The sequence below is a fragment of the Psammomys obesus genome, unplaced genomic scaffold (genome assembly GCF_907164565.1).
Source record: "Psammomys obesus unplaced genomic scaffold, mPsaObe1.curated_primary_1811, whole genome shotgun sequence".
NCBI classification, from domain to species: Eukaryota; Metazoa; Chordata; class Mammalia; order Rodentia; family Muridae; genus Psammomys; species Psammomys obesus.
This window is the reverse complement of record NW_026596073.1, coordinates 23,721,771-23,854,166: the sequence shown is the minus strand read 5'-3', so window position 1 is coordinate 23,854,166 and position 132,396 is coordinate 23,721,771. Positions and strand designations below refer to the sequence as shown.

At 41.6% G+C, this 132,396-nt stretch overlaps 5 protein-coding genes and 1 non-coding gene across 7 annotated transcripts; 3 read left to right on the top strand and 3 right to left on the bottom strand.

The window, feature by feature from the left end:
* Positions 1-49,573: 49,573 nt before the first annotated feature.
* On the bottom strand, positions 49,574-52,060 carry Actrt3 (actin related protein T3). The gene is made up of 2 exons (XM_055626122.1): positions 51,801-52,060; positions 49,574-50,890 (listed from the first exon to the last, which is right to left on the bottom strand). The coding sequence occupies exons 1-2, from the start codon at positions 51,998-52,000 to the stop codon at positions 49,975-49,977; spliced, it is 1,116 nt and encodes a 371-aa protein (XP_055482097.1). The 5' UTR covers positions 52,001-52,060; the 3' UTR covers positions 49,574-49,974.
* Positions 52,061-53,324: 1,264 nt separating this feature from the next.
* Trnav-aac (transfer RNA valine (anticodon AAC)) lies at positions 53,325-53,397 on the top strand. The gene has a single exon. It is a non-coding gene; the product is annotated as a tRNA-Val (tRNA).
* Positions 53,398-53,588: 191 nt separating this feature from the next.
* Positions 53,589-55,392, bottom strand: LOC129690513 (uncharacterized). The gene is made up of 3 exons (XM_055626214.1): positions 55,387-55,392; positions 54,237-55,028; positions 53,589-53,944 (listed from the first exon to the last, which is right to left on the bottom strand). The coding sequence occupies exons 1-2, from the start codon at positions 55,390-55,392 to the stop codon at positions 54,354-54,356; spliced, it is 681 nt and encodes a 226-aa protein (XP_055482189.1). The 3' UTR covers positions 53,589-53,944; positions 54,237-54,353.
* Mynn (myoneurin) lies at positions 54,808-68,458 on the top strand. Of its 2 annotated transcripts, XM_055626172.1 has the most exons (8): positions 54,808-54,865; positions 55,591-55,887; positions 58,695-59,488; positions 60,584-60,743; positions 61,871-62,049; positions 62,905-62,988; positions 64,072-64,158; positions 66,844-68,458. In XM_055626172.1, the coding sequence occupies exons 2-8, from the start codon at positions 55,622-55,624 to the stop codon at positions 67,104-67,106; spliced, it is 1,833 nt and encodes a 610-aa protein (XP_055482147.1). In that variant the 5' UTR covers positions 54,808-54,865; positions 55,591-55,621; the 3' UTR covers positions 67,107-68,458. The 2 variants fall into 2 exon arrangements, with proteins under 2 accessions (XP_055482147.1, XP_055482148.1); XM_055626173.1 differs by lacking the exon at positions 62,905-62,988.
* Positions 68,459-76,612: 8,154 nt separating this feature from the next.
* Lrrc34 (leucine rich repeat containing 34) lies at positions 76,613-106,312 on the bottom strand. The gene is made up of 11 exons (XM_055626123.1): positions 106,261-106,312; positions 105,932-106,044; positions 104,261-104,382; positions 104,091-104,155; positions 103,390-103,473; positions 95,392-95,520; positions 85,804-85,899; positions 81,028-81,182; positions 80,532-80,687; positions 79,308-79,434; positions 76,613-76,816 (listed from the first exon to the last, which is right to left on the bottom strand). The coding sequence occupies exons 1-11, from the start codon at positions 106,267-106,269 to the stop codon at positions 76,613-76,615; spliced, it is 1,260 nt and encodes a 419-aa protein (XP_055482098.1). The 5' UTR covers positions 106,270-106,312.
* A 5,603-nt stretch (positions 106,313-111,915) lies between these two features.
* Lrriq4 (leucine rich repeats and IQ motif containing 4) lies at positions 111,916-131,763 on the top strand. Its single transcript, XM_055626213.1, has 5 exons — positions 111,916-112,965; positions 124,250-124,423; positions 126,505-126,643; positions 127,610-127,806; positions 131,611-131,763. Exons 1-5 carry the CDS (start codon positions 111,916-111,918, stop codon positions 131,761-131,763), a joined length of 1,713 nt encoding a protein of 570 aa, XP_055482188.1.
* The last annotated feature ends 633 nt before the right edge of the window (positions 131,764-132,396 follow it).

The following is a 132,396-nucleotide window of genomic DNA, read 5'->3' as shown; positions in this document are numbered from 1 at the left end:
TGTGTGTGTGTGTGTGTGTGTGTGTGTGTGTGTGTGTGTGTGTGTGTGTGTGTTCTGCTTTTTTTTCTGACACAGGGTTTCTCTGTGCAGCTTTGGGTGTCCTGAACACACTTTGTAGACCAGGCTGGCCTCAAACTCTCAGAGATCTGCCTGCCTCTGCCTTCCCGAATGCTGGTATTACAGGTGTGTGCCACTGTACCTGGCTCTATATATGTGCTTTTTCTTGGGCTCCTTTTCTTCTGTTTGTTTTGTCCTATTTTGATGTGTTAGTTTCTGATTTATCTTATTCCATAATATTTTATTTTATTATTATCCCTTAGAAGTCAGTTTGTTTTCTAATGACAGACAGAAGAGGGAAGGTGGAGAGGAACTGGGAGGAGCAGAGGGAGGAGAAACCATAATCAAAATACATTTTGTCAGGAAAAAAAAAAAAGCTATTTTCAATAAAAGGGGGAAAAGGTACTAATCCCATTCATAATCACCTTCCAACCAGCCCACCTCTGATTACTGTCACATAGGGATTTGGGTTTCGAGTTGTGAATTTATAGGGGGAATGCAAACATTCAAACCACAGGCACCTGTGCTTTCTCCATATGTAGCTAATATTTAAATCAAATTATAACCAGGAAGTTGGTTGGCAAGCACCTAGGAGTCTAAGCTGTTGGTAGGCGTCAAACGTTCAATGCACTGGATTCCAACCATCCAGTTCAGTCGTGTTCAGATTCTACTTTTATTAAGAACAGGGCACATTGCAAGGAAACATACACACACCTACAGATGCATGTGTACAGACCTTTGCTCCCCAATCTGTGCTCTGCCTGAATTATGGTAGCCTACCCTGAGTCCTATATAACTCACAGCCTGGAGGAGGCCAGAAGAGGTACAAGGAGAGGGATTCCAGAGGCAAGTTGAGTCGTTAGCTTGACTGGTTTTGCATTCACGATAGAAACATACCTCTGGGTGAGCCTATGAAGGTGTTTCCAAATAAGTGTAGCTAGTAACGAAAAGCCCATCCTGGATGGGGGGGGGGGTACCATTCATGGCCTGAGACCCCAGAATAAATAAAAAGGGAAAAGATGCTGAGCTCCATGATCGGTCTCGTTGCTTCTGTTTTTTTGTACAGTGTGACCAGGTGTCTCCATCCCTGCCACCAGGCCTTCGCCACCTTATGGACCATTCCCTCAAACCACGACCCAGAAAAACTCTCCCCCCCTTAAGTTGATTTTGTCAGGTGTTCTGTGTAACACTGAGAAAAGCAGTGTATACATAGGATATGCGGAGACACGGAAGCATAAGCGACGGTGGTACATTGGGAGAACTGTACTATACTATAACAGCCAGGTGTTGCCTGAAATCCCAGGGCTTTAGAGGGGGGAGGCTGGAGGATCTTGAGTCTGAGGATGACTGGGCTGCTTAGGAAGCTCCGGGTCAGTCTAAGTTACACGGGGAAAATGCAAAACCAAAGTCTTGGAAAAACAAACAATAAAAAAAATCCACAATAAAATATCCTATTTGGTAAGGAGATGCGGAGAAGAGCAGGTGGAAAGGGCTGAAGTAAGCATCCACCAGGCAGACTGGCCTGTAATCCAGGGTGCAGAGGCAGTAGATGCAAGTTCAAGGCCAGGGATGAGGGAGATGGCTCTGTGGTAAAGCACAGTGACCTGAGCGTTTGGATCCCTAGCACACACGTTAAACAGCAAGGTGAGACTGCGCATGCTTATACTCTCAGCATTGGGGAGGCAGGGACAGGAAGATCCCTGGGGCTTGCTGACCCTCCAGCTGAGCCAAAGCGGCAAGCTCCAAGATAAGAACCTGGTCTCATAAAGTAAGGTGGACTACAACTGAGGAAGATACCCAAGGTTAACCTGTGGCCTCCACATACAAGCGTGCATACACACACACACACACACACACACACACACACACACACACACACAAGTGAGTTCAAATCAAGACCAGCCTGGGCACCTTAGTTAGGTCTTATTTCAAAAACAAATTTTTAAACACGTGAAAATAAAGAGGAGGCTGTGGGCATAGCTCAGTGGCAGGCCTTATAGGCCCATGGTCCTAGAATCAATCCCCATCATGGGGGTGGGAAAGAAACAATACAAAAATAATGAAAAGATCTAAGCATTGTGATATCATTTGGATCATATACAGAAAGCTATGGAAAGCCTTAAAAGGAATCTGTCACCATCAGATCTCAACTTTAGAAATATCAATTTCTTTAGTGGGAAAGGTCCAATACAGGCAAGCGTGGTGGTTGAGGTCTATCCCACACAACCATTGCCCACTCTGAGCCCCTCATGCTAGGAACACAGTGCCAGATCATTAGGCTTCCAGCAGCAGACACGTGCATTTCATCACCAGCAAGCCTTCTCTCTTGCGAGGCCTGAAGTGTCGAAAGATGAATGCCCTGGCTCAGGACAACGCTGGTGAGCAGCCCTGGGGCCTCTGTTCTGCCTCAGTTGGGAGTCAGCCCCAGGCACCTCAGTGGTAGCCAGCTGCACAGCAGACATTTTGGCTGCTCTCCCTTCCTGGTCTCGCTCCTCATGTTCTTTGTTGAAAAATGCTGTTCACGTGCTCTTCACCTCTCCGATAATTTACTTGCACTCAAGTCTTTCTCTCAGAATATGCTTTTGGTGGAATCCAAACCAAGATGAGTCCACCACGGGCAAAGAATAATGAAGCCTGTATTAAGATAAGAACAAAGAGCTGTGGAGGGGAGATGGTGCAGGTCAGACCACAGTTCAATCCCCCAGAACCCAGGTGAAAACAGACAGGAAGAGTGCTGCCATGCTTGTACTCCCAGAACTGGGGAGGTAGGTGAAGAATGAGAGCCCCTGGGGCTTGCTGAGCAGACAGCCTATCTTAATCACTGAGTCCCCAGGCCACTGCAAGATCATCTGAAAAGAAAGATGAACGGTACCCTTGAGGAAAGACACATGAAGTTGCCTTCTGGTTTCCACACACACACAGGAGCACACATATACACGCTGTACTATAGACAAAGGAAATAGGCCAGAGATAGGTTATGATAATGTTAAGGCTGGTTAGGGAAGGCACTAGGGAATTATGGGATGGAATCCAGGTTTCTGGTTTGAGTAACTGGAGGACTCACCACACAAAGCAGTAAAGGAGATGGAAGATGAAGGAGAAGATGATGGGCTCAGAGTAGAACACTGCCAGCTAGATAAGCATGTGGAGGTGAGGAGCAGACCACTGGACATACCCTTGCTGGAGCTGAGAAGACTGGCCCAAAAGGGATTTGTATTTGGTAAGATGACTCTCGTCATGTTTTGTGGTCAGTACATAAATCCCTTCCATAGTTGACAAAAATAAAAAATTAATGGAAGCAGAAGCCTGTCCTCCCTTGAGAGAGAAAACACAGAGGATCAGACTCCACTACTTACCAGCTCGTTAGCAGCCAGGACAGAATCATTTGACTCGGACTTGACCAATCGGATGACGCCCTCCAAAATGTTATCTATTGAGGGGATGGTCCACGGCTTCTCAGGGCGGTTGTGGCAGAACTGGCTGTCCATGGGACAGGGCAAAGACAAAGGCAGTTACACTCTCCTCCCTTCTATACCTTCCCACAGGTCATTTTTGGAGAAAAACGCCAAGAATTAATACTAGTTCATCATCATGCTCACCTATGAGCCAAACACTGTGATCTAAATGGGGAGAGACCAGTGTCTTGTCCTGGGAAGTAGACTTGTGAATTTGCTTTGAGATCATATGTATACATATATATGTATACATATGTATATATGTGTATGTATATATATATATGTATGTATATATAGTAAGCATAACTATGCATGCATAAAGACAGAATTCCATGTATCCCAGACTCACTGTGTAGCTGAGGATGGCCTCTACCTCCTGATCCCCCTTCATATATCTTCCCAAGTGCTGAGGTGATGGATATGCACCACCATACCTGGTTTATACAGTGCTGGGGGGTTGAACTGCTCCATGAGTGCTAGGCCAGCACTGTCCCAGCTGAGTTACATCCCCAGTTGAGGGGTGGTAGTGCCCTACACTTCGTATTTGCCCACTGATCACCTAGAAAGCTAGTATCCGACTAGAACTAGGACTAAAATTATTTCATCAGAAGGCTAAAGCTTTGTGTACAGCTGGGACACCAGAATCATCCTCAGCCCTTAGGCTCTTTGTTTTCACCTTCCTCAGCTCTCTGACCTCCTTCCCACCCACCAGTGTGCCACCAACATGTTTCTCTGGTAAACTGTAGGCACTTCCCTCCCCTTGGCAGCTACCCTTGAAATCTTATTAACTCTGCCTTCCCACTCCTGACGTGAAGGAGGGGTCTTCCCCTTGTGGCTCTCTGGTCTTGTTGCCAGCCTTGGACAGTCAGGATTCCTCAGTGGCACTTTGTCACTTGGCTCTATAAGCTTGCAGAATCATCTCCATCCCACTTACACCTCCCCTTCTTCTCCCCATCCCAAAAAAGAGAGACTTGGAATAGTTTCTCAAGGACTGTCTGGAGGGTATGTGAAAGACACCAGTTTGGGCTACTAAAAGGAACCCGTTCCCACGACTGAAATGAAATCTCTGCCTTCTGGGGCTCCCTCCTGTCCTATCCATCTTGCTCGGACACACTGCACTTCCCAGCTTTATTCGCCATTTTCTCCCAGCATCCTACAGAGAATTCGATCAAAAGAGGACCTCAGAATATAAACTAGTGACACCTGCACATTTTATTACAAGTGTGTTGTTTGTTTGCTTCAGATGGGGGAAGGATGGTGGGAAATTAAAAGCCATAGGAAAGCTGTCCTCACAGCTCAGTTCCTCTGCTGCTGTGGGCTTTTTTCCAGTTGGTGCAACAAGAGATCTGGGGCCTGTGTTTGCTTTTCTTGGCATCTTCAGAGGTGATGTCTGTAGCTGAAGACACTGGGGCTGTTGCCAGAAGCGCTGCTGGAGCTGGGACTCTGTAATTCCAGGTTCTAAGATCTCATCTGCTCGCAACGATGGGGAACATTCTGATCTTGGCAGCCACCCTCTTGCCGGCGCACCATTTCCACCAGGTTCTTCTTCCTACTTCCCAGACTTCAAGCAGAGCAGCAGAGTGACCTCTGGACACACATAACTGGGCAGTAGCACCATCTTTGGAATTCTGTGTCTCCCTGGGGAACTTGTCACCGTGGACACAAACACGATTACAAACTGCTAGTGACCTGGCAGCACATTAACACATTCCCATGAGGGGAAGGAAGAGCAAAACTTCCTTTCCTGGTAGCTGGCTCCACTGTCCTGCCCACTGCAGACCCAGAGAAGTTAGTGTTTCAGCCGTGCAGATGAACACTGGCTGAACACAGCAAAAACAAAATCCATTCCTTGAAAGTACAGTATTTCTGCATTTACAGCCTCCTTCATCTACCGCCTCCTACATACATCTATATTCTGGCCTGCTCTCTCCTGTCTCTGACATTCTTGTTTTTTGTCTTTCTGATATGCCTTATTTTTCCTCAGAATCTTGTTTTATCGTTTATCCTATTTCCATTAACTCCTTCCTCACTGCCCGTTTTCATAACCAGAATTGGCTGCACAAATATTTCTAAACTGTCTCAGGAGTGTGGTCTTTGATGAGAAGAGACAGAAGGCATTTCTGAAAGTATAAGAACATGGGTACTTGATGGTGGCCTTCTTCTGCAATGGAGCAAAGAAGAATTATATGGCAGAGCATGGAGGAGGCAGCTTGATACAATCCTTGCACAATGTCTTTTCATGTCCTCATGTGCATATTCGTTAAAGGATATCAGGGTCTTACCTTCGTGCTTATTGTTACTCCTGGTGCTAGTCCTCACCTTCTGGAACTGATCTGTGGCAAACAAAGATGTCAGGATGAGACCTCTGTACCACTATGTGATAACTGCAGATTTTGGAAGACTTGGAGTAGGAAGCAGAGCTGTATAAAGAAACCAGGCCTGACTGTACTCTGGGTCTGAGAAAGTAAAGTCCTTAGGGAGAGATTTTGAGATTAAAGAAGATTATTATTTTCTGTTTTGAAACTGGAGGAAGACATAATGACATACATAGTCTTTCTAGATTCCATTTGAGCTTGTTTTTCTTAGCATACAAATACTTTTTTCAGTGATGATTTCAGTTTTGTATATCTTCTTTGGGAAACATCAGAATAAGAGAGACTTGGAGAAAGAAGAGACTGAAAAGTTATATGCTAAAGTAAGGGCCATAGAACAGAGATTGGAGGAATCTTTGAATCAAAATAGGGAAACCTTCAGAGAAATCCAACCTGGAACTTACAATAATACCAAAAGATGTAGTTCCAGATGAAGAAAATCCCCACAGGTTTAAAAAAAATTGCAGAATGGCAGCCCACTGAGATGCTGGCTAGAAAGCTATAGGCCAACATAGTCAGACTGAATATTGTGTGTGTATTGTCAAGGTTCAATTACTGGATGAAGGCCTATATGAAGAAGTAGAAATACATATCCTGTTTGGTGTCATAGAGTGGCTTCTGTGCTTTCTGTGCTCTATTTTCCAGAGTTTGGAGAATTGAAATATATGCACCATGCCATAGGTTGATATTCAGAATTCCATTGAGCTTTTGCCTTAAATTCTGTAGAGCATAATTTTAAGCTTACACATTTGTTAGAGATGGTGAGTGTCCTGGAGGTACCTTTGCAAATTGGGGCTGATGGTACTTCAGCATGTGTATCCATTGGAATACAACAGTTTTTTAGAGATTATGACATGAAACCTGTTACAGATATAATTTATAATCCTATAGGTCAAACGAATATGAAAAGATCTAACATTAATTTTTAAAAGATAATCATAAAACAGAAGGGGAATATATCTCCCCAAAATAGACAAAATAATGATTTGTTGATTTTAAATTTTTTAAATGAGACAAGTAGCACACCTGATGACATACAGAAAGGACTGCTGAATTAGATCAGCATATAAAGGTCCTAACTCCAAAATGGAAGACAGGAAATGTATTGCGCTTGGGAGGAGAATATGCTCTTGTCTCAACAGGAAACAAAAAAATTATGTATTCCATCCAAACTGTTGGAAATAAGATTTGATAGGGATAGACCTCCTGAGCATCTTGGCTGCAGACATATGGACAGAAATCAAGCAGACCAAACAGGACAGGTAATATAATTTGCTGATCCCTCCACATGGGAACAGCTTTGAGGCTGACTGAGACACGAAAATATCTTCAGCCAGGACTTCAACTGTGCATGGCCATGGCCAATACATCTTTGGCTACAAAATCCTCAGGACTTATGCCATTCTTTTACTTTTTTATTGTTTTAATTAATTAATTATTTTTAATTAATTACAGTTTATTCACTTTGTATCCCAACTGAAGCCCTCTCCCTCATCCCCTCCCAACCTTATCCCTTCCCTCTTCTCCACCCATGCCCCTCCCCCAGTCCACTGATAGGGGAGGTCCTCCTCCCCTTCCATCTGATCCTAATCTAACATGTCTTATCAGGACTGGCTGCATCCTCTGTGGCCTGGTAAGGCTGAACCCCGCTCAGGGAAACATGATCAAAGAGCCAGCCCCTGAGTTCATGTCAGAGACAGCCCCTGTTCCCATAACTAGGAAACCCACTTGAACATTGAGCTGCCATGGGCTACATCTGTGCAGGGGTTCTAGGTTATCTCCATGAATGGTCCTTGGTTGGAATATCAGTCTCAGAAAAGAGCCCTGTGCCCAGATTTTTTTCTCTCCTTATGGAGCAAATGTCCCCTCTCGGTCTATATTCCCCTTCTTTCATAAGATTCCCTGCACTCTGCCCAAAGTTTGGTGATGAGTCTCAGAAATGACATAGATAAAATTTATTTTTAAAGCTTGGTTATACAGTCCAAACTAACTGATAGAAAAACATATGGTTTACCTGCTTTAACAGAGAGCTGAGAATCATCTTTAACTGAACTGTGCTCAAGGCACAATCCATAATATATTAATTTGAAAAATACATGATACCTTTGAAAATTAATATTTTGCAGAGTAAGAGGACCAGACACCTAAATCAACAAAAGAAGTAGCCCAGATGATTCTAACTCACACATGGCCTTAATAAATGTGTCCTCAAAAATCTGCACCCAGGACAATTTCAAAACAGTATCCCACGTCATTCACAGCATCACAGAGTGTTCCAGTCAAGACTTCAGTTAAGCTCTGAACTTTCTCAGCGTTCAGAGACTGGACAGCAAAAGTTATAGCTAGCTTTCTAAAAGACTGGACAATATTCCAATTTTCTTGGGTTCCCCATAAAGAAAAACTATGTCCCAAATAATCAGCAAGCATTGTAAAAAAACAAAACAAAAAAAAAACCTACACCCCATTTCCTTGGGGAGGTGGATGAATTTTGGTCATTCTGTGGGTGATAGATGTTTGTTATTGTTTTAAAGGGAGGGGTATGGGAAGGATAAGTAAAATAATACATAATTGAATCTACTTTGAGACCAAAAAGCACTAATAAGCCAAAAATCTTATATTGGTATATATCTTTGTATTATATTTTGCTACAACATGCTAAGGTATTGTATCTATGTGATTCTTTAAACTGCAATATTAAGTTCTAGTCTTTTTGAAAGCTGCTATTACCAACTGCTTAGGATAACTAAGAAATGCAATTAGCAATCAGACAATCAAACTCATGGTCATGTTAGATACTAGATTAGATAATAACAAAAATAGGTTTCTGGATTGACAGAATAAAAATAACTTGAAACAAACAATTCAGATAAGATAGATAGATAGATAGATAGATAGATAGATAGATAGATAGATAGGCAGACAAATGGTCTTCAAAAACCTCAGAGGTCTACAAAATACAGCATTTGAAGATATTTTATTAATTAAGCCTTTTGACCATGAGACAGGTCTGTTACAATTATTTTTTAAAAGCTGGTTGTTTCTCAGTTTCTCTCTTAACCCAGCTTTCACACAAATAGTTGAATCTTTTTTATTTGTTTAATAATAAGCTTCACAACATAATAACTGAGCAGTTATTACTCTATTCTTAACCCTCTAAACTAATCTGATCTCCACCCATGTACATCCAAGAGTTACTTGTACTTTGCTCCAGCCCCTCACTGGACCTCTCCTGAGACTGAATCTCCTACTTTCTCCTCTCACTCCTCTTCCCCTGGAGCCCAGGCCTGTTCTCTCCCCTGCTCAGAGACTGGCTATAAGCTGTTTTGTTGGCATATCAGGGACACTGGGGAGCAGTGCTTACACAGCTTGCAGCTTACCGTGAGACTAGAGTTTCACAAGACAAGGATTGCAACCAGATATTGGGGGGGGGGGGAGGTGCAGAAATCAGCATTTAAATTAGGCAATAACCTTATGTCTACACAGCTCTGCTCCTGGCAGCACCCCCATTCTACTTCAAAAAGCATCAAAGGTTTCATAGGTGGCAAGCTAGCCACTGGGTGAAAAAGTGCCCTTACGTCAATTACAGAATAATATCATCTGTAATTGAAGGTTAACTGAAAGTAGAATCTAGAAGGCTGCCGAGGTGCTTCCCTAGCAAGCTCAAAGCCCCAGCTTCACTCTTCGGCACTGAAAAACAAGCCAACAACCCAGGAGCAGACAGTTTCAAACTCTGAGGTCAGCAACTCATCTTCCTGCTTTCACTGCCTGCCTTTTGAGTTCTTCACGTTCAGCCTATCTAAGTGCCTGGCTGCTGGTCTGGTACTGCAGGCCCCGCATCCCCATGGCCCCCTCTATCACACTTCGAGCAATTCTGCAGAGCAGCACCCAGGAAGAGGCTCTTCCCTACACTTGCAGATTTTCAAAAAATGCACCAAGTTGTGTGATCCCTATGGCAATCCTGCTACAGAACAGGCCTACAACTCCTGAAACGCTCTCTGAGTGCTGTTACTACTTCCCAAAGCGGGGAAAACCCCATCTGCTCTTCCCCGCCCCCCACCCCCCACCCCGCAGCTTTGCCTGCTCCAGAATTATGTCATGCACATGGAATCCTGCTGCTATGGTCTGTGTTTCTGTCCTCCCGGATTCATGTGCTGAAACCTGATCCCCAATGTGTTAAGAGGTGGGAACATGGGGAGGCGATTAAGTCACAAGTGCAGAGAATTTACAGGTAGGATTAGTGTTCTGATAAAAGAGGCCCAAGGGCCTGCAAGGTGGCTCTGCAGGTGAAGGTGCCATCATCAGACCTGGCGACTTCAGTCCTTGCTTCCCACCTGGTGAGAGGACAGAAGGGACTCTTCCATGTTCTCTACTGACTCTAAGAGGCAGGCCATGGCGTGCACATGCGTTGTGCATGCGTGAACACACATGCGTACACACACACACACTCAGATGGGGTGGGAGGCTCTGTATGTTGCAGAATTGCAGATAAGAATGTAATAATTTTAGGTACTAAAAACTGGAAACTTCTTAAATAACCATCAACTTGTACAAATAGTGACACATCCACCTAACAGCACACTATACAGTAAAGGGAAAAAGACATAACATCTCCAGTGTAGTATGTAGAGTGGAAGAAGCCAGACTCGAAGGCTGCATGGAAGGTAGCTGAGGACTAGTGTAACACAATGGTGTAAGTTTAGGAGGCTGGGACATCTGAGTTCCAGGTGTGAGCACATCAGTGTCCATGGAAGGCCACGTTCTCATAAGGATGACTGCTGTGTGTTCTCACAAGGTGAAAGGAGGAAACCTCTGCCATCAGGCCTCTTTTTCTTTTACTACATTTTAGTTAGTTAGACATGTGCCGGTATATGTCTTTTTAAAAGACAAGGTTCCACGGTATAGCCCAGTCTGGCCTGAAACTCACCATAGCCCTGCCTCCGTCTTCCAAGTGCTACGATTATAGGGGTGAGAAGTCACATCCAGCTTTCTAGTTTTCTCTCCTTTCTCTATTTTCTCTTCCTTTTCCTGCTCTTCTTTTTCCTTTTTTTCAACAACTAGTATAATTTTTCACCTCTAGTAAAACACACAGTTGATTTTTTTCAAGATGTGTTCCACGTGCTATATACTTATTAAACTTAATCAGTTCTAGGAGCTTTTATAGATGCCTTCTTTTAAAGATTATTTTTAACTGTGTGAATGCTTGTCTGTTTTTGTGTGAGATTGCACAAATACATGTGGTGCCTGAGGAGGCCAGGAGAGGGGTCAGACGTCCTGGAGTCCATGAATGTGGGCTGCCCTACACCAGCCCTGGGAGCCAAACCCTGGTCCTCTGCAAAAGAAGCGCTCTCTTAACTACTGAGCCACCTCTCCAGACTTTCTATATAGACAATCATCTATTAGTAGAAACAGCTTCATTTATTCCTCAGTTGTTATGCCATATATATATATATATATATATATATATATATATATATATATATTTTGCCTCACCTTTTATACTTATTCCCAAAAGTGTTTAATACAATGGTTTTTCAACCTTCTTAATGCTGCCATCCTTTAATACAGTTCCTCATGTTGTGGAGACTGTCAACCATAAAGTTACTCCACTGCTACCTCATAATGTAGTTTTGCTACTGTTATGAATCCTAACGTAAATATCTCATGTACGGGATATCTGATAGGCTAACACGGACCAAAACCCAAACACTGAGAACACTGTAATAAGTTTGATGAAAAGCAAAAGGTCTGTTGTTGTAATGGACGATTAATATTTACTATTGATATATCTTTTGGTAATGCTACTGTTAGTCCTAAACAGCTGTATGCCCAAAACACCACACAGACACTGGGATTTATTTTATTAACCTAGAACACAATGCTGGGCAATAGTTGTTCCATCCTACACCTCCAAGCCCTCATAGTTTCCTAACATTTAGATTTTATCCACATTATACTTGCTTTTAGTGAAATATTAGGTCCAGTCCATCTCTCCACGTTCCAAGATCTCTCCTCTTGCCTCCGTTCTCCCAGCCCTCGTCTGCCCTTCTCTCTTCCTCTGCCTCCCACACCTTCCTATCCTCTGGTTTCTCCCTCTCTTCCTGCTTCCTTTCCCTTGCTCAATATTGTGGCTAGTTGCTTTATTTTGGCATGTTTAAACAAAGTTGAGACAGGTGATGCTTAGAATAAGTATCACAATGCAATGTCCGGATTGAAACCAGAGAGTGGGGGAGAGAAATCAGCATTTGAATGAACAAGGGTAAAGTGTATACATTTCAAAAGAACATTATACCAACAGTCTGTCTTCTTGCTAATCTCAGGAAAATACTGTTTAATCATGAAGTAGAATACTAACTGCAAGGATAAAATAATAAGGCAGGATTCTCAAATATATCCAAATTATTTATAAGCAGTGGTTTCAAATAATTGCAACTATAAAGCTCCTATTTCTTATACAACTTTTTAAGGAAGATAACAATCCACAATCTATAAGAACGACAAGCTAATAGCCATGATTCAAGTAGCCAGTCTTGCTGTCTTTTGGGGGCAATGCAATATTCAAACACTTCTCATCTTTTGCCCTGCTTAAAAAGTCAATAAGAAAAAAATTTATGAACTGAAATAAGCAATAAAATTGTATCATTCTATCAAGAATTTTATAATAAATGTGATTAGTATAAATATTTTCACATCAATTTAATGGCAATAATACAAATCTGACCTAATTCCAACTGTTTAAAAACATAAACTAAAGGATAAGAATGGGATATTATTAGCTTGCATGACTCAAGCTTAAACTATTCCCACTTATTAGCTGTGTGATCTGGTTCAATTACTTATATTTCTAAGTCTCCCTTTCTAAAATTGGAAAAGCAATGCCTATGTTGCAGTTTTTTTGGTGTTAGGTGACTATGGCCAAAATAGAGTTTCAATTACATCATTTTCCCTTTTTCTTTCTTCCCACCAACCCCCTATGCTCCCCACTCTGTTTGTCTGTCTGTCTATCTGTCTATCTATCTATCTACCTATCTATCTATCTAATTTCCTGCTCCGTCCCTACCCCTCATGGACTCCTTTTTAAAATTTTGTTATACAGAAACACATATATGCAGATATATATATGCATATATAATATAATTTACACTGCCTGTATTATGTTACTTGAATATATATGACTCAGGGTTGACCACTTCATATTGAATAACCAAGTGGGACTCTTCCTTAGGGGAGACTATTTTCTACTACTCTCAGCATTCCTTAGTTGCCTCTACTTTTCTTTGCCTAAAGATGGAAGGAACTGTGTGTCATTTCCCCCTTCCATGTTACCATGTCTGTTGGTGTTGTTCTTGTTCAGGGTTTAAGAAGCCATATTGTTGAGACTTCATGAGTGTAGCTTCCCTGACATTTCTGGGAGCTGCAATCTCACATAGGACATCCTGGTCCTCTGGCTCTTACAGCCTCAACTTCTACTGGGTTCCCTGAGCCTTAGAAGTAAGAGTTGTGTTGTAGATATATCAGTTGGTTCCGGGCACCACACAATCACTTATTTTCTGCATTTTGATCATCTGTAGCTTTCTGAAGTGGTTGTGTGACTCTTGCAAAGTGAAACTTCTTTGTTGAGAAAGTGTACACTTTGAAGAGCTACACTTATCAGCAGGCATAAGAATAAGTGCTTAGAATGTAGTTAAGAATCATGCTGGGTTAGTAAAGTGGCAGTTGTAGGTCCTCTGAGATCTATGCCCTTACTCACTTTGGTAAGTGGGCTAGGTTTTCAGCGACAGGCATGGTCTTCCTCTTGTTGAATTGGGTTGGTTACCCCTAACATATGAGAGCCACTACTGCACCCTTAGAGTTAGGTCATGCTGGTCATTGTTGTTGTCCATAGGCATTGTCTTAGTCAGGGTTTCTATTGCTGCGATGAAACACCATGATCAAAAGCAAACTGAGGAAGAAAGGGCTCATTTGATTCACACTTCAGCATTGTAGTCCATCCCTGAAGGATGTTACAACAACTCAAACAGAACAGAAACCTGGAGGCAGAAGCTGATGCAGAGGCCATAGAGGGGTGCTGCTTACTGGCTTGCTCATCATGGTCTGCTCAGCCTCCTTTTTCATATAACCCAGAACACCAGCCCAGGGAGGGCAAAAATCACAATGGGCTGGGCCCTCCCGCATCAAGATTACAGCCTGATCTTAAGGAGGCATTTTCTCAGTTTAGGTTCCCTCCTTTCACATAACTCTAGCTTGGGTCAAGACAACATAAATGTAGCACAAGCATCATATCTGGGTAGGACTATTGGTTGTTTCTCTCCCTTGAGATCTTGCCTGGTCCCTGCAGAAGGATTTCATAAAACATTGTCACTTAAGACAGAAAAAAAAATTTCCTTTTTAATAAAGATTTCCCCCCATTTCCATATCCCTGTCCATTAAATCAGGCTGGGTGTGTCTGACAATACCTGAGCATAATAACACAGAAAATTTTGTCTATAGTTGTCCATGAGTTCTCAGTGGCGTTCCCCACAATCTGTTTAATTACTCCAGCCATGCTGTGTTGGCTGCTGTCCTGGGGTCACTGGATTAAACTCAACCCCATGGTACTCTGGATACAGAACATCTTCTGCTGATTGAAGTCTGTACCCTGTGGAAATGTTTTAATGGGGTCCTTGAAGCGTGACCTGTGAAATGCTGTCAACATGTATTCTTCCTTGTCAGGCCCCTGTTTTGCTAGGAATGCTCTGGAGTTCTTTCTCTCTGCCTGTGGTTTACCGCTGTGTCTCCTGTCTGCTCTCAGATCTGTTGTAGTTATGCGCAGCAAAGCAGAGGCAGCTGACTCGGGGAGGAACATCATCAACACTACCTCTCGAGAGACATTTCCCCATCAGATAAATCGCTAACACAGCCACCATGTGCTGACACACAGACAGCACATCCTTGCTGCCTAATCATTCATTTAGAAAAAAACAAACAAACAGAAAAAAAACAGCAAAAGGTATAGCCACATGACGATGCTGCAGGGTCAACTGTAAGCTCCCAGAAGGGAGAACTGCAAAAGAAGAAAAAGACTATAATAAAAAGGACAACTTACTCAGAACTCATACTACAGTATAATTTATTTTAAATAAATTTTAAATACAGTATAATTTATTTTAAACAAATTTAAAATGATTTATTTTAAAGAAATCTTTGACTCTAGTAAAAGTAAAAGATGTCATAATCCTGTAAGAATCCACCGCTGAGCCAGGCACACCGGCAGTTTCATTTTGTAGCACCATGCAAGCCCAGGACTGAGGCTAACGAGAACACTGTGCATTAGTTCCATATTATTGTTTATTTGTATGTTAAATGTTTCTATAGAGGGCAACAATAGAAAGCCCAAGAAGTTACAAATGTACATATTCTTGACCTACCAATTATATGCACTTCCTGCAGATACGGGCAAATATGGGCAAATACTCAAATATGGGCAAATGACTCAAGGTAGATTGTTGAAACATTCTTTAAAATAGATGATTGGATAGAGCCAGGAATAGTCCGTGCACCCTTAGGAGGTTGAGGCAAGGGGATTGTAAACTTGAGGTCAGTCTGGAATACACTGCTCCATCTTAGGGAAAAATCAGTTCTGGGTTCCAGCAACCCGAGGTGAGGTCAAGGCCTGCAGAAGGGTGGATGCAAAACTGGCAAAGGAGAAATGAGTCAAGCACAGGATCGGGAGAAGTTTTCCATCCTGACTGACTGACAGTCTTGGTGCTTCTTTATTTATACAGAATTTAGTAGACAGTAATAGATGCATGTTGTTCCAAATCATAGATCATATCATTTTTGTTCCCGGACATGTGTTTTAACTTCTGCCTAGTCATAAGTTTAGACGTCATTGAGAAACCATGACAGAACAGAATTATCTTTTACAGTCAATTTCCCTCATCAATACCACAGCTCAACTCTTAACAATACTGTAGTTTCAAGGGCATATTTTGCCAAAGCATAACAACCTGTTCTCAGGCTAGTAGCTCTTGTGGTTTCAAGGGCACTAGACAAAAAGAAAACATTCAAGCCAGCTTGGGCAGACTGTCATGTCCCATGCAATGCATTATCAGCTTTTATCAATCAGAGTGCTAACTATTATTAGGCCCAAGAAAAGTCTTCAGGCCAAAGCTGCTGCAGTTACTGTTTAATTTCTGCCATGATACAGCGTTTATATTTTATATATTTATAGAATTTATTTCTATATCTAATCTTGGTATTTTTTTGTTTCTTGGTCATGTGACACCACAGTGGCCCTGCATGAGTTAACTTTTTCTAAGGATGGGAGGTACTAATTTTTATTCTTTTTTTGTGGAATTTAATGTAATTTTATTGTGTTTTCAAGTCTGAATAACTTGGACTTAGCCCAAAGACTGACAATTGTTTGTCTCTACACAGCAAAACTTCTGTGTTAACTTCGAGTACGTCACAATACACACTGATTCAGCAGAATTTATATCAGACAGCACAACTGGTTAGTACTTGAATTGTTAAAAATAATGCATATTTCATGATTTGTAATTTTTTTAATTTTTAATTTTATTTTTTCACAATCCATTCATTATAAATCCTGATTGAAGACTCCTCCCTCAACTCCCCCAATACTTTATTTCTTTATCATTTATCCACACCATTCTTTGTCGATCAGTATAGGGAAGAGGCTTTCAATTTGATCTGCTGCCACCTTCTCTTGCCTACCGATATTGTTTAAACTTTTTAAGTTCACTTTGTTCTGATTATTTTGTTCCTGAGTAAGTGCAGGGGCAGATGTGCCAAGAGCATCTTTGAATCAGACCCCCATAAGGAGGTCTCTGGCCTAATTATTTGAGTCACAACCTCCACAGTGTAAGGAAGACCTTCAAGTAGGTCCAGATAAGGTTATCTCTCTAAAAGCAGGACGGGTAGTGTACGGTCAGGAGATTCCTGGGAAAGCTTAGAACGTGGGAGGAGGTGTAAATGATTCATAAGAAAGTTTCCATCAATACAATATCCCCAGGTTGTACAATTAATAAAAGACCCCCAAGCATGTGACACGTAGAGATCAAGGCCGAAGGAGTGGGAGACTGCACCCCAGCCATTGCATCACAGGCTCAGCTTTGCTGGAGCTTTGTCAAGCAGCAGTGCTGGCTTTAGGATTTTGGCTATTCCCATTAGCCATGACTGTGCCATGTGGGGGCAGCTGGGTGGTTAGATGGTTTAAATGGATGCCACCAAGTGAGACAACCAGCGTGAGAGCCCCAGAATCCACATTGTATCAGAATCAACTTCTGGCGTTTGTCCTTCATTCTCATACCAACATACACACCAACACACACACAAACATAAATGTTTAAAAAATCAAGTCAAATGTCACGTATTGATTACTGACTAAATAAATTAGAGTATATTACACAACATAAAACATCATCTGGAAAAGGAGAAAATATTCTCTTGGAGGATTTTTGAAATAAGGTTTTTATGACTTCCTGGCTGAGCGTGCTGAGTGCTGGCACTGGAAGTGTGTATCACCATACCTGCTCAAGATAAACAATTCTTTATGGATCTGGGGACGTAGCTCTGTGGTATAGTACCTACATAAGAAACATGAAGCCCTGGATTTGATACCTAACACCAATACACACCAAAAATTATTTACATATTAATATGGGAAAAGTTCCACGATACAATATTAAGTGAAGAAAGCTAAGCACAGGAGAGTGCATATGCTCTAAATATGTTATATATATAACATATTAAATATATAATATATAATAATATATAACATATGTAACATATTATAGATAACAGATATATATACACACACATATATATGTATACATATATATGTATACAGTACAACCTGGTGAGGAAAAGGTTTGCTTGATTTGCACTTCCAAGAAACAATTTGTTATCTAAGGAAGTCAGCGCAGGAACCTGGAGGCAGAACCATGGAAGAACTCTGTTTGCTGGCTCCCTCTTTGGCCCCTTCTCTGGCTCATGCCTACCTAGCTTTCTTACACAGCCCAAGACTACCTGCCCGGAAAATAGGGCCACTCACAGTAGCCTGAACCCATATACATCAATTAAAACAGTCAAGACAATCCCTCCCAGACAAACCTGAACTCGGCAGGGTTACTCACTTGAGACTTTTTTTAAGGTGTTTCAGGGCTGTGGCAAGTTGATGGCTAATACAAACTAAGACAATCCGCTATATGCCATTATTTATGTATAAGTGGGAAACACATGACTGTTTACATTGAATTTTTATGCTTCCTTTACAAAGGAAGAGCAGAAGTGAGAGGAAAAACTTCTGCCATGTGTGTTTTTTATAACTTTGGATTTTCAGTTACCGTTAATTTAGTACCTACGGAACAATTTAATTCAAATTTGAATTGGATGTTTTTCTCTATGAAAGTGAGCCTCGTTATGCTATGAACTGATTTTGTAGGTTTCCCTCGTTTTTATTTATTTTTATCCTTTTGTTTTGTTTTTTCAAGACAGCCTTTTTCTTTGTAACCCTGGCTGACCCAGAACTTGCTTTGTAGACCAGGCTAGCTTCAGACCTACAGAGATCCACCTGCCACTGCCTCCTGAGTGCTGGGATTAAAGGTGCGCTCCCCTACACCGACCTATGAAACGATTTTATGAATGTATGCGTAACGTCTGCTTTTCAGAGGGGTCATGGTAAAGGCCATCATGTCTCAGCAGTATTAACTGCTCTTTCATATTTAACTTCAACATCAGCTTTAACACGTTACTGTAATTTAACAGGCAAAACCTTTCCAAATAACTTGATTATATACAATTCTCTTGACATTAACGTAAGTGAAGGGAAACAGAATCTGCATTACACTGTGCGTCCAGTGCAGCGTGTATTTGCAAATGAGCTGAGGTGGATTCTCAGACACGACTGTGCCACCCGAATACCTTGTTGTTGGTTCAAATTTGTCACAAACCAACATGTACCACAAACAAGTCATTCGTGTTTACATATAAAGAAATACCGTACAATGAAACAAAATAACATTTGCTCACCAATGGACTTCTGCCATTGAAGAAATGCCATGAATTGTTCCATGGAGAAAAGTTACACGCTGAATGTCACCTTAGCCTAGTGATGAAGGATTCTGGAGTAAACCCAGCATAAATTGGAACCTCTGCACGCATGGCCTTGGGGGATTTTCCCATCACATAATAGATTCCTCCTTATGAGATTTGTTTATATATAAATGTGTTAAAACAGACATCTACTTAAACTTGATGAAAGAATTCTACTTCCATTTTAAATCATCTTTTTAGTAAATGTTTCTTTCTACATTCAAACAGATCTGCATGCTAAGAAAAATGCAAAAATAAGAATCCAAGATCTATAGTAAAATAAAAAAGCCTCTGAGAAACAATTTGTGGGGGATGAAAATAATTTTGCTGGTCAAATACATTGCAGTAAAGTAACTCAGAAATGGTCCAGAACTCTGAGAATTTGGTGATTTCCTCAGGCTAATGCTTTATGAATCTACAAATATTTCAGAAGGAGAATAAACTATTTGCATCATACATTGAACAAATGCTAGTTTCATAGAGAAAGGCAGAGTTCATCATAGATAACTGTCTCCAAAGAAATACAGGAAGACAAATAATGAAACTGCTCTGCACAAGAAAATAGGCAGGGCTTGTGGGTCTAGGGCAATAGATAATCAGGGAAGAAATGTGGACTTGGGGGAGAGGGCAGGTGCTCTTCTGCAGTTAGAGGATACTGCAACTCTTTAGCGGTAAGATCAGCTAAGGGCTTTTGGGTATAAATATAGTTAAAATTCAATTATATGTGGTTTGGGCAACTTGATTAAGACATACACATAGCCCTGAGCAGCCATGGCTTTGGGCTCTGAAGGAAACAGGGTTATATCCAGGAAGAAATGCATGTAAAGGCAGGCAGAAGGAAAAGTAGGGTGCCTGTTCAGTGGCTGAAGAGACTCCCAGAAGTAGCAAGGTACAACCAAGAGCCAAGGCTTATGTTCGAAGCTCTCCCAAGTGACTCCAGAAAGAACATGGAAATCATAGAAGGAGTTGCTTCTCTTCATACCCCATATGGAATAAAGCACTGAGTTTGTTCGTTAAATCTCAAAGGATGGGGTGACAGGAGCATTTGGTGCTTGCACCCACTCTCATTGTCTGTGGCTTTCTACCCGTAGAGGAAATACTAAAAGCAGCAGCAAGATCATCTAGCACCCAAGACTGACAGGACAAAGACAGCACCAAAGTTTAGAGTGTTGGAATATAAGAGCTATTACCTTTTCAAAAAGATGTATATAAAAAAAAGTCACTCTTGGCTTGAGGTGACCCTACACAGGATTACTAGCTAACGTTTTAAATATTACTCATCTGCATTTAAAATTGAGCATGTTGTTATGAGTAATCAAATATCAGGTTATATATGATACGCTGCTGAGGGGAAAATATTCAATCTACAACATGACAAATACAACAGAGAATAAAAACTAATTTTTTTTCAAATGAAAATGACTCCCACCCAGCAGTCTACATAGAAGAATTAAAATTAGGTGGTGAAATGATCATATCAGCCTTAATTCTTCTCCGTTGTTAATTGAATGCTTTTGTGAATCAATCAGATAATAGTCGAACCTTAGAGAATATGAGATAAGAATGAATGCAGGAGAAATCAGCCAGGACATGCCCACAATGTCACTCTCCGTTCACAGCAGCCTGCAGATGCATGCTATTAAACTGAACTTTTAATGCCTCCTGCTGTGGAGGGAAGCTTGCAATCTCAAGGTCTGTGCTTAGATACACACTTACCTTTGTGCAGAGTTGAGGCTGTAAAACTAGATGGAGCGGGTAGGCTGTTGTGCAACAAGATGGGCATGTTATAACGAAGCTCAAGCCATTCCCCACGATGAGACGCACATAGACATACATAACCACCAGCACTGCCCCTTGCTGATCACAGGTGCATCTTAATATGATAAGAGAAATTAAATTTAGAATGTTGCTTAAAGCAAAATATGTTATAAATAGCAAAGGCAGAATGACCAGTGATCCTAAAAGTAAGCGACCTTCAGCTGTGAAGCTCATCGCCTCACAGAAAGCCATGAGAGAAACAAAGCTTTCCTCTACAGAAAGCATCCACAAAGAAAGACCCAAAATAATTCTGTTCATGTAACCGTAGTCCGTCAAAACTTCACGGACTACGGAGACTTCATTTATGTAGCATCTATGTTCAGCAGACCACACATTCTGTTCCCTTCTCAGAATGTCATGAGTTCCTAGCCAGAAATTTAAAGTCAATGTAAATCTTCAGACTCTAAAGAGTTTAATGCTGAAATCAACAGTTGCCAACACCAGCAGACCTAGAAATAGGTTAAATCTTACTCCACTTTGAAATTCCAAGACATAAGGGAAAGGGTGTGACTCAGTGATAGACAGCTCGCCTTACATGCACAAGGCCATGGGTTCCACCTCCAGTACTGCATAAAGGAAAAACAAACAAACAAGCAAATTCCAAAACATTTATTCTTGAGGATGGAGAGATGGCTCAGCAGTTAAGAATGTTGTTGCGGTTTTTACTCCTAGCCCAAAGCTACTGGAATAAAGATGCATCAGATTCACAATATAATTTATAAATACCTATGCCTTATAGCTAGGCTCTTCTCTGACTTAAAATAACCCATTTATTCTAATCTAAGTTTTACCACATGGATGCTTACCTGTTCTCAGGTACCATTCATCTGTCCTCCTCACATCTTGCTAAACGAAGCTCCTCATGCCTGATTCTATCCCAGAATCCTTCCTGCTGGATGTCCCATCTCCTATTTCTTGCCTGAGCTACAGGTTATCAGATTTATTATTGACGAGGGAAGTTTCCATACAGACACAAGATATTCTCTCAACAAATGCTTACTGCTGTTGATAGATCCAAGTTTGGTTCCCAGCCAGTGGGGACAGCTCACAACTACCCATAACTACAGCCCCAATGGATCCAATGCACTTCTCTGGCTAACTCCAGCACAGAGCTCACACACATGCATTCATACAAGCATGCACACACATTCTAGAGGACCCAGATTTGAGTCTCATCACTCACAAAGTGTCACACATCACCTGTAACTCCAGTTCCAGAAAATCCAACTCTCTCTTCCGGCTTCTTGGCTCAGTAAGTACAGACATATGTGAAGGCAAAACACTCATACACGTAAAATTAAGTTTAAAAAATAAAAAAAAACTTTAAAATGTTTACCCTTAAAATCTAGCTACTTAACATAAATAATTGTATCCATTCTTAAAATGGATCCAAAAGGATTACAGTTAGATTTATCGGTTCTGAGAGTCTGATTAGCAATTATAAAAACAGAGAAATAAAAAGTGGCCCACGTCAATGTGAGCTATAAACACCTTTAAAACCTTGATCACCATAAAGTCTTGGTAAGGGTGTGACACACCTCTTTTTCCTTGTATTTGGTATATAGTTTGCAGTTCGTTGGTGAGTGGAGACCCTTGCCATGCTTACTGGCAGCTCTGTTTGAACATGGATGTTATAAATTCCACAGTGCACCCCGATGCAAACTAACAGTGGCATGCTAACCGCAAGGGGACACATGCCTAAAGCTCGTTCTAAAACATAGAAGCAAGTGAAGGGCAAGCACCAATAACCCTAGCTCTTGGAAGACTAAGGCACGTGATAATATGTTCAAGAATAGCTGAGACTACATAGTAGCTCAGAAGAAACAAAAGCATAAAACAGCTGAAAGCTACTGCCAATAAACAACCTGCTTAGTACCAAACAGTACTTGTTAAGAAAATATGTTAATGAAAATACTACTCATATTCCTAAAATATAAAACTATTGAGTTTTTACACCTTAGGGTCTCCTCATCCTAGTGTATAAAATCACACAGCAGAACTTTCACAGGCATAGAAGATTCTGGAGGTTAAGATGAGAAGACAGCATTTACTCCCTTGACACACACAACACTCATTGGGTAGTAAGTAACAGTAAAGCCCTTTGACTTAACTAACAGCTATATTTAAACCCTAAGCTATGCATGTTTCTGAGGTTCATAACGGTATGGAGACACTCCTTCAATCTAGCCCTGGAAATCCACTCTCTAAAGTGTAACAAGCATGGATGATGGCCTCAGGAGGACCTCTCACAGATACTTTTTGGAGAAGGAAAAAATAAATGTAGCCTTGACGTATTTAGCATGCTTTATTTTTTTTAATACATTGGTTGAAAATACAAGTGTGTATTGTTTTAAAGGGTAGGGACAAGATCACATTTTGTGATTTGAAAACAGTAAGCAAAGAAACAAACCTTATGTGACCAGAAACATGATTTGACAATTTCAAGAGAACAGAACCAAAGTTGTTTGCTTACCTTCTTCTTCCCGTGTCTGCTATCCCTGGTTCCCCTTGTCCACCCACACTCCAAACAACCCCCTCTCCCCTGCCAGGAAGCCACCATCTGGCCACAGTGCAGTGTGGGGGGGGGGAGTTTTCATGGACTCATGAACATTGGTATCTCTTCAATCAAAATTTTAAGCATAAGAGCACTGGTACACAAACCATTTTCATCTTTAGTTTGCAATGTTAACTAGACCAGTTTCACTCTCCTGGGTGACAAGGGGAAAAGAAAACTCAAATACTGCAGCTATTGGAGTAAATGGAATTTTTGCTACAGGTGAACATATATTGCCATCTACTGTTGAGAAAAAATAAAGTGGTCAAGCCAAAGGTGTTTAGCCTTATTGAGGTTTTAAACATATTATACAATTAAAATGAGAAAACATAGCTCAATGTAGTTTCTTCACACTCCTGCAGATAATTAGTATTCATAAAGTAATTTAAGAACAAAACGGAATAGAAAATGTAACACATGGGGAGAGTGTGACCCTAAAATCAGAGAAATTCTATGAATAACTATTCCTGCTTTTGATTAAAAATTGAAAGCAAACCATGTGGATTTCCTTCTTGCTCACAATATTTGTTACCAGAAGATCTGCACAAGACTGAATTTGGTGGCACACACCTTTAGTCCCAGCACTCTAGAGAATGGGCAGGTGTGAGTTCAAGGCCACTCTTTTCTCCAGGAAGTTCCCAGTTAGGCAGAACTACACAGTGAATCCGTCTCCCTCTCCCCCAAAAATGTGAGTGATATTTCCCTCTTTAAAATGGCTTAAGTTCGTTTCAAAAGGTAGCTTCCGCTGGGCAGTTTCTTTTCCTTGCCTTCTCATAAACCCACTGGAAGGGCATGTGGTAAAGTGTTTTCTTTTACACTCACTTATGAATACATTTTCTTCAGAAAATTAAGGTAGCTATCACAAAGCCATTGTTAGGCCTCTCATAATACATGCTTAAGTTCAAATATAGAGGAAACCACTGTAAATTAAAACAAAACAAACAAACAAACAAACAAACAAAAAGCTGGGGAAAAAAAAGCCAGACATGATGCGGCATACCTTTGATCCCATCGCCTGGGAGGCAGAGGCCAGCCTGATCTACAGAGTTAGTTCCAGGACAGCCAGGGCCTACACAGAGAAACCCTGTCTCAGAAAACAAACAAACAAACAAAGCTGCCACAAAAGCAACACATCCAAGTGAGAGAATCCAGCAGAATCCATATTCTACATCTCCCGCTAGTCTAGGGAGGAGTTCTGAACCCTCCACAGATCAGGTGTGAAGCCTGTGCCCTGAAGACTGATATTGAGATGCAGGAAATGATTTGGTGGCCGAAATTCAGTTGGTTTTGAACATCAAAAAGCATTTTCCCCCTTGAAGAATATTTATTAACCTCTGTCAACAGGCAAACATCACTTCACTTTAAAATTTTTATTAATTATGTTTATTACTATTGTCAGTGTGTATATGAGTGTATGGTGCATGAATATGTGTGCATCATGTGTGTACGAGTGTGTGTATGTATGTATGATGTGTGTGTGAGTGTGCACACACACGTGCACACACCTATCATTTCCTGGGTATCAAGGGGCAGTCATGGCTGCTGGTGGAGAGAGATACATTTTCTTCAGTACTGTAGCCACTGGTGAGATGCCCTGGCTCCTGTAAACAGCCATAATGGAACTCCAGGGTCACACACACATGAAATAATTAGCTTCTTTTTAAAACACATGTATGTACCACCCCAGTACTCAGTATGTAACTGGCTTTCACACTTGGCCTCACACGCCATAAAACTTAAAGGTCTCGTTCCTTTGTCCTCACACATATTCGTACAGGGGCTTGCTTTGAACAATTCGTACATCACACGACACGTTTACCTCTGTCTCCTAGGAGAGAGCTGACATCAGAAACGGAGCTCAGTGTGAGCTCTGGTAGGCCAAACACTCCAGTGGATGACCTCATACCGATGGGTATGCAGACAAAACAAATCGGGCTGAAGTGAGTTTTACCAGGCCACAGAGGAAGACAATGCAGCCACTCCTGATGAGACCTGATAGGCTAGGGTCAGATGGAAGGGGAGGAGGATCTCCCCTATCAGTGGACTGGGGGAGATGCATGGAGGAAGAAGGGGGAGGGAGGGTAGGATTGGGAGGAGATGGGGGAGGGGCTACAGCTGGGATACAAAATGAATAAACTGTAATTAATAAAAATGAATTTTAAAAAAATTACAAAAAAGAGAAGATGAAATTATGGGGGTTGGGTGTGGATCTGGGAGGCACTGTAATGGAATGGTGGGGGGATATGCTCAAACTACATTATATACATGCAAGAAATCCTCAAAGAGTGAATTTTAAAATATTAGTACTTTAAATTTTATCATCCTAACTGTTTTGAGCCCACAGTTCAGTAGTATTAAGTACATTCACCTTGTTATGATCTAATTTCTTGTAATAAGGGAAGAACTTCTTGATGAAAATAAAAATTTCAATTAATCAATTAAAATATGATACGTAGTGCACATAGTTGATGTGTCCTAGACATCAACTATGTACCAGGGTTTCACACGCATCAGAAATACAGTTAAAAAGAAAGCATCTTCAGGATACAGTGCAGAGCAGAGCGCTTGTGTAGCATGTGCAAGGCCTGAGTCAAATCCTCAGTGCTGTGAAGGAGAAAAGCATCTCATCCCTCAAGGAGCATCAGGGCCTAGCGGAGGCAAGAGGGCTGCAAAACCAGTTAGAAGTTCTGTGGTGGAAGGAAGGTTGCTGTGTAAAATAAAAGGCGGCAGATTGGTTTCTGCTTCGAGGGACACAGCAAGACCCTAGGAAGGCGTGGTGGCGGGAAACTGAACAGCTCATGATCAGCCGAGAAAGGATGATTTCTGAGACCCTCAGGTCAGTGACTGATGTCGCATGCTCTGTGGGCACTAGCGAGAGAGTCTGCTAAGAAGTACCATGCAGAGCTGTCCGTCCGTCCCCCCCCCCACGTATGTCTGCTGTCACATGGGGAAGATAGCAAACAAAATAGAAGGGAGCTAGTGCAGGCCATCCTAGAAGAGCTGGCACAGAAAGGAGGCAGAGAGGATGTGGAACGCAGTAAAATGGGAGGACACCACGAAAGCGTGACATGGACAGGATGGACCACAAGCCTGCTCACATTACAGGCAGAAGACAAAAACAGAGTTTAAACACTCCCTGGTCTCTAGAAGAGCAAGATGGGCCAAGGAAGAGAAGATACAAAGGGGCATGAGAAAATAAAGCTGTTTGATTTTGTATTGGTTCTTCAAGTTTCATACGATGTGGTTTTGATCATATTCACCACTTCCTCTAACTTTTCCTAAACACCCCTCCCCTGTCTTTCCCAACACACCCAACTCTGTGTCTTCCTCTACCCTTTTCCAGTCCAATTTGTGGTGTCCAAATAGTCGCAGACTTGTGGTCTTTCACAAGAGTGTGATCAAGGGGTTCCATGCTTGGCGAAAACTGTCTCCTTCTCCTCAACGCTAATAAAGACTTCCCAGCTAAGGGTGAAATTAAGTGCCCGACTCACTTCTCCATGCTGAGATTTAGTCTGGCTTGCGCCTGCACAGGTTTTATACAGGCTGGCTCAAACACGATGAACTCATATCTGCATCTGCCCTGGATGAAACTATCTTTAAAAAGCTCATTCATCAGGATGTTTCTGATCTTCTACAATTTGACTGTTTAAGGTTGTGTGTCATCTTCACTTTTCTAATAAACCTATCCTTTACCATTAAAAAAAAAAAGCTTTATTTTGAAACACTTAACAGATTCATAGGAAGTTGCAATGATAACACAGATCAATTCCATGTATTCTTCACCTAGTTTTCTTATGTAACTATAGCCCAACATCAAAACCAGGGATTCATATAGACATATTGTATGTGTGCCAGCATGCATGCATGTATGTGTGTATGTTTCCTTGTAGTGTTATCATGTGTAGACTTGTATAACCAACAGTGAAATCAAGACACAAGACTATTTCATCTACCTCTTCATAGTTAATTCTTACCTTCCTTCCCTCCACCAAACTCACCCCTGGCAACCATTGATCTGCCCTACTCATCTCAACAACGTTCTCACTTCAAAGATATCACATCAATAGAATCACATGGAAATTCAGCCTTGGGTAACTCACTTTTTTCATATTTGATCACGTAGATCAACTAGAAGCAAGATGCCAAAGATGTATCTAGGTTATTATATGTACTGTGTCAACTTCAGTCCTCTTTATTCCGTATTTCAAGGTATGAATATGACATAGCTTGATTCACCAATGACCAACTAAGGGATATTTTGGTTTTCTCCAGTTTAGAGCTGTTAAAAAAATACAGCTGCCTTGGACAGTTGTGTATAGGTTCTATATGAATGTATACTTTCACTTTTCTGAAACAATGTTCAGAAGGGACAGCTGGGCCGTCAAGGAAGTAAATGTTTGCACACCCACCCACCAATACACACAATATTGAAAGTATAATATTTCCAGTTAACAATCATTCATCCTGCATCTTAAAGGTAAGACACAGGAGCTGGGAGTGGTGGCACACACCTATCATCCCAGAATTTAGAAAACTGAGCTATGAGGATTGTAAATTTGAGACCAGTTTAGCCCACATAATAAGTTCCAGGCCAGCCTTAGTTGCCTAGTGAAATTATCTCAGAAAAAAACTAAGCAAAGGAAAAAGTTATGGAGGAAGTATTATTAGAGAGAGAAAGAGAGAGGAAAAAGGAGGGAAGAAGAGGAGGGGAAAGTGGAAAAGGAAAAGAAAGAAAAGAAGGGAGAATGATGGCCATTATGGGCTTTGGAGATAACTAGACTTAGAGTTGAATTTGGAATTATCATAATCAGCTGTTGGACTTGGGAAATCAATTAGCCCTGCTATAGCTTTGTCACTTTTTCCCCCCTAAAGTAAAAAACTATTGTAACTTCTGAATGGCTACAAAATAGTACCTAGTATCAGCATGGTCATTTCCTAATTTAGTGTATGTGAAACCAGTAGAATGTCCATGTATTAGATGTACAATTCTGCTAATAGGAAGCAAGTAATCCCACCTTAGGTCAATAGGCCTACAGGAACTTAAGACTAGCTTGTGTAACAGCAAGAAGACATAGGCAAGTACTCGTACTAGAAAGTTGGAAAGTGAATTAGGAAACTGAGGGGTTAGCTAACATTTAGAACTGGACAACTGAACAGAGGCCTAAAATAAAAGTTTCAGGACACACATAGGAAAAACAACAACCAAAACTCAAGGTGTGGTATGTAATTTCTATTTTCAGCCCAACAAGCTTCCGGTGACTGGTGTTTTCCTAAGCTACAGATTTGTGGAACATTCAGACATAGAAACAAGAGAAAGGCTAAACAGTTTCTGTATTCAGTTCAGCAAACACTGACTCATCCTCTGCATGAGGTCTAGGACTAAGCTTTACAGAGGTGTGCCATGCTGGAGTTCTGATGGCGATGGGATGAGGTCATTGAAAAGAGGGCAGCTCTAGGTGGGAGCCTAGACAGGTAGAAAAGATCAAATAGAAGCAAAGATTTTGACCCTCTGTGTCAAGTTCAAAGTTCAAGGAGATCAACAAACGATAAAGGGCAGAAGTAGTCCTAAATCTGTTGGGAAGAAGCAAAAGAAATTTATTCTAAATGCTACCATTTCATTTTGAGACCCCATGTAATCACAGGGAGAAACTAAGTTCAAGGTCCCAGGCCCTGGGGGAATTGGGAAAGTCCCAATAGCTGAACAACTTCTACAGTGAGAAAATGGTTGTCTGAGTCTAGACATCTCAGGGACAACTTGTAAGAGATAGTTGTCTGAGTCCAGCCATCTCAGGGACTTCTCCATCTTGCTAGCAGGGTTAACTAAGTTCATGTTCCCAGGCCCAGAAATCTATTCCTACCCAGATTGATGGAAACTCCCTTGCTCAACTCCTTATGTCAAAATATGATTGGACAATGCTAAATCCCAACCTTCTCCCCTTCATTTTATGGTTTCCTCCTTTAAATTTGCTGTGCAATGTCCATTCAGGGTTGCAGTTCAGCTCCCACGTCTGTTCTGTAGCCCTGATCCATCAGTAGCAGCTTGATAACAATGAATTTTTGTCACCAGCATTGACCTGGTGTTTGAGTTATGTTGGATTTAAATGGATCCCACAAAAATATCCTGTAAGCACGGTGATGGAGCAAGTAACAAAGATAAATTTCTGATTCCAAATCAGCTGGAGATATGGGTCAACAGGTAAAGGTGCTTGCTACAGAGCCTGATGGTCTGATTTCAATTCCCAAGACCCATAAATGAAAGGAGTCAACTGACCTCCATGTTTGCCCTTCCACACAAACATCACGGCACTCACTCTACCCCTAAGTAAATAAATAGATGAATACATAAACAAATAAATGTAATAGGACAGACTTTTTTGCTGGTTGTCTATGCTCTGCCACTGCTGCTTCTATGAAGCCCCAGGACCATTGAGTATTCATAAAGAAATCAAAGATCTGCTATAGTGATTTGAAGAATAAAAAAGAAAAAAAACTGAGATTATCTCAAGTAAAATTGGGATAAGGGAGCATATTGATTAATATGCTTTGGGATAAAAATAACAGGAGACTCCAACTGAAGGCACTCCCACAATAAAACAAAGTTACAGTCTTGTGAAAGAAGTTCTGAGTCCCAGAGGCAGTTAAAGAAGCAGCTCATCATGGCTATAGGGAAAGTCCAGGAAAACATGCTTTCTGCCACCCTCTTCATGCCAGCTGCTTTGGCCCAGAAAGAAGATGTGTGTGCAGGGTTTTAATCAAGGTAAACTCAAGGCATTTATTTGGGATTCTAGAATCAGAAAATAAACAACTAATCCTGACTTTCATCCTGCATTCTTTGGTTAATTGAATTCTGGATAACTGAGATTATTCTTCAGGTCATTCTTCATAATTCCTGCTTTGTCAAACACCTCCTCTAAGGTCAGAATTAGACTTCTTCGATGTGTTTAAATGATTTTTCTTTACATTCTCTCTCTAAGGATTCAAAATGGTTCTTATAAGGAAAAGGAGGCTGTGGGTTAAATTGCAAATCAGGGAGCACTCACATGGTCACCTAACCCAATCTTTTAAAATATTTGTGGGTCAAATAAAGTGGCTTATGTGCTTCTCTCTAAAAAGGGGTTTGAGTCTGTGAATACCCCAGGGTGTCTGCAGGACTAGACACTGAGGTCTCAGCCCAGATATTCTCTGTTTAGTGCTCTGTCTTCATGTAGAGACATTAAGTCAGCTTTCTCTGGCCCGTTCCAGGTTTGACATATCAAGTCATCCATTTTACTACTCCACTAATTTTTGATGAAATAAGAGTCGGTGTTTAAATTGAGAATGCCGACTAGTGTAGTAGTATACTCCTATAATCTCAGCACATCTGTCTGAGGCAAAAGAATTATGAGATCAAGGCTAGCCTGGGCAACACAGAGTTCCCAAACAACCAGGTTCGACCATAATCCCTACCGACTAAATATCAGTTAGAGTTACCTCTTTGGTGGAGGGAAGGGACATTGATGAGGACAGGAGAGCATAGATATAAGATAAGCATTTAGGGACAAGAATCTCCCTTCATGGTCTTGGCCATAAAAAGATATAGAAGAATTGAGTTTGAGAGATTACTTTGAGCAACATGGAATGGAAGACAGAGTGAGAAAAAGAAAGGATTGATTTTGTAACTTTAAAAAAAGATTTATGTTATGTTTTGCTTGCACCATATATCTGTGCCTGGTGTCTGAGAAGGTCAGAAAAGGACACTAGATTCCATGGAACTGAGGTTGTGAATGGTTGTGAGTCCCCATGTAGATGCTGGGAATTGATCCTGAGTCCTTGTCAAAAGCAACAAATGCTTGTATCCACTGAGCCATCTCTTAAGCCCCTGTATTTTTAACTCTTGATAATCATGACACAGTTGATAAAATTGTTGTTCAGAAATACATCATTAACAGGCACAGCTGTGATGTGAGAAGGGCCCTTTCTAAACATGAGATGCGGTCTGCTGGATCACAGAGAGATTATGGAGGTGGGTCTGGTGACGTTATGGTTCATGGAGGAAACTTTGGAGGTGCTGGAGGAGAGCAAGGGTTGTCAGAAAAGCTGCAGGTTGCTTGGAGACAGTTAGCCCAAATGCATTAGTGGAACTGTAAAAATCAGTCACAGAAGGAAAGATGATCCACAGTCAGGAAAGTTACTGCAGCTTAAACAGGAAACCTTGTTAGGACCATCATCGCCACAGTGTGCAAAAAGCACCGCTATTCCTGCAATGCAGTGTCAACTAGATGTGCATTGCTGAGGTCTTTCATCTTTGTCTTTTTCTTTTCATTGTGTTGGGTATATTGCCCTATAAATTGTGGACGTGATACCAGGAATTAAGATAGATAGATAGATAGATAGATAGATAGATAGATAGATAGATAGATAGATAGATAGATAGATAGAATTTTTAACTATTCAAAAAATTAACTTAAAAATCAAAATTGTCTTAGAGAATATTCTTACCTTGGTTATAAGAGTATTCATAGGAATCTTTCTGTAATAAACAGCCAATCAAATAAGGTGAGAGATAGTGATAGAAAAAGAGAGAAGGGGTCAGGAGAGAAGGAAAAAAATATGAAGGTGAATTCTCACTGTCATTTATTCCAAATATGGAAGAAAACATGATGTTCCAGTCATTTCCTGGAAATGGCATTATTTTTTTTCCTTATGGCAGAATAAAATTCCATTTTTATACATGTATACAATGTCTGTGAGCTGCACCTGCTTTAGGACATCCATCTGTTGGTGGACTTCTAGGGTATTTAAATGGAGAATTTAGTGGTTTAAACAACACAGATATGTGCCATGTAATCTGTTTGTATAATCTTTTTCTCCAGAAAGATCCTTAGAGATGGGTTTTCACCCTCCACACCTCAACATTCTGAACAATACAACAGGTTGCAGACTCAGAATGCAGCAGGACTTATTAAATAAATATCACCACTTTGCAATACTTCATTTATTTCAGTCTGCAATAAAATTGCAGTTATTGGTCTGGGATGTGGCTAAAGGGTTAAAATGCTTGCTTCGAGGGTGCAGGACTCTTTGCTTAATCCCCAGCACCACAAGCATTGATGGGGTTCTAGCTATTGTGCAAAGCTTTTAAAGCAGTTCTCTTCATTGGAACAGAACGAAAACAACGAAATATAGTCTCAATTAATTGTTCTTTAAAATGACAATGAAAAAGCATGAAAATTTAATCTTTTAGTTTTCTGTAGTTACATTCAAAAAAGGAGTTGAATGGGTTGGTGTTTAAGTTATTGGGCCTGCTCTTGACTTTCCTCAAGCAATTTACCTTTCTGGGTTTCAGTTTCTCCACTTGAAAAGGGAGATTGTGGTAGTTGTCTTACCTTAGAAGGATGTCATAAAAGACAAGTTTTGGGGTTTTTTTTTGTTGTTGTTGTTTTTGTTTTGTTTTGTTTTATTTTTTCAAAAAAGACAGACCTGGAAAAAACAATTATTAAATGAAATGGAAAACCACAATTTCAAATTATGTTTTAAAACTTTTGAGAACTTATTTTTGTTTAATGTATATGGGTGTTTCGCCTGCATGTATGACTTTGTATCATATATATGCAGTGCCTGCAGAGGGCAGAAGACTGTGTCAGGTCCCCTGGGATTGGATTTAGGTTGTTGTGAACTGCCATGTGGGTGCTGGGAATTGAACCCAGGTTCCCTGGAAGAGCAGCCAGGTCTCTTGGCTGCTGAGCCATCTCTCCAGCCCATTCAACACTATTTTAGTTGCCCCCCAGTGTCTTTGAATATGAGAAGTTTTCCAACAGCACTGACTTAGGTGTCCAGATGTTTCTGCCAAGCTTTTTCACCCTCTTAAAGCTGTAAATCATCTTTGAACAAATGTGTTTTCCTTTGATCAATATGCATCCTTGCTTGTACGCTGGAAAGATGGTTATTATCTGGCACATGAGGTTACATGTAACTCCTTGGTGCCCTTGTATTCAACTAGTTTTGTGTTTCTCGTCCAAGTTGAAAAGGAGTCCCTTGATTCAGTTTAACAAGCTACTTGCATTAAAAGAAGATTATGTGTATGCAACTATTTTCAACAAATGATATGTGTAAGTGTTTTTCATTTTAGCCACAATATACTCATGAGAAAATTATTCACATGAAAATACATTTTTTGTCCAGCGAGATGACTCAGTGAGTAATGGCAGCTGCTACCAATCCTGAAAACCCAAGTCTGACCCCTGAAATCCCCATGGTGGGAAGGGAGAACAAGTTGTCCTCTGAACGCCACAGACAGGCAAAATAAAAATTTTAAAGTACTACTTGGACCCGGTGACAGATGCCTTTAGTCCCAGCACTCAGGAGGCAGAGGCAGGCAGATCTCTGCGAGTTCAAGGCCAACCCGGTCAACATAGCATGTTCCAGGGCAGCCAGGGCTACACAGAGAAACCCTGTCTTAAAACAAACAAAAAACCTTGAATAAATCAGTATCTTAAGTACTAATCTTATTTTTTAAAACTGCTTTTTATAGCTGTAATTATGCCTTTGTGACGTAGGTGTGGTACATGTGGTACTTGCTCACGTGTATGTGCCTGTGTGCATGCGTCCTCCACCTTATTTTTTGCGACGTCTCTCGCTAAACACTTTTTTTGAGACATCTTTCACTAAAATTAACAGGTTTCGCTAGACTGGCTGAGAGTGAAGCACACACAGACAGTAAATAACAAGGGGTTTTATTCAGAGCAAGGCTGTGCTGCCCCCAGGACTTCCTTTTTGTGGGTCCAGAAGGAAGAGGAGGAGGACTTGGTTGCTAGAGGTAGGGTCTGGGTGGGGTTTTGTTTTGATTGATAGGTCTGGGTCATGTAAGCCCCTGTATACTGCACATGTCCTTTCCATGTACATAAATGTACATATGTGTAGTTAGCAATATGTGTGCTTAATCATGCAGAGGCATAGGATGATAATTATGGGATTCCCCCCCCCAAACTTTCATCTTAAGGGCACAGTTAGTCTTACTATATGTGCATGTAAAACCAGGCCAGGCTGAGCACTGCATCTAGTTCTAGGACAGTGTGTTTGGTCACAAAAAACAGTTAGGAGAGGGTTTCTAAAGAACTGTTAAGGTTGTTAGGGCCAAGTAATTGGTTACTTTGTTTGGAGAAGGATGTGTGCAGCTCCATGCAGTTGGAGGGCCCTGGGTTGCTAAATTCTCTTTGAAAACGTTCTGCCTCACCCTTAGGCTTGAGAGTTCACTATAACCCACAGAATTCAGAAAAGTGTTATACTTACAAGCACAGCATCTACTTTAATTCTCTCTCCCTCTCTCTCTCTCTCTCTCTCTCTCTGTGTGTGTGTGTGTGTGTGTGTGTGTGTGTGTGTACATGTGTCATGACACACAAATGAAAATGAAAAAAACAACTTTCAGGAGTTGCTTCTTGCTACCAAACTCAGCTCATCAGGCTCAGGAATCGGTACCCACTGAGTTGTCTCGGCAGAGCGGTAATCATAGCTTCCTTAGAACAGAAAGATTTATATCAGAACCAGACACACAGGGTGAAGTAGGAAAAGATCTCAAGGCGAAGTTTCTGCTGCTCAGTTCATATCCTCCCAGCACAACACAGAGTTTCCCAAACAGCTAAGTTCATCCAGGCTTCAGTGTGTCCAGTTTCTCTTGGTGGTTCCTTATGGCTGCAATTGGTCAAATCACTAACCATGTGACTCCATCTCTAGCCTCCCTCCTCTCTAGAAAGGCTGAGTTGAATCATAGGGTAGAAATCATGGCCAGGTTTTCTGACAGTCTGCATTCTGAGGCGTTTCATTAGCATAGACAATGGGTATATTTCAAAGGCCCAGCATGAAGAAGGCATTCCTGACACTCCAGAAGTTCAAAGGGTGCAGGCTATTCTCTGGAACTAAGAAACAAAGAGCAACCAATTCATTATTTATTGAGTACATTTTATTTCAAAGTGTGTACTAACACTTTCAAATCATTGGTGCTAGCACAAAAATCTAAATTGCTGGGCCTGGCATTACAGCTCAGTGGCAGAGCAGGTCAGTCCTCAGCACCACCGAAAAACACAGGAAACCCAAACCCTTAAATTGTGGTCTTCCTTTGTGATTCTGTTAATTTTAAGTCTCTATTTACAGGGAGCCCATTTTTCCCTTAAAACACTCTGCCCTGCTGGGGAAAGTTGTCCCTGCATTTAATCCCAACTCAGAAGATCTCTATTAGTATAAAGCTAGCCTGAGATGCCTGTCAAACCAGGGAAAAGTAATGCGATCCTACATCAGTTAAAACTTAAAAACTCAATCCTCTGAATGAGGATTGAGCATCTTCCCTAAGGTCTTCCTTGTCGTTTAGCTTCTTAGGAGTATAAATTTTAGTATGTTTATCCTATATTATATGGCTAATATCTACTTCTGAGTGAGTATATACTATGTGTGTCTTTCTGCTTCTGGGTTACCTCACTCAAGATGATCTTTTCTAGTTCCATCCATTTGCCTGAAAATTTCATGATTTCCTTGTTTTTAATTGCTGAGTAGTATTCCATTGTGCAAATGTACCACAATTTCTACATCCATTCCTCAGTTGAGGGACATCTGGGTTGTTTCCAGATTCTGGCTACTACAAAAAAGCTGCTACAAACATGGCTGAACAAATGTCCTTGTTGTATACTTGAGCATATTTTGGATATATGCCTAGGAGTGGTATAGCTGGATCTTAAGGTAGCACTATTGATTTCCAAAGTGGTTGTACAAGTTTACATTCTCACCAGCAATGGAGAAGGGTTCCCCTTTCTCCACATCATCTCCAGCATGTATTGTCACTTGAGTTTTGTTTTTTTGTTTTTTTTATCTTAGCCATTCTGATAGGTATAAGATGCTCAATCCTCATTCAGAAGGACAAACACAATAGACATAGGAAGCAGGAGAAGACAGGGAACAGGATAGGAGCCTACCACAGATGGTCTTAATAAGACTCTACTAATCAAGCTATCAAATCAGATGCTGAGACTCATAGCCAAACTTTGGGCAGAGTGCAGGGAATCTTATGAAAGAAGGGGGAGATAGAAAGACGTGGAGGAGACAGGAACTCCAAAAGAAGACCAACAGAGCCAAAAAAAAAAAAAAAAAAAAAAAAACTGAGCTCTGGGGCCCTGAAGAGAATGATATCCCAACCAAGGACAATGCATGGAGAGGAACTAAAACCCCGGCTCAGATGTAGCCCATAGACTCAGTCTCCAAGTGGGGTCCCTAGCAAGAGGAGATGGGGCTTTCTCGGGCCTGAACTCAGTGGCAGGCTCTGATCACCTCCTCCTAGGGAAGAGGGGGTGCAGCCTTACCAGGCCACAGAGAAAGACAATGCAACCAGTCCTGATAAGACCTGATAGGCTAGGATCAGATAGAAGGGGAAGAGAACTTCCTGTATCAGTGGACTAGGGGAGGGGCATAGGGGAGAACAGGGAGGGAGAGTAGGATTGGGAGGAGATGAGGGAAAGGGCCACAGCTGGGATACAAATTGAATAAATTGTAATAAATAATAATTATTTAAAAAAAAAAAACTTAAAAACCTTCCTCACCATTTTCACGATCTCTGTTTCTCCATCCACTCCTCTGTCTCCTATGGAGACTACTGCAGATGGTAATGCTGAAAACTTTGGCCTAAGCCTTGTGTATTTTTGCTATTTTTGTTTCTGTTAGACAGCGCTACCTCAGGAGAATTAAAGAGAAAAAATGATATTCACCTTTTGTCCTTACCTCAATTCCGAAAATTTCTGGGGATGGGAAGATATGGCAAAACCAAATAATCCAATTAAAAGATGGGGTCAAGAGAATTCTCAGTAGAGGAATCTCAAATAGCTGAGGAACACTTAAAGAAATGTTCAATAGTCTCAGCCATCAGAGACATTCAAACCAAAACTATATTGAGATTCTCCCTGACAAGTGTCAGAATGGCTAAGACAATCATGACAATTCATGATGGTGAGGAAGTGGAGCACGGGGAACACTCCTCCATTGCTGGGGAGACTTGTACAACCTTGTGCAAAATTGTACAACCACTACAGAAATCAGTATGGTGCTTCCTCAGGAACTTGGGGAATCAACCTACCTCAAGGCCTAGCTATACTGTAAGACCTGGAGTCTCACTGCTCAGGATTGCGCCCTTCCCAGGAACTCACAGACCACAGCTCAATGCAAAAGCAAGAGGTTTTATTGCTATCGAAATAGGGTCGCCCCTCCAAAGATAGGAGAAGACCCCGAACATGCAAAGCACAGGGTTTTTATACCTGAAAATCAGATCACTTTGCTCTAGAGTTTACAGCTGGTTGTAGAGTTTACAGCTGGTTGTTTCTCAGAACAGTTCACCCCGCCCTTCAAGAGCTCTCTGCACCTGGCTTCAATTCAAAGAATCACAGTTGTTTTTTCTCATTCCCAGGTGGTCCCTCAATACCACCCTTGGCCATATACCCGAAGGATGCTCCGTCCTACCACACAGACACTTGCTTAACTATGTTTATAGCTGCTTTATTCATAATAGCCAGAAACTGAGGGGGGGGAGGGGGGAGAACTTCAATGTCCCTCAATGAAAGAATGGATAAAGAAAATGTGGTGACTTATGCAGTGGATTAATACTCAGCTGTTTTCAAAAGCGATATCATGAAATTTGCAGGCAAATGGATGCAACTGGAAGGAAATCATCCTGTGTGAGGTAACCTAGACCCAGAAAGAAAAATGTGGTATATATTCATTTACAAATGGGCATTAGCTGTTAAGTATATGACACCTAAGCTACAGTGCACAGACGCTGAGTGGCTAAGTAACAAGGAGGGCTCTAGGGAGAACACATGGGCTCACAGAGACTGAAGTGGCCTGTCGGGCGGCCTGCACGGGTCTGTACCAGATCCTCTGCATACATGTTGTGGCTGATAGCTTGGCGTTCTTGTGGGACTCCAAACTGCGGGAGCAGGTGTGTCTCGCTCTTGCCTGTTCTTGGGATTCTTTTCCTCTTGTTGGCCAGCTTGGATATGAGGGCTTTCGCCTTATCTTATTAGATCGTGTTCTGTCTTGTCACATTGTTGTCTCTTGGAGGTCTGCTCTTTTCTGAAGGGAAATGGAGGGGAAGTGGGTTGAGGGGAGAGGGGAGCTTGCAGGGAGCTAAGAGGAGTGGAGGGAGGGCAGACTATGGTGGGGATGTATTGTATGAGAGAAGAACCTTTTCAATCATATATATATATATATATATATATATATATATATATATATATATATAAAGAGATACTACATTTTTAGAGTTCATGGTTTACTGTGATGGAGCTTGGTTGTTGTTTTTGTTTTACTTGTACTGTGCAATAATTATCATCATCAGTTTGACTGTATTTGAAATTACCTAGGAGACAAGACACACCCAGGTAGCCATGTGAGCACCTTTCAAGAGAAGTTTAAATGAGGTGGCAAGCCCCACCATGAACACGTGCGGCACTATCCATGGGCTGCTAGCTTGGACTTAATAAAAAGAAAAAGGGGCTGGGGTGTTCCGGTTGGCAGGGTACCTGCCTAGGATCTACAGGGCTCTGGTTTCAATCCCCGGAACTCAAAAAGCTAATTCTCAATATTTGTAGAGTAACTGAACTACCCACTAAGGCTGTTTCAGACAGGTCTTATTATGTAGCTCAGGCTGGCTTTGAACTCTTAAATTCTTTTGCCTCGGCCTCCTGCTTTCTGAGATTTTAGGTATGTATCACATCTAACCACTGAAACTTTGTGTAACCTCAAAATTCAGTAACCCAGGTGCTCTCATAGTCATTTAGACATATGCAGGGTGGCAAAAAGTTTGATTAGCCCAGATACACTGCCAACTAAGGATAAACAAAGCAATCCTGTCTTTCTGTGCCCTGTTAAGCAGTGTTTTCACATTGTCATACTTCCCCCACACATACACACACACACATTTTTCTTAGTGGTTTTGCTGTTTAAGATGACGCCCACGCAGAGCTCGTGTCATCTAACGTTTATTCCTGCGCACAAGGAAGGAGTATTCTTCAGACACAAGTTGGTGTTGCAGGATGTGATGCTTGGTGCTAAAAAGTTTCAATGTGTATTAAAGCAAACAGAAATGCTTGCCATGTAATGTATTGATCCATTGACAAAAATGTAGATGGAGGCTCCCAGGAGCCTGAGGCTGTATTTCTTCTAGGGACAATGGTTCATTACATGCTATTCATTGTTGACAGAATATATTGCACAAGAACTACAAACAACAAGAGTCAACTGTTTATAAAATAGTGAAAGATATTGGGCTTTCCATCAACACACACACACACACACACACACACACACACACACAAGGAAAGTTGGGGAAGGAGGCAGATACAGGAAATAAACCAAGAATTCAGCCAGGTATCCACGGAAGTTGTTACTCTGAATCAGAAAATCATGGTAAAGTTAGTGCCTGCTGTCTTCCCCAGGCTAAAAAAGACAGCCTGGAATTCAGCATAGTGAACAGAGAGCTGGTGTAGAATTTGAAAGGCAAGGTTACTGAAATGAGGAGAAGACGAAAACAAAGATTACAACAAGTCATTTAGAACCGTCCAAGCAGCCGTTTACATTCTAGAACAACAGTAACATTTGAGCATTATTTTCATCTACAATACAGCAATAGGTAATGGGATGGCTAGTCTCGGTTGCCAAACTGACTATTATGTATCAAATTAACTAAAGCACCCGAGAGGGATTCTTTCTTAATTAAATCATTTGAAGTTGGAAGAGCGGCTTTTAATCTAGATCTTTTGAGGTGGGATGGCCCTCCTTTATTCTGGACCACACTTGCTGGCAGCCCATATAAAGGCCATGGAAGAGAGTAAGCTTACTCTTACTGTCCCTGACAAGTCCGTTCCTTCACTGGCATTGGAGCCAACTTCTTCAGGGTGCCAATGTATACTGAAGACCAGCAGAGATGTCCAGCCTCGTGGACTCAGCAACTACTGGTAATTACACCTTCCCTTGGTAGACAAGCATTGTTGGACCACAGCCTGTAAGCCATTCTGATAAACCCCTTTTCATAGAGATAGATGATAGATAGATAGACAGATAGATAGGCTCATTCTATCAGTTCTATTCTTTTAGAGAACACTGACTGACACAGGTAACATGTGCCATAATTATTTATTAGCTACAGTTTTCATACTAACTGTTGAGTGAATTCAATAGTCCTTTCTTATTCCAATATTATGTAGTAATCTTGCCAAAATGTTTGTAATTTTTCTTTGGAATTCTTGTTATTTTGCCTCCCCCCCTCCCCCATAGCTGAGGACAGAACCCAGGGCCTTGTACTTGCTAGGCAAGCGCTCTATCACTGAGCTAAATCCCAAACCCCTGGAATTCTTGTAATTAAAGTGAAGTTTTCAAACCTAGGAACAGGACAACACAATTTAAATTATTGCCCATAGTGGCCCATTCCTACAACCCAGTACTCTAAAGGCTGAAGCAAGATCACAAGGCAAAATAAGTCTAGGCACATCCTAAAACTATCCCAAACAACAACAACTTAAAATGTTTTAATTAAACCACTATCGTCTTTCTTTCTTCTCTCTCTCTCTTTCCTTTTTCCATTGAAAGCCTTTCTTAGTCTATGGCTATCCTTCTGTGAAGGCTCAACAACAGCACGAATTTTCTAAATGTGGAGACTCAAAAGTACCACTAGATGGAGCAAGAACAAAAGACATCTTTATCTGCAGTCCAGGAACTCTGCCCCTGTTGGAGACTGACGTTAAAAGGACTTAGCAGACAGAGGCAAGAGGAGGAGAAGCTCAAGCCCAGCCTCAGGATTGGGAACATAGCTCAGTTGGGAGTGTTTGCTGAGCAAGTAGAAGCCCAGCACAACACGCCATGACATCCACAGCCTTGAATTCCTCCAGGGACAGATGAACTCTCTTGCTGGGTCCTGCTCCAAAACAGGAGAGCTAGACCTGAAGACTGCTACACTTATATAGTGTTGAGAAAAATGCTTTGTCTTATATAGTATTGAGGGTTATATAGTATTGAGAAAATGCTTTCATTTGTGTAAATGTATCTAATGTCATTGAAACCGTTGCTAATACCCTAAAAAAAACTCTGTACTTACCTGCCCTTGAGATGTCAACCCACTAAGGAATTAAGTTGGTTCAGTAATCCCCTATGTCCCTGACCCCTGACCCTGGTTAGCTCTCTAATGATGCTATGTTTTATTTTGATGCTTGCGCCCTGCCGCATCCAATTTCTAAAAGAGCAGATGGGAAGTCTTGCTAAGGCCACCGCCAGTCAGGCTCCTGCTCCACACCAAACACAGGAGACGGTGACTGCGAGGACACCTCTCCTCCACAAAATAAAAAGGGAAAGTTGTGGGGCTCGTGCGCCATGCTTCCTGGGGCATTAGCACGGGGCAAAGACAGTGTAAAATCCCCAGAGATCTCAAACTTGAGATTTAAAAATCTCACCCTAAGAACAGAAGGCGTGGGACAAAGCTCTCTCCCTGTTTCCGTGCCTGCCTCAGCACATGACACAAGCCCAAGGTGTGGCCAGACATGTAAGTTTGTCACCTGTTATTTCTCCCCATGATAACAGTGCGTCGCCAGCATCCTAGCCCCAGCCAATCAAACGCACTCATCCTCCAAGCCCCTCCCCACTCACTGCCCAAGATTTATAAGTCCCCGTTTCACATGAAATAAACCTGTGAACATCATCTACTTAGACTGTTTATTCTAAGCTGTAACACTGGGGGACAGAAGGGCTCCCCTTCTCCCTGAAGAATTCATCTATGGATCCCTGGACTTGACCTTGGTCACCCCTAGAGGTCACCAGGCTGCCTTGAGCTTCTGCTGTTGACCCCTGTGTCTGGAAGGCTCACTATGGCCGCCTTTCACACCCCACCACAGCGTTCATTAGCAGGGGCGAGGCCGTGGTGTTCTTCTGTCCACCCGAACCAAACCGGGCTCCAGCGGCTGTCGGAGCCCTGAGTCCTGCAGCCTTTTGGTGGCTGCCTGCAGTCCAACTGAAAGAGCTGCATGCAGCCCTTCTGCTGTGGAGAAAATCTTTTCTCCCGCACCTGCAGTCAGACCGGTTATCCTGTGACTGCAATGTGGATCCTGTTGGTGTTTCATCCTTCCTCGCCCAGAGACCGATGCTCCGGAGAGAAATGAAACACTGGATCCCACGCTTCACTCTCTTCTTCCCAGAAACCTTCCTCCAGAAACCGACGCTGCCCGGATCTTCCTGGGGAAGAAGCGCACACTTCGGGATTTGTGCCCGAGCCAGGAGGCCGGAGACACGGAACCACACGCACCCAGCGCTCTTCTCTACAAATGCTGACACGTCTTCACAGAACAGTAAAGGAAAGCAGGATTTTAAATCCTAAAAAACGTTTTTTTTTGTTTTTTGTTTTTTTTTTGTTTTGTTTTTTTTTTTGTTTGTTTTTTGTTTTTTGTTTTATGTGTAATACATGTGTATGTGTTGGCATCCACCAATAGCCCACAGACCACCCAGACTCAAGAATCAACTCCAAACAGGATTTATTGAACATCCTTTTCCAAAGGGATCGATTGGAGACTCAGCCAGACTCGAGAGCCAAGACTGTGACCCGGAGCAGTCCCCAGAGCTAGTTTTTATATGGGAAAAGCCACAAACAGGTGCCACCTGCAACATTTAGGCTGCCTAGACAAAGAAGGGCTCTCTCATCTTTGAGCTTATTGGGTAAGTCTAACATCATAGGAGTGTACAGAGTTTCCAAGACCGGATGGCCTTGTGTTGGAGATCTTCCAGACTAGAAAAACAAGAGGTTATAGTTAGGGCAAGGAACATAGGTGAAATCACCGTTCCAGGCTAAGGTAGCGTTATTAGGGCTATCGTCAAGTTCTAGCACAACCTATGTCTGGGTATCTGTGAGCGTGGTTGTCCTCACCGGCTACCTTAAGGCAGTGTCTTTGTTGATCCTTGCGGCTTATGCCAGACCCGGTGTTCTGCAAGCTTTCTATATGCCACCTCCGTAAGAGCACCCACCCGCAGGCTCGCCCAGTGCTGGGAGGACATGTGCGCAGGACCGCGCCCAGCCTCACCTGTGCCACCCTGAAATAACTTGTGCTGCTCATGCTGAGCTCACAGGGGTGCACAACCACGTCCCTCGCATGGGTTCTGGGGCCTAGAGGTCCTCACACTCACACAGCAAGTATTTCACCCACGGAACCATCTCCCCAGCCCCAAATTTTATACACACATCATGCGCTCGTGAACACACACACACACCACCTATGTGTGTCCGCGTGTGTGATTTTCTGTTTGGTTGGGATGGGGGGGGGGGGGGGGGGGGGGTTTTTTTTTGGTGGGGGGGGGGGGGGGGGGGGGGGGGTTTGGTGTTTTTGTTTGGCCCCGTACTGAACCAGAACCCTTAGCAGTCCAATTCTTTTTCCCGGTCTTTGGAACAGTAACTCTAAGAAGTAACAAGTATGTTAAGCTGCAAGGGGCCTGTTTCAGGAGAGTGAGTTGCCACGTACATACAGCTACCAACAGAAGCCACTCCATCTCTCCAGTGCCCTGGCTAGCACCTCACAAGGGTACAGAGGAGTGAAGGCACCGCCCTGGCATGAAATGTTCGGAAAGGAAGCTACTTTGGGGGAATTGCTTGAGCAATTCTGGCCCCAGCCCTGGGGGTCGCAGGTTCTGGAGGCCCCTGGGCAGCAGGGCCTCTCCCCAGCGCGGGTGGGGGCTGTGGGAACCGGGTTCCGGGTGCTCTTCCCACAGCTCAGGGAAGCCACCGAAGGCGGGAACCAGCTCCGTTCCTGTCCCTGCGGCGCTCGCTCGGCCTCGCCCCAGCCCCGGGCGCCCCGCGGCTGACAGAGCCCAGCTCTTCGCGGCGGCAGCGGGGTCCGGAGACCCCAGGCCGGCCGCGGCCTCCAGGCGGGTGCGGGGCTGGGCGGCCCGGCGCCGCAGGGCTCCGGGCCACGGCGCCGGCGCTGACGTTTTTTGTGGTTCGGGAGCGCGCGTTGAGCCTCCGTGGGCCTGTACTTTCCCGCCCGCTGGAAGTCAGCGAGGAAAACAGCGGGCGCGGGAGCCGGAAAGCACGTGGCCCACGGGAGTCACATCTCAGGGTTAGACGCCGGGCCACGCCGGGGCGCGCCCTTAAATACCCGAGTCGGCGCGCGCTGATTGGCTGGCGCCCGCGGCTAGTGCGCTTGCGCACTCCCTCCGGCTCCCTTTATCCCTCTTCCGCGTCACGCGGTCTCCCGCCAAAAAACAAAACAGTGTATTTTCCTGCTGTGTGCACGGCCATTCACGCGCGAACATCTCTGAGACTTGGCTTCTGAAAGGGACAGTTCCAAGAAACTTCATGGTTTTTATGTTTTGTTCCTCCCCCCAATTATTTATTTGAGCGATTAAATAAGTTTTAAGGGCCTGATCCCAGGCCTCTTCCTCCTCCCCTCCCAATCCCACCCTCATTTCTCCATATTCCTGATGCCCTCTCTCCTCAGAGAAGGGGCCTCCCCAAAGGGCACAAGTCACAGCAGAACTAAGCTGATCCCTTCCCGCTGAGGCCAGACAAGGAAGCCCAACTAGGGGAAAGGGATCCAAAGGCAGGTAACCACATGATGACCAGGCTGCACCTCTGCTACATATGTGTGGGGGGCCTAGGGCCAGCCCAGGCATTCTCTTTGGTTGGTGGTTCAGTGTCTGTGAGCCTGGTCTACTTAGTGAGAAAAAAAAAAAAAAAAAAAAAAACCCAAGGGTAGACGGCACAAGTCTGTAATTCAGTATTTCGGAGGCTGTGGCAGGAGCCATCCTCTTTTTTTGTTTTATCAGGCCAAATTACTCTCTTCTTGTACATTCTTGTCACACCTCACAGTTCTTTACAGGTCGGGGAGGGCTTCTGATCAATTAGTTGCCTATTTTTCTACTGGGAGAGGACCACAGAAAGCATGGAAGGGGAAAGAGATGGAAAGCAAAAACTCACAGCCCCTTCTAAGAGCACCTCTCTGGTGATGGAGAAAGACAGCCCAAAAGACAGAACTTCGTAAATCGGTGCAGAGGCTCACAGCTGTAGGATTAAAAGCCATCGTGGGGTCCGGACCACATTTGTGAAAGCTGTCTCAGAAGACAAAAACAGGGAACCGGTGAGGGTTCAGTGGTAAAGGTACTTCATACCAAGCCTGGCAAGCTGAGTTCCATCTCTGGAACTCACACAGCAGAAGGAAAGACTAGAGTCCTACTAATAAGTAAATAAACAAGTTAAAGAAAAACAAGCTGGGTGTTGGTGGCTCATGCTTTTTATCCGAGCACTCGGGAGGCAGTCAAGCAAGTCGCTGGGAGTTCGAGGCCAGCCTGATCTACAACTCGAGTCCAGGACAGTCAACGCTGCACAGAGAAACCCTGTCTCGAAAAACAAACAAACAACAGATGAACAAATGATAAAAACCCTGCATAAACCAGGGATAAGCCAAAGTCCAATACAATGTTCTGGATAGTGCAAAGTCATCATTTTGACTCTATAGAGTAGGTGTCATTTCAACTAGACAACATACTACTGACTCCCTCAAGGCTTGTGTCCTGGAACCCAAGGGGAATGGAAAAAGGACAGAGACACATACAGGCATTCACAAAAGCTGGGTGGGTAGAGGTGTGCTCACTCTAAGGGAAAGGCAGCTACCAGCAGGCCACTCAGAACCTCAGCATGCTCTCTGTAACTGCCTGCCTCCGTAAATTTGTTCTATAAACAAATTTTGTCTTTTTATGTGCCTTTAAATATGTTGGTCCCAAATGAACTTCACAATGACCTTGAGCAGTCTCACCTTATCAGTAAGGAACTGTAGCTTTAAAACAGTTTGCTTAAGTCAGACAGCTGGTACGTAGTCTAACCTAAATGGGGGTCCTAAATGGTGATCTGCAGTTCCTTTCTCAAGCACAAACCTTGACCCAAATGTAGCCCAAGGACTACCGAAAATTGCCCACACAGACAAAACCTAGAAGGAATGTCCTCTTGCCCACCATGAACAAGGTCAGGAAGTGCAGAAGGGAGAACTCACATCAGAAGATACTGTCTCCTCAAGGGCTGCTTGCAGTGCTCTCGCTATCGGCTAAAACCAATAGAGAAAGAGCAGCGGCGGTGGGAAAAGTGTTCAGTCTTGAAATAAACCCTCTCCTTTCCAGATCCCTGGGACACCCATGGATGTGCTTGCTAGAGCACCTAAATACATTGGAAAGGCACTCCTACAGCCAACCTATGTAGCACTGGCTTGGCTTGGAACTCACTAAACAGACCAGACCGACTTTGAATTTGCTGCAATCCTCCTGCCTCTTCTTCCCTTGAAACTACCCAAGGCTGAGTAAGCCACTACACCCAGCCTCTAATAAATCTAAATTTTAGCCATCCTTTAAGCCTAGCCCCAGAGCCAAACCTCCTCGGGTCTTCCCTAAGCATGGGTTTGCATTGGACCCTTTCATCATTTTATGTTTAAGTACACTGAAACTACTAAGACTCAAAATTTAGTATTGAATGCTGTTTCTTACTAGACTGGTAGGGTTTGTTTCATTTTTTACCTCTTCTGTATGTTGTATGGAGAAGGAAAAGCTAAGTTGAAGGAATGTGTATTATTGACAGGGACACAGCAATGAGAAAGATGGCAAAGCCATTTCCCCATATGGGCCAGGCTCATTCTGTGAGAGCAAAACAGGAACAACATACCTTGCAAATTAATGGGAGACCTAATATATTTTGGAACTATATGCCTTGCAGGTTAAGGGCTCTGTTTGCAGTTAAGACAGATAAGGATAAGTTCCTATTTGTCTTATGTTAAGTCCTTGCAAATTAAGGTTTCTATTTGTAAGTAAGAATAAGTTCTTGTGTTAGATCTTATGTAAACTGCTTGCAACCCCATAAACATGTTTTATTATCTTTACCCTAGTTCCTTCCCTTTCATTTTATCTCTCTAAAAATGTATAGCAGCCAGCTCTCTGGCCTCTGAAAGCATCCTATCACTCCTATAAAACTCCAAGAGGCCAGTAGGGGCTGCTCCCTCAAATCCCAATTTAGGGTGAGGCAGCTGGCTGGCCAGTTTAGGGTGCACCTCAAAACATAGCTTGCTTTAATTGGGTAATAGTGGACTTGGTCTTTTCTTCTCCTCAGTCTCAGTCTCAGTTTAACATTTCTTCTTCTGGCCCAAGTGAACACTTCCTGAATTTTTACACTCAGAGGCTACTCACCTACAGGGATCTCCTACATGGAGTCTCAATAACCCTTATCCCTAAGCCATACCTAGTACACATGCTGAGCTTCTGAGTTGTCGGCTGAGGTGCCATTCCATCCGAGTGAGCTACTGACCTAGCTTTTCTGTAACCCTGTCTGTATGTCTATCCTTTCTCCATTCCCTAGATGACACTAGTCAGGGTTCCAGGACCCAAGCTTTGAGGGAATACACTGTCCAGGTTAGCCCTGAACATCTGGACTCTAAAGATCCTCCTGAATAATAGACTGACTCACTGTACTAGTGCTCGCTGCACTGACTGAACACATCATATTTCTACCATTGTCCCAGCTATCCAGGTCATCTCAGAGCCTAATTTCCAGCGCTTCATGTCTACCTAACTAGGCACCAAGTCTTGTCAGTCTCTGTAATCTCTTCCTTTTAATTCCCATTGTCTATAGTCTTGAGTACAAAAATGTGGCTACTTTACACCTGAACTAATAACGTTCTAACAGATCGCTGACTCTCCAGAACCTTCCCAGTCCAATTTTATACTCCAAATTAACCCTTCAGTCACCTTAATAAAGTCTCTGGTCTCCCGCAGTTAAATCTTTGTTGCTCTCCTCTGCTGTGAGAGCATTTAACTATAAAGACTGGGGTGGGGTGAGACAGCGCAGACGTCGCTCCGTCTTTTGTTCTTGCCAAGGTCATCTCAGATTTAAGGAGAAGTCGATCTACTTGATGAAGAATGCTATGGAAATTACTCAGTTCTGTTCTAGGAACCCAAGGTCAAGATGCCCAGGCTAACTTATCTTAGCTTCTGCTAAATCTGCCTTCTTGTGCAAATGTCCCCCTCCAGCTAGCAGCTTATCTTAGCCTGTTAAATTGCTTGCTTACACCTACCCCCTGCAGCTTCTGAGGGAGATGCCAGGACATGTTTTTTTTTTTTTTTTGCTTTCAAAAACCCCACGCTCTGGGCACTTAGGACTCGAATCCTCAATGTAATCCCAGAAATCTGGAATAAAGACTTTCAATTGGCCATAAATTGTGTCTGAGTGGTCATCTTTGGTGGATTCCCTGTAACAGTACTTTCCATTCTTAGCCTTAATTTACCTTTCTGGTCACACCCCTCAATCCACTCCATCCTAGGATACATGCTTTGTTCATTCTCTAATGTTTATGCAACCCCACATTGTCAGAATAGCTCATTCTGTCCTCCTGTTCTAATATCACGCTGTGCTTGATAGACGCCAGTTATGGAGTCATTTCTCCTTCCTACAGCAATCTTCTTCCTTAAACCTCAACAGCCTTAAAATCTTATTCATTTGACAAAGAATATTTTAAGCTAGGTCAGTGGTGTAGACTTGTGATGTCAACACTCAGGAGGTGGAGGCAAGAAAGAAATTACAAAGTTCAAGAGCAGTTTGGGTTACAGGATGCTAGTCCAGCAAGGACTACCATACCAAGATAGTCATCAAAAATAAATAAATAAATAAGTAAATAAGTAAATAAATAAATAAATAGATGAATAGATAAATAAATAAATAAATGCATGCATGCATGAATGAATGAATGAATAAATAAATAAATAAATAAGTAAATAAATAAGTAAATAAATAAATAAAGCGCTGTACATTGCTCCCTTTCCAAGGGAAAAGTCAGGAATAATGCTTCCTCTAAACACATTTGACTTGTTTTTATGGACAAGTAACACTTGTTAGGTCTCAGAAAATCCCTAAGTCTAGAAATGAGCTCAAGTTAGACTAGAGAAGAACTTTCTGACCTTGGCACACCAGTGATCCCAGCACTCAGGGAGGCAGAGGCAGGTTGATGATGTGAGTTCAAGTCCAATCTCGTCTACAAAGTGAGTCCAAGATAGCTAAGGCTATACAAAGTAACCCTGTCTCCAGGAAAAAAGAAAGGAAGAAAGAAAGAAGAAAGAAAGAAAGAAAGAAAGAAAGAAAGAAAGAAAGAAAGAAAGAAAGAAAGAAAGAAAGACTTTATTGTTGTTTGAGACAGGTTTTCTTTTGTGTAGCCTTGGCTGTTTTTCTGCAGTTTCTGTACTGTAAATTATCTCATACAACACAGGATTACATTGTTTCCTGCCCTGTCATAATCATTCAAGAGAGCCAGGCCCAAAGTTACAAGGCTGTATTCCCAGCTAGCTGGATTACAAGTCTAAGTACAACCTAGGCAATTTAGCAGGAGATTCTGTCTGAAAACAAAGTAAAAAAGAGAGCTGGAAATATAGCTCAGTGGCAGAGCACTTAGCATGAGTGAAACTCAGTCCCCACAGCTACCAAAACATTTTTAAAAGGAAAGTGGCCACCCCAATAACAGAAATGTTTTTTTGTTGTTGTTGTTGTTCTCCCAGAATCAGAATATCCAAAGTGTTTTGCTGTGTACACTCAACACATTTTACTTCTCATTTTGTCTGCATTTCAGAAGCATCTTTGGTGTACTATATTGGGCCCAACTTCTTCGAATTCTGCAGCCGTGATCCACATGTCTTGGAAGGCAGACAAGGATGCAAGAATAGACCCTCCCATCCACACTGATATTTTCCGCTCCGGGGGAGATGTAACTTGCACAGGGGTATTGGCAGGTGCCAGCTTTGCCACATCCTTAATGAGTCGCTTATCCAAACCAGGAAAAGAGGTTGATCCTCCGGAGAGGATGATATTGGAAAAGAAGGAATTCCTGAGATCTGTGTCACACTTCATTATGCTGCTGAAGCACATCTTGTCGATGCCAGGTTCGTCAACATTCACAAGCCATGGAGAGAAGAGGGCCTCTGGGCAGCGAAATACTGGCTCATGGAGTTTGAAAGTCTTCCCATCAGGAAGGGTGTAGGTTTTCTCTAGGCTCGGTTCCTTGGCCATTTCCTCCTCATAGTCCATGGCCACATAACAGGCGTTCTCCTTAATTTCCGCAACGACCTTTCTGTCCCCGGTTCTCAGCAGCGCGACACCATCATCCTTCAACAGCTTCATGAGGTAGGTGGTGAGGTCAAGTCCTGCCACATTTAGCTGCTTTACACCGTGGGGCAGGCAGTAACCTTCAAAGATGGGCACGCACTGAGTGATCCCCGCTCCTGAATTCAGCACCAGGCCAGTAGTAAAGCCAGCAGCAAAGAGAGCCAGCACGGCCTGGACAGATATATAGAAGGCAGGGACTCCCAGATTTTCAAAAAACACTTCCGAGATGTGTTGCCGGTCTGTCATTGGGTTCAGCGCAGGCTCTGTAACCAAGACCGGGCCATCACTGGCCTTCAGGTTCAGGTTATAGTCATAGATATGTTTCCACATGATCTCCATGTCTCCCCAGGAAGAGATGAGACCCCGGTCTACTGGATAGCTGCAGGGAGAACAAGAAAATACATAAGCCTTGTGCTTGCTGTTAGTGGTGGCTTTTAGATTTGGCTTAAAAATATTATTATTATTTTATAGTTCTTGTTTTGAATCAAGAGTCTCACGGTGTTGGCCTGGTGGATAGCTTTGAACTCAGTTATAGATAGGCCTCGGGAGCCCACATCTTTAATCCCAGGGCTGGGGAGGCAGAGGCAGATGGATCTCTGGGTTCGAGGCTAGCCTGGTCTACAGAGCAAGGGAGAGGGAAGCAAGGGTTACACAGAGATACCCTGTATCAAAAACAAATAATCATACCCACACACACACACACGTACATACGTATGTACATACTTCAGTATGTGGACAAGCTGGCCTGAAATTCAGATTCCCCTGCCTCTGCCAGAATTAAAGGTGCAGGGCACCAATCTTAGACGTAAGCCTTTAATACTTACCCTTTCTCTTGTTTTTGTTTTGTTTTCATCTATTGCTCTCTGGTCAGTGACAAGAACTGTCAGTAAACAGCTACCATTTTCTGCAATCATTTTGCTTGGCCATTTTTTCCTCCTCTTTTGGAGATAGGTGACTTCAAAAAGTTGAAAATTTCCACATTCTGGTATAGTTGTAAACAGTTAAAGAGACCACGCCAAATGACAAAAGCTATACCTTAAGTCGCATTCTTACACGGGCATGTGGAGCCGGACAGGCCACCTGTGTACGTTTTGAATATATTTGCATATAGAGAACAGAGGGGGTTTTTTTTTGTTTGTTTGTTTTTTGTTTGTTTTTTGTTTTTTTGTTTTTTTGAGGGGTGGCTGGCTGAGGCCCTCGGGTTTCTCTCCCTGGTCTTTTAAGGGGCTTTTTAGCTCCGGACACTCCGCCCTCTTCCTCATCCACCAGCCTGCAGCATCCCTAGGTACCTGATGGACAGGAAGCTCCTGCGGTCCTGTGCCTTTTCGCCCACACACAGACCCAGCTCGCCGCAGTCCACCGAAGTGCTGTGGCTGGTCCGGCCCAGAATGTTCGGGTAGACGAACTGGGGCTCCCGGGTCCCAGCCAGGCCCGCCTTGATCATCCCCGAGCCGTTGTCGATCACCACTGCTGGCTGGTAGCGGTTCATGCTGCCGCTGCTGCTGAATCTGCGGCCCCGGCCTCGGGACCGCTCCTCCCGCTCCTCCCGGGCCGTGCGGGGCCGGGGGCCGGGGAACGCCGCGTCACAGAGGACCCGGCCATCTGCTGGCCCGTATGACGGACACGCCGCGTCTCCTGCGGCCGCCTCTCCCTGCGCTGAGCCTCACCGCTGCCCCTGGAAGCTCGCAACCTTAATACAGAAAACCGCGTCTCCCCACGCAAAACGTGCAAACCTAACACTTTACAAAGGGCCTCTCTCAAACACTCTGAAAAGCTATTTAAGAAGGAAGAGAGAGAGAGAAAGAGAGAAAGAGAGAAGGAAGAAAGGAAGGAAGGAAGGAAGGAAGGAAGGAAGGAAGGAAGGAAGGAAGGAAGGAAGGAAGGAAGGAAGACCCCGAGCATCCCAAAGCCTTCGGACTCGCGTGGGGAAGTGGGAGAGGCCCTTGAAACCTGGGGAGGGCCTGGGAACACTGCTGCAGGATGGCTTGCTTCCGAAATGCTCAGCTTTGGGGGCTGCTGGGGTGTGAAACGAGCTTGCGTACTGTGCGGTAAAAAACGTAAGGTCTGTCCTGAATTTCTAAAAACGTCCACCAAAGGACACAACCTTTTCGGTTCTGTTAGACAAGTTTTTGCATGCTAGCACAGGCTGGCCTCGAACTCCACGCAGTTCCCCTCCTCGGCCTCGGTTCTGGGATGCTCGGCTCCTCTTCCTTCCTCCCTGGCCTTGCTTCCTCTTTCCCTCCCCTACTTACCCTCGTCTGCCACCTGGTAAAAGAAATTCCTTAGACAATTATGAAGTTCAGCTCAAAATAAAAGTACACTGAGCGACAATATATATATTTTTTTTTTAATGAGAGCTTTGGTGTCTGATTTCGCGCATCCCTTGCGGGCTTTGAAACAGGTACACGAATTACAACCTTTGGTAGGCATCTGAAGCAGAAAGGAAAAAAGTCATTTACAAGTCCGTCCTCCCACCAGAAGCCGGCCGAGGCGCGATTCTGTGCCTTTTCGCGGGTGCTGGGACCCCGGCCACCTTGCGCTGCGATTCCCCAGCCGGAGGAAAGCCTAACCTGCCCCGAACTGAGAAACGATGGGAAAGAAACAGGAGCGTCCGGCGTCCGGCCCTCGCGGTGTACATGGCGGGAAACTTGCAAACACGTTCAGACTTTTGGAGTAGTTCCGGCACTGTTCAATTAACTGGGCGTCTTTTTTCACTCCCTTTCCCATCGAAAAGGCATGGATCGTAAGGAAATAGGGACCCGCAGATGAGAACATCCCATATCAAGAACCTTTGAGGCACTACCTCTAACCGGGTTTCCGTAGTGTAGTGGTTATCACGTTCGCCTAACACGCGAAAGGTCCCCGGTTCGAAACCGGGCGGAAACAGGTTACTGCTTTCTGTTTTTTTTTTTTTTTTTCTTAAAAGTAAATAGCTTGAGTTTACTTTTCAAAAGAAAGGCAAGACCTTGAGGAGAAATCTCAAGTGGGGACTTTGCCAGCTAAAGAAATACACTCAAAACAAAACAGAAACGATTTTTTTTTAATTCAACTTCTTTAATGTTGAAAACAAACGCCCCTATAGCCAGAAGAGAACGCCAAACAAAAAAGGGCTGAGGAGACAGGTAGCTACTGATCCTACAAGGCTTGCCTTGCATTCGCGCTAGCTCTATCGCCTCTGGAGCATTTCCGCACGGTAGCAGTTCTCCCCCACGAGAACCCACTCTCCCTTCCACGCCAGGCTGTTTTGTTCATAATCTGTAGGCCAACTTCATTAAATATTTCTGAACTGACACATTATCGAAAGGGGTTCGACAAACCGAAAGGTGAAATTAAAAACGAATGTACACTCAGAAATATAAACGTGTTTCTTAGAAACACGACTGTGGCTTCATTCACGAATTCTTCACAGCGGTGTTTTGAGGCAAAAAGAGTCCTGTGGAGAAAAAGTGTCAAAGGTTTTGAGACTGTTTAAATAAAGTCACAGGTAAACCCCGTTCAGGTCTAGAAACACAACTTTTAACAACACACATTTAAGTTGTGTTTTTTAAGATTTATGACGTCCGCAGGTTCTAAGAAAGACTCTGAACAAACATATCAAAATTTTCTGGCATTTTAGTATAGTGTAGCGTCTCTCTTTACTGCATAAAATCTGAACCCGAGGTAAATAACTGTGCTTAAAACTTCTCGTTCGGACGCAGGAAAACCTTTTCCGGTACAAAGCCCACCTTCCTCTCGTGTTGCGCATGCCCACTGTGCTCTGCTGGTTTGCTTTGCTTATGTGCAACTCAGCCGTCTGTCACCAGGGTAAGGGCATCCTGGAAGATTTGCTACGGTGGGCTGGCTCACACAGAACTCTGGGGGTCCCAAGAGCTTTCGGGTATGCAAGAGAGGAAGCAGTCATTGGCCTCGACTAAAGCATATCCCTCCCATCCGCCACGGCCGAGAGCCAGGGTGCACAACGCAGTCATCTCCACTGGAGGAGCGCTAATGGAGAGAGGAAAAGAACTACAACTCCCAGCATGCAGCGCGCAGCGCGGTTCCCGGAGAGACGTGCCGTGCACTCGAGCCGGGTCTCGGACCAGCATCTGACAGCTGCGGGCTGGCAAGGTGAGCGGCTGGCGCAGGATGTGGACGAGCGCTGAGGTGTGTTGCGGCGGCTCGGGCATGCCGGGCAGTCTGAGAGCCAGCTCGCCGGCCCTGCACTCTGACGTCCTATCGCCGGCGTCCGCACCGGCCCGCACGTCGGGACGTGACGCTCCCGCGGAGCAAGAAGAGGGGGGCGGAGCGTCGCGGTGACGTCCTCCCAAGATGGCGGAGAGAGAGTGAAGAAACTGTTTCTCTTGGGCGGCTACCGGTGAGTGCCGCCCTCTGCCTGGCTTGTCGTCCTCGCGTCCTGGGATCCGGGGTTCTGGCGAGGCCTGGCGCCTCGGAGAGCGAGCGCGCTTCGCGGCCAAGGACGGTGTGGGAACCCGCACTGGGAGGGCAGGGCGGCGGAGGCCGAGGAGGACTGCCTGGGGCTGTCACCCTCCGCCGCTGCCAGGCCCACAGCGGACAGGCGAGGGGTGTGTCCTCCTCCGGGGAGTGACTGAACCTTTGACAGCTCGGTGTCTGGTCGGGGGCGTTCCCGCCCGCTTGCACTTGCCTGGCGCTGGGCACTGCACGGTCTAAGCCTACAGGTTTCAGGGATCCAAGAGCAATTCAAACAACTCGTACCGTGTCCTTAACCCCGCTGTCTCAAAGAGTCATTTCTTAGTTTGTTTGTTTGAGCACCTTCAGGTAAATATGCCTACCAGAGCTTGAAAGTTTGAAGGGTCTACTGTAAAAACTTAGAATTTTTAGGCCCTTTTCATAACTCATGACATTGGTTTTGTTCACCGTCATTTATGGCATTAATGTTCTAGTGCACTAAAACAAAGAAAGACGTGTGTTTGATGAGGCTTTGCGGGGTTGGAGCAAATTAAGAGCTCTCTTCTTCGTGTTTACTCTTCTGTCCCTTCTCCACCCTCCTTTACCTCTGCTTGGATGAATGTTTGATGAAAGCTTGTGGTTATTGATTCACTGTTTCTTTTCGTCTTTCAGATCAAGGGTACAATTCCATTCTGATATCAAAATGCAGTATTCACACCACTGTGAGCACCTTTTAGAGAGGCTGAATAAACAACGGGAAGCAGGATTTCTTTGTGATTGTACCATAGTGATTGGAGAATTCCAGTTCAAGGCGCATAGGAATGTGCTGGCCTCCTTTAGTGAGTACTTCGGTGCGATCTACAGAAGCACTTCTGAGAACAATGTTTTTCTTGATCAGAGTCAGGTGAAGGCTGACGGATTTCAGAAACTGTTGGAGTTTATATATACAGGAACTTTAAATCTCGACAGGTAAAGTACACGTTTTTATTCAGTTATAAGAGTTAGCTTAACATCCAGTATTTTATGCAAAAGTTAAGCTCATACTGTTCAATTTTTATTGACTACTATAAAAAGTTCTAAGAAAAAAAGGTCAGTTTTTAGAGCTAAAATGGATTCATTTTTTTTCCATTTACTCGACACACTCGTTCTCAGTGTTGATACACACAATATGTATTATATTTATTTATGTTTATGTATGTATGTATATATATATATAATGTAGCTCCAGCAGATCTGTTTAGAATGAAAAGGTGTTTGATAAGCACAAAAAAACCACATTTAAATTAAGAATTCTATATGAAATACAAACGGCTCAGCTGAGTGTAGTGGCCCATGCCTGTACCCCACCACTACCAGCACCCGTGGAGGCAGAGGCAGGTGAGTTTGAGGCCAGCCTGACCGTGACTTTTGGTCTTTGTGTTCCTCAGACTCCTCGCACACTCACTCTTTGTCCCTTGCTTCTTATAAGGTATTTGGGGTAGAGTGTTGAAAGAACCACCTCCGGGCTCAAGTCCTCTTGCCTTTCATTTCTAACATTACATAGCAGCAGGTAGGACTTCCTGCTCATGGGTCTGGAAAGTAACTTCTTGGAAATATGAATAACCATGACTCTGTCACTGTTGCTAACCTACCCAAAGTTTAAATCAAGCCAGAGGCATTACTGTGCTTCTCCTAAGGCTCTTAACTGCTGGCCTCTGGAGATGCCTTCATTGATCAAGTGCCTGCTGTGTAAGCCTGAGCACCTGATTTTGGATCCCCAGCATCTATATAAAGGCATTTTTGTTACTCCAGTGCTGCCAAGGTGGTTTCCTGGAGCTCATTAGCCAGCCAGGCAGCCTAGCAGAATCTGTGAGCTTCAAATTCAGTGAGAGGTCCAGGCTCATATAATAAGGTGTGAAGAGTCACAGAGGAAGACATCCAGAGTCACCTGCACCTTCCACACACAAATACACATGCATTGCGTGTTCATTTGCACATGTGTCCACACACACATACTATGTCAAAAGACACTTATTGCTGCCCCTCTGTGTAATAGCCCTGGCTGTCCTGGACTCACTTTGAACACAGGCTGGCCTCAAACTCACAGAGATCTGCCTGCCTCTGCCTCCTCAGTGCGCCACAGAGAAAAATTAGAATGGAAAAAACCAAATATGAAATTCTGCCACCTACTGATAAGCATTATTAATATTGTCTTACATATTCTTTTCCAGACCTCTTAACAGATGTTTGCACGTTCACAATTAAGATCCTTCCCTTGTATCTTGTTGCATATTAGGGAACTATACTTCTTACGCAAGCTAGAATCAAAATGCCTCTTGATTTTTCTGTAAAGGAAGTATTCATTTTTTGGAATTGTACTGGAATAATGAGCAAAGATAAATTAATCACCTACAGTTATTTAAATTTGGTAAATAATTGATTAATTGAACGGTTTGATTGAGTGCTTCTGGTTGAAGAATGTAGAATATGTAAATAGTAACTACAGAATAGTGGAGTTTTGGTAGACTTTTTCTTTTTTAGTTTTTGTTGTTGTTGTTGTTGTTGTTTAAAGGATCTCATTCTATAGCTTAGACTGACCAGAGATTCACTCTGTTGCTGAGGATGGCCTCAAATAACAGTCCCCAGAGTGCTAAGATTGTAGACACCAGCCACCTGGCATCTGTCTGGTTTCTTTTTCTTGTGGAAACAAACAAACAAAAAACTTAATTTGTACATACTGGGAGCCCCTTTATTTGTGCCTCCATGCAGAGAGAGGTTAGCACATTGTAAAACCTGTCCCTTCCAGCTGTCATCCACGGGCCAGCTATGTTGACATAGCAGAGAGTGCATTACAGTTGCAGATTCTCTGGCACCATCATAGGTGGCTGAATTTCAGTCCTCATTAACCAGACCCCTCCATGATTCATATTCACAGTAAGTTTGAGAAGCATAGTTAAAAGTACCTCATAGGGCAGAAGGAAAAATTGGGAAACAGTTTTTATTGAACTCTACCTGTTGCCAGTCCAGAAAAGTTGATTGGCATCTAAAGAAGCCTCAGAGGAAATGGGAGAAAGCAGCATATTGCCAACAACATTAAAAAAAAAAAAAAAAAATAGCAAGATGTGGTACCTTTAATCCCAGCACAGGAGGCAGAGGCAGGTGAACCCTATAAGTTTGAGGCCAGCCTGGTCTACATAGTTTCAGGTTAGTCAAAACTACATAGACCCTGTCTCAAAAGAAATAAAACAAATTGTGTGTGTGTGTATGCATGTGCGCGCCCATGTGCACAGATGCACATATGTGTACCACAGATACATGTGGATGTCAGAGAACAATGTGGGGGACTCACCTTTCTCTTTACCTTGTTGAGGCAGGGTCTTGTTTTGGCGTTCTCTTGGCTAGCTGACCTGTGTCTGCCTCCCATCTTGCTGTAGGGTGTTGAGATCCCAGAACGTGGCTTCCTTGGGTCTTAGGTTTGCTCAGCTAATCCTGAGCCAGCTTCCTGACCACCCAACAATCATTTTTAAATTCAAGTGTCTTTTATATAACATTTTGTTACTTCATAATGGCCTATCAACATCTATAAGTAGGCATTCTTTTTAACTTTTCAGTATCTATAAAATTGGAGATTTTGCTCAACCATTCTTCCTGAATTACATTTTATAAATTTGTTACTTAGTTTAAATTTTTCCAGCATTCTGCTTCATTAGATCTTTAAGAGATAGTCAAGTACATGTATAGCTGTTTCAGGTTTTCTTTTGATTAGAATATTATCATTTAGCCTTGTTTCCTTACAGTTGGAATGTTAAAGAAATTCATCAGGCCGCTGACTATCTCAAAGTAGAAGAGGTAGTAACTAAATGTAAAATAAAGATGGAAGATTTTGCTTTTATTGCTAGTCCCTCTTCTACAGAAATATCTAGTATTACTGGAAACATCGAATTGAATCAACAGACCTGTCTCCTTACTCTGCGAGATTATAACACTCGGGAGAAATCAGAAGTCTCCACAGACTTAGTTCAGGCAAATCCGAAACAACGGGCATTGACAAAGAAATCATCTCAAAGTAAAAAGAAGAAAAAGGCTTTCAATTCCCAGAAACCAGGACAGAATAAAGCAGTGCATTACTCGAGTGATGGTTTAGAGAGTGCATCTGTTGAGTTATTCCTAGACACAAGTAAGCTGTCCTCACCTGTAGTTGAACAAGTTGTCCGAGGAAGTGATAATTCAGAACTCGAGTTGACCTCAGTTGTGGAAAATACTTTTCCAGCACAAGATAGTGTGCAAACTGTTACAGTCAAACGGAAACATGGAAAATCACAGTCACATTGTGCTCTGAAAGAACACTCCATGTCTAATATAGCCAGTATAAAGAGCCCATATGAGCTAGAGAATGCTGGGGAGGAGCTGGATCCACGGTACTCCAAGGCCAAGCCAATGTGTAACACATGTGGAAAGGTGTTCTCCGAAGCCAGCAGCCTGAGAAGGCACATGAGAATACATAAAGGAGTCAAACCTTATGTCTGCCACTTGTGTGGAAAGGCATTTACCCAGTGCAACCAGCTGAAAACACACGTAAGAACTCACACAGGTAAGACTGGTTGGTGGGAAGGTACATTGTTTGATTTTCTTGCTGGGATGGTTTTGTGGTGGTGGTGTTTTGTGTTGTGGTTGGTACTGGGAATTGAACCCAGGGCCTCAGCTCAGTGTAATTGTACTGTAAGTTGTATCTCCAGCCTGCAGAGGTGACATTAGCATACAACACTAAGTTGTGTCTCCAGCCTGCAGAGGTGACGTTAGCATACAACACTGATTGCTTACCAAAAAAAAGTTGCCATATTTTTTTCGTCTGTAAAAGGTTTTAGTATTAGACTCCTAAAATTTTATTTGTAATTGTAACAAAGTATTTAATGGCTCTTTGTTATAATTGACATTTTAAGTTTTAGTGCATCAGGTTCTTACACCATTTTCTCATAGTAAACATAAGCTTGGTATGTTATACCCACCCCCCTTCTGGAGGTTGAACCTAGGCCCTTGAGCATGCTGTGCAAGTATTCTACTACTAAGCTATAGCCCTCCTTCCTCCATATGGCTTTTTTATTCTGAGACAGTGTTTTATTAAGTTGCTCAAGATGGCCTTGAATTTGCAATCCCCCTGCTTCTGCTTCCAGAGTAGTTAGCATTATAGAGCTGTGTCATTAGGGCTAGATTGGTTCTAGTATGTTTTTTTAAACATTTAACAGAGACAAATACTAAAACTCAGACAAATTTTCACATATTACCAGTACTTCTCAGTACATGTTCTGAGACTTCACTGGTTTTTGAACGTCATTCTTTCTCACCTTTTCTGTTTACCCCTGATTGTGTAAGTTTCTGCTGGCAAAGTATGAGCATCCATTGGTACCTTAGGTTTGTATGTTCTACATTTTCCTTGCTGATCATCTTTCAGTGTTCTGATTACTTTCTTTCCTACTAGTATTCTCAGTAGTCCAGAAAGACATCCCATTTGCTTCTGTTACTTAGAAGTTACCATATCTGAAAAACAAAACAAACAAAAAAAACAGTACTATTGCTACTCTTAAGCCTTAAGAGTTTATGGCTTTAGCAAGTAAAATGGGATGTTTTTTCCTAATACAATATGATTGTTCCTAATATCTTCCTAATACAAATGTTACTGTTCTTTTAGGGGAAAGGCCATACAAATGTGAACTGTGTGATAAAGGATTTGCTCAGAAATGCCAGCTGGTCTTCCATAGTCGGATGCATCATGGTGAGGAAAAACCCTATAAATGTGATGTGTGCAATTTACAGTTTGCAACATCTAGCAATCTCAAGATTCATGCAAGGTAAAAAAAAAAAAAAAAAGAGTTGTTTGACCTTTAAGTTAGTATATTATTACAGTCTAATGGGTACTGCATTTCCTATGAATTCACAGAGCAAGCAGAGTCAGCCTTAATTATGTTGTGCTGACCATGGAGCGAGAGGATTTGATGTTTGTCCTACCAGGTTTTGTTCATTTTGTGTATGTTTGTGTATACCTACACTATGAATGGCATGCCTGTGGAGGCTAGAGGACAATCTGAGGGAGTTGGTTTTCTCCTTCCACAGTGTGGGAACCCAGTGATCAAACTAGGTGGCAGGAGGCACTTTTACTGAGTCAACTCACTGGCTCCATATTTTCTTCTGATTAAGTTTTTCTTCGTGAAATAAGAAGCAACTGTCAGCTGGGTATGAAGGTGCTAGTTGTTTGAGGAAAAACTTTTGACAAGGAAGATGGACTAGGAAAATAATTGATTTTATGTGGGGTTCAGTCATAACTATTGTGCTGGTTGGTTTTTGTCAACTTACACAAACCTAGAAAGAGGGAATCTTAGTTGAGAAAAGGCCTCCTTTTCTATAGGCAAGTCTGTAGGTCATTGTCTTCTTTAATGAGTAGTGTGAACGGTCCTAGCTCACTGTGGTTGGTGCTACCCTTGGGCAGCTAGCAAGTCAGTAAGCAGCAGTCCTCCATGACTTCTGCTTCAGTTCTTCAAGTTCTTGTCCTGACTCCCCTCAGTGATGGGTTGTGATGTGGACGTATTAGGTGAAATCAGCTCTGTCCTCCCCAGGTTGCTTTGTGGTTATGATCTTTATCACAGCAAGAGACCCTAAGACAACTATATAGTGATGACAAAAATAGTTTTTATTTTGTTTTGTTTTCTGTTTTTTTCAAGACAGGGTTTCTCTGTGTAGCCTTGGCTGTCCTGGACTATTTTGTAGACCAGGCTGGTCTTGAACTCACAGAGATTTGCCTGCTTCTGCCTCCCAGAGTACTGAAATTAAAGGTGTGTGTCAGCACACCTGGCTAAGTAAGTAGTCTTAATCTGTTGAGATGCAGTAAATGTGTATGAAAATTATATAAGAAATACTTTGTGTATACATTGACCTTCAGATTGCTTTACTTACTGTTGTGTTACTTTATATTTGCTAACAGGAAGCACAGTGGAGAAAAGCCATATGTTTGTGATAGATGTGGGCAGAGATTTGCCCAAGCCAGCACACTGACCTATCATGTCCGTAGGCATACTGGAGAAAAGCCCTATGTGTGCGACACCTGTGGGAAGGCATTCGCTGTCTCCAGTTCTCTTATAACTCATTCTCGGAAACATACAGGTAAGAGTTTTAATACAGAGAGACTGCTTTGGTAGTAAAGCTATAGATAAAAGAAATGGGAATTGGGACTTTACAAAAGGTAGATTATAGACTTTTTAGATATCTACATTGGTGTTTTACATGATTTTCACATAACAATTAGATTAAAAACTTAGCATTTTCTAGAATAATGCAAGGTAGGTGAAAATTTTTTATTATTAGCTTATTCTCATTAAAGTAAGATAATTCTGGAAATATATAATTTGAATTGAGGCATGTTTTTATGAATACAGAAAACATTGCTAGCCTTTTTTGAAAATTTGTCTTCTTTGAGTAAGGGTGTGAAAGGGAAGTTAAGTGGGATATGGGTTAGGCAGGAACCTGATTTGTGACTTGGACCCTCTTTTGCATACACATTCCAAGATCTGCAACTCAGACAGATGTGTCATATGCAAATTATTATTTTTGAAACAAAGCATACTGGTTAGAGTCTCTTGTAAGGTGGGCTGTTGGCTATAATCTTCCTTAGATGTTTTTATTCTTCTTGAATAATATAGTAGATAGTAAGATTTGAAATGTGGCTTGAATTTAACATGTTCTCAAACATAAGAATCAAATTGTTTACCCTGGTCATCTCTTCTAGCAGAGAAGAGATATTTGCAGAAACAGTGTTTTAGTGTGTGAAAAATATCAAGCTAGATAGATAGAACAAAATAATAGTTCATTACTTTGAATTACTGAAAATGCCTCTAAGATACAATGTAGAAAGACTTCCATATAGATGATAAATTTAAAAACTTACTTAAGATCACTTGTAATTGATAAATATTATATTGGTATAGTACACCACTTCGCTATCTTTTATTTTCCATCTAGGTGAAAAACCATACATATGTGGTATTTGTGGGAAAAGTTTTATTTCCTCAGGAGAGCTCAACAAACACTTTCGATCCCATACAGGTCTGTGTTTAGGGAGAACGCATCATTTTTTGTTCTCTCTTAATTCCTTTGTATGTAAACCTTCGCTTTGAAACCATTGTGGAGTATCTAGTTTATAGTATCTAGTCATAACAAGTAGTAACAAGTTTTTAATGTATAAATATCAGCTTTTTGTTTGTTCATTTCTTTTTTTTTTTTTTTAGTTGTTTAAAGTATAATTTAAATTTGGTTAAGAATTGTGTAGATTTTCCAAGAAATATGTTAGATATCCGTCATTTCCAAATAAATACAGTTGCATTAAATTAAGTAGATACATCAAACAAGGAACCATCAGAATTATAAAGTAGCATTCTTTTGTGCAAGTTTCAGGAATGGATTTTATTATCAACATGTTTGTTATAACATTTAATATGTAATATAAAGAAAATGTTGACTATTAAAAACTAAAAGGAAAATGCTGCTTTTTAAATATAATGTTCACTTCTCTTCAAAATCCGTCTTCATAATTTTTATCCAGAGTAATATGAATGACAAGAGGGGCTTGGTAAACTCCTGTATCCTGCCACCTCCTGTGTCCTCATGTTCCTTCACTTTTGGGGTAATGCATTAAATATATTTAGTCATCACCTGACCCCACAGTGCTGGGAGCAAACAAAGTTTTACAGAAGCTAGGTGTGCAGTCTAGCTGAGCTGTGTCCCCAGCCTTAACAGTATTTATCTGAAAATCATTAAGGTAGAAAATTGTTAGTGTTTCTTAGAGAACTTCCTCATTTGTGAGGAATCTGAGAATTAACATCAGAATTCTACTTTTTCCCTAGCTCTAAAGCAGGTTTTAGCATATGAATGACATCCAGTATGCACTTGGCAATCAAAGAGTAGATTATTTTTGAGAACTTCAGATAATGAAAATGCTTAATTTACCCCAAAATTGGGCTATATTTTCTAAAGTAAAAGCATACCTATGTGTATAGGGTTTCTCATCTCACAGTTATAATTATGTGATTAAAATAATTTTGGCTTTATTTTCATCAACATTTCATAGTTTTGTATCAGCTAGCAATTTTTTAGATACTCAGTTTTTAAATTTCTCACCTTGTTTTTCAGGAGAACGACCATTTATCTGTGAATTATGTGGAAATTCTTATACAGATATTAAAAATTTAAAGAAGCATAAAACAAAGGTCCATTCTGGTAAGTGCATGTGCGTGAACACTTGCTGCTTTATTGGTGCTTGTCTTCAGCATGTTGACATAAACATTTCAACAGTGTAAACTGGATGGATATTTAAAAGTAGACATAGGCAGCTATGGCAGTACATGCTTATAATCTCAGTACTCTGGAAGCTGACACAGAAAGAGCTCGAATTCAAGGCCAGCCTGGCTAGACATCTAGCTGCAGGCCAGCCTGAGCCAAATAGTGAAACCCTGTCTCCAAAAACAAATCAAAATAATGCCCAACAAAATACTAGAGGCTTGTGTGCTCAAGCCTGATAACCTAAATTTTATTCCAAGATCCCACAGGTAGCAGGAAAGAATAATTCCCTGATAGTTGTCCTCTAACACACATGTACACACAGACATATACACATATACATATGTGTATGTATACACATATACACATATACAGACATATACAAAATAAATAAGCAAATTAAATTAATTAAATGAAGTAATTTTAGAAAACAAAACAGTAGTAAAAACTTAAATATATACATATAAAGTAGCTAATTTTAATTTACAGAAAATTCCTCTTTCCGCTTTTTTAAAAATATTGAACTTTATAAGAAAATAAAATAATTTAAAGATAATTGGGAGCTGAAGTGATGGATCAGCATTTAAGAGTACAGGCTGTTCTTTCAGAGGACCTGGTTAGAGTCCCAGTACCCACATGTCAGTTCACAACTGTCTGTAATTCTAGTTCCAGCGGATCTAGTTCCAGTGTGTCCAGGGTCTACTGGCCCATAGACCCCATACACACATGCAGGCAAAATACTCATACAGATAAAGTAATAATAATAATAAAATATTTCCTCCCTTAAAAATCTGACTTGCCACAAAGCATGGTAGCACGTGCCACACACTTGTAATTCTATAACTTAGGAAACAGAGGAAGGAAAATTTATGCTTCAAGGTGAGCTACATAGGCAGGCCCTGACTCAAAACCAAAACCAATCAAAACCAAAAACCATGACCTGTGAGGGTTTTTAAAAATGAAAGAATTTATAAGCAAGCTATATCATTATTTTCCATAATGCAGTCTAGGTGATTCAGTGTGACTACAATAGTTAGGAAGAAAAGAGCTATCTTGAAGATGGAAATAGGACCCTTGTAGCTCAAAAATGTTTTGTCAGTAATAGGAAGCCAGATTGCAAGTATTTAGCCTATTGCTTAAAACAGATCCTTGATGTACTGTACTTATCATGACATTCTGCCAAGATGAAAAGTATCACGCGTGTGAAGATAATAAGCAGATGAAAAATGCTTACCTAGCATGCATGAGGCCCTAGGTACAATATTTAGCACCCAATATATAATATATACATATTATATATATTTTATTTCAAGGATTAAGGTAGAAACATCTGAAACCTGCAGTGAGTCTACTCAGCAGTCCATTTAATACCTGTGGTTACAATTGTAGGGCTTATGTAGTTGAACAGCATATAGCCCTGGCTCTCTGAGAGCTTATAACTCGGATGTACCATCAGAGATCTAAGTTGTAGGACATTGTAAATACCAAAGTGCTAAAGAAGAGGTTCTCCTGAAGTGTTAGAATGGGCTTAAGGTAACCTACAGTCTCAGTGCTCCCGATGCGGAATGGTTATAAGTTCAAAGCCAACTTGCACTACATAATGACAGTATCTCAAATAGGAGGGCTGTCAGGAAAGAGCAGACTCATTTTTACAGAAATTGAAGAGAGAAACATTGAGAGCATGAAGCTGGGCAGGACAGGCTCATTGCAAGCAGAGGACATTCTGATGAGTCACTAAGACAAGACAGCACAGGTTATTTCTTGGCCTGTTAAACTGCAGAACACAGAGAATTGCAGCTTAATGTAAGCAGATTATATACTGTCAGCTCTCTGATGAGGCTGCAGAAATGTCAGCATTTTGGGGTGGCAGCAACATGTTAGAGCCAGTAGTAAAGTGAAGGCAAAGGTGCATCTTTAGGCAGTGTGGTTATTTCCCTAGCTGAGCAGACTTTCTCACCCCTGGAGATGTATGACGAGAGGCGCACTGCAGACTTGAGACCAGCAGAGTACTGTGGACTCCTCATTAAAACAGTCAGTGGCCAGGCCTAGTGGTGCACGCCTGTAATCCCAGCACGTGGGAGGCAGGTACATCACTGTGAGTTTGAGGCCAGCCTGATCTACAAAGTGAGTCCAGGACAGCCAAGGCTAAACAGAAAAACCCTGCCTCAGGGGGGAAAAAAATCAGTGTACAAAGATTTTTTTGGTTGCCTTTCTGCACTGAGAAGGAATTATAGAAGTTTAAGTTAGCATTTACCCTCAAGGAATTTATGGCCTAGTTAAGGATTCGAGGCATGACTGAGTAGAGTGTTAAACTAAGAGAGAGAGGAACGGGTGGTACAGGGAGGAATGTGAAGTTTGGTAAATATGTAATAGGGTAGATGAGAATAAGTTCACCCGGGTTTAGAATGATTAAACATGTTTACATAATGGTATTTGTGCTTGACCCTGTTCTTGAAGCCCAGACATCCCCAGCGTAGTATCACTGCACATTGATGTGAGAGAAACAGCGTGCACATGGATGTGGAGGCTGAGTGTAATTTCTAGGACCTATAAGTTGACCTCAGACAGTTGTTTGGTTTTTTTTTGCCTTGTTAAAGGCAGTGTACTTTCTGGCTTCCATTTCAGGTACAGATAAAGCCCCAGATTGCAGTACAGATGACCATGCTGTAAGTGAACACGATTCCCTACAGAGAAGTCCTTTGTCAGAAACGCTAGATGTGAAGCCTTTTGATATGACTCTACCCTTAGCACTCCCACTTGGAACTGAGGACCACCATATGCTCCTGCCTGTCACAGACAGTCAGTCTCCTCCGTCAGATACACTGCTGAGGTCAACTGTGAATGGATATTCAGAACCACAGTTGATTTTTTTACAACAGTTATATTGACTTTGAGGACATGAAATTGCTAAGACATCCCTGGCAGTAAACATTAACATCTCTGGTAAGGTGCATATTCATATTAGTCCCCATTCATTTGACCATTGTTTCTTACTCACGGAAGTAAAGGCACCTGATACTGCATCTGTCAGTGCTTGTTTGGATTGTTTGCTATTTTGTAAACAGTCAGCCTCTCAAGGAGCGACTTCCACTGTGCTAGCACTGTTTTGGGTAGGTAAGTTTTACACACTGTTAAAGCTGCCTTAATTCCATTTTTGTTTTGCATTTTAGACTTATTTGTTCTTAAGGTAGAATCTGACCTGTGGAGTTTTTTGTTGTTCTCTCCTCACCATTTAAGCAAAATCTACAGTAATATCAACTTCAAAGCATTTCTGTTTGTAAACCTTGTGGACCAGTATGTAAACGTTGGGGGGATTAAATTTCATATTTATGTCTATGAAAATGTAGATATTAAGGAAGAATTGTGCTATTTATTAATATATTCCTTTAGAGGTAACTTTTCTAGTGAAGCCAAAAGAAGTATTTCTCTTAAAACCCAGAAAAATGTATGTAAATTTTTGTTCATTTAGAATGAATTCAGTATTCTGAAGGAAACCAGTAGTCAGATCAATTTTTGTTTTGAGTTAAGACTATATTTTTTTAAATAGATATTTGGTGTTTTTAAGTGGTCAAAAGACAGTTTTGGGATTTGATTCATTTTATATTTTATTAGATTTGTAGATTATTGGAAGTGACTATATAACAGGTTTTGAAAATTTTTGATAAGCCTATCTTGTATCAGTTATGCACTTTTTAAAATAAATATTTTAAAAAATTTTTAGATATAAAATACATACTAGAAATCACTTGGCTTCTAAATTTGATATATTACATAGAAAAATCAAGAAACTTGAGTAGCATGCCTGAGGCAACACACATACACACAAAGAGAATTAATAGCCCAACTTCAGTTGTAAGCTACACTTTTGGATTATCAGTTTGTTTACCATTTTATATTTGAGTTTTCTATAAGAATGGGTTTTTAAATTTTATGAATTAAACTGCAACTTTGACTGTTGGCTGTAGCTTTATAGTTGTCCTTTCCATCCCAGATGGGTGTGGAGAGCTCAGTGTCGCCCGTCCTTGGTGCTTGCTGCTCCTCTTCCCATCTCACTGTTCCCCTGCACCGTCATTTATTTTACTTTGCGTTTTAAGTTATCAGCTTCAGAGAGTCAGTTTCCATAGCACTGATGAAAATTGTGCTGAGTATTTCTATTTTCTGCCATGAATTAGTTATGTCTTACTTGTTTTCATGATTTAAACTACACTGAAATAAATTTGATGTATTTATTGATACTGAATTCTTCAATCATTTTTCATGTTTGAGAAGACATAATAAAATCAGTTAATTCTTATAGACTGGAGATGTCTTCACCATTTCTTAGAGCACACAGCATTTTCCCAGTAAATTACCACCATTAAAACTGACTTAACTGGAGAGAGTATTAATTCCACCTTTGTATAATGAACTTATTTTCTAAGTTAGCTAAAAAAAATCAGTGTGTATGTTAAATGAACATACTGAGTTTGAATAAATGTTGTAGGTATAAAATGTTTAACTAATCTATTCTGGTTTAAGATCAATAAAAACATACTGGAATGTAACAAATCTAAGGAAAATTACGACTCAACCCTTTTTAACAACTTTGCCATAGTGGAGAAGTTGTGTTTAATTCACAGCTTCATTAATCCAAGCATATAATGAACATTTTTTAAGTGTTGTAGTTAACTGGGTATGGTAGCACATACTTGTAATCGCAACATTCTGGAAAGTTAAGGCAAAAAATTCTAAGAGCTGTTATAATGAGGTCTTAGCTATATGAGGTAAAAAAAAAATTGTCCAGTTTCCTTAAATGTAAAGATAGTCCTTTTTTTTTTTTTTTTTTTTTTGTCATTTATTTATCTTTAAATTTTGAGGTGGTCTCATTGCATAGCCCAGACTGGCTTAGGACTCCTGTGTAAGCTAAAGTGGCTTTACACTCAAGGTCTTCCTCCCTCATTATCCAGACATGCAACACCTAACTTGGTAATTGGCATTTGAAAGCTCCCAACTTGTTATTTTCAGTGTTTTTCATGTAAATGGAATATGGAATAGTTAAGGTTATTTTTTAAATTTGTGTAATCTGCATATCTAAAATTATTTTAAGTTGATAGGGGTTTAGTCGTCATTTGCTCTTCCAGAATTATATGTGAAGAACGCTTACAGAGTGTCCTTGTCATTCTTCTAATAATCTTTTAATACTACACTGTTACTTATTTTAATGTGTACATACTTCAGAGGTATCTGGTAATCAGTCTCACACAAGAAGTCATTGAGTTAAGTTCTTTAACTATTTTCCTATGATGCATTGTTTTCAGAAAGATTCTTAATTGTTTATTACAGAAGGACAAAGTCTTTCTTTAAAATGCTGAATATTTTAGAATATATCTTCTAATTTTGTTTTGTATTTGTATCTTATTTTAGTGTAACCTTTTAAACTTTTTAAAAAAGGAATTGTAGGTTATATATTAAATCAGTTTTACTGTTAAATATTATTCATGTTCAATTCCTTAGGATCATTTCAGTAGACAAGAAAAAGAAAGCTTTTTCAAGAAGGTTCTGTGTTCATTGCAAAAGTAGTTTATCATTTCTGTATGTTTTAATCCTACAAAAATGGCAAATATCAGAGTAGTTAAAGAAGGTAGTTAATTATATACACTAATTTTTAAAATATGCCAGGCCAATAGTTATATAGTGCCTTTACTCCTATCAGAGTGGAGTTTAAAGTTAATGACATACATGCCCACTTCAATTTTATCTACTGAGTCAGATGGTGATGGGGTGGGAGGAGTTGCAGAATGGGCAGAGGTTTATAGAAAAGCCCTACAGTTGATTTCGGCATGTACCAAACATTGGGAACTGTCATCCTAATCCTAAGCATTTCTTGGTGCTATGCCTTTGAGAAGCATTTAAAATGAAGTTCTTGAATATAATTTTTTATCTTTTACCTGGAGATTTTTAGTCTATTTTTTGGCTAGAAATACCACTAAATAAAAAGATTAAGTCTGCATTTTCACTCACTGTTTTGAATAACAATTAAGTTGAGTTATTGGAATTTTGATTTCTTTGTTTTTTTAGTCTTGAGACAAGGTTTTACTATGTATCACTGTATTGAGATTGAATTTATTAAATAGCCAGATTAGCCTGGAATTCACAGTAATCTTCCTGCCTCAACTCCTCTGTCCTGGGATTATACCTACGCACCACACTCTGTGTTAATGTCTTGAGACCATGGTGTAGTCTGTTCTTTTGCCCTCTTCAACCCTGACTTATTGATGAAAGCTTTGTTGTATTTAACGATTTATCATATAAACATAGTAACCTTCCAAAAAATGTACATAAATAACTCCATTCAGTGTATAGTTAAGCAAGAAAGCTAAGATTAGTAGCAGTAAACTGAGCTGAAATGCTGAGCAGTATAGTCCAGGAAGTTAAGAAAAGAAAGTTATGCATTCAAGAAAGGGTCATTGTTCACCTGGATAGGCAAATAAAATGAATGATGGAATTCACACATAGCTGACTGAAAAGCTGGGCAGAATGCAGAAAGTATCAACCGAGAAGGAAGTAACAAGCCAGGTGCAGGCCTATAATCCCAGACTCAGGGAGGCAGAGGCAGAGAGAGAGAGAGAAGTAACAGACAGAAATGTCTAACCCTGCATCCATACTGACTTACTTGAAATAGTACTTGGGCAGGGTGACTTAGCTAGGCCACATTTTATAGCCCGGGATGTCACAAGGTACCATAGTTGATTTAAGGACATAGATTAGACATCCATGTTTGTAACATGATTTCATACTAGTGGACTCAGCTGACCTACCAGAGAATCAATCCTTAGGCAAACAGCTGGTCAGATTCTCAAGAAGCTGAGCTGGAAAATGCAGCCATGTTAAGTAAGATATGTAAATATAGAGGTCCTTCAGAATTGGCTTGAAGTCAGTGAATAAAGTCAAGAGTACTGGAGAAAGCTGTTTTAAGCAACAAATCGTGTCTCAAACAACAGGACACAGTAAAACAGTTTCATAGAACAGTATGAAAATGAGAGAATGGAGGCTAAACAAGGTCAGCATTGTTGAGGTTTTCTTTTTTCCCCCATACATTCTATTATGATCATGCTCTTCCTGTCCCAGTTCCTCCCAGATCCTCCACACCTCCCTACCTGTACCCAACTCCAGGCCCTTTCTTTCTCCCTCTCTTTAAAAAAACAAAAAACTCTCACACATACAAACTGAAACCAAAATACACAGAAAAAGACCACTAAGAAAATAACCCAAACAAAGCATTTTGAGACAGTCTACAAAAATCCCATTGAGTTCTTTTTGTGTTGACTGTCTACTACTGGGCATGAGGCCTATCCTTCAGTCTGGCTAACATACCCAAGTGATACTCTTGGAGAAACTATTTTCCATATACAAATGGATGACAGTAGCAGATACCTTCTTGGTTAGGGGTAGAAGCCCATGTCTACTTCCCTGGACCATGTCTGACTTTAACTTATGTGGCTTTGTGTGTGCTACCTAGTCTCTGGGTTCTTATGTCCATCAGTCCTATTGTATCTGGAGGACACTTCTTTAAGAGTCATCTATCCCCTCGGGCTTTTAGAATCTTTCCACCTCTTCTTCCACATAGCTGCCTGAGTCTTGAGAAGAGGGTTTGGTGAAGACAGCCTGTATAGGACTGTGTGCTCCAAAGTCTGTCTTCATATTGTCTAGTTGTGGGTCTCTTTGTTACTTCCCAACTATTGTGAGAAGAAGCTTCTCTGAGATGGCTGTGTGATATACGATACAGTGATAATTGGGGCGGGGGTTGCAGAAATAGTAGTAATCTTGTTACTATGTTTCTTTAGCAGAACCATAATATTTGGCTTACTTTCCCTAGGTCCATGGCCTATCTAGTCTCAAGTTCTTGGCCACCAAGTAGTTGTTTACAACTTTTCCAATGCTGAGACCCTTTAATACAATTGCACAATCATAAAATTATTTTCATAACTGTAATTTTGCTACTGTTTTGAATTATCTGTGTTTTTCGGTGATCTTAAGTGAACCCTGTGAAAGGGTCTTTCGACCCCCAAATGGCTCACTACCTGCAAGTTAAGAACACCTGCCTTAAATCCAGTCAGAGAGTGGTTGGTTACTCCCCAGCATGTTTGTGCCACCATCATACCTTGTAGGCAGATCACTGGTATAGATCAAAGGGATTGTGACTGGGTGTGGTTGCCTTTCTCCTCAAGTAGTGTACTGTGTAGTACCATGAACACTAGTCAATAGGGAGAAAGCCTTTAGCTAGATACCAGCTAGGCTTCTTTGTGTTCCATGAGATAGACGTGTTGTCTCCAGCAAAAAGGCCTACCATCAGTTTGTGGCGAGCAATCAATAGTCTTGGCAATAGCTTGAATTATTCTGGGTGTTTCCATAGGGCCCTTTGGCCAACAACTGAATTATATGTAGTTCATTCCCAGCACTGAAGTTTCACTTGGTGGTGCATTTTTTCCCCGATTGGGTGACTGCATTTAGATTTATTTCATATATGTACCTATTTCTAGAGTAGGGTTCCCAAATGGCTCTTAGTGTTGGTTGTTCCTCCCCATACTCCCTTCCTTACTCCTCTCTTCCTCACCCCTTCCCATCTAGCCTTTCTACTCCAGTTGTGTTCCCCCCACCTCTTAATATATTCAATTCCTTTTTCCTTGGGAGTTCCTCGCCCCCACCCCACTCGTCCCTTACTAGGTACCTAACCTCTGGTTCTGTGGGTTGTAGCATATGTATCAAAGGCTTTAAAGCTAACATCCACATATGTGTCAGGGTCCTCTAGAAAAACAAGTGATGGAGTGATTATTTGAGTGGCTTATAAGCTGTGGTTTGCCTAGCTCAATAATGGTTATCTCAGAATTCTGAAAAATTAGGCTCTAACCAGCAAAGGAATGAAATTGCCAGCAAGAATGAAGGCAGGCAGGAAAAAAGCAAAGGCTTTCTCTTCCACATCCTTTATATAACCAAGAGGTATGACCCAGAGTTAAGGGGGTCTTCTGACTTCAAATGATCCAGTCAGGAAAAACCCTTTATGGATGTGCCCAGCTGCTTGAGCTTTAGTTAATTCTACATATAATCAAGTTGACGAGCAAGAAAAGCAATTGTAACATATAAGATAAAACATACCATATTTGTCTTTTGGAAGTCTGAGTTATCTCAGGAATTTTTTTTTCTAGCTCCATATATTTACCTAAGAATTTCCTAATTTTGTTTAACAGCTGAATAATAGTCTGTTGGATAAATATATCGTATTTTCAAAGTGGTTATACAAGTTTACATTCCCACCAGCAATGGAGGAGGGTTCCCCTTTCTCCACATCCTCTCCAGCATGTGTTCTCACTTGAGTTTTTGGTCTTAGCAACTCTGATGGTGTAAGGTGAAATCTCAGGGTCATTTTAATTTGCATTTCCCTGATAGCTAAGGATGTTGAGCATTTCTTTAAGTGTTTCTCTGCCATTCAATATTCCTCTATTGAGAATTCTCTGTTTAGCTCTATACCCCATTTTAATTTAATTACTTGATTTGTTGCTGTTTAACTTTTGCTCAGACAATTAGGAATAGTACTACCTCAAGATCCAGCTATACCACTCCTGGGCATATATCCAAAATATGCTCAGGTATACAACAAGGACATGCTCAGCAATGTTCATAGCAGCTTTATTTGTAATAGCCAGAACCTGGAAACAACCAGATGTCCCTCAGTTGAGGAATGGATACAGAAATTGTGGTACATTTACACAATGGAATACTACTCAGCAATTAAAAACAAGGAAATCATGAAATTTGCAGGCAAATGGTGGGAACTAGAGAAGATCATCTTGAGTGAGGTAACCCAGAAGCAGAAAGACACACATAGTATATACTCACTCAGAAGTAGATATTAGCCATATAATATAGGATAAACATACTAAAATCTGTACAGCTAAAGAAGCTAAGCAAGAAGGAGGACCCTGGGTAAGGTGATCAATCTTCATTTAGAATGGCAAATGGGATGGACATCGGATGAGGGAGAGGACAAGGAACAGGACAGCAGCCTACCACAGAGAGCCTTTGAAAGACTGTACCCAGCAGGGTATCAAAGCAGATGGTGAGACTCAGAGCCAAACTTTGAGCAGAGTGCAGGTAATCTTATGAAAGGAGGGGGAGATAGAAAGACCTGGAAGGGACAGGAATTGCACAGGAGAGAAACAGAACCAAAAAAATCTGGGCATGGGAGTCTTCCCTGAGACTAATACTCCAAACAAGGACGATACATGGAGATAACCTAGAACCCCTGCTCAGATGTAGCCCATGGCAGTTCAGTGTCCAAGTGGGTTCCCTAGTAATGGGAACAGGGACTGTCTCTGACATGAACTCAGTGGCTGACTCTTTGATCACCTCCCCCTGAGTGGGGAGCAGCCTTGCCAGGCCACAGAGGAAGACATTGCAGCCAGTTCTGAGGAGACCTGATAGGCTAGGGTTAGAGGGAAGGGAAGGAAGACCTCCCCTATCAGTGGTGAAATAGAGGAGGGGCATAGGAGAAGAAGAAGGAGGGTGAGATTGGGAGGGAATGAGGGAGGGGCTACAGCTGGGAAACAAAGTGAATAAACTATAATTAATAAAAAATAAATAATTTTTTTAAATGTACCATATTTTCATTGTCCATTCATCCACTGATGAACATCTAGGCTCTTTCTAATTTTGCCTATTATGAATAGAGCAGCAATGAACATGGTTGAGCAGATATCTCTGTAGTAAGATGTAGTCCTTTAGCTATATGCCAGATCTTGGCATAAACCTACAGTAGTATAGCCAGATCTTGACATGTATCCCCTGCTTTCTGAGGAACCACCACATTGATTTCCTAGGAGCTGTAAAAGTTTGCATTTCCATCAGCAATGAGAAGTGTTCCCCTATCCCACATCCTCACCAGGATGAGCTGTCATTTGTTTTATTGATCTTGCATATTCTGACTGCTATAAGATGAAGTCTCTTAAAAGTAGTTTCAATTTGCATTTCCCTGATGACTAAGGATGTTGAGAATTTCTTTAAGCATTTCTCAGCCATTGCTATTTCATCTTTATTATCAGATATTTTAAAAGTATGTCACTGATTTTTTTTTTTTGCTTTCAGAGTTGAAGCATTATTAGTATAATATGATCCATGATTATAATCAATTATATTTAAGCAGGATATTAAAAGTCAATTGCTAAAAGGGAAGTAGAAGTCATATAATTTGCTGTGAATTTATACAATTAAGATGTACAGAGGAAGTGGAGTTCTCCTACAGAACTTATACATCTCCTCATGTCCTTATTTAACGGTAAGTCTAGTGAAAAATAGCTTCTTAGCTTACTGTCATCTTTTGGAAGAATGCTGTCTACCTTTTATTTCTCAGATGGTGTCCAAATTATGAAGGGGCCTAAATGACGTAATTGCATCAGAATAAATGGGTCTCTGCATTCTGCTGGCCTCTGAGTAGTAAAAGTGTGTCATCAAATTTTCCTACCCTTGTCAGAACTAGTAGTTGTCTGCAGAACTACCTTCACTTCAGTCACGCATGGATATGAGTCTTCATGGAGACACAGGTGGTAGCAGCCCACTGTAGGGCCAAATGCAGGATGATCACATACGTTCCAGTGAAGTCTCAGGCAAGCTTACTTGCTGTCCCTTCTGCCATCTTCTTCATCTCCCTTGGAAGAATAATATGAACTTCTGGCCCTGCTGTAGCACATAGGAGTAGAATGAGAACACAGCAAGCAAACTATATTGGTAAGGGATATTTGAATGTCTAATCCTGGAAGGCTGTCTCTTTCCAGATTCCTATAGATTCTTACCAAGCATATGGTGGGACAATTCTTCAAGGCCATGGAAAATGGACTACAGCTACACTAAATAACATGAGTGAATTGCATTAATATTGGATGGATAAGAGCAAGGCACAGAAAGGATATGTAATAGTCATTGTCTGTGCAAAGAAGCTTTATTTTCTTGTTTTTGTGAAATTGTTAACACTTGTAAGTAATGCCTAAAAGTCTACATGGAATACTTTTTGAAATTCTGAGCTTTGAAGTCTCTTAAAATCCACAGAGAATTTTCCAGCTGCATCATTTCTGCCATAACCTTTTGGTTAAATGTCTGTAGTGACCTTTCCTTATTATTTTACTGTCTCTGTTTTTTTGTGTTTGTTATTTGTTTTTTATTATAAAAAGAATTACTATAGTTCCGTGGTTTCTTCATGGTTGATATTTTAGTCTCTATATTAAGAATCAGTTTGGTTTTTTTTCCTCAACAGTGGGCAACTACACAAAGTTTTACAAATTTGATAAAAATAACTTGCTCTAATTTATAAAAGAAAAAGTAGACTACTCTAAAAATGATAAGAGAAACCTGTTTTCAAGTTTGTTTCTTATAGATGCTTGCCAACAGGAACAAGGGCATAGCCTGCAGAGGATGATTCTTTATAAGAGTCTCTGTAAGTCGGTGTCCAATAGTAATGCCGCTTAAGGCCATTGGAGACCTCTGCGAGGTAGACACGCTGATCCACCGTATACGGCTCCACATCTGTATTATTTGACAATAGCCGGCCACTCCTTATCAAATCTGAATATGCCTAGAAGTTTTAGAAAAAATGTGTAATTAGGAATATACTTATTCAGTTTAGAGTGGTTATACAAATAATATTAAATTTAGTTATAATTTTGTAGGTTAAAATAAAATATTTTTAATGACATTGCTGAATTTTAGTATTATTCCAGTTAGTATAAGTAAACTTTATTTAATTATACATAAAGTATAACATTATAAAACTGATTTCTAAGTTTTAACCTATAAGGCATATAGGTTTTCCATATATAAGTTTTGTGTGTGTGTGAATCTCTGAGTTCATTCCATATAACACCAGTGCTGTGACCCATGGTCAGATTTTTCAAGTACTCTTAAAAGAGTGGAGAGCCCTGTGTGTTGGCATATGCCAGTAATTCTCAGCACTGCAGAGGCTGAGGCAAGAGGACACTCGGGTTCAAGACCAGGTGGGCTATATTCCTGCCTCTGTCAAATCTGATCAGTAGGACTTACATCTCAAAATAAAGAAATAAAAATAAGCAGTTCCATCTGGAATTCAGTTGATGAATCCTCTGAAGTCAATATGAAACTTTAGTTTAAAATTTTTCCATATGATTAGATTGTGAGCTTTTTATTTATTTATTTACTTATTTAGAATTTTCTTTGTTGTATCCATATGGCTATCCCTATGGCTTCTTAGCGGATGGGTTAAGGGCATAATATACACTGTGAGCTGCTTGGTCAATAAAGTTGCCATTGTAGAAGAAAAAAAAAGCAGAAATTTTGACATGAAAAGATTTCCAAGTTTTGGCTTGCTGGCTGTTGTAGTTCTCCAGTGTCCTGAGTTCCAGAGTCTGCATACAGCCTGTGCTATGTGGGATCCTAAAGGACCTGGGTGTTTTTCTGAAAACTATGGGTAATTTTTAGGGCACTACATATTTTATTTTTAGTCCTTTCACAAACCTTATGCTTTTTTTTTTTTTCTCCTCTCTTTTTCAAATGAAAAGCTTTTTGTCACTATGCTTTCTGTCTGTAAAGTAGTATGATTCTCAGCAGCTCATGGAACTTTCTCCAGAATTGACCACATACTTGGCACAAAGCAGGTCTCAACAGAAATAAAAATTGAAATAACACCGTGCGTCCTATCTGATCACCAGAGATTAAAGCTAAATATTAACAGCAGAAATTGAACAACATGCTACAAATGAAAAGTAGGTCAAGACAGAAGTCAAAAAGGAAATTAAAAAAATTTGTAATTGAATGAAAATGAAAACACAACATACCCAAAACTAGGAGACACAATGAAAACAGTTCGAAGAGGCAAGTTCATAACACTAAATGCCTATATTAAAAAATTGGAGAGACCTCCTGTTTGTAATTTAATGGCACACACAAAAAAAGAAATAACATTCAGAAGGACTAGATGGCAGGAAATACTCAAACTGCCAATAAAATAAAAACAACAACCAATACAGAGACTCAGTGAAACAGAGTTGGCTCTTTAAGAACATAAGATTGACAAACCCTTATCCAAATTAATAAAATTAGAGATGAAAAGGGAACAACAGACACTGAGGAAATCCAGAGAATCATAAAAACATACTTTAAAAATCTGTGCTGCACCAAATTGGAAAATTTAAAAGAAGATAAATTCTTGATATATACCACATACCAAAATTAAATCAAGATCAGATAGGTAATTTAATCAGATCTATAGCCTATAGTAAAATATAAGCAGTAATTAAAGGCCTTCCTAAGCGGGACCTAGACAGATGGTTCAGCAGTTAAGAGTACTGGTTACTCTTCTAGAGGTCCTGAGTTCAATTCCCAACGTCCACATGGCAGGTTACAACCATCTGTAACTGTAGTCCTTTAGTATCCAATGCCCTCTTCTGGCATATGTACATGCAGACAAAAACAACCATATACATAAAATACATTTTAAAAAAATCCGTTTAAAACAAAGTCTTCTAACCCAAAAATGCCTAGGACCAGATGGGTTTAGCACAGAATTCTACCAGAATTTCAAAGAAGAATGAAAGTCAACACCCAAACCATTCCATAAATTAGAAGGACCATTGCTTAATTCTTTTAATGAGGACACAGTTACCCTAATACCTAAACCACATAAAGACTCAACAAAGACAGTTACAGATCAATACCCTTTATCGATAGATGAAAAAATTCTCAGTAAAATACTTGGAAATTAAATTCAAGAACACATCAAAAGGATCATCCACCATGATCAAGTAGGCTTCATCCCAGAGATATGGGGATATTTCAAGACACATTAAGAACTTTTCTACAGCAAATCAATTTTTTTTTTTTTTAATTTGGAGGAATTGAAAAAAAAATGGGTGATGCAGTGATCCTTAATACTTGTGTATGGCTACTAATATCTTTCCTAACAGCTACTTTTTAGGGTTCAAGTTAAAAATCACCCAAAGTATAGTGTGACACCATTCTTTGAAATCATTTATAGAAGGAACTTACAGGTATCTGAGAAGAGCCCAACAAAGGCCTGAGTTGAAAGCACTTACCACACACGTAGCCTCATTGAATTTGTTTCCCCAAATGTAGATCCTAGTTAAAACAGAGTTTGTTTTCATTGATCGTGCAAGTGCAACGAGCCCTTCTCCCTCTATCTTGTTGCTGACTACAGATAATCTGCAGGAAAAAAGATAATGGCAATCTGAAGTCCCATAACAAATATATAAATGAGCATCAGTGTTTATTAAATCTATTTTATTACAGTGTTTAAATTGGTAACTGTGTATGTTCTTTAATCCAAGGAACCTGTATTCTTTTTTTATATAGATTTATTTATTTGTACAGTACTCTGCCTGCATGCCAGAAGAGGGCAGCAGATCTCACTATAGATGGTTATGAGCCACCATGTGGTTACTGGGAATTGAACTCAGGACCTTTGGAAGAACAGCCAGTGCTTTTAACCTCTGAGTCATCTCTCCAACCCCAGAATATATCTAGAAAAGGTACCTACATTTTGAAATGATGCCTTTTTTGCTTTTTCCTTATATTTTATTTTAAGATTTATTTATGCAGCCAGGCAGTGGTGGTACATGACTTTGATCCAGCACTTGGGAGGTAGAGGCAGGTGATCTCTGAGTTTGAGGCCAGCCTGGTCTACAGAGTGTTTTCCAGGACATTCAGGGTTATACAGAGAAACTCTCAAAAAGATTTACTTATATATTTGGGTGCTTTGTCTGCATGTATGGATGTACTCTAGAAAAGGGCATTGGATCCCATTGTAGATGGTGTAAGCCACCATTTGAGTGCTGGGAATTGAACTCACAACCTCTGGAAGAGCAGCCAGTGCTCATAACCACTGAACCATCTCTCCAACCCCTATTTGGTAAGTGTTTGAGTAGATTACAAACATAAGTAATCATGTTAAGTGGTTATCAATTTTAGAATTTGGAATAAATAAGGGTCTGGAAAGATGGCTCAGCAGCTAAGAAAATGTCTTTGCAGAGGACCCGGTTCTGGTCCCAGCACCCACTCAGGTAGCTCACAACCATCTCTAACTCCAGTACCAGGAGATCTGATTCCCTCTTCTGGCTTCTGTGAGCATGCATTCAGTGCATGTACAAACAAGCAAGCAAACACATATCCATAAATAAAATGAGAAATAAAGATTTTGTCATGAATTTGAGTACACAATTATCCTATTAGATTTACCCCAATTTTTTAAAAGATACTACTTAGAACTTTTTGCTTTGGTTAAATAATAAAACCATACTAACGCTTTAAGACTCCTGTTGTGGGAAGTTAGAGTTTCACTGAGGTAGTTTGCGCCTGTGTTTTCTATTCTGTTAAAAGAAAGATCTATTACTTCCAGAGTAGTGTTGCGTTTCAGAACATCAGCCAAATACACCATTCCATCACGAGTTATTTTATTGCTGGGGAAGGAAGCACATTTAGCAATATTTTTAAAACACAAGATATTATTCTGACATTCAAAAGGTACTTCAAAACATATAGTAAGCTTTCACTTTTCATTTGCACAACATCCAAGAAAGAAAATTCACCATGAAATAGTTCTCCCATCGGGCTAGCAGTAAAGTTATTGCAGATATATTACGGTATAAGCTAACCTAAGAAATCCTAACCCTTATAATAAAACTTGATCAACAAGTTCTAACTTCCATTATCAAAAAGAATATCTAACAGATGTGTCTTACGTACTGTGAACTTTTTTGTAAACTGTCCTTAAGAGTTAATCTCGGCATTGTCACTTACCAGCTGACATCAAGGTAGCGTAGGCTACAGTTCAGATACAGTGCATTGCATAGTTGTTGTATACCAAAGTTTTTCATATCGTGTTTACATAAATGTAGTTCAATAAGGACATGATTTTGTTTCAACATTTGGCCTATGTGGACTGTAGACTCTTCCTAAAAATAGATAAAATCTTGTTACTGATTATGAAGTATGACATGTCCATTTTTAGATATTAGGAAAATAAAGTTAGGTGAATATTTTGTTTCTTGGTACAGGGTCTCATTATGTAGCCCAAACTTTGTCTCTGTTGCCACAGCCTCCAGCAGGCTAGTGTCACCACATTTGGCCTAAAATTACCTTGTTAGAAATATTATATTAAGACTCCTAGATTAGGGCTGGAGATATGGCTCACTCAGTAGTGAGTACCTGAGTTCAAATTCCCATTGTCCATATAGGAGCCAGTCATAGCCACATATTCCTGGAACCTCATTGTTGCTGGAAAAGACAGGCAGATCCTGGGAGCTCATGTCCACTTAGCTTAACACCAACAGTGAACTTTATGTTCGGTGAAAATCCTTGTCTGAATGCAATAATGCAGAAAATAATTAAGAAGAGCTCTGATTTCCTGCTCTGGCCTCTGCATGCACCTTCATAGGCATACACACTCATCACATACACATGCAAACACTTCAGACACACAGGGACCCCACAAACAAAAAAAACTGTCGTCCATATTTCATATGGCATCTAAAAAAAAAAAACACTGTTACTACCCAAAATCATATCATTGTGTGTATTGTGTGTGTGTATGTGTGTGTGTGCGTATGTAGCACAAGGAAGTAGGCCAGGTCTCACCATGTAGCCTATACTAATAACTTAGCGACTGTACCGATCGCTATGTGTAGTTCCAAATGAATATTTATCTACTTAGAAAGCAGATACAAAGTGAATTAAAAAAGAAGGTGCTTCTATACTTCTTGAGTTCTTTCTATATTCTGGATAAAGAACTCAAAAAGTCAAAAAGCAACAAATCAAGTAATCCAATTAAAAAATGGGGTAAAGAGCTAAATAGAGCATTCTCAATTGAGGAATACCGGATTACAGAGAAACACTTAAAGAAATGCTCAACATCCTTAGTCATCAGGGAAATGCAAATCAAACAACCCTGAGATTTCACCTTACACCCATCAGAATGGCTAAGATCTAAAACACAAGTGACTATACATGCTGGAGAGGATGTGGAGAAAGGGGAACCCTCCTCCACTGCTGGTGGGAATGTAAGCTTGTACAACCACTCTGGAAATCAGTCTGGTGCTTTCTCAGACAATTAGGAATAGCGCTCCCTCAAGATCCAGCTATACCACTCCTAGGCATGTATCCAAAATTCGCTCAAGTATACAACAAGGACATTTGCTCAACCATGTTCATAGCAGCTTTATTTGTAATAGCCAGAACCTGGAAACAACCCAGATGTCCCTGTATCTGAATGGATACAGAAACTGTGGTACATTTACACAATGGAATACTACTCAGCAATTAAAAACAAGGAAATCATGAAATGTGCACGAAAATGGTAGGATCTAGAAAAGATCATACTGAGTAAGGTATGCCAGAAGCACAAAGACACAAATGGTATATACTCACTAATAAGTGGATATTACACATATAACACAAGATAAACATACTAAAATCTGTACAGCCAAAGAAGCTAAGCAAGAAGGAGAACCCTGGGTAAGATGCTCAATCCTCATTCAGAAAGGCAAATGGGATGGACATTGGAAGAGGGAGAAAACAGGAAGCAGGACAGGAGCCTACCACAGAGATCCTCTGAAAGACTGACTCTACCCAGCAGGGCATCAAAGCAGATGCTGAGACTCATAACCAAACTTTGGGCAGAGTGCAGGGAATCACATGAAAGAAGGGGGAGACAGAAAGACCCAGAGAGGACAGGAGCTCCATAAAGGGGAGCAAAAGAACCAAAAAATCTGGGCCTAGGAGTCTTTTCTGAGACTGATACTCCAACCAAAGACCATTCATGGATATAACCTAGAACCCCTACTCAGATGTAGCCCATGGCAGCTCAGTATCCAAGTGGGTTCCCTGGCAAGGGGAACAAGGACTGTCTCTGACATGATCTCAGTGGCTATCTCTTTGATTGCCTCCCCCTGGGGGGAGAGCAGCATTGCCAGGCCACAGAGGAATACAATGCAGCCAATCCTGATGAGACCCGCTAGGCTAGGGTCAGATGGAAGGGAAGGAGGACCTCCCTTATCAGTGGACTTGGAGAGGAGCAGAGAGGAGATGAGGGATGGTGAGATTGGGAGGGAATGAGAGAGGGGCTATAGCTGGGATACAAATTAAATAAACTGTAATTAATATAAAAAATAAAAAGGTGGATAATTTGGTTTACAATGACAATAATATTTTAAAAGGAAACCAGCAGAGCTATTTGTTACATCTTGTTTGTCTAAACCTCTGCTCCCTCAGTGTGTCCTGTGTTTGTCACTGATTATCCTGATAGCTTAAGACACAGACATTTCTCACTCTGGAGGCTATTTTGTAACCCTCAGCTCTGCTTTATCTGACTCCCTCCCTTTTATAGTGATTTCTAGTTCGCAAATATGTTTTGCTTCTTGTTTTTAAATTTTACAGTCTAGCTGCTTCTAGGCAAAAGGTATGCATGTACACATACATTTTCCCTTCATGATAATTTGAATACCAAAGTCTTAAATTTTTATCAAAATGAAGGCTTAAGTAGGCCACAGCAATTTTGTAAGAAGTCCCTGTAACACATTTTGTGAACAAATCACATAGTTTTGTTCATCTTTAAAAAAATATTTAGACTCCTGTATTTTATGTGTATATATGTCCCTAGAACCAGAGTTACACATGATTATGAGCAGCCGTGTGGGTGCTGGAACAAAATCTGGGTCCTCCGGGCAAGTAGCCAGTGCTCTTAACCACAGGGTCATCTCTCTGGCCACATTTAATGTTGTTTTTAATGTATGTCTACTTGAGGATCCTGGATAATTTGATGGACATATCAGATTACTTTACATAAAAATATGATCAAAATGTCAAGTTTTGGTTAAGTGTAGGTATGGTTCAAAAGAAGAGTTCTATACAGGAAAAAATGCATTTCCAAATATGAAAAATAGCACTTCAAAATGTGGTTAATTCTCAGTTATATGAAGGAGGAACAGTGGGGCAGATTATTTTACGGTATGGACAGTACTTTGAACTTGAAGAAAATTCCAGGTTCATTTGAACAGTGAACCTGTAAATTCATTGTTTGAACTAGATGCTCTGGCTTTCTTCTCCGTTTTTCCTCCTCTTGTGTAAGCCTGTAATAGAATGAACTCTTAATCTCAATTTTTTTTTTTTTTTTCTGGGGATGGGTGTGTGTATGCACACACAATGCCACAATTTACATATGGAGATCCAAGGACAGCATACAGAAACTGGTTCTACGCTTCCATCATGTGGTCATCAGGCTTGGCAGTAGAAGCTTTATTACCCACTGAGCCATCTTGCCAACTCAGGTTCTAATTTCTTTTCTTTTCTTTTCTTTTTTTTTTTTTTTTTTAGTACTTCTCGAGTCCTTACATTTGGATGCTTTGTCTCTATACCAAAGACCATCCTTGCTATTATCTGATGTGAATTTTTTTAAATTATACTTTATTTACTTTGTATCCCCCCTCTAGTTCCTTCCCTCCTCCCCTCCCAATCCCTTCCCTCCTCCCCTTTCTCCACACACTCCCCTCCCCAAGTCTACTGGTAGGGGAGGGTTTCTTTTTCTTCCTTCTGATCTTAGTCTATCAGATCTCATCAGGAGTGACTGCATTGTCTTCCTCTGTGGCCTAGTAAGGCTGCTCCCCCCTCAGGGGTAGGTGATCAAAGAGCAGGCCAATCAGTTCATGTCAGAAGCAGTCCCTGTTCCCATTACTATGGATGCAGGGAATCTTATGAAAGAAATGGGAAATAGTAGTAAGAGCTGGAGAGGACAGGAGGTCCACAAGGAGAGCAACAGAACCAAAAAATTTGAACACAGGGGTCTTTCCTGAGACTCATACTCCAACCAAGTACCATGCATGGAGATAACCTAGAACCCTGCACAGATGTAGCCCATGGCAGTTCAGTGTCCACGTGGGTTCCATAGTAAAGGTTCTAATTTCTTTAAGGAGAAGAATCCCATACAAAAAGCTGTGAAAAAAGCAACCACATTTTTATCTGCCCCCAACAAAAACTTTAATCTATAGAAGGCATCAAGTTCAAACTTGCCAAACTGCTATGTATGCGAAGATGTAATGTTCAGCCATACCAATATGGCAAATGATAAAACAGCTGACATTGGGCTTATATCATGGCTTATGAAACTTTTAGCATACAGACTTTCAATGACTAGGTTTACACAGAACCTGAGTTTCACAAACTTGCTGCATAAGTAACAACAGCTAAATGCATGGAAATCGCCAAGAAGAAACCTAATTATAATTTTTAATACTTTTCTAGTTTTTTTGTTTGTTTTGAGACAGGGTTTCTCAGTGTAGACTTGGCTGTCCTGGACTTGATTTGTAGATAAGGCTGACCTTGAACTCACAGAGATCCACTGCCTCTGCTTCCAAATCTGGGATTACAGGCATGTGCCACCATGCCCAGCCCTTTAATACTTTTAACTTACAAGCTGCAGTTACATATAATTAGGACATTTCTAAGACTGCAGTGTATCCATGCACTATAAACTCCAGTAGGACCTTCGTCTTATCATGGACATTGATCACTCTGAATACAGACCTGTTCTCCATACAGTATAGGCCGGTTCAGGTTTATTCCCTTGATTTTTCTGTTTTGAGTTAGTACTGTAGCAAATGCTATCAAACTTTGCAGTCCCTACAAACAGATAAATGCATTAAGGAAGTTGACAGTGTATGTCTCCTTACATTACAATTACAATTTCAAGATAAGTAACTGGGTTCTCACAAAAACATCTCTTTTTTTCTTGATTTATTTTTTTTTATTTTTTATTATTAGTTACATTTTATTAACTCTGTATCCCACTCCCTCATTCCCTCCCAACCTCACTCTCCCTCCCTCATCTCCTCCCTGCCCCTTTCTAAGTCCAGTGATTGGAGAGAATCTCCTCCCCTTTCATCTGACCCTGTTTTATCAAACTCAGGGCTGAAATCAACCAATTAGAAACAAATAAAACTATTCAAAAACATCTCTTAAAAGTTACAAAATCTCTTTCCTGTGGTGAACTGTTACTATATTCCTCTACCCTGCCCTAAAGTCTGCAGCCTACACAGGAAGTTGCTTAGCATCGCAGTGCCTGTTTCCTGGGTTGCAACTCTGGGCTTTCTCCTAAGTCCTTTAGGTTTTCCCAAATGAAGAGACAGACCCGTGGATTCCAAGTGAAGTCTCATATACTTATATCCTTGTGCAATCATTCCTTTTGATCCTTTTTTTCTTTAATTATTCTCTCATTCAATACACCCAGCCTTTCCCCCTCCCTCCACTCCTTTGAGTTGCCCTCCACCTCCCCTCTCCCCAAGATCTGCTCCTCCTCCATTCCCCTTCAGAAAAGAGCAGGGTGTGCAAGTGAGCTTGTTAAAGAGATTTTCCACAGGTCCTTTAGGTCTTTTTGTCTTTGTGATGTGTGCCACCACAGACACACATCAGCCCCTCATCCAGCTGATCATTAAGTCTGAACACTTGCTACCTCCAAGAGATGTCTCCAATTAGTTCATCTCTGAATGTTTCTATGGCTGTTACTCCTGCCCAAGCCCTCCCCATCTCACATCTGGATGACTGCAGCACATATCCCAATGGTCTGTTGGCATCGGCTTGTTGCCCTCCACCTCCCATAGAGGAGCTAGAGACCTTTTAAAAGCACCAATCAGTACAGATCCATGTGCCCTCAGCTCAACCCTTAATTTTTATTTTTTATATTAATTACAATTTATTCACTTTTTATCTCAGCTGTAGCCTCCTCCCTCATTCCCTCCCAATTCTACCCTCCCTCTCTCATCTCCTCCCATGCCCCTCTCCAAGTCCACTGATAGGGGACATCCTCCTCCCCTTCCATCTGACCCTAGTGTATGTGGCCTGGCAACACTGCTCTCCCCTCAGGGGGAGGCAATCAAAGAAACAGCCACTGAGATCATGTAAGAGACAGTCCCTGTTCCCCTTGCCAGGGAACCCACTTGGATACTGAGCTGCCATGGAATACATCTGAGTAGGGGTTCTAGGTTATATCTATGAATGGTCCTTGGTTGGAGTATCAGTCTCAGAAAAGACTCCTAGGCCCAGATTTTTTGGTTCTTTTGCTCCCCTTTGTGGAGCTCCTGTCCTCTCTGGGTCTTTCTGTCTCCCCCTTCTTTCATGTGATTCCCTGCACTCTGCCCAAAGTTTGGTTATGAGTCTCAGCATCTGCTTTGATGCCCTGCTGGGTAGAGTCAGTCTTTCAGAGGATCTCTGTGGTAGGCTCCTGTCCTGCTTCCTGTTTTCTCCCTCTTCCAATGTCCATCCCATTTGCCTTTCTGAATGAGGATTGAGCATCTTACCCAGGGTTCTCCTTCTTGCTTAGCTTCTTTGGCTGTACAGATTTTAGTATGTTTATCTTGTGTTATATGTGTAATATCCACTTATTAGTGAGTATATACCATTTGTGTCTTTGTGCTTCTGGCATACCTTACTCAGTATGATCTTTTCTAGATCCTACCATTTTCGTGCACATTTCATGATTTCCTTGTTTTTAATTGCTGAGTAGTATTCCATTGTGTAAATGTACCACAGTTTCTGTATCCATTCAGATACAGGGACATCTGGGTTGTTTCCAGGTTCTGGCTATTACAAATAAAGCTGCTATGAACATGGTTGAGCAAATGTCCTTGTTGTATACTTGAGCGAATTTTGGATACATGCCTAGGAGTGGTATAGCTGGATCTTGAGGGAGCGCTATTCCTAATTGTCTGAGAAAGCACCAGACTGATTTCCAGAGTGGTTGTACAAGCTTACATTCCCACCAGCAGTGGAGGAGGGTTCCCCTTTCTCCACATCCTCTCCAGCATGTATAGTCACTTGTGTTTTAGATCTTAGCCATTCTGATGGGTGTAAGGTGAAATCTCAGGGTTGTTTGATTTGCATTTCCCTGATGACTAAGGATGTTGAGCATTTCTTTAAGTGTTTCTCTGTAATCCGGTATTCCTCAATTGAGAATGCTCTATTTAGCTCTTTACCCCATTTTTTAATTGGATTACTTGATTTGTTGCTTTTTGACTTTTTGAGTTCTTTATATATTCTGGATATTAGCCCTGTGTCAGATATAGAGTTGGTGAAGATCCTTTCCCAGTCTGTAGGCATTCATTTTGTTCAGACGAAAGTATCCTTTGCTTTACAGAAGCTTTTCAGTTTCATGAGCTCCCATTTATTGATTGTTGATCTTAGAGCCTGTGGTGTTGGTGTTCTGATCAGGAAGTAGTCTCCTGTGCCAATGAGTTTTAGGCTCTTCCCCACTTTTCCTTCTAACCGATTTAGTGTGTCTAGTTTTATGTTGGGGTCTTTGATCCACTTGGACTTTAGTTTTGTGCAGGATGATAAATATGTATCCATTTGCTTTTTTCTACATGTAGACATCCAGTTAGACCAGCACCATTTGTTGAAGATGCTGTCTTTTTTCCATTGTATGGTTTTGGCTTCTTTGTCAAAAATCAAGTACCCGTAGGTGTGTGGGTTTATTTCTGGGTCTTCTATTCGATTCCATTGATCCACCATTCTGTTTCTATGTCAGTACCATGCAGTTTTTATTACTATTACTATTGCTCTGTATTGCAGCTTGAGATCAAGGATGGAAATACCTCCAGACGATATGCTGTTGTACAGGATCATCTTGCCAATTCTGTTTTTTTGTTGTTGTTGTTGTTGTTGTTGTTTTTGGTTTTCATATGAAGTTGAGAATTGTTCTCTCAAAGTCTGTAAAGAATCGTGTTGGTATTTTGTTGGGAAATGCATTGAATCTGTAGATTGCTTTTAGCAGGATGGCGATTTTCATTATGTTAAGCCTACCGATCCATGAGCATGGGAGATCTTTCCATCTTCTGATATTGTCTTCAATCTCTTTCTTCAGAGACTGGAAGTTTTTTTTTCATACAATCTTTCACTTGGTTCGTTAAAGTCACCCCAAGGTACTTTCTGTTATTAGTGGCTATTGTGAAGGGTGTTGTTTCCCTAATTTCTTTCTTGGCCCTTTTGTCTTTGGTATACAGGAGGGCTACTGATTTTTTTGAGTTAAGTTTGTATCCAGCCACTTTGCTGAAGATGTTTATCAGCTGAACGAGTTCTCTAGTTGAATTTTTGGGGTCGCTCATGTATACTTTCATATGATCTGCAAAAAGTGATACTTTTACTTCTTCCTTTCCGATTTGTATCCCCTTGATCTCCTTTGTCTTATTGCTCTAGCTAGGACTTCAAGTACTATGTTGAAGAGATACGGAGAGAGTGGGCAGCCTTACCTTGTGATTTCAGTGGGATTGATTTAAGTTTCTCCCCATTTAGTTTGATGTCAGCTATAGGCTTGCTGTATAGTCTTTACTATGTTTAGGTATGTGCCTTGTATCCCTGATCTCTCCAAGACTTTAGACATGAATGGGTGTTGGATTTTGTCAAATGCTTTTTCAGCATCTAAGGAGATGATCATGTGGATTTTCTCCTTCAGTTTGTTTATATGGTGGATTACATAGATGGATTTCTGTATATTGAACCACCCCTGCATGCGTGGGATGAAGCCTACTTGGTCATGGTGGATGATATCTTTTATATGTTCTTGGACTTGGTTTGCAAGTATTTTATTGAGTATTTTTGCATCAATGTTCATAAGAGAGTTAGGTCTGAAATTCACTTTTCTTGTTGGGTCTTTGTGAGGTTTAGGTATCAAGGTGACTGTGGATTCATAGAATGAGTTTGGTTATGTTCCTTCTATTTCTATTTTGTGGAATAGTTTGAAGAAAACTGGAGTTAGCTCTTCTCTGAAGGTCTGGTAGAATTCTGCACTGAAACCATCTGGCCCTGGGTGGTTTTTTTGTTTGTTTGTTTGTTTTTGTTTTTTGGTTTTTGTTTTTTTTTTAGAGGGAGACTTTCGATGACTGCTTCTATTTCCTTGGGGGATATAGGACTATTCAATCTATTTACCAGATCATGATTTAATTTTGGTAAGTGGAATCTATGAAATTGTCCATTTCATTTAGATTTTCAAATTTTGTGGCATATAGGCTTTTGTAGTAAGACCTAATGATTGTTTGGATTTCCTCAGTGTCTGTTGCTATGTCCCCTTTTTCATTTCTGATTTTGCTGATTTGGATAGTTTCTCTCTGCCTTTTAGTTAGTTTAGCTAAGGGTTTGTCTATCTTGTTGATTTTCTCAAAGAACCAGCTCTTGGTTTCATTGATTCTTTGAATTGTTTTATTTGTTTCTAATTTATTGATTTCAGCCCTGCATTTGATTATTTCCAGCCATTTACTCCTCTTGGGTGTCTGCTTCTTTTTTTCCCCATCCTAGGGCTTTCAGGTGAATTTGCTTGTATGAGATGTTTCAAATTTCTTCTTGAAGGTACTTAGCACTATGAATTTTCCTCTTAGCATTGCTTTCATTGTGTCCCATAAGTTTGAGTATGTTGTGCCTTCATTTTCATTGAATTTTAGGATGTCTTTAATTTCTTTATTTCTTCCCTAACCCAGCTGTCATTGAGTAGCTAGTTGTTCAGTTTCCATGTGTGTGTAGGCTTTTTGCTATTTCTGTTGTTGTTGAGGTCCAACTTTAGTCCATGGTAGTCAGTTAGGATACAAGTGATTATTTCAATCTTCTTGGATCTGTTGAGGCTTGCTCTGTGACCAACTATATGGTCTGTTTTGGAGAAGGTTCCATGAGGTGCTGAAAAGAAGGTATACTCTTTTGAATTTGGGTGAAACGTTCTGTAGACATCTATTAGGTCCATTTGACTTAGGACCTCTGTAAGTGCCTTTATTTCCCTATTTAGCTTCAGTCTATATGATCTGTCCCTTGATGAGAGTGGAGTTTTGAAGTCTCCCACTATTAAGGTGTTGGGATCGATGTGTGATTTAAGTTTTAATAATGTTTCATTTACAAATGTAGGTGTTCCTCTTTTGGGGCATAGACTTCAGAATTGTGATGTTCTCCTGGTAGATTTTTCCTTTGATAAGAATGAAGTACTCCTCCTTTTTTGATTAATTTTGATTGAAAGTATATTTTATTAGATATTAGGATACCTACCCCAGCTTGTTTTCTGGGTCCATTTGCTTGAAAAACCTTTTTCCAGCCCTTTACTCTGAGGTAGTGTTTATCTTTATTGCAGAGGTGTGTTTCTTGGATGCAGTAGAATGTTGGATCCTGTTTCTGCAACCATTCTGTTAGTCTGTGTCTTTTTATTGGAGAATTGAGTCCATTGATGTTGATAGATAATAGTTATTAATGAATGTTAGTTTCTTTTATTGTGGAGTTGGTGGTGTTACGGTCATTCATTGCTTGTTTTCTTTTAATTTTTGTTGAGAAATTATCTGTATCCTATGTTTTCTTGGGTATAGTTGTTTTTGTTGGAGTTTTCCTTGTAGTATCTTCTGTAGGGCTGGGTTGCTGTGTAGATATTGTTCAAGTTTAGTTTTGTCATGGACTATTTTGTTTTCTCCATCTATGTTTACTGAGAGTTTTGCTGGGTATAGTAGGGCATCTGTGGTCCCTTAAAGTCTGCATGATATCTGCCCAGGCCCTTCTGGCTTCCATAGTTTTTGGTGAGAAGTCTGGTGTGATTCTGATAGGTCTACCTTTATATGTTACTTGGTCTTTCTCCCTTCCTGCTTTTAATATTTTTTGCTTTGTTCTGTAGATTTAATGTTTTGACTATAATGTGACATGAGGAGTTTCTTTTCTGGTCTAGTATATTTAGTGTTCTGTAGGCCTCTTGTATGTTTGTGGACATCTCTTTCTTTTAAGTTGGGAAAAATTTTCTTCTATGATTTTCTTGAAAATATTTTCTGGACCTTGGAGCCTAGAATCTTCTTTTTCATCTATTCCTATTATTCTTAGATTTCATCTTTTCATGGCGTCCTTGATTTATTGGATGTTTTGTGTTTGGAACTTCTCCAATTTTACTTTTTCTTTGAGAGAAGTATCAATTTCTGCAAGTGTATCTTCAGCACCTGAGATTCTGTCTTCCATCTCTTGTATTCTATTGGTGATGCTTACCTTTGTAGTTCCTGATCTTTTTTCTAAGTTTTCCAGCTGCAGGGTTTTCTCTCTGTTTATTGCTTCTTTATTGTTTCTAATTCTGTTTTCATGTCTTGCACCATTTCCTTCATCTGTTTGAATGTGGATTCCTGCCTTTCCATGATGGCCTCTATTTTTTTGTTCATTTCCTCTCTATATGCTACTAAATGTGCCTCTACTTGTGCCTTTATTTGTTTGGCTGTATTTGCCTGTATTTCTTTGAGAGCTTTGTTCGTTTCCTCTTTATTTGCCTCCATTTATGTGGCAATTTCTTTGAGAGATCTGTTCGTTTCTTTTTTGTGTGCCTCTAATAACTGGATAATCATAGCTTTAAAATCATTTTCCTGTGTTTACGATGAATTGAAATATCCATTTATTTTGAGGGTTGCTGGTGAAGCCATGATGTCCTGATTTTGTTGGATGTGTTTTTATGCCAACATCTGGGCATCTGCTTATCTGTAACCTTCGCTGTTTGTTCCTGGAGTCTGTACTTCAGACTGGGTCTGTCTTTCTCTGGTGTCTGGAGTATTCTTCAGGAATATGAGGGAGGTCCACTGGTTTGAGGCTATGCATTGGTGTTTCAGCTGTAAGTAAGGGAGGACAGTCATGGGTGTGGGTGCACAAGATGGGTGAGCAAGCGCAGGCATGTGTGCGGAAGTGCCTTGAAGGAAAGGGTGCTAGAGAGTGTAGATGCCAGAAATGTGGGGTAGGGGGTGTGTGTGCAGGCACAAGAGGGGGTGTGGGCGCTGGCACTGTTTGCAGACACAATGCACATGCACAGGTTCCCTGAATACCTGGTATTCAGATCTGTCTGGGCTACAGGAATTGTTTGCCTGGACTCCACTGGTAGACCCACAGAACAGAGGCTTCAATGTTGAGAACACTGTCCCAAGAATCCCTATGTTGCCCACAGTGGGGCTGTGGGTGGGAGGGATCTGATGTCTGGCTGCTAGTGTAGAGGGACCCTGGATCTGGGACTCTGCGTGTACTCACTTGAAGGTGCACTCACTCTAGCAGGCCTAATCAGAAATCACAGGGGTTCCCCCTGTTCTCTACTCTCAGATTTGGGCCTGCCAGGACAAATGCAATTGTAGGAGATTTGTCAGCTCAGTAGTGCTATAGCTGCAGAACTGGGAGGCTGGTACAGATGCCTGCTGGCAGGCCCTGGGGAGCCTGTTTAGCTGCTTGCAGACCCGGAACCCAGGAGGCTGGTACAGCTGGTAGTCTGCCACTGAGGATCTGGGAAGCCCACCTTCTCTGTCTCAGATACCAAGCAAGGAGTTCTGTGCTAGGAGCAGCGGGCACTGTGGGCCACCTCTGCCAAGGAGGGAGGCCCAACAAGGGGAAGTGCAGGGGAATTGAATATTCATCACTCTCAGTCCCCGGAGAAGTCCCCAGGAGCCCTGAATCAAATGGTCTCCACTCACAGGTTGTCCCCTCTCACCCAGGAAGCCTCAATGTTGATGTTCCGCTGCCCCTCTACTCACCAATTTTGGAGTTTCAGATCTGGTGCATGCTGGTCGCCGCCATCTTGAATCCCTCGGCTCAAGCCTTTTTATGATTTACATTTGTATCAGATTCCTCCTCCACCCCATGATCTGTCCATAGAACCTTGCCATGAACTTGAAGGTATCTAACTCTGTTCACACACTCACCTACCTTGTGACTTGATATAGCTTAATAGGAAAGAGGTTTAGTATTATTTTAGTGTTTAAGTTAATACTATCCTGTTAATTTGGGTTTTATTTTTTGCAGTACTGAGGTTTAAACCTAGGCTCTTGTGTATGCTAGGCATGGACTCACATTCAGCTATATAGCCAACCCTTTTTAAGTTTTCTTTTATTTCAAGACAAGTTCTTGCTAAGTTGTCCAAACTGGTCTTGAATTCATTCTGTAACCTTCAGGCTTCCTGACTCCTAATGATTACCTCCTCAGGTTTCAAGCATTTGTCTCATCAAATAAAATTACCTCCTCCCCAACATCAGAGTAATTGGGTTTTTTTGGGTTTTTTGTTTGTTTTAAGCACTTTTCTCAGTTGATTTCACATTTCCTCAAATAAATACAAAGCAGAGGCAGAGCCTATCTGAGAGTTACCATTGCAGGCTTTAAGTATCTTGCAAGTGATTAGTGTGTATAAGCAACAGACATTAACTCCCTGCTTCCCAGAGCTGTCGTAGCCACATCTTCCCCTTTAAAAATATCCTTCCAAACCATTGCAGATTTTGTATCCTACTGATTTGGTGTTAATCTGAGGTTATACTACAGATTTAAAGGTCTCAAGACTTGAAAGCATGATTATGCAAGTGAGATTTATTATTTGAGGACATGCAAAAATTGCAGTGGATAAAGGCTCCAAGCAGCCTTTAGAATTATGACAACTTTCATGGTACAAATACTCTTTGCAAAATATTTTCTATCAAAAGGAATTTATATTAGTACTGATGAAGTGGTGTTTGTTTAATGCAAATGAGCATGCTCTTTCTCTGTAAAGTCACATATGGGTTCAGATCAATGATGCAAAGAGATTAGAAATATCTTTGTTATGCTAATTACTCTAATATTGGGTTTCTTATAATATCATTTTTGAAACTTCTTGTTTTATGTGTGCAAGTGTCCTGCCTGCATTTATGTCTATGTGTCACATGTATGTAGTGTCTATGAGGCCAGAAGATGGTGCCAGATGCCCTAGAACTGGAGTTACAGGTGGTTGTGATCTACCACATGGGTACAGAGAGCCAGGGTCCTCTCTAAGAGCAGTAAATCCTTTTAAATGCCAGCCCATCTCTATAGTCCCTATAATCTGATTTTGTTAAACAGTCTATATTATTATGTGAACAGAAAATCACATTTCCAAAAGAGCCAGAATAACCATTGATAAATTGTCTTGTCAGAGTAGCAGCATATGCTCGTACTTCCAGCACTTGGGAAACAGAGGCAGGAGAATTGTGAGTTTAAGCTAGTTTAGGATATATGGCAAGACATTTTGCTCAAAAATGAACAACAAACCTCACCATCTGCCTGGCTTCATGAACAATCCTCTCGCACTGCGTCCCTGGGGGGGGGGGGTACCTGCTGCCTCAGTGATTTTTTCTCAACCAGCTTACTCACCAGGTCACAGTCACCCACATCCAGTTTCTCCAGGGATGTGTTAACTTGCAGCATTGACGCAAAAATCATGCCACCTTTATTTTCAATCTTATTTCCAGTCATTCTCAAGTATTTGAGAGTTTTGTTTTTCTGGAAAAGAAAAAGAATCAAAACTTAGTTGCCTAAACTTGAATACCCCAAATCCTCTCTCAGTGAAATAAGTCAGGAAATTGAATTACTATTTGAAAACTCATTTTTACAGAGAAAGAGTGGGATATGTTCTGTAAAAGCAGTACCAAATGACTCATGATAACCAAATCTATTAATAGAAAGAATGACCAAGAAACAAATACCTGGGAAATAAAGGAGATTTTAGTATGCTCCCATTGGAAATTCTGTAAATGTGTTTCATAAGACAAACATATTGTTGAGGTGAAATTCACATGGCAAGAGATGACCAAACTGTCCAGTGGCTTCTACTTCACTCAGCTAATTCCAGAACACTCTTCATCCCCTAAATCCTTGTGTTCGGCTGTCACCCCATTTCTATAATGCATGTGTGGGTGAGCGGGCGTGTGCACACCACATGCACGAGTGAAGCCAGGGCCTCACTTGTGCTGGGCAGCTGTTCTGTCATTGAGCTACTTACCCAACTCTGACTTAATTGTTTTAAGTTATTTTTATGTGTATGACCATTTGCCCACATGTATGTACCATGTACGTGCCTAGTGTCCATGAAGACCAATAGAAAGTGTTGGATGTCCTAGAACTAGAGTTAAATCCAGTTAGGATCTGCTGGGAACTGAACCCAGGTCCTCTGCAAGAAACGCAAATGCAGGAAAAGTAAACATAAAATTAAAACAAAGAAATCTTAAAAACAAAAAGCCAGCTGTTGTCTGAAAGCAGCAACACCTTATTAGCAGAGGCATATGACCAAACACAATCTATGAAGCAACTGGTCACTCAAAGTAAGGAGTAGCTATACTTGCATCTGAAACAGTAGTCCTCAAGCCAAACTTAGAAGACAGAAGACCACTACATAATAAAGGGAACACGGTCTTCTCCACAGCCTATAGGACTGCATGGGGGAAATAAATCACATTTTCTGTTGTTTTTTTTTTTTTAAATTGAAATAGGTACTTGTATCTAGAACACGGTGAAATAAAACTAGAATTCATGGCAAGATCAAGCACAGTAACCGTACAAATGCATGGACGGAAAGATCGTGGAGGTCATGAATGACAGTGGGTCACTGAAGAACCCAGGTGCTTAGAATTCCTAGAACCCAATGAAAAACTGAACTCTCAGAACCTTTAAGGCCACAGCAGAGGTGCTTGTTGAAGAAGCCTGTGGCTGTGGATACTCCCACTTAAAAATAAAATCGCCTACAAGATGGCTCAGTGTGGAAAGCCTAACTATCTAAGCTGGATTCTGTGCTCGCTAGTTTTGTGTCTGTTTAACACACACTAGAGTCACTTGAGAAGAGGGAACCTCAGCTGAGAAAAAGCACCAACCAGACTGGCCCCTGGGCAAGTGTATGGTGCACTTTCCTAACATTTGATTGATGTGGGAGGGCACTGACCTTTGTGGGTAGCATTGACCTGGGCTGGTGGTTCCATGGTGTAAAAGAGAAGCCAACAGAGCAAGCCAGTAAGCTGTACCCCTTCGTGGCCTCTGCATCAGTTCCTGCCTTAAGTTCCCCTGACTTCCTTGGATGATAGACTACGCACTGTAAGATGAATTAAAGTCTTTCCTCTTCACATTGACTTTGGGCATGGCATTTTATTCCAGCAATAGAAACGCTAAGACAGGACCCACATGCTGTAAGAAGAGGATCGACTCTCCAAGTTGTCTCCTGACCTCTGCATGCACCATAGCACATACATGTGTACAGACATATACCCAAACAATGTTTTGTTGTTTTTTTCAACCAGAGGACTCAACTAGATAAGTATGTACCAGAAGGTCTTAGAGAAATAAGAACAAGGGCTGAGAGGTGGCTTAGTGGGTGAAGTTCCAATTCTAATGACACAGGCACACTGGTGCATCTGGAATCCCAACTGTGGGGGAAGCAGGGGTGAGGTAGGCAGTGCCCAGGGACTCACTGGCTAGCTACTGTAGCTAAAGTGAGCTCCAGGGTCAGAGTCTCTGTCTCAAAAAATAGGGTGGCAAGTGACAGGAAGACATCCAACATCAACTTTTGGGACTTCATTCCCAAGGACATACACATGTACACAACACACACACTCACAAACAAAATCCAAAAGTGATGAAATGGACACTAAAAAGATAATCCATAGACTCAGTGAAACAAAAAGTTGATTCTTGGAAAAGATGAACAAGAGTAACAAACCCTTAACCAAAGTAACCAAAAGAAAGAGACTGCTCAACAAAGTTGGAGATGGAAAGATATATTACAACAGAAGATGAAATCTAAGGTTCTGTGTGGAAACATATTCCAACTAATTGGGAAATCTGGAAGAAATATGTTCATAGGTACAAGTGAAACACCAAAACTAAATCAAGAGACCATGAAGGAAAATAAGGTAAGAAAATGGTAAAATTGTTATGTCTGACATGATTTTACACCATGTATGGAAAGTCCTAAGTAGTCCAACCCTGAAATAGCTGTTCAAACTGATAAGTTCAGGGAGAGCACCAGGTGAGAGATATCTATCTGGGACTCCTAGCAGCTGGGGATTCACCGCTTGCATTAGCCAGGTGGGACTTCCAGTGGAGGTGAGATATCCTCTCAAAACAGACAAAATCCAGGCTTTAAAAATACATGTGATTTGAACAAAGGTTCCTCCAAAGGAAGAACAAACAACCATGGAAAGATTGAGTCCATTATTCATTAGGGATGCCTCCTTACACCACTCAGATGGTGAGGACCAAGATGGCAGTAACAGTTCTGTGGAGGATGGCAGGACCTAGGACACTCACATTGTTGACAGAATTGTAAAAAGATGTAGCTACTTGGGACAACAATTTGACGGTCCCTCAAAATTATTATGACACTGGAGGAATAGCTCAGCAATTAAAACACTGGCTGCTGTACCAGAGGACCTAAGTTTGATTATCCAAATGGTATACAACCATCCATAACTTCAATACCAGGGAATCTGACACCCTCTTTTGGCCTCCCAGTGTACCAGGCAAGTGTGTGGTGCACAGCCATGCAAGCAAATAAAACACTCATGCACGTAAAGAAAAATTCAAAGTATGTTACAACATCATTGATGAATCTTGAAAATATTAAGCCATGAATTATGACTACTGGCTGCAAAGGCTGGAGAGTAGAAAGGAGGCTGTACTAACAAGTATAAGGATTTTCTCTGGCTGGAAATAAAGGCTGGGAGATAGCTTGGCAGGTAAGAGCACTGCTCTGCAAACATGAGCATGAGTTCAAGTCCCCAGCACCCAAGTAAAAAGCCAAGCATGGCCGTATATGCCTGTAACACCAGCAATGAAGTGCAGAGACAGATAGATCCTGAGTGTTCATGGCTAGCCAGCCTAATCTAAATGGCAGGCTTACAGTTTACCAAGAAAACTTGTCTTATGGCAATAATGCTGAGGGTGGTAAAAGAAGATACTGAACTGTTAGGGTTTGGTCACAGGATCTTTGTCAGAATTAGTTTGGTTTTCTTTGCAATTCTTTTTAAATGACCTTGTTCGCCACAATGAAGACATTTGAGAGTTTGGATTTTCTCAAAACCTTTAGAGATGCACAAAATATGGCAGTTAAAGTCATTTTATTAATAAAAGAATCTTTTGATACTGAGACATATCAGTTCCTGGTAGAACCCCCAGCCTACCTCAAAGAAGATAAAGGACATCGAAGAACCTCCATATGGAGTTTACTTCAAATGTGGCAAGCTAGCCACTGGACTGGAAACTGCCTTTGCTTCAACTGCAGACAGCATGCTATCCAAGCTATGAGCAAGCAGGACTCAAAGAGGTTGATTGCCAAAACTTGCCAAGCTAGTCCTTGGACAGCCCAGGACAGTAGGCAGTCCTTCTCAATTTCTGCTTCACACAAAGGTCTCAGATACTGGGCCAGAGGGCTGAAGATGATGCCCCAATGTTCCAGAGAAAATTTGGGTGACTGTCCAGGCAGCCAGCTATCTCCCATTTCTATATTTTTGGAAGCTGCTTACTCTGCACTTCCTACACACTTAGGCAATATTTTTTCCTCCTTAATTCTCTGATGGGGTTGAAGACTAGACAGTTATAGTCTCACAATTAAGCTTAATATGTTTTGGATTTAAGAAAATGTTTAGTTTGTTAAATGCAAACTGACAGAAAAATATTTAGGTATAGAACTCTGAACTCACCAAGACAGGATTGATAGTAGAGTGTTTTCTCTGTTGCCAAACACAAATGGACTGGACATTGAGAATGTTATTATTACATGATAGTTTTCATAACTGTTCTTACTGTATATAGTTTATAATTGTAAGAGAAAGAGCCTTTTAATTTAGACAAAAGGGGGACATGCTGTGGGTTGGTCTGGGGCTCTGTGTATACAAATGCTGAATTCTGGGCCCTGAGATCTGGCTGCAGTCATGACAAGTGCATTGTCACATATTCTGATCAATGTTGTATAAACTTTGGTCCCCAATTATATCTGATTGGTTAATTTTAAAAAAGCTGGACAACCAATAGCTGGGCAGAAGAGAGGTAGGTAGAGTTTCTGTCCCCAGACCTGGGGTCTCAGATGGGGACCACAAGGGGGGGGGGAGAAAAAAGAAAGAAGAGATAGAGGAGGATGTCACCATGAGGAATTGATCAGATGGATCAACAGTCCAAGGAGGACCAATGTGGATAGTAACTTGGGGCATGTCGCTGGGAAATAACAAGATTAGCATAGAGGATTAGTATAAATGTTTATCTGCCTGCTTATTGAGCTTAAAGCTTATTAGGAAATATAAGTCTCTGTGTCATTTATTTGGGAGCTAGAGTGGGTGATTTAAAAAAGACCCACAAGATATAAGTTATCTACAACACTGGACTTCCTGTTCTGGCCTCCACATGGGAGCATATGGTCACACGCACTCACACATGCCTGTAAGTACCCACACACACACATACACACAGATAAAAATACTCTAAAAATAATGGTGGTGGTGGTGATTTTAGAATAAACATATTCTGCAAATAACAATGGTTTATTTACACAACTCTGTGAATAAAATAAATTTACTGATAGATAGGGCCTCATTATGTAACCCTAGCTGCCCTGGAACTCTGTAAACCAAACCAACCTCAAACTCACAGAGATCTGCCTGTCTCTGTCTCCTAAATGGTAAAATTAAAGGCATGAACCGCCACTCCCAGCCTCTTAAATACACTTTGAAACTTCCCTTTGAACTGAAAACTTTGGGAGAATATATTTTACATATGTGAATTATATTGCAATTAAGTTTGTTAATGTTTTTAAGGAAGAAAATGTTCAGGAGATAGAGTTTATCATAGCAGAAGAACAACATAGCTGGTCACACTGCAACTACAGTCAAGGAGCAGAGAGAGATGAATGCGGGTGCTCATCAGGGTTTTTCTGTGTAGCCTTGGCTGTCCTGGACTCACTTTGTAGACCAGACTGCCCTCGAACTCACAGAGATCCACCTGCCTCTGTCTCCCCCAGTGCTACGATTAGAGGCATGCACCACCGTGCCTGATGTCCTTTTCCATTTTCTCTTATTCAATCTAAATCCCATCTCCCATGGAAGGGTGCCACCTACATTTACAGTATGTTCTCCCACACCTTGGTTAAGCCTCTGGAAATGCCCTCACAACACACGAAGAGGTGTGTCTCCTATGTGAGCCCAAGTCCAGTCGAGTTGACAGTGAACATGAGACATTACAATAAACCAACTCTTTGTCAACTTGATATCTAAACATATCATTTATAAACTACATCCCACTAGTCCTGCATAAGCAACTTGCACGGAGCTCATTCCCAAGATCCCCCTAAGTCTTAGCAGTTCCAATTTCATTCCGAAGCTGAATTTTTAAAAAGGTACTCTTTTAACTGTGAGCCCCTGTAAAACGAGAGAAAAAGTTACACTCTTCCCATATACGATGCCATACACATTCGCATTCCAACAGAGATAAATGAGAGAACAACATGGAAGGACCTGACCACAGCAAGATCAAACCTGAGGCTGCATATCGAGCATTGGGGCTCCACTGCGTCCGGGTCACTCTGCCCTTCCAGCTCTGTTCCCTGTGGCACTTAGGGCCTTTTTGATGGGCTGGCTCCTCTTGCTACCTACAGCTTTCCTTGATAAACACCCCATGTTTCTGGTATTTCCAATATCATGGCTTTCCATTACCACTTAGACTTCACCCCATACCTTTATGTTAGGGGTTGGTCTGATGCTTGTATTTTGATGCTAATTACTGCCCTACCGTTATTGTGTAAACCTGCCTAAGACATTATTCCTGATTGGTTGTTTAAAAGGCTTAAAACCTGGGCAGGGCAGAATGAGGTAGGCGTGGCTAAGTTTCCTGGGCTCTGGGGACAGGAGAATGATGGGAAAGAGACACATGGTAAGTGAGAAGGAGGAAGGACTCTGCTATAGGTGAGAAGGGAGAAGTAGCCACGTGGGCCCGGGAGGAAGGACTCCAATAATGGCATGGAAAGGCCCAGATGAAAAATACAAGCAAGTATTTCTAAAATTATGGGTAGAAGGGAGCCCAGATAAGACTGGATAGGATAAGGCAGACGGCATCAGATGGGGGCTAGGAGATGGATGGTGAGGCTATTGAGATATCATAGATGGAAAATGATATCTGCCCAGCGCAAGGTGTTATAAGGCATTTATAAAATCTTTCAGGTGTCTGTGTCTTATTGATTATGATAGTGGGTTAAATGATACCACTATAACAATTATACAGCTAATAATAATAAACATTATTTAGCCCCGTACCATTTTATTTACAACAACACCTTCATGCACAGCTCAGAAGCCCCGTGCAAGGATCTGACTCTGCTGCACCTGCTGCACCTTCAGCATTATTCTGAAACCTTTTTGGTGCGAGTCTCCACACACTTGTCGCTTGCATACCTGTAAAACCTGCACTTCATGGACGGTGCCCCTGAGCTTGGCTGCAGCTCATGACGTTAACTGGCCTCCCGGGAACTCAGCAACCTCTGCCTGCCTACATAGTTGACGCTGGCATGAAAACTTCCTTAGGTTTTCTGACAGGGTGCCCTGAAGGCTGTAGTTTTTGGGGTTTTGGTTTTTTGTTTTTGTTTTTCAGGAAATTTACTGGAGCTCTCCACCTAACAGTCTTGCATTCCAGGCAATGTTTCTATTGTCTGTGCAAAGCATGAGGCTTCACTTCATGTAGTAATATTGACAGTTACAGATGGCCTGTGAGCACATGCCGCCAATGCTCTATCCACACCTACCTCCTTTCCCAGTGTCTCTTTTGTATACCCCAGCCCTCTTCCCCTCTAAACCTGACTAAGGGCACTGACTGAGCCGTCATCATGTCGCAGCTCACTTGCTATGTTGTCTTGAAATTGCCTCCACCAAACAGTGTAGTCCAGTCATCACCTTTGAATTCAGTCTCACTCGAGGTTTCAGCACACTGAGACAACTAGACTCTTTGCCAGATTACGACCCAAGCGCCCTCCAAGCCAGTTCCTGGTAGATCTGTCCACCCAGAGCTTCACCAGCCCTGTCTCCCCTGTCCTCATTTCTTTTCTTTCTTTTTTTTTTTTTTTTTAGATTTTATTTATTTTTATTTTATGGTTTTGCCTGTGTGTATGTCAGATCCTCTGGAACTAGAGTTACAGACAGTTGTGAGCTGCTGTTTGGTTGCTGGGAAGCAAACCTTGGCCCTTTGCAAGAACAAGCGTTCCTTCCAGCACATACACAATCACATTTTCCCACAAATGCCTCAATAATAGTTGAACTAATATAAGCCCGTATTAATTTTGGTTGTTTCCAAACTACAGGAGTTGAAATCCACAAATGAAATACTACTTTGAGATATATAAATACTTACATGTAGCGCATTAGCAATAATTTCTCCACCGTCTGGTCCAATATCATTAAACATAAGGTTTAAGTAAGTGATAATCGGTTGTTTCTACAGTAAGGAAATAAAGAAGCTATTGTATTTGTATTACTAGAAATCAATCAATCTCTACAAAGAATTTATCCAAGGTCGTTAAACAAGGTTTAAGTAAGTGATACTTGGTTAGAAGAGTGATAATTAGAAGTGATAATTCTAAGTGATAATTCTAAGTGATTATTAGAAGAGAAAGAAATTACTGGAATTCAATCAATCTATGTACACAATTTATTTAGCTAAAAGTATTTATCTCCATATAAAATCTAACAGAATTCCAACAAAGGCAATCACCATTTAAGAAGAAACAGTCTGTTTTCTCTTTCAAATGCTGCAACTGTAATATTATTGAAAGAAAAAGACAATTCAGTTTCATCAACAATTGTATGTATGGACATCTTTGAGTATTTAACCATGGCATACAGGTTTTCAAAAAGACACCTCAGGAGCTCCTGATATCAGTTCTCCTGAGACCAAATACAAGTAGGTTTCCATGTATTTAAAGAGTTGGGGTTACAGCCCGGATTTAGGACCCTTGTGTTTTCCACACTTAGTGTTCTCCTGTGTGCCATTATCTACTTAGTCTCATCTCTCAGCAGAACAATGGATAAAGGTATTTGGTGGTACTGTAATACCTGAAGCAGTTTTGCAGCACAGTAGGCACCAACATCGCTTATGAGGTTATACCTCACATCCACACCTGAAACATACAGTTGAAAAGAAACTGATATTCTTTATTTAAAAAAAAAATACTTAAAATCAGGAAAATGAAAATCAGGCAGTGTTTACTCTTAGTCAAACATACCATTGATCCATGACTGGTTCCTTAAAAGTTTGGAAAGAATCCAAAAATCTTCACCTGTTATTCTTTGTACTGGGACTAAGCGATTGTTACCACCAATGTGTAATGTGATTTCTTCCTCTTGTCTGTCAAAATAAAGACAAAGAAAGTGAGGAGGACAATGTTAACACAAAATCTGAAACCTTTCACGTGTGAATAGTAATATCAGAGACCTTGCAATCTGGTTTAACATAGCTAATTTCTCTACCATTAAATTTCTCTCATACATCCCACTATCCTACTATAATTTGTCCTGATAAAACATTTGGACAAAAACAAAGTTAACAGCTGGGCTCTGGTGGTGTTCGCTTTTAATCCCAGCACTTAGAAGGCAAAGGTCAGCAGATCTCTGTGAGTTTGAGGCCAGCCTGGTCTACAAAGTGAGTTCTAAGACAGACAGCCAGAGCTATACACAGAAACCATGTCTCAAACAAACAAACAAATGGATGAATGAATGAACAAAAGAAAAAGAGAAAGAGAGAGAAAAGGAAGGAAGGAAGGAACAAAGGAAGGAGAATAAAAAGGGAAGGAAGGAAGGAAAGGGGAATAAAAAGGAAAGAAATTTAAGGAAGAAAATGTTGGTTTTAGGTTTTGATTTCAAGTTATCTGCCCTTGATAAGAAGACATAGTGGAAGGAGCTTTAAGCACGTAGTTACTTCATATCTACAGTTAAGAGCATACAGAAACAAACAAACAATTGCTCAATTGCTTGCATGTATTCAGCTTGATTTCTTCAGTCTTATCCAGTTCGGGACCCCTGTCTAAGAAATGACCCTGCCCTCAGTGGGCTGGGTCTACCCACACCGATTAACTCAAGAAGATCCTCTACAGCTATGGGTGAAAGCTAACCAAATATAGAAAAGTCTTCATTCTCCCCAGAGTGATTCTAGGTGGTTGTGTCAGGATGATGGAGCTAATGTCAAACCCACTTTAGACATAAGAACACTGACTACTTTGAGGAGACCTAACTATTGTGATAAAACAACACAGCCAAATCAACATGGAGAGGAAACGGATCATTTCATTTTACAACTTTTGGTCATATTCCACTACTGAGGGAAGTCATGGCAGGTACTCAAGGCAGGGACCTGGAGCAGAAACTGAAACTGAAGCCATAGAGGAACTCTGCTTGCTGGCTGGCTCTCCCTGACTTCCTCAGTCTGCTTTCTTATACCACCGAGGCCCACATGTCTAGAGTGGCTACCCCACAGTGTTGGCTGGGCCCTTCTATATTCATCACTAAACAATAAAACGTCCCCACTGACCTACACAACAGGCCATATGATAAGGGCATTTTCCCAACTGTGGTGCCTTTTCCCAGGTAAATTTAATGTGTCAAGTTGACAAAACAAAACAGAAACGAGAGCAGCAACCGGAACAAAGGATATGCCTGAATTCGCTCAGCTCACAGCAACTAAGGCATAACTGCAGGAGCCCTGGCTTGAGGGCTCCTGGTCTGATGTTCGCCTCAGTGTCAGATGCCATACCTAAGACAGTGTCACATGTCTACCTGGTAGCTATCTCCATTTACCAAGCCATTTCCAACTGGGGATAAAACTGCTGAATGGCCCAGGGCTTCACAGAAATGAGAATCAGTGAGTACTTACGCTACAGCAGAATACTTCTCTTCCTTACCCGTTTTTAATATCTTCATCCACTTTTGCGAGCATGTTCAGTATGAAAGGATTGCAGTCCCGTGAGTTTTCTGAACAAAGGTGCCTGTACTGTATCTGGAAGCTCTCCGTAAACTACTTGGAAACATCAATGCATCCATTATCACATGTCAATTATCCCCAAAGCTAACAACAACCACGCTTCTTTCAAATAAATTAATATGGATATACAGTGAGGGTAGGGAAGAAGAGGGAACTAAAGATGGGGAGGGCGGAGCCAAACAGGTTGTAAATGTCTCCTGCTAGGGTGGGCAAACTGATCAGCACCCTATCTGAAAGGGGGCGACTGACCTGTGCCATGTGTTGGGTCTGGTAGCTGAGGAAAAGGTGTCCAGAGAAATTATGCTAGGCAAAATCAAGCATTCAAGGGAAGTGTGCAAAATCAAACTAAATCTAAAGACTGCATGTGCCTCTTTAGGTTCAAATGACTGGGTTTCTGGAAATAGCCTCAAGTGAAGACAATTCTGTTCAGCAATCCAGTTCAAGAAGGACCTGAAAAATCACACACTTGGATTAGTGTTGGAATAATGTTCTTTTGGAATATATACAATTTACCCTTGCTCATTCAAATGCTGATTTCTCTCCCTCACTACTGGGTTTCAATCCGGACATTGCATTGTGATGCTTATTGTAAGCATCACCTGTCTCAAGTTTATCACATGCTACCATTTGCTCTCTATATTGTCAATTAAAACAACCAGCCAGAATGCTGAGCAATGGAGAGGATAGGGTAGGACATCCTGGTCCAGAGTGGGAGGAAGAGGAAGGAAGCAGGTGGGAGGAGAAGAGCAGAAAATCTACAGTAGAGGGCTTAGAACCACTCCTGGAGAAATGAAACAGACCTAAGATATCACTAAGAGCAAGTATAATGGGTGAATCTGAATGGTAGGAAACTATACGGGCTTGGAGATTTAGGATGTAGTAACTATTGCCTAGCACTGTGTTCTAGGTTAATTAAATAAATCCAAGTTTCTGCGTGGTGATTTGGGTATTCAGCTTGTTTAGGACTAACCATTGCTTAACTAAAAGATGTATCAATAGTAAATATTATTACACCACAACAGATTAAATACCTTGACACCATTCCAATTTGATAGCATTTTCATAGCAGATTGAGGCCTGGCTCATTAAAGCACTTTTCCTGTCCCAACCTTCCATTTCTTCCATTTCCTCTTTCTTTTTTCCTTCCTTCCTTTCTTCCTTTCTTTCTTTCTTTCTTTCTTTCTTTCTTTCTTTCTTCCTTTCTTTCTTCCTTTGTGGTTTCTTGAGACAATGTTTCTCTTGGCTGTCCTAGAACTCACTATGTAGACCAGGCTGTCCTTGAACTCACAGTCCACCTGCCTCTGCCTCCCAAGTCCTGGCATTAAACTCCACACCATCCAGCCCATTTCCTCTTTCGAGAGCTGATTTCCTCCTTTAGTTCCTTTGTGTGTGATGGGGAATTCAGGTGTTGGTTCATGGGGAAGCCAGAGACTGGCATCCAGTGTCTTCTTCTACTGTCTTCCACCCTATTCAAAATGGGTCTACCGGTCTCTGAACCATTACCTCACTATTTAGGCTAGGCTGACTCACCAGAGAGCCCTTGGGATCCACCAGTCTCCACCCCTATGTGCTAGGGTTTCAGGCATGCACTACCATATCTGGCTGTTATCTGAGAGCTAAGAATCCAAACTCAGACCCTCACATTTACGCTGTGAGAACTTACCCAGCCAGCTATCACCCCACCCCCATCTCTGCGTCGCCTTTAATAATGATACATAGGAGCTGAGATCTCTGTTCTCTTTTACGTAAGCGCTTCCCTCATACACCTACTGCTTTTCATGGTCACCTTTCTTTTCTTCTTCTAAACACAGGGTATCACTGTGTAGCCTACAATGGCCTTGAACTCATGGTCCTCCTTCCTCATCTTCCTGAGTGCTAGAATCACAGGTATGTGCCACCACACCTGGCTTCAGTATTACTTCAAAAATATCTCTTGCGAAGTCCCGGTCTCCCGGAATGGAAGCTATGGTCTTACTTTTGTAAGCAGCACATGCTGCTGACTTTGTCTGTTTCTGCCACTTTCTGTGTCTATTTCAAAATACACTCTGCAATCGCGAACTTTAACTAGCCTGGATTCTTAGATACTGGCATCTTCCTTAAATCTCTACATCTCAGAAGTATCCACTGCTGCTGAGTGGCCATTTGCACTAGAAGAGTTTGCCACCCAACGCTGCAGAACAAGACTGAAGATCTTTATATCTAAAATGAAATAAATTAACTTTTTAAATAAAATTTTAAATATTTATTTTACTTTATTGGTGTGTGTGTGTGTATGTATGACAGAATTAGAATCTTTGGTCTAGTTTTATACCTTTCAGTTATTGTTATATTGTAGGTAGTTCTCTCATGGCATTACTCTCTAAAAAATACATCAGGATAGTGTCTCATAGACATACATACTAGATCCTGTCACCTCTTTTAGGAAAACTTTTGGCTATTTAAATAATATAGCATGAAAATTTCCAAAATAAGCAAAGATGCACCCTCCCCAACACCGCCAAAAGAATGAGTTCCTTTGGTCAACTACTTTTCAGAAGGGCTGAAATAAATGAAGTTACACAAAGGCCTAACTAGGTCACTTCTTGGGATATTTAAAGCATTTAGGTGCACGTTGAGTTGCTGGGCTTGGAGGGTCAGAAGGCCCCACTTCTGAGATGTTTATGGCACGTGTGGAATACACCATCCACCAAGGGCAGTGTCAGCCATCCTGAAAACACAGACACTCCCAGGGTTTCTCAACAGAAGCTGGAGCTGGGCTCCCCGCCCCCTCCCCCACCCCCCACTGGGCTGCTTTCCTGCCTCAGGCTACTAAATTCCTAGGATAGAATAGGTGTCTGTCCTCCTTTTTGAAGGCAGGGATTGGGTCTCTAAGCTGCGCTTTCTTCAAAGGCCCAGTGACCCGAGGAGGCAGCAGTAACACCCATACTCCTTATTCTCACCCTAGTCTTATGTTCAATTTGCTAAGTTCATGGACGCAGTCATACTCAGAGTGCATGCGGAAGAATGATAAACACGAACAAAACCATCACTATGAAACCCCTTCTTCTAGCTAGGAGTTGTGGCATACCCCTGTAATCCCAGTACTCTGTGAGTTCGAGGCCAGCCTGGTCTACAGAGCAAGTCCAGGATAGCCAAGGCTCCACAGAGAAAACCCTGTCTCGAAAAAAAGAAAGGAAGGAAGGAAAAGGAAAGGAAAAAAGAAGAAACCCCTTCTTCTATATGTTAAAATGAATGAAAAAAAAATAGAGGTTAAAAGGAAAGCAAATGTAGGTGGTCTAGAAGTGGGAACTCAGAAATGTCTCAGGAGCCTCTTGCTTATCTGGGGTGGTTTCCTGGGGCTTCCACAAACTCAGGGGCGCAGAAGAACCCCAGCACGCCTTCCCCAGACCCTAGAGCAAAGCCACAGGAGAGCTGCCATACCCTCCTCACAAAGTCAACAGCGGTCAAGGGCGCCCCCATACCTGGGCTTCTGCACGTAGGATCCAACGCCCGTCGCTTGGCCTAGAGCCGCAGGGTCGGGTGACCCTTACTCAGGCACGCTTTGCCGGCGGCAGGACTGCTGAAAAGTAAGGCTGCGGCTGGGCTTTCCCTTAACGACGGCTCCTGTTCCGTCCTCACACGGCTGGGGCCACAACCCATGTCTAGCAACCCAAGTCGCTCCCATGGCAACCACAGGAGCGTCCTTCTGGAGGAAGAGGGAGGAGGTGGGACCACGGTTGAGAGGGCGGGGCATCTTCTAACTGAGAGGCCTGAGCTGGGAGGCCCTGACCGTTCACTTTAAGCCTACCCACTCTGGGATACAGACAGTGAAGGAGTAGCTTCGAGGTTGGGAGCTTTGAGGTTGGGAGCCTCGTCTCCTGCGCTAGGGACCAGGACTACAAACCCTGGTGACCCAGCCTTTCTCCCCATACGGGAAAGCTAAGCTTGGAATATCACGGTAGAACCTCTTAAGTGTGAAGGGGTGTAGTACCCAAAGGGTTTTGTGAAGGAGTGAGCCCTCTGGCAGAGAAGGCGATTTCCGGACTCGTCTGAGATAGCGGAAGTGCCCAGGTACGTAGAATATGGAGACGGGCAAGGTCATATTCATGTGGAGTCTTAGCGTCTTCTTTGTGGTAAGGCTGTGAAGGGTCAGGGCAAGATGCTAGCGACCCCTCAGATGCTGGCTGTAGACCCACTAATGGTGAATTTGAAGGACCTGGCCTGGAAGCAGGGTCTGAAACACTCACAGAAGTCTAGAAGAGGCAATAATAAAACGTGAATTTAAAAATACCTGAGTCCTCCTCATTCCGTCCCTGTGACTCCACTACCAGGGAAGCTCAGGCAAGGCAGAATCTGGGTAGGCACAGGAACTGAGTTTTAAGGTCCCTTCTGCATATGTAACGTGATGGAGTGTGGAAGTGTGTGCACTCATCCCTTGGGTTTCCAGGGAAGTGGAGGAGCGGCCTAGGTTCTCCTCTGCCCTTTTCTCTCCCAGATGCTTTTGAATTAAGAAGGGAGAAGAAAGGTTAAAGATGCTGCGTGGGGCGGAGGAGGGGGAGAGGGTGTGAGGGTGTGCTCTGCACAAGGGAGCAAGCAGCACAGCAGAGCCCAGGGCCCCTCTTGATCCAGCCTATGCCTTTCTCAAAGGCCTCTTGGCGCTTTCTAGTGCAGAACTAGTGGGAGAACTGACCCTGTGCTTGAGTGTACGCCAGATTTGACCCACATGTTAAACATTGGTTTCTTTGCCTGGTTCTCCTGTCCTAGACATGGTTGGTTCCGTTAGCCTTTTGTTTGCCTATGGAAGCCTGGCTTCTCTGCCTACCAGCCTCACCAGGAGTGAAAGGGCTTTCCCCATTGCTCTCTACTTAACAGAGAAAAACTGGTTGCTGATTCACTAGGGTTTTTTTTTCCCCCCTTAGCCTGTTTTTGCAGATTACAACTCTGGTGACTTTATGAAAATATATGAAACAGAATTTTCCTCAATGTTTTCTGTGGGTGATGGCAAGAGCTATGATCTTTTGCAGCCTCTAGAAGTTGTTTGTTTGTTTGTTTCCAAGGCAGGGTTTCTCTGTGTAGCCCTGGCTGTCCCGGACTCCAGTTTGTAGACCAGGCTGGCCTTAAACTCAACAGAGATCTGCCTGCCTCTGCCTCCCTGAGTGCTGGGATTACAGCCGTGTACCACCATGCCTGGCCCTTCTAGAACTTTTGAAACTAAATCAAAATAAGCATCTTAAAAAGTTAATTTGTTTTTGATTTTTTGTTGTTGTTTCTGAGACAGAGATCAAGCTATGTAGCTCTGACTGTCCTGAAACTCACTATGTAGACCAGGTTGGCCTTGAACTCACAAAGATCTACTTATCTCTGCTTCTGCAGTGCTAGAATCAAAGGGGTGCAACCACTATGCCCAGCTTTGGAAAAAAAATCAATTATGGATCTTTAAGGGGGGGCTGGAAAAAGGTATGTACATATGGGTACAGGTGCTCACAGGACAAAAGAAGGTATGGGGTCCTTCTGGAACTGGAATTTCGGGCAGTTGACTCCAGATTTGGGTGCTGAGACCTGGGTTTCTCTGCAACAGCAGCAGGTGCCTTTAAAGGCGGGACCATGTCTTTAGCCCCTAAGCAAAGAGTTGTTTTTTTTTTTAACTGAAATTACCCAATCTGTGTCTTAATGCACATGCAAAAATGTACTAGAAAGAGGTGCTTGTACTTCAACTCTCACCCTGATATAAAAATTTTAAGAAAGAAAATCTAAATTTTATGTTGCAGAATAATTTCAGTCACTAAACCATGTGTTGTTTGTTTTTGTTTTTGTTTTCTCCCCCACACCCCTCTATTATTTAGTCTGGTTGTTACGGAGATCTGATTTTTCCCTTTTCACGACAGGTATTTCAGATTAACCATGTATGAACTTTCCATGAAAACGATGTCAATGGAAGCACAGAAACAAATGGAAGTCCAGAAACAAATGGAAGCACAGAAGCGACGTTCACTTCAGAGAAATGCACCCGAACATTATCAGGTCACTGACAGAAAATTTTTCATTGACAGTTCCAACCAGAGTTTGACCAACATCCCGTCAGAGATTTTTTCATTAAAAGAAATAGAAGAAGTGCATCTGGAGAACAACCAGATTGTAGAAATCCCCCAGGATATTCAGTATTTAAAGAATATCAAGGTCCTTTACCTGCACAACAACAACCTAAAGAGTTTGTGCCCGGAGCTGAGGGAGCTGAGCAAGCTGGAGTTTCTGGACCTGAGTGACAACCCGCTGCTCAGCTGCTCCCTGCGGGTCATCAGCTGCCTCCGCACTCTCCGGGAGCTGCGGCTCTACCGCACTGGCCTGAAAGAGGTTCCCACGGTGATCTGCAAGGCCCTGCACCACCTGGAGCTTTTCGGACTGTCCGGGAACTACCTGGAGGCGCTGCCCAAGGAGATCGTGAACCAGGCGAAGCTCAGGGAGATCTACCTGAAACAGAACCAGTTCGTGTGTTTCCCTCAAGACCTCTGCGTCCTCTCCAACCTGGAGGTCATCGACCTGGACAATAACAAGCTGAAGGCCATCCCGGAAGAAATCAGTCAGCTGGAGAAGCTGCAGAAGTTCTACTTGGCGTCCAATAACCTGCCCCTTCTACCCGACACTCTGAGCCAGTGCAGCAAGCTGACGGTGCTAGATCTGACCCAAAACTCTCTGCACTCCCTCCCGTCCACCCTGGAGAAGCTGAGTTTGCTCACCGAGGTCGGTCTGAGCGGGAACCGGCTGGAGAAGATGCCGAGCCTCCTGTGCCGGTGGACATCGCTAATCCTGTTATACATGTCCAATATCGGCCTGCGTAGGCTGCAACGCAACTTCAAGCGCCTGGTCAACCTGCGCTTTCTGGATCTCAGTCAGAACTGCATGGAACACTTTCCCCTGCAGGTCTGCGCTCTCAAGAACCTGGAGATCCTGGCGTTGGATGACAACAAACTGGAACAGGTACTGTGTCTCTCCTCCGTCGTCAGTGGGAACACGGGCAGAGAAGCCACAGGGTGCTCACAGAATGGGGTATATAATGTAAGCTACCCAAAGCTGGGTGTGCCAGTGTAGACAACCCAAATTGGGATGCTTGCCAAACAGAGAAAGAAAAACAAGCCAAAACAACAACAACCCACCTTCCCCCCCCCCCCCCCCCCCACAAAACAGCATATTCATGGTTGAGCCCTACAAACTTACAAATACACAGGCCAGTGCCATGGCCCCCTGGGTAAAAGTGTGGCTGCCATAGGGTACTGCAGAGGCCTTCCACATCAGTTAGCAATCGGGAAAATGTCCTCGAGAACACGTTCCCAGGCCTGCTGAAAGCAATTTCACAAGTGTGGGTTTATCTTTCAGGTGTGTCCAGTTAAAACCAAACCTAGCCATCACGGAAGGATAGCGCACTAGCCTAACCGTGGCTGGAGTCATGAACGGTTGCTAGCCTTTTTTGAGAGAAACTTCAAGTTCTAAGAGGAGAGACTGGCATGAACTGTGCTTGCTAACAGAAGAAATCCCAGTTCACCCGGCCAACCAAACTGTGCCAGAGTGTAGACCTGTCCACAGATAGTATTGTGCTGAGCATGAAGTCTTCATGAACGATTCCTCAGAGTTGTTCTGATTACATTTTTTGCGCTTTTGTCCCCCTGCTCCCAACTCTCAACTTTGTCTAACTCTGTAACTCAAAGTCAGGGTATTCCCTCTGTGTGCAGTACGTGGCTTTCAACCAGCTCCTTACATCTCCTACCCGGAGACTCATCTGATTGGTTTCAGGCTCCTGAAGCATGGCCAGGAGCTCCTTCCTGTCCAGCTAAGTGTGAACACAGCTTTCAATAGGAACCTAAATGAATTTTACCTGTATAGCAAATTACTGTTAAAAGAGAAAGCAAAAACAGAGTATTCAACCCAAAATGGTCAATTATAGCACCATAAATGATTGTTTCAAGTTGATGCTCCGTAGATTCTCTGCATCCAGATTTTTCAGTTTTTATAAATGTATGTGTATGTGTGTATGGATGGATGGATGGGTTCATGATATGATCTGTGTACATGGGTATATGTGCCACAGCACACATACGGGACTCAGACGACAACTTTGTGGAGTCAATTTTTGCCTTCAACCTTTGTGTGGATTCTGGAAGTGGAACTCAGGCCAACACCAAATACATTTACCCCCGAGCCACTGCACCAGGCCCTGTGTGTCTACATTTATTTTCATTGTGTATTAACATGAATTGATGAAAGGAAATACGAGGTCTTGAAAATCCTGGACAAAGAATGGAGACCTGTGAACAGTCAGGATGCTTTGAAAATGAAAAGCTAAGCCAGGGTGTTAAGGCAACAACAATGAGAGTAGAACTACCAGGTTGTAGTGACAGATTAGGTGGAAAAGTCTTTCCCTGTTGTTTTTTATTTCATTGAATTCAGCTGCTTGGTATTGAGGGGGAGCCAAGCACCTCATGAAGAATTTTTAAATTGCTAAGACTTAAACATGGTTTCTCTGGCGATCAACTTGATTTGATTTATTTTTTTATTTTTATTTTTAAAAATGTTTTATTTTTATTAATTACAGTTAATTCACTTTGTATCTCACTTGTAGCTCCCTCTCTCTTCCCCTCCAACCCCCACCCTTCCTCTCTCTTCTCCACCCATGCCCCTCTCCCAGTCCACTGATGGGGAGGTCCTCCTCCCCTTCTTTCTGATCCTAGTCTATCAGGTCTCATCAGGACTGGCTGCATTCTCTTCCTCTGTGACCTGGTAAGGCTGCACCCCCATGAGAGGGAGGTGATCAAAGAGCCAGCCACTGAGTTCATATCAAAGACAGTCCCTGTTCCCCTTACTAGGGAACCCACTTGGACACTGAACTGTCATGGGCTACATCTGTGGAGGGGTTCTAAGTTATCTCCATGAATGGTCCTTGGTTGGGGTATCAGTCTCAGAATAGATCCCTGGATTTGATTTTTTTTAAGTCAATAAATAAGCTGGGCTTGGTAACCTATACCTATACTCCCAGTTCTTGGGAAATAAAGGGAAGAGAATCAGAAGGTTGAGGTCACTCTCAGCTACATAGCAAGTTCCAGGCTACATGAGTTCCTGTCTCAAAAGAACAGAAACAAACTAACAACCCCATGCAAATTTTTAAAAAATGGAGATATTTGTAGCAGCTTTAGAAAAATAAGCCATCTTACATTTAAAAAAAGGTTTTTGAGAGATTCTAGTTCTGCAGAACTTTTACAGAAATTTAGTTTATTTTTATGGTCTGCTTTCTTTTTTTTCCAACCATAAATGGTCACCATTTCCCTAGTGATGAGCTATAGAAAGGCATGGGGATAGGGGTCCTGAGCAGCTCTGCAGTGTAACCGAAGTGGCAAGGAGGACAGCACAGATGAGACAGACACAGAGAAATGAGGAAGGTGTTCCCACTTAAGAGTGAAGTCAGAAAAAGGAGTATGCAAGTTAAGAAATTATTGAGGCCTTCCAAGATGGCAATGACCAGTGTGTGCCATATCTAAGGGGCAGAAGATCAGACACTGTGAAACCAGTGAGTAAACAGATGACTGAATCCAAAATACTGATGGTCAGATTCAGGTTCCCCATGGCCATCCCCCTGGTCCTGAAGTCACTAACAATGAGCCCCCTGCTCTTTCCAAATACTCAAGCAAGTGCAAGCCCTCAGTTCCACTCCAGTATCAGCTACACCTCAGATCCTTCCTGCTCCCTGAGGGCAGCCTCTCGATTCCCAGAACAGCATCCCAACCCCTGTGGAGACCAAGTAGACAATAAAATCATGGAATCCTGGATCCAAGATGGTAGAGCCCAGACAAATCTGAGTCTCAAGAGCACACGTCTGTTAGGCCGGTAAATCACAGCTGCCACCTGAGGCACCTGTGCCCACAACTGCCTTCTGAGATACCTTTGCCCACACATCTGTTCTTTAAGACATCAGCACCAGTGTCCCTGCCCTTTGAGGTACCCATGCCCATGCCTTGCCTTCCCAAACACCCACTCTAGCGTGACTGCATGCAAAATGCCAGCACCCATTCATGTTTCCCTGGACTTCTCTTGCCATCCTGAGGACTACTCCAGACTCCAGAGACTGGAAATCCAGTCTTTGGTACAATTCTTTGAGTTGAGACCAAAGAATTGGTCTCAACTGGTCCTCATCTGATCATAAAGGCTCAAGAAACCCAGCAGGTTTCAGGAACAAACAGCCAAGGCTACGGACAACAAGATGGCTAAAGGCCAGCCTAAGAACACAATCAACAAAAACCAGGACATCATGACTCTGCCAGAAACCCTGAAAACAGTGGATGCTCTAATGCAGCTGAAACAGAGGGATCTGACCTTAAATCTATGCCTATGCATAAAGAAGAAATGGATAAATCCCTCAAAGAAATACAGGAAAATACAACCAACAAGTAGAGGCCAGTGACAACAAACAGGAAACCAAAATCAAACAGGAGAAGGAAATGAATAAAACTGTTCAGGACCTGAAAACGGAATTAGAATCAATAAAGAAAACACAAACTGAGAAAACCCTGGAGAGAAGAGATCAGGAATCACAGAGGTAAGCATCACCAACAGAATACAAGAGATGGAGGAAATAATCTCAGATGTTGAAGGTACAATCAAAGAAACTGATACATCTCTCAAAGAAAATACTAAAATGGAAAAATTTATGACACAAAACATCCAAGAAATCAAGGCACCATGAAAAGAAGAAATGTAAGAATAGGCATAGACAAAAAAAGAAGATTCCAAGCTCCAAGGACCAGAAAATATTTTCAAGAAAATCATAGAAGAAAATTTCCCCAACCTAAAGAAAGAGATACCCTTAAACATACAAGAGACTTACAGAACACCAAATAGACTAGACCAGAAAAGAAATTCCTCATGTCACATAACAATCAAAACATTAAATCTACAGAACAAAGAAAAAAATATTAAAAGCTGAAAGGGAAAAAGGCCAAGTAACATATAAAGGTAGACCTATCAGAATCATACCTGACTTTTCAACGGAGACTGTGAAAGCCAGAAGAGCCTGGGCAGATGTCATGTAGACAGTAAGAGACCACAGATGCCAACCCAGACTACTATATCCAGCAAAACTTTCAGTCACTATAGATGGAGAAAACAAGATATTCCATGACAAAACCAAATTTAAACAATTTATGTGCACCAACCCAGCCCTACAGAAGATACAAAAAATAAACAAACAAAACTTCAACCCAAGGAGGCTAACTATACCCAAGAAAATACAGGATACAGATAACTTCACAAAAGCAAAACAAGAAGAAAACAAGCACACAAACACACTATCATCACCAACTCCACAATAAGAGGAACTAACAGTCACCTGTCACTATTATCTGTCAACATCAATGGACTCAACTCTCCAGTAAAAAGACACAGGCTAACGGAATAGTTGCCGACACAGGATCCAATATTCTGATGCATACAAGAAAGACACCTCAGCAAAAAAGATAGACACTGCCCCAGAGTAAAGGGCTGGAAAAAGGTTTTCCAAGAAAAAGGGCCCAAGAAGCAAGCTGGAGTAGCCATCCTAATATCTAAAGAGATGGGGACATTCTCATCAAAGAAAAAAATCTACCAAGAGGACATCATAATCCTGAACATCTATGCCCCAAATACAAGGGCACCTGAATTGGTAAAAGAAACATTATTGAAGCTTAAATCACATATTGATCCCAACACATTCATAGTGGAAGACTTCAACACTCCACTCTCACCAATGAACAGAGCCTCAAGACAGAAGCTAAATAGGGGGAAAAAATGAAGCTAACAGAGGTCATGAATCAAATCGACCTAATAGCTGTCTACAGAACTTTTCACCCAAACACAAAGGAATATACTTTTTTCTCACCACCACACAGAACCTTCTCCAAAACTGATCACATAGTTGGTCACAAAGCAAATTGAATTAACCCAATGTTCTTTATCAGATCACCATGGATTGAAGCTAGACTCCAGCAACAACAGAAACAACAAAAAGCCTACACACTCGCAGAAACTGAGTAACACCCTGTTCAGTGATCACTGGGTGAGGGAAGAAATAAACACACAAATTAAACTTCCTAAAATTCAATGAAAATGAAGGTACAACTTACCCAAACTTAAGTGGATACCATGAAAGCAGTGCTATAAGGAAAGTTTATAGCACTAAGTGGCTTCATAAAGTTATTGGAAAGAGTGCATGCTGGCAGCTTAACCTATCACCTGAAAGCTTTAGAAAAAAGAAGAAGAAGAAGAAGAAGAAGAAGAAGAAGAAGAAGAAGAAGAAGAAGAAGAAGAAGAAGAAGAAGAAGAAAATGCACCCAAGAGGAGTAGACAGCAGGAAATAATCAAACTCAGGGCTGAAATCAATAAATTAGAAACAGAGAGCAATACAAAGAATCAACAAAACCAAGTGCTGGTTCTTTGAGAAAATCAACAAGACAGACAAACCCTTAGCCCAATTAACTAGAAGGCAGAGGGAGAGTATCCAAATTAACAAAATCAGAAATGAAAAGGGGGACATAACAGCAAACACTGAGGAAATCCGAAGAATCATTAGGTCTTACTTCAAAAATCTATCTTCCATGAAATTAGAAAATGTAAAGGAAATTGGCAATTTTCTTAATATATTTCATCTATCAAAGTTAAATCAAGAGCAGGTAAACAGTTTAAACAGCTGTATAACCCCCAAGGAAAGAGAAGCCATCATCAAAGATCTCAAAAAAAAAAAAAACAAAAAAAAAAAAAAAAAAAAAACAGGGCCAGATGGTTTTAGCACAGAATTCTTCTATCAAAGAAGAGCTAACACCAATACTCCTCAAACTATTCCACAAAATAAGAAACAGAAGTAACATTACCAAACTTATTCTATGAAGCCACAGTCACTCTGATATCTAAACCATACAAAGACTAAACAACAACAACAAAAATTCAGACCAATCTCCCTTATGAACACTGATGCAAAAACACTCAATATGATACTTGCAAAATGAATTCAAGAACCCATCAAACACATCATCCACCATGATCAAGTAGGCTTCATCCCAGGGATTCAGGGATGGTTCAACATACAAAAATCCATCAATGGAATCCACCATATAAACAAACTGAAAGAAAAAAAAATCATATCAACATCTCATTAGATACAGAAAAAGCCTTTGACAAAATCCTACACCCCTTCAGGATAAAAGTCTTGGAGAGATCAGGGATATAAGACCCAAACCTAAACATAATAAAGGCTATATACAGCAAGCTGATAGCCAACATCAAACTAAATGGAGAGAAACTCAAAGCATTCCCACTAGAATTAGGGACAAGGTTGCCCACTCTCTCTATATCTCTTCAATATAGTACCATAAGTCTTAGCTAGAGCAATAAAACAACTAAAGAAGATCAAAGGAATACAAATCAGAAAGGAAGAAGTTAAAGTATTGCTGTGCACAGATAATATGATAGTATACATAAGCAACCCCAAAAATTCCACCAGAAAACTCCTGCAGTTGATGAGCTTTTTCAAAGTGGTTAGATACAAGACTAAAAAAAAAAAAAAAAAAAAAAAAAAAAAAAAAAAAAAAAAAAAAAAATCAGCTCTCCTGTATACAAATGACAGGCTGAGAAAGAAACTGGGGAAACCACACCCTTCACAACAGCCACAAATAATATGAAGTAGGAGGACCTTTAACCAATCAAGTCAAAGGCCAGTATGACAAAAACTTCAAGTCTCTGAAGAAAGAAATTGAAAAAGATACCAGAAGATGAGAAGATCTCCCACACTCATGGATTGGTAGGATTAACATAGTGAAAAAAAAGTATTACCAAAAGCAGTCTACAGAGTCAATGCAATCCCACACAATTGAAATTCTAAACTTCATATGGAAAAAAAAAACAAAAACCCAGAATAGCTAAAACAATCCTTTACAATAATGGAACTTCTGGAGGTATCTCATACCTGACCTAAAGCTATACCACAGAGCAATAGTGATAAAAACTGCATGGTACTGGCATAAAAATAGACTGGTTGATCAATGGAATTGAATTGAAGACCCAGAAATAAACCCACACACCTATTGCACATCTGATTTTTGACAAAGGGGCCAAAACTATACAATGGAAAAAAGACAACATCTTCAATAAATGGTGCTGTTCTAACTAGGTATCTACATGTAGAAAATGCAAATAAATCCATATTTCTCGCCCTACACAAAACCCAAATCCACCAAATCTTCTAGAAAAGAAAGTGGGGAAGAGCCTTGAACTCATTGGCACAGGAGTCAGTTTCCTGAACAGAACACCAACAGCTCAGGTTCTAAGATCTACAATTAATAAATGGGGCCTCATGAAACTAAAAAGCTCCTGTAAAGCAAAAGATACTGTCAACACAACAAAATGACAGCCTACAGACTGGGAAAAGATCTTCACCAATCCTACATCTAACAAAGGGCTAATGTCCATATATAAAGAACTCAAGAAATTAAACACCAACCAACTCAATAATCCAATTTACAAAATGAGATACAGAGCTAAACAGAGACTTCTCAACAGAGGAATCTCGAATGGTGGAGAAGCACATAAAGAAATGCTTAACTTTCTTAGTCATCAGGGAAATGCAAATCAAAATGACTCTGAGATTCCATCTTATACTTGTCAGAATGGCAAAGATCAAAAACTCAAGTGAGAACACATGCTGGCGAGGATGTGGAGAAAAGAGCACATTCCTCTATTGCTGGTGGGTGTGCAACTTGTTCAACCTCTCCAGAAATCAATCTGGCGCTTTCTCAGACAATTAGGAATAGTGCTATCTCAAGACCCAGCTATACCACTCTTGGTCATACACCCAAAAGATGTTCTATCAAACAACAAGGACATTTGCTCAACCATGTTCTTAGCCACTTTATTATGAATAGCCAGGAATGGAAACAACATAGATGTCCCTCAACCAAAGAATGGATACAGAAATTGTGGTACATTTCCATAATGGAATACTGCTCAGCCATTAAAAACAAGGAAATTTTTGGTTCTGTTGCTCTCCTTGTGGAGTTCCTATCCTCTCCAGATCTTACTGTTTCCCACTTCTTTCATAAGATTCCCTGCACTCTGCCCAAAGGTTGCCTATAAGTCTCAGCATCTGCACTGATAGTCTGCAGGGCAGAGCCTTTCAGAGGTCCTCTGTGTCAGGCTCCTGACTTGTTCCCTCTTTTCTACTTCTTCTGATGTCCATCCTCTTTGCCTTTCTGGTTAGGAAAGCAAAAAATCTGAGCATAAGGGTCTTTCCTGAGACTGATACTCCAACCAAGGACTATGCATGGAGATAACCTAAGGCCCCTGCACAGATGTAGCCCGTGGCAGTTCAGTATCCAAGTGGGTTCCATTGTAATAGGAACAGGGACTGTCTCTGACATAAACTGATTGGCCTACTCTTTAATTACCTCCCTCTGAGGGGGAAGCAGCATTACCAGGCCACAGAAGAAGACACTGTAGCCACTCCTGCTGAGACCTAATTGACTAGGATCAGAAGGAAGGAAAAGAAGTCCTCCCCTATCAGTGGACTTGGGGAGGGGCATGCATGCAGACGGTGGAGGAAGGGAGGGATTGGGACAGGAGGAAGGAGGGAACCACAGGGGGGATACAAAGTGAATAAAGTGTAATTAATAAAGTATTTAAAAAAACAAGGAAATTATGAAATTTGCCAGCAAATGGATGGAACTAGAAAAGATCATTCTGAGTGAGGTAACCCAGACCCAGAAAGACACACATGGTATGGTAGATTTTAGTCATACAATACAAGATAGAAATATTACAATGCATAGACCCCAAGAAGATAAGTAACAAGGAGGACTCAGGGGAGGACACGTAAATCTCACTCAGAAGGGGAAATAGAACAGACAGAGGTAGTGGTTGAAGAGTGGGAACAAGGTAGAAGAGGGAGTGCAGAGAGCAATAGGGGTGGAATCAGACCTGGGGAGAGTAGGGGCAGGAGCACAGAAGACCTGCAGAGAAAAGAGAAATGGCGGGCAGGAGCATCTCTGCGACAAGCTGCAGACCTAAATCAGAACAGGCCCACAGGAGGATATGAGGGGGACTCTAGCTAAGACTCCTAGAAGATGGGACCATGGAAACTGAAGAGCACACCCTTTATCTAGACAAGACTCCTAGTGGATGGAGGAGACCACCAACCCAACCACTAAAACCTCAATCCAAAATTTACCCTACCTACCAGACCTGCAGGGACAAAGACAGACAGACAGAGTAGAGGTTGAGGGAACATCCAACCAATGCCAGGCCCAACCGTAAGACCCACCCATCAAGAAAGCCAACCCCTATCACAGTTAAGGATACTCCGGTATGTTTGCAGACAGAGCCTATCAGAGTTGTCCTCTTAGAGGATCTGCCCAGCAACAGCTTGAAACAGATGCTGAGACTCACAGCCAAACATTGGGTGAAGCATAGGGAATCTACTGGAAAAAAGGGGGAGAAGAATATATGGACCTAGAGGTGACAAAAGCTCCACAAAAAAGACCATCAGAGCCAATAAACCAGAGCCCAGAGGGGGCTATAGAGTCTGAAACACCAACCAAGGACAATGTATGGTCTGGACCTAGGTCATCTACTTATAAATAGCCTATGGGAAGCTTAGGCTTCATGTGGGCCCACTAGTTAGGGGAATGGGGGATATCTCTGACGTGGACTATGTTGCCTGCTTTTTGATCACTTCCCCCTGATGGGACTTCCCTACCAGGCCACAGGGGAGGAAGATGAGCTCAGTTCTCATGTGACTAGATGAGCTGGGGTGTCTGGATAAGGGGGCTCCTCTATTCTGAGGAATAGGGGAGAGGGGATGCAGGAGGGAGGGCGGGACTGGGAAGAGAGGAGGAAGGGCCCTATGACTGAGATGCAAATTGAATTAATTAATAAAAAAGAAATTATTGAGTACACATCTAGAATTTTCTTTCTAACAATAAAGGAAAGCATATTTGTTGTCCAGTGAGTAGGGTGTTTATATAAGTTAGAGTAAGATTTTTCCATGAAATTCTAGAGGACCAGAATGAGAAAAGTAGTAAAACTGACAATGATTCGAACCGTGGCTTAATAAGAATTTCCACTTAAAGTGATGCTCTTTTCTATCCTGGAAGTGGTGAGGAAAAGAGGGCTGTATAGCTAGCTAGGAGCACATTCAGCCACTGTATCGGAAGGCTAGAACACAGGATCTTCTTAAGGCTTTCTTTTAAAGTCTGGTAGTTTGCAAAATAACCACTTAACTCCCAAATAAGGCAGAAAAGCCTTGGTGTTCAAAAGAAGGCAAAACATAACAAGATGGATCCCAGTATCTACAGGAAACATCCTAATTAGAAACACTGACATGTGTTTGTTTCCAACTGAGTTCAACAAAAGTTTCAAAATTGTCAGGTGAAAGACCTTGGGACCAAAGAAGCAGATGTCGCTAAATGTGTCAACTCCAAGAAATAAATGTATTACAAATATTATTGTACAATATTCCATATAATTATAGTGCCTTTTCTTCCAACAGTATCAAGAATTTGACATTCCCTAAGGAGCTCATTTACAATGAAGCAACATAAATTGACCCAACTTGTAAAAAAACAGGGGGGAGGCAGTGTTAGCAATGGCCAAGGTCTGACCCTATGTTTTCAGGTTCTTGGACTTCTCATCCAAAGATTTGAAAATGAGAGCCCACACCAATTTATAAAAGAAGCAAGGTGATCTCACTGTAGCAAAGTGATGAAACAGAATATAGACAACAGCAGTGAGGGTGCTCATTCATTGCTCGGGGGGGGGGGGTGTCCAGGTTTTCTGAGCTTGCTAGGTGCATTGTTTGGAGAGGGATGTGTGTACATAATGTTTGAAGGTGAAAAAGCAGAAGAGATGTGCTTTACCCCAAACCAAATACATGTGGAACCCCAGACTGCTGGTCTGCAAACACGTGGTAAATTAACTAGTACTTATGTAAACGATATAGTAAGATATAGATGCTGTCCATTGCTAAGCACCTCTACTTTTTGTTTAGCAACTTGTTTCAAAGCCAAAAACTCAACTTTTTTTTTTTTTAAATTCTTGTCATAAAGCCAGGTAAATTCAGTGCTGGGTGTTTATATACAACTTTTTGACAGTGATGTCACTATTGGTAAACTACTACCTCCAGACCACCCAGGGAACTTATTTTTGAGTGTTTAAAAACAAGCTCAACCTTAACTTTAGCCTTTTGGAATACTTCCAGTTACCATCGTCTCTGGGCTCACTTTCAAAACTGAAGACACTTGGGCTCACAGGAAATTACTTCCAGACCTTCCCAGAGGAAATCTTTTCCCTACCATCTCTGGAGAAATTACACTTTGGACAAGACCAGGGATGCAAACTTTCCATACTGCCAGAAAACATCAACATACTGCAGGTAAGCCCTTCCCAGTGAACAGCGGAGAAGCCATGCCACCCCCACCCCACTGACAGCAGAGAGCATGGGGCAATGTCTCCTTCATTGTGTAAAGGATGAATCTGCAATAGATTTTTCGGTCCCAGGGTGTTTCACATTTTGAGCCTCTCGCTGTTACTGTGTAAAGCCCCCACGTCTACTGTGCTTGTTATTCAATGTCTTTTAAAAAAAAAAAAGATATCATTTATTTATTCTGACAGTTTCATACATATATACAATGCATCTTCATCCAATCCACCCCAACTTCCTTGCTTATCCCCCCAAGATAACCCTCAATACATCTGTCTCTGTCTCAGGGTTACGATTGCTGTGATGAAACACCATGACCAAAAGCAACTTGGGGGAGGAAAGGGTCTGTTTCACTCGAAGTTCCACATTAGTTCATCGTCAAAAGCTGTGAAGGTGGGAACTCAGGCAGGGCAGGAACCTGCAGGCAGTAGCTGATGCAGAGGCCATGGAAGGATGCTGATTACTGGCCTTGCTTCTCATGGCTTGCTCAGTATGCTTTCTTATAGAACCCAGGACCGCCAGGCCAGGGATGGCACCATCTACAATAGGCTGGGCCCCTCCCCCATGGTCACGAATTAAGAAAATGCCCCTACCGCTGAAAGTTATGGAGGCATTTTCTTAATTATTGTTCTCTCCTTTTAGACATCTCTAGTTTGTGTCAGCACCCCTCCAACCTTCATGTCCATTTCTTTTCTTTAAAACAACACCACTGTGTCCATTACTGCTGCTGGCTAGAATGATGTCTGACCTTCATGGGATTTGATCTTGGGCAGGTCTTGTGAGACAACCACAGCTTCTGTGAATTCATAAGTTATGTCATGTCCAGAAGACAGCACTTCACAGCACTCCCTCTCCCCCCATCTTCTACCTTTCTTTCTACCTCCTCTTCTATTACAGTCCCAAGTTTGATGGGATTGATATTGATGTCCTATTTAGGACACTTAAATCCACTTTTCAGCCATTTGACCAGCTATGAGTCTTTACATTGACTGTTGTCCACTACAGAAAAAAAAGCTTCTCTGGCCAAAGTTGAGGGCAGAACTAATCTGTGGGATAAATCTAAGCATTATAAAGACAATTGACAACAAGAGCATTTAGAAAAACAACAGTAATAGTTTCTTCACTAAGCACCTATGACCTCTACAGCCACAGGCTTTTGACTAGGTTTATAGTACCAGGTATACATTCCCTCCTGTGAAGTAGACCTTAGAGTCTAGCAGAAAGCTCTTGGTTACCCCCATAAGTTTCATGCCACCATTGACTTGGTGGCTCTTCAATATGTCTTTCTACTGTATTTCGGTATGTTTTGTAGAAATTGACTCATACCATTTTCTATTTAACTTATATCTCTCATAAGTAACCCCTTGATAATGACATTGTTTAGATGTTAATACAGTGACTCACAGTATTCTACTTTTCATGCATAAATGGACACTAAATCCAATGGCTTTACTCAAAAGCAATTATATTGCCTGATATTAATTCTGTAAATAAATTCTATAAATTTCTTTTGTCATTGGGACCAATACACCTCACTAGGAGTAAAACCATCCAAGGAGGTATTGGTTTATTTCAGCTCACATTGGAGGGATTTCAGTCCACTGCAGTGGGAAAAGCATCATGGCAGGAGTGGCTTTGTCAATGGCAGCAGGAAGGTGTGGCAGAGGTTCCTTAATCCTGGCAGAAAGGAAGCCAAGAGAGCTAGACAAAAGCTAGGTGCAGGTGTGACCTCCAAAGGCTTGTGTGTACGGGCTTGATTCTACCAGTCAGGCCCACTTCTCAAAGGCTTGATCAGCTTCAAGAAGCACCACGAATAGGGAAATAGGCAATGAAAACATGAGCCTTGAGGGAAATTTCAGATCCAAACAACAAGCATGTTTCTTCCCTTGTCCCAGCTCTCAGGAATGGACGAACATGCGCGCGCGCGCACACACACACACACACACACACACACATACACACAGGTAAGTCTGGTTATTGAAATTCAATTATCAACATAAGTATCTTCACCATACACTATCATGTTATGGCAGAATCTTAAAGAACTATACATAGAAAACAACGATCTGGAACAGCTGCCAGAATCCTTGGGGTCAATGCCAAACCTGGAAGTTCTTGATTGCCGCCATAATCGTCTTAAGGAGCTCCCAAATGCCATTTGCCATGCTCGAGGTAAGGTACTTCCTAGATCCACACACCAGCAGAATGAGGCCCATATTTCCCATGAATCACTCCCTTGTCATATGAAAGACGAGTTTCAGAGTCCTATACCATCACATACTTACAAGCTCACCAGCAACACGGGGGGGAGCCAGGTGCATCAATACTTGTGTAGCTGAGAGTCCTGCCAAGGTAGTTTATACTCTGAATGAAACAGAGAAGCAAATAGCAGTTGCTAAGAAAATTAGTATGCAGCTGGGCATGGTGGCACATGCCTATAATCCCATCACTCAGGGAAGCAGAGGCAGGTGGATCTCTGTGAGTTTGAGGCCAGCCTGGTCTACAAAGTGAGTCCTGGACTGCCAAGACTACACAAAGAAACCTTATCTTGAAAAATAAACATAACAAGAAAGAAGGAAGGAAGGAAGGAAGGAAGGAAGGAAGGAAGGAAGGAAGGAAGGAAGGAAGGAAGAAAGGAAGGAAGAAAAGAAGGAAGAAAAGAAGGAAGGAAGGAAGGAACAAGGAAAGAAGATTAGTATACAGCCACCATCAGCAGAAACTGAGTGCATATGATTTGACTGCATTTGGAGTTGGGGTGCTGATGTAAATATTTATGTAGGTTACTAAATCATTTGAATGAAAGATAAATTACTGACCCAGAATGATGAACAAATCAACAAATAGGATTTTTAAATTACATGATCGACTTAGAAAAGATAATCACTTTTGATGCCAAGCACTCAAGTATTGTCTGACTGCAGCCTTCCTTAGCTGTTTAGCAATTCAGCCTCCCATTTAGCAAGAATGGACTGGGCCCTCCTAGGTTGTGGAAGAGCAGACACAGATAAGATGGAAGAAGCAGCCATGGCTTCTGTGCCTGCCGGATGCTCCATCCACTTACCAGTGGGTCTCACCTGGGTAAGTTTAGGTACTGAGATTCTAAGCTAAATGAACCAATTAAAATGAAAATCGTTCCAGGTCTGAGGGAGCTGTTGCTGGAGGACAACTTGCTTATCCGCCTGCCATCCGACCTTGACCACCTGATAAATCTTAAGGTCCTAACACTGACAAAAAATCCCATGCAAGACCCTCCAATGGAAGTGTGTGACCAAGGCAATGAAGCCATATGGAAGTACCTGAAGGAAAACAGAATTAAAAAACAAATGGCCACAAAGGTAGACTCAGCACAAATCCCCTTTTTAAAAATGTACTCTTAGACAATTTCTGTATGTATATGATGCATCTTGATAATGCTCACCCCAATCCCCTCCCCTTCCTCAGACCTCCTCTTGCTACTTAGCCTCTCTGGATCTGTGGGTTGTAGCATGATTATCCTTTACTTTATAGCTAATGTCCATTTATAAGTGAGTACATATCATGTTTGTCTTTCTAGGTCTGCATTACCTCAATCAGGATGATCTTTTCTAGTTCTATCATTTGCCTGAAAATTTCAGGATGTCCTTCTTTTTAATAGCTGAGTGGTATTCCATTGTGTAAATATACCACAATTTCTTTATCCATTCTTCTATTGAGGGGCATGTGGGTTGTTTCTAGTTTCTGGCTATTATAATAGAGCTGTAGTGAACATGGCTGAGCAAGTGTCTTTGTGTTAAGACTGAGCATCATTTGGGTATATGCCCAAGAATGGTATAGCTGGGCCTTAAAGTAGACTGAATCCTAATTTTGTAAGGAACTTCCATATTGATATCCATAGTGGCTATACTAATTTACACTCCCACCAGCAATGGAGGAGTGCTCCCCTTGCTCCACATCCTCACCAGCATGAGCTGTTCCTTGTGTTTTTTATCTTAGCTATTCTGATAGTGTAAGACAGAATCTCAAGGTAGTTTTGATTTGCATTTCCCTGATGGATAAGAATGTTGAACATTTCTGTAAGTGCTTCTCAGCCACTTGAGATTCCTCTGTCAAGAATTCTCTCTTATGTACCTCATTTTTAATTGGATTTTTGGTTTGTCGATGCTTAGTTTCTTGAGCTCTTTATATATGTTGGATATTAGCCCTCTGTCAGATATAGAGTTGGTGAAGATCTTTTCCCATTCAGTATGCTGCCTTTTCCTCTAAGGTATCTGTGTCCTTTGCTTTACAGAAACCTTTCAGTTTCATGAGTTCCCATTTATTAATCACTGATCCTAGTGCCTGCACTGTTGATGTTTTGTTCAGAAAGTTGTCTCCTGTGCCAGTGAGTTCAAGTGTATTCCTCACTTTCTCTCCTATCAGTTCAGAGTATCTGGTTTTCTGTTGAGGTCTTTAATCCACTTGGACTTGAGTTTTGTGCAGGGTGGTAGATGTGGGTCAATTTACATTCTTCTACATGCTGATGTCTAGTTAGACTAGCACATTTTGTTGATGATTCTTTCTTTTTTTCCATTGTGCATTTCTGGCTTTTCTATCAAAAATCTGGTGTTTGTGGGTGGGTAGATTTACTTATGGGTCTTTGATTTAATTTCATTGATCAACCTACTGTGTGGTTTCTATTACTATAACTTTGTAGTACAACTTGAGGTCAGGGACGGTGATGCCTCCCGAAGTTCTTTCATTATTCAGGACTGTTTTAGCTATCCTGGTGTCTTAGTTGGGGTTTTATTGCTATGAAGAGACTCCATGACTAAGGTGATGCTTTTTAAAATTTGTTTTGTTTGTTTTCTTCATTTTTTATTTTTTATTTTATGTGCATTGGTGTTTTTCCCTGGATGCATGTCTGGATGAGGGTGTCGGATCTTGGAGTTACAAACAGTTGTGAGGGGCCATGTGGGTGCTGGGAACTGAACCTGGGTCCTCTGGAAGAGCAGTCAGTGCTCTTAACTGCTGAGCAATCGCTCCAGCCCAAGGTAACTCTTATAAAGAAAAACATTTAACTGGGGCTGGCTTACAGTTTCAGAGGTTCAATCCATTATCTTCATGGCAGAAAGCATGGCAGTGCATAGGCAGACATGGTGCTGCAAGGGCCATCTTGATCCACAGGCAGCGGGAGGCTGTGTTTCACACTGGGTGGAGCTTGAGCATAGGAGCCCCCAAAGCCCTCCCCCACAGTGACACATTTCCTCCAACAAGGCCACACTTACTTCCAGCAAAGCCACACCTCCCAAAAGTGCCACTCCTCATGGGTCAAGCATTCAAATACAGGAGTCTTTGGGGCCATTCCTATTCAAACCACCACACTGGATTTTTTGTTTTTTCATTTTTTGTTGAGTATTGTACTTTCGAGGTCTGTAAAGAATTCTGTTAGAATTTTGATGGGGATTGAACTGAATCTATAGATTGTTTTGGGTAGAATGGCCTTTTTTACTATGTTACTCCTATAGATCCATGAACATGGGAGATCTTTTCATCGTCTGATACCTTCTTTAATTTCCTTTTTCAAAGACTTGAAGTTTTTATCATACAAGTCTTTCACTTGCTTGGCTAGAGTTACCCAGAAATATTTTATATTATGTGTGGCTACTGAGCAGGGTGTTGTTTCCCTGATTTCTTTCTCAGTCTGTTTTTCATTTGTGTGTAGGAGGGCTACTAATTTTTTTTAATTAATTTTATACCCAGACACTTCACTGATGAGGCTTATCAGCTGTAGGAGTACCCTGGTAGGTTTCTTTTTCTTTTTTTTTTTTTCTTTTTTTTTTCTTTTTTATTTATTCGTTTTACATCCCGGTCATAGCCCCCTCCCTCTTCTCCTCCTGGTCCCACCCTTCCCTCCTGTTTTTTTCTATCCCCATTCTTCTACTCTTCAGAGAAGAGAGATCCCCCCTGCCCCACACACACACCCCAGCTCATCAAGTTGCATCAGGACTGAGCACATCCTCTTCCCCTGTGGCCTGAAAAGGTAGCCCCACAAGGGGAAAGTAATCAAAAAGCAGGCAACAGAGTCCATGTGAGAGTCAGCCCTCATTCCCCTTACTAGGGAACCCATATAAGGACTGAGCTGCCCATCGACTACGTCTTTGTAGAAAGCCTGGGTCCAGTCCTTGCCTGGTGTTTCATTCTCCACAGGCCTGGTAGATTTTTTTTTATAATTGCTTATGTATACTAGCATATCATCTGCAAATAGTGATAGTTGGATTTCTTCCTTTCCAAATTGTATCGTCTTGATCTCCTTTGGTCATCTTATTGCTCCTGGTAAAACTTCGGTTACTATATTGAATAGATAGATAGAGACAGAGTGATAGCCTTGTCTTGTTCTGGATTTTAGGGGAATTGCTTTGAGTTTCTCCATTTAATTTGATCTGTAGCCTCTTAGAGTCTAAGGACATCTGTATAGGCCCTCTGGTTTTTGGAGTCTCCGTTGAGAAGTTGAGTGTAATTCTAATAGGTCTGTCTTTATATGTTACTTGGCCCTTTTCCCTTGCAACTTTTAATATACTTTTTTTTTTTTTTGCCCTGTATGTTTAGTGTTTTGATTATTATATGGTGAGGGGACTTTCTTTTCTGGCCTACTCCATTTGGTGCTTTGTACCTATGTAGACATGTTCTCCTTTCAGTTATGAGGGTTAAATTCAATGACCTGGAACTCAATACTTAGCCAAGGATATCCTTAAACTTCTGATCCTCTTAGCTCTATCTTCAAACTGCTATGCTTTTAGGCACAGACCACCAAACCAGCTTAAGCGGTATTAGGAATCAGTCACAGGACTCCATGTATACTTGGGCCAGCCCTCTACCAGCCAAAATCCTGATTGCCTTGAGACAAAGTCGCTCTGCCAACTTGAAGGACACCATTTCATTTAGGTTGGCTGGCCAGTGGGCTCTCCGGATTTGCCCAGTGTGCCATTCAGAGTTGGAAGTACAGGCATATTAAATATAGGGCATTGGGGATTTGAACTCAGGCCCTCACACTCACACAGCAGTGCTTTCATCCACTGCATGCCCTCAACCCTTCAACATGTTTTGAGGAATAAGCCACAGCCAGACCATAGCAATCATAACTCCAACTAATGCCGACTTGGGGGGGTCTATCTTGTTTTCAGATTCAGGCGTGGTGGCGTGGAATCATGGTGCGGAAAGGATTTGGGTCCTTTGAAGAGCTACTAAAAGCCCGAAAAAAGGGAAAAGGTTCCCCAAAAGATAAGAAAGGAAAGAAGGCTGAAAAAGGAAAACCTGCAAAGGAGAATAAAAAATAACTGTGTAAATGAATGTGACCAGACAATGGCCACACTAAAATTATCCATAGAATTGAGCTTCTTTGTAAAAAATAAAAAGTCTTAATTTTACTGAAATGTTTATGGACAGAATGATATGGCATCTGGGAACTGCTTCCATATAGCTTGTTCTAGAGACAAGGAGACGTGAGTGCAACTGAAGCAGCTGTGAATTGATGACCACAGAAGCACATGGGGGCGCCTGCATTATTCTGCAAAGTCACGGACTGACAAGGAGTCCATGGAAATATGCTGACATGCCCAAGCACCTTCCACCTGTGCTAACGTCATACATAATGCTAGCATGAAAACAAAACTAGGAAACTGCACTGTTGCCAACAACAGCACTTGACTCCGGTTTGATCAGCCGTGTGTGCATCATGGAATTCACTGCAACTGTGTCACACAGCTTTGAACAAACACCACTGCAGTCAAGACACAGGCTGCTCTTCACATTCTTCTGTAGCCACACTTCCCGCTATGTACCAAATCCTAACTTACCCTCCATTTTCCATCAAACAATACGGACCTGCAATTTTCTTAAAATTTTTATTATATTTATTTACTTTGTGTGTGTGTGTGTGTGTGTGTGTGTGTGTGTGTGTGTGTGTGTGT

What these genes read in the sequence shown, in the direction of transcription:
- Actrt3 (XM_055626122.1), bottom strand. Translation starts at nt 52,000, where the DNA reads ATGAACCGCTACCAGCCAGCAGTGGTGATCGACAACGGCTCGGGGATG. An exon ending in AGGAGCTTCCTGTCCATCAG is followed by an intron (nt 50,891 to 51,800) that starts GTACCTAGGGAT and finishes TTCTCCCTGCAG; the next exon opens with CTATCCAGTAGACCGGGGTC.
- Mynn (XM_055626172.1), top strand. Translation starts at nt 55,622, where the DNA reads ATGCAGTATTCACACCACTGTGAGCACCTTTTAGAGAGGCTGAATAAA. An exon ending in GGAACTTTAAATCTCGACAG is followed by an intron (nt 55,888 to 58,694) that starts GTAAAGTACACG and finishes GTTTCCTTACAG; the next exon opens with TTGGAATGTTAAAGAAATTC. An exon ending in ACACTTTCGATCCCATACAG is followed by an intron (nt 62,989 to 64,071) that starts GTCTGTGTTTAG and finishes CTTGTTTTTCAG; the next exon opens with GAGAACGACCATTTATCTGT.
- Lrrc34 (XM_055626123.1), bottom strand. An exon ending in GATGAAGATATTAAAAACGG is followed by an intron (nt 104,383 to 105,931) that starts GTAAGGAAGAGA and finishes TTATTTTGACAG; the next exon opens with ACAAGAGGAAGAAATCACAT. An exon ending in ATGTGGGTGACTGTGACCTG is followed by an intron (nt 85,900 to 95,391) that starts GTGAGTAAGCTG and finishes ATCTGTTTGTAG; the next exon opens with GGACTGCAAAGTTTGATAGC.
- Lrriq4 (XM_055626213.1), top strand. Translation starts at nt 111,916, where the DNA reads ATGTCAATGGAAGCACAGAAACAAATGGAAGTCCAGAAACAAATGGAA. An exon ending in TGCCATTTGCCATGCTCGAG is followed by an intron (nt 126,644 to 127,609) that starts GTAAGGTACTTC and finishes AAATCGTTCCAG; the next exon opens with GTCTGAGGGAGCTGTTGCTG. An exon ending in AAAAACAAATGGCCACAAAG is followed by an intron (nt 127,807 to 131,610) that starts GTAGACTCAGCA and finishes TCTTGTTTTCAG; the next exon opens with ATTCAGGCGTGGTGGCGTGG.